Source organism: Canis lupus, chromosome 7 (assembly GCF_048164855.1).
Source record: "Canis lupus baileyi chromosome 7, mCanLup2.hap1, whole genome shotgun sequence".
In the NCBI taxonomy this organism is placed as follows: Eukaryota; Metazoa; Chordata; class Mammalia; order Carnivora; family Canidae; genus Canis; species Canis lupus.
In genome coordinates, this window is record NC_132844.1 from 67,897,922 (window position 1) to 68,037,142 (window position 139,221).

The 139,221-nt window shown below is 50.5% G+C and overlaps 5 protein-coding genes, 1 long non-coding RNA gene, 2 other non-coding genes and 1 pseudogene across 23 annotated transcripts in view; 3 read left to right on the plus strand and 6 right to left on the minus strand.

Annotated features, from left to right (window-relative positions):
• Positions 1 to 11,014: 11,014 nt before the first annotated feature.
• Positions 11,015 to 12,339, minus strand: LOC140636356 (elongation factor 1-gamma-like; annotated as a pseudogene).
• A 12,263-nt stretch (positions 12,340 to 24,602) lies between these two features.
• LOC140637153 (uncharacterized) lies at positions 24,603 to 51,495 on the minus strand. Its single transcript, XR_012034404.1, has 3 exons — positions 51,332 to 51,495; positions 37,534 to 37,631; positions 24,603 to 24,908 (listed from the first exon to the last, which is right to left on the minus strand). It is a non-coding gene; the product is annotated as an uncharacterized lncRNA (long non-coding RNA).
• TULP1 (TUB like protein 1) lies at positions 37,812 to 50,712 on the plus strand. The gene is made up of 15 exons (XM_072833923.1): positions 37,812 to 37,858; positions 37,990 to 38,041; positions 38,424 to 38,532; positions 38,659 to 38,853; positions 39,454 to 39,609; positions 40,578 to 40,679; positions 40,754 to 40,873; positions 41,187 to 41,305; positions 44,034 to 44,039; positions 44,126 to 44,296; positions 44,440 to 44,552; positions 45,826 to 45,940; positions 46,016 to 46,114; positions 48,839 to 49,010; positions 50,572 to 50,712. The coding sequence occupies exons 1-15, from the start codon at positions 37,812 to 37,814 to the stop codon at positions 50,703 to 50,705; spliced, it is 1,710 nt and encodes a 569-aa protein (XP_072690024.1). The 3' UTR covers positions 50,706 to 50,712.
• TEAD3 (TEA domain transcription factor 3) lies at positions 50,909 to 73,019 on the plus strand. 3 transcript variants are annotated; one of them, XM_072833308.1, is made up of 13 exons: positions 50,909 to 51,099; positions 60,866 to 61,117; positions 62,821 to 62,885; positions 67,191 to 67,253; positions 68,288 to 68,299; positions 68,895 to 69,032; positions 69,143 to 69,192; positions 69,762 to 69,823; positions 70,422 to 70,555; positions 70,708 to 70,881; positions 71,003 to 71,143; positions 71,222 to 71,374; positions 71,505 to 73,019. In XM_072833308.1, exons 1-13 carry the CDS (start codon positions 50,916 to 50,918, stop codon positions 71,616 to 71,618), a joined length of 1,542 nt encoding a protein of 513 aa, XP_072689409.1. In that variant the 5' UTR covers positions 50,909 to 50,915; the 3' UTR covers positions 71,619 to 73,019. The 3 variants fall into 3 exon arrangements, with proteins under 3 accessions (XP_072689409.1, XP_072689410.1, XP_072689411.1); XM_072833309.1 differs by having other exon boundaries at positions 70,452 to 70,555; XM_072833310.1 differs by lacking the exon at positions 67,191 to 67,253 and adding an exon at positions 67,439 to 67,501.
• Positions 56,229 to 56,301, plus strand: TRNAK-CUU (transfer RNA lysine (anticodon CUU)). The gene has a single exon. It is a non-coding gene; the product is annotated as a tRNA-Lys (tRNA).
• A 3,712-nt stretch (positions 73,020 to 76,731) lies between the features above and the next one.
• LOC140637481 (U6 spliceosomal RNA) lies at positions 76,732 to 76,838 on the minus strand. Its single transcript, XR_012034582.1, has one exon. It is a non-coding gene; the product is annotated as a U6 spliceosomal RNA (small nuclear RNA).
• Positions 76,839 to 79,333: 2,495 nt separating this feature from the next.
• On the minus strand, positions 79,334 to 81,839 carry RPL10A (ribosomal protein L10a). Its single transcript, XM_072833314.1, has 6 exons — positions 81,678 to 81,839; positions 81,332 to 81,406; positions 81,175 to 81,255; positions 80,686 to 80,834; positions 79,839 to 80,011; positions 79,334 to 79,535 (listed from the first exon to the last, which is right to left on the minus strand). Exons 1-6 carry the CDS (start codon positions 81,680 to 81,682, stop codon positions 79,365 to 79,367), a joined length of 654 nt encoding a protein of 217 aa, XP_072689415.1. The 5' UTR covers positions 81,683 to 81,839; the 3' UTR covers positions 79,334 to 79,364.
• Positions 81,840 to 82,655: 816 nt separating this feature from the next.
• FANCE (FA complementation group E) lies at positions 82,656 to 95,962 on the minus strand. 7 transcript variants are annotated; one of them, XR_012034405.1, is made up of 11 exons: positions 95,530 to 95,957; positions 90,731 to 91,355; positions 90,117 to 90,161; positions 89,783 to 89,842; positions 89,337 to 89,480; positions 88,430 to 88,553; positions 88,143 to 88,221; positions 86,377 to 86,443; positions 84,857 to 84,982; positions 83,076 to 83,305; positions 82,656 to 82,949 (listed from the first exon to the last, which is right to left on the minus strand). XR_012034405.1 is itself a non-coding variant. In XM_072833311.1 (10 exons), exons 1-10 carry the CDS (start codon positions 95,775 to 95,777, stop codon positions 83,204 to 83,206), a joined length of 1,620 nt encoding a protein of 539 aa, XP_072689412.1. In that variant the 5' UTR covers positions 95,778 to 95,957; the 3' UTR covers positions 82,656 to 83,203. The 7 variants fall into 7 exon arrangements, 3 of the variants coding, with proteins under 3 accessions (XP_072689412.1, XP_072689414.1, XP_072689413.1); XM_072833311.1 differs by having other exon boundaries at positions 82,656 to 83,305; XM_072833313.1 differs by lacking the exon at positions 95,530 to 95,957 and adding an exon at positions 93,529 to 93,976 and having other exon boundaries at positions 82,656 to 83,305.
• A 6,091-nt stretch (positions 95,963 to 102,053) lies between these two features.
• Positions 102,054 to 139,221, minus strand: part of PPARD (peroxisome proliferator activated receptor delta) — an 87,539-nt gene continuing 50,371 nt past the window's right edge. For 3 of the 8 annotated variants that reach the window (XM_072833315.1, XM_072833322.1, XM_072833323.1), the window contains 6 exons: positions 116,249 to 116,479; positions 107,992 to 108,146; positions 107,136 to 107,274; positions 105,575 to 105,777; positions 104,950 to 105,400; positions 102,054 to 104,194 (listed from right to left, as the gene is read on the minus strand). In XM_072833315.1, coding sequence (XP_072689416.1) covers positions 103,947 to 104,194; positions 104,950 to 105,400; positions 105,575 to 105,777; positions 107,136 to 107,274; positions 107,992 to 108,146; positions 116,249 to 116,378 — 1,326 coding nt within the window. In that variant the 5' untranslated portion in view covers positions 116,379 to 116,479 and the 3' untranslated portion in view covers positions 102,054 to 103,946. Of the gene's footprint in view, positions 104,195 to 104,949; positions 105,401 to 105,574; positions 105,778 to 107,135; positions 107,275 to 107,991; positions 108,147 to 116,248; positions 116,480 to 135,722; positions 135,877 to 136,117; positions 136,197 to 136,379; positions 136,489 to 136,914; positions 137,091 to 137,470 lie in introns of those variants that run through there. The other 5 variants (XM_072833319.1, XM_072833318.1, XM_072833320.1 and 2 more) reach the window with 5 other exon arrangements.

Genomic DNA, 139,221 nt, shown 5'->3' on the forward strand with positions numbered 1-139,221 from the left:
CAACCAACAACGGGGCTCCCTGGGTGGCTCAGTGGTTTAGCGCCTGCCTTTGGCCCAGGGTGTGATCCTGGAGTCCCGGGATCTGGTCCTGCGTCAGGCTCCCTGCATGGAGCCTGCTTCTCCCTCCTCCTGTGTCTCTGCCTCTCTCTCTCTCTCTCCCCCTCTCTCTCTATGTCTATCATAAATAAATAAATCTTTAAAAAAAAACAACCAACAAATAAACAAAAAGCAAAAACATTCACTATATGACTGAGCCTCAATAGCTCAGTCGGTTAAGCGCTTGACTCTTTGGTTACAACTCAGGTCATCATCTCACAGGTTGTGGGATTGAGCCCTGCACTGGGCTCCACACTCAGCAAGGAGTCTGCTTGAAGATTCTATCCCTCTGCCCTCCCCCTACTAGTATGCTCTCTCTCTCTCTCTCTCTCTCTCTCTCTCTAAAATAAATAAATAAATCCTTTAAAAAAAAACAAAACAGGGACACCTGTCTGGCTCAGTTGGAAGAGCATGCAACTTTTGATCTTGGGGTCATGAGTTTGAGCCCACATGGGGTGTAGAGATTACTTAAATAAATAAAACTTTAAAAAGAAAGCAGAAATGACCCATAAATACAGAGAACAAGTTGATGGTTGTCAGCAGGAAGGGTGGAGGATGGGCCAAATGAGTGAAGGAGTGACACAGGTTTCTAGTTATGGGGTGAGTGAATCATGACAATGAAAGGCACAGAATAGAGAATATAGTCAATGACATTGTAACAGCATTTTATGGTGACAGATGGTAGCCTCACTCGTGGTGAGCATAGCATATAGACACACCTAAAACCAACATAACATTGTGTGTCAACTATACTTCAATTAAAAAAAAAAAAGATGAAGAGGGAATATTCCAAACTCACTTTTTATGGAGACAGGTATTTAGATACCCTAGTCAGACTAGGTCATAACAAGAAAACTAGAGGCCGATATCCCTGATGAACATAGATGCAAAACCTCAAAGCATTACCAAACCAAATTCCACAGTACATTAAAAGGATCAGACACTACGATCAAGCGGATTTATCCCAGGAAGCAAAGAAGGTTCAACATCCACAAATCAATCAATATGATACACTACATTAACAAATGAATAATAAAAATATTATGAGCATCTCAATATATTGCAGAATAAGCATTTGACAAAATTCAACATCTATTTATGATGAAAACTCTCAGCAAAGTGGGTATCAGGAGCATATACCTCAACATAATGATTGTATATGACAAGCCCATAGCTAACATCATACTCAATGGTGAAAAACTGAAAGCTCTTCCTCTAAGATGAGGAACAGGACAAAGATGCTCATTCTCACCACTTTTATTCAACATAGTACTGGAAGTCCTAGCCAGAGCAATTAGGTAAGAAAAGAAATAAAAGGCAACCAAACCAGAAAGAGAGATGTAAAATTGTCACTATTTGCAGATGACATAATATAGAAAACCCTAAAGATGCCACCAACAAAACAAAACAAAACAAAAACCCAGAATAAACAAATTTAGTAAACTTGCAGGATACAAAATCAATATACAAAAATTTGTTGCATTTATATATACTAATAATGAGCTACCAGAAAGAGAAATTAAGAGAACAAAGCCACTTATAACTGTGTCAAAAAAATAATAAAATACTGAGGAATAAATTTTTTTTCTTTTTTTTTCTGAGGAATAAATGTAACCAAAAGTAAAATACCTGTACCTTGAAAACTATAAGACACTGATGAACTCACAAATAAATGGAAAGATATTTAATTCTCATGGAATGGAAAAATGTTAAAATGTCCATACTACCCAAAGCAATCTACAGATTCAACATAATCCCTACCAAAATTCCAATGCCATTTTTAGCAGACATATAACAAACAAGCCTAAAATTTGTATAGAACCACACAAGATCCCAATTAGACAAGAAATATTGAGAAAGAACAAAGCTATAGGTATCACTCCCCGATTTCAAAATACATTACAAAGCTATAGTATCAACATAGTATAGTATTTGCACTAAAACAGACACAGATTAATTAAACAAAACAGAGAACCCAGATGTTAACCCACACAAATGTGGTCAATTAATTCACAGCAAAGATGCTGGAATATACAATGAGGAAAGGAGAAGTCTCTTCAATAAATGGTGCTGGGAAAACTGGACAACCACATTTAAAAGAATGAAACTGCACCACTGTCTTATACCAGATATAAAAATCAACTCAAAATGGATTAAAGACTTGAGTGTAAGACCTGAAACCATAAAAATCCTAGAAGAAAAAAATGGAGGAAAGTGTTTTTGACATTGATCTTGAAACTATTTTTTGAATTTGACACCAAAATCAAAGGCAATAAAAGAAAAAACAAGTGGAACTATAACAACCTAAAATGAATCTGCAGAGCAAAGAAAATATCAATGAAAGGAAAAAAGCATGGGGCACCTGGGTGGCTCAGTCAGTTAAGCATCTGCCTTTGTTTCAGGTCATGATCCCAGGGTCCTGAGACCAAGCCCTGTGTCAGGTTTCCTGCTCAGTGGCGTATCTGCTTCTCCCTTGCCCTCTGCTGCTCCTCCTGCTTGTGCTCAAACTCTCCCTCTCTCTCTGTCAAATAAATAAATAACAACTTAAAAAAAAAAAGAAAGAAGAAAGAAAGAAAGAAAGAAAGAAAGAAAGAAAGAACCCACCAAATGAGAGAAAATGTTTGCAAATCATATATGTGATAAGGGGCTAATACCCAAATATGTAAAGAACTCATACAGTTCAGTAGCAAAAAATCCAAACAATCCAATTGAAAAATGGGCAAGAAAAAAAATAAAATAAAATAAATGGGCAAGGCTCTGAATACATTTTTTCCAAAGAAGACAGATAAATGTACAACAGATACATGACAAGATGCTTGATGTCACTCATCATCATGGAAATGCAAATCAAAATGATAATGAGGTACCACCTCACACCCATCATAACGACTATTATCAAAAAGATGAAAGAATATGTGTTGATGAGGATGTGGAGAAAAGGGAACCCTCGTGCACTGCTCTTGGGAATGTAAATTAATGCAGCCACTGTGAAAAACAGCATGGGGGTTCCCCTCAAAATTAAATAGAACTACCATGATCCAGCAATTCCACTCCTGGGTATCTTCACAAGGGAGAGAAAATCACTGTATCATATTCATTGCAGCATTATTTGCAATAGCCAAGACATGAAAGCACACTAAATTGAAGAGAAAAATAATATGAGCATCTCATATAAATGAATAAATAAAATGTGGTGTGTGTCAGGGGGTGCCTGGCTGGCTCAATCTGTGGAGCACGTGACTCTTGATCTCAAGGTTGTGAGTTCAAGCCCCATGATGGATGTAGAGATTACTTAAAAATAAAATCTTTTTTTTAATTGGCATATGTGTATGAGTTAAGCATATATACAAATAAATAAGTTCATGCACACACAATGGAATATGAGAGAAGCCATATGAAAGAAGGAAATCAAAAAAAAAAAAGAAAGAAGGAAATCTTGCCATTTGTAACAAGATTAATCAACCTTGAGAATGCTATGCTAAGTGAAATAGGTCAGATAGGGAAAGACAAATGCTAGATGATCTTACTTATATATAGAATCTAAAAAACAAACAAACAAACCCATAATGACAGAGTAGATTGGTGGTTGCTCAGGCTGGGGTGGGGGTGATGAGTGAAATGGATAAAGGAGGTCAATGGGTACAAACTTCCAGCTATAAGATAAATAAGTCTTGGGGATTCATGTACAGCATGGTGACTATAGTTAGTAATACTGAATTGTATATCTGAAAGTCACGAGGAGTAAATCTTAAACATTCTCATCACCAGAAAAAAATCTGTAACTATGTGTGGTGATACTAAACTTATTATGGTAATAATTTTGCAATACATGCATATATCAAATAATTATGTTTCTACACCTAGAACTAATGCAATGTTGTAATAAGTCAATTATATCTTTAAGAAAATCTCCCAACAGGGCAGCCCTAGTGGCAGCAGTGGTTTAGCGCCGCCTGCAGCCCCGGGGTGTGATCCTGGAGACCTGGGATGGAGTCCCACGTAGGGCTCCCTGCATGGAGCCTGCTTCTCCCTCTGCCTGTGTCGCTGCCTCTCTCTCTCTCTCTCTCTCTCTCTCTCTCTCTCTCTGTCTCTATGAACAAATAAATGAATAAAATCTTTAAAAAAAAAATCCCCCAACAAAGAAAACTCCTGGATCTGATGCTTCCCTGGTAAATTCTAGCAAACATTTAAACAAGAACTAATACCAATCCTTCTCATACTTCTCCAAAAAAATTGAAGAGGGAGCACTTCCTAACTCATTCTGAGACCAGCATAACCCTGATACCAGCTAAAACAATAGAACTGAATTATAGAAGAAATGTATAGGTAAATTGTTATGACCTGGATTAGGCAATACACATACACACTTAGATGCACAAATTCTCAACATCTCTAGTAGACAACAGGAGTCCACCAGTAATAGTGGCTGCACCTGAGGAGGAAAAGTAGGCAACTGTGGATGGGAATAGAGGAAATTACTTCCAAAGTATATTTATTTTTACCTTTTGAATGTTCTATCATGTGCTTATTATATCTATTCAAAAATACAATTTAACTTAAAAGGGGGGCACCCAGCTGGCTCAGTTGGAAGAGCATGTGACTCTTGATCTTGGGGTCATGAGTTTGAGCCCTACATTGAACATATAGATTACTAAAAAAAAAAAATAAATAAACAAATTGGTAAACTTTCAAAGAAAAGAGACAAAAAAACAGATGGCAGACTGGATTTGGCTCAGGGGCTTACTAAGCCCTGCTCTCAGCCAAAATGACTCAATGTAAAGAAAAAACTCACTTCCTTCTGTATTTCTTCTGCTACTCACACTCTATCTCTATTACAACACCACTTTTGACAGCAGATGTGTGGGTGTTTTCTACACATCAAGCAATTCTGTGACATCAGCTGGGTGTCCTATAGTTTAATTCAATTCTGACACTATCTGCCTAGAGATAGCAGCAGATCCCACAGGTTAAGGGCTGAGGCCACAAGACTACTCCCCACATTAACTTCATACACCAACATGGAAGTCCAGGGTGTCATTTGTGTTCTGACCAATCCAGTATATTTCAGAAGTTTCCATGACGCCCTCCTCAGCTTCAATTAGTTTTCTAAAGTTGCCCATGGAACTCAGGAAAACATATACTTACTAGATTACCAGTTTATGATAGAAAGATATGACTGAGGAACAGCCAGATGGGAGAGATGCACAAGGCAGAGCACATGTGAAGCCTCCATGGTCTCTTAGAGCATCACTCTTTCCAGAACCTCCAATGCATCTACCAACCCAGAAACTCTCTGAACCTCCATCCTTTGGGTTTTTTTTTTTTAAGATTTTATTTATTTATTCATGAGAGGCACAGACAGAGAGAGAGAGGCAGAGACACAGGCAGAGGGAGAAGCAGGCTCCATGCAGGGAGCCCAACGTGGGACTCGATCCTGGGTCTCCAGGATCACACCCTGGGCTGAAGGCAGTGCTAAACCACTGAGCCACCCGGGCTGCCCCTCCTTTGGGGTTTTTATGGAGGCTATATTACATAAGCATGGTTGATCAAATCACTGGGCATTGCTGATTGACCTCAATCTCTAGCCCTTCTCCTTCAAGGTCAAGGGGTTGGGAGTGAAAGTTCCAATCCTCTAATCGGTGGTTAGTTGCCCTGGAAACCAGCCCCCCATCCTTAGGGACTTTCCAAAAGTCATCTCCTTAACATAAATAAAGTCAGGTATGATTGAAGAGGTTTGTTATGAATAATAAGACACTCCTTTTACCTTTATGGCTCTGGAGCTGTTTCAGGAAATCAAGGACAAAAGACTAAATATTGCAACAAACAATGCTCCTATTGCTCTTGCCTCTTAGGAAATTTCAAGGGTATTAAGAGCTCTGAAACAGGAGGAAGGAGGAAGAAGAAACAGGAGGAAGATCAAATATATATCTCTTATGTCCCAGTATTACAGGCTCCATCAGCAGTGCATCCTATCCCCAATAACTGATGAATCTATTGCCCTAGAATGTTGTACTGAAAGACAAGCCAGTTGCTTCCACAAACAGACCTCGAAGTATGGAAGGCTTATACACAATAGATATTTCTTTGTGTGTTATATAACAATACTGAGCAGGTGAACAGCCAGCCTTCTTCCATATAGTCATTCAGGTCCCCAGGCTATTGGAGGAAACTGCGTCCCAGGAGCCAGACAAGCAGCAGAGTGAAGACTAGAACACAGGCAGGCTGATGTTTGGTGTATAACCCTATTTCTTAGCCATGCTGAGCCCAAACATCAAGCTGCTTCAGTTCATTCTCATTTCATAATTTCTGACTATCTTGGTCCTGCATCATAAGGAGCATCTTTATCAAATCAAGCACAGTGCTGGGAAGATTCATTTGGTGGGTAGAATGTTTTAAATGAGTACAAGAATGAAGAATGACATGGGCTTTGGTCTTTAAAAAAAAAAAGATTTCATTTATCTATTCATGAGAGACACAGAGAGAGAGAGAGAGAGAGAGAGAGAGGCAGAGACACAGGCAGAGGGAGAAGCAGGCTCCCCATGGGGAGCCCGTTGCAGGACTTCATCCGACCTGAGCCGAAGGCAGACGCTCAATCACTGAGCCACCCAGGTGCCCCAGCTTTGGTCTTTTTGACTAAACTTCTATAAGCTGCTCAGTAAAAAGCTGAACTCTTAAAAAAATTAAAGAATGAATAAATTAATGATGACTCCTATAATGTGACTTCAGTTCCTCTCATTTCACATTTACTTAGGGCTGTCTTTTTTTAATTTTAAAGATTTTTATTTATTTATTTGAGAGAGAGAGCACACGTGCAAGAGAGCATAAGCCAGAGGAGGGGCAGAGGGAGAAGCAGGCTCCCTGGCTGAGCAAGGAGCCCAATGCAGGGCTTGATCCCAGGACCCTGAGATCATGACCTAAGCCAAAGGCAGATGCTTAACCGACTGAACCACCCAGGCCCTCTAGAGTTGTTTTTTACTATAAACCACTTCAAATCCTTTTAGGTAGTAGGTGGGTTAGAATATAAAATAAGTCAGAAAGTTGAAAATGAGGGGTCCAAATGGAATGAAAATAGACAGGACATTGACCTGTCCGATTAAGCCACTGGGATGTGACATCAGAAGAACTATTTTCCTCAGGAAAGTCCTCTCCCACATCAATCTGTGGCTCTATTTTTCTCCCTCTCCTTTCCTTCTTGCATTGAATGCCTTGGCAGTGGCTTTTTGCATCCCATGCCCCAAAGAATAATCTGATCCAATCCAATATTCATGTATTTGTTTCCTGGGGCTGCTGTAAACAAATTACCACAACCTGATGGTGTCAAACAACAGTTCCAGAGGCTCAAGATGAGAATCTGTTCCTTGCTCCTGCCAGCTGCCAATGGCTGTCAGCAGTCCTTGGCTTATCACTCCAATCTTCCAGGCCAGCCTCTTAAAATCTTTGCTCCATCTGCACATCACCTTTTCCTCTCTCTACCAAATCTGCCTTTGCATCCCTCTTATAAGAATGCATTTGTTTGGGGATCCCTGGGTGGCTCGGGATCGAATCCCACATCAGGCTCCTTGCATGGAGCCTGCTTCTCTCTCTGGTTCTCTCTCTGCTTCTCTATCTCTCTGTGTGTCTCTCATGAATAAATAAATAAAATCTTTTTTAAAAATGCATCTGTTTGCACTTAGAGCAACCTTGACAATCTAGGATAATCTCCCCAGTTCAAGATTTTTAATCATCACATCTGCAAAGACCCCTTCTCCCCTCTGTATAAGGAAAGATTCATAGGATCCACAGTTTAGGACATGAATTTCTTTTAAGATTTTTTCATTTATTATTTGAGAGGGAGAGAGACAGCATGTACCAGTGTGGCGGGGAGGGGCAGAGAGAGAAGGAGAGAATCCCAAGCAGACTCCTGGCTGAGCCAGGAGCCCAAAGTGGGTCTTGATCTTAAGACCCTGAGGTCACTACCTGAGCTTGGGATCCCTGGGTGGCGCAGCGGTTTGGCGCCTGCCTTTGGCCCAGGGCACGATCCTGGGGCCCCGGGATCGAATCCCACGTCGGGCTCCCGGTGCATGGAGCCTGCTTCTCTCTCTGCCTGTGTCTCTGCCTCTCTGTCTCCCTCTGTGTGACTATCATAAATAAATAAAAAAAAAAAATCTTAAAAAAAAAAAAAAAAAAAAGACGCTGAGGTCACTACCTGAGCTGAAATCAAGAATCGCATGTCTAACCAACTAAGCCATCTTGGCGCCCCAGGACGTGGGTATCTTTTATGGGCACATTGACTCATTCATTATTCATTACTCCGCCATTTGCTGAATATTTGTAAGAGTCCTCATTCGGTCCTGTGGGTATGCAAAAATGTAGAAGTCAGGGTCCTTGACATCTGATTTTAATATAGTAAAGTTGATATCTCCTCCCCCACCTTGTCTAGAAATTATCCCTATCAGAGTCCAGTCAAGAAAATAGATACCTCACTAGCTATTTTAAGAGAGAATGTAAAAGAGGGCATTGGGAAGCAGAGGCTAGAAAACATGGGACACTCATGTCCCACGGTGAAATGTGTTACCCCAGAAAGCAATGCCGAGTGGAAGGGCTGGGGGAGCAAAACGAAGATCCTAAAAGCTTGGAGCGGGGGTGAGGAGTGGAGGCTCTTGGAGGTGAGGGTCCCATCTCTGAAGAGAGGTGGTGTCCTGCTGTGCTCAGGACAGCTCAGAGGAGGAGACCCCAGGACCGGGGCGGGAGAGGAGGAGAGGAGAGGAGATCCTGGGAGAGTGGAGAGGCCGGAACTGAGACTCCCAAAACAAACTGGAGGCTGAAGCCAACTACTGCTGGCTGGGATGATGTGCCGGCTGCTGCTGCAGAGCAGATGGGCTCCAGCCCTGGCCCACGGTCTTCCTCTAGTGCCCCCTGCTGGTAGAAGCGCAGTTGGAAGCCAACTGACAGGAAACGCAGAAGCTCCTGCTCCAAAAAGTCAGAGCGGAATATAGAGGGTGGGTGAGCAGCCGGAAACTAGTAACGATCCACATGATCCACCCCTTCACCTACCCAGCAACCATACCCATCTCTCTACCTGTATTTGAACTTCTGTGTAACAAAACAGCCTTATGCTTCTGCCTAACAGGATAGATGCGACTATGCTCCAAACAATGAAGACACTCTCATCCTTTCCCCCAAAAAGGGATACACAGAGTCCCTACAGTCATCCCTAAAGGATGTTAATCAGTCCAGGAGTCATTCACAGTTCCAAGCTGACTATTCTGTGATCTACAGACTAAACTGTTAAATTAACCACCCATTAGGGCAGCCCCTGTGGCTCAGCAGTTTAGCTCCGGCTTCAGCCCGGGGTGTGATCCTGGAGACCTGGGATCGAGTCCCACGTCGGGCTCCCTGCATGGAGCCTGCTTCTCCCTCTGCCTGTGTCTCTGCCCCTCTCTCTGTCTCCGTGTCTCTCATGAATAAATAAATAAAATATTTTTTAAAAAATTAACCACCCATTAGAATCTTTATATAAACTAAAAGGTTGAAGAAAGAGGGAAAAATACATAAATTTCTTTGTATGTATGCCTATGTGATTATATATCCTATGGGTACAGTTGTCTCCCAAAGAGATAAATTGAAGTCCTAACCCCCCATGGGCACCTAGGTGGCTCAGTTGGTTAAGTGTCTATATTTGTCTCAGGTCGTTATCCTGTGGTCCTGGGATCCTGGGATTCAGCCCCACATTGGGCTCCCTGCTCGGCAGGAGTCTGATTCTCCCTCTGCCTCTGCCTGTGCTCTCTCATTCTCTGGCTCTCTTTCGCTCGCTCGCTCTCAAATAAATAAATAAAATCTTAAAAAACAATAAAAATAATTTTAAAAATGAAGTCCTGACCCCCAGTATCTTAGGGGGTAAGTGTGATCTCATTTAGAAATATAGTCTTTACAAATGTAATCAAACTACAGTGAGATTATTAGGATGGGACCCAATTTAATCTGACAGGTTCTTACAAGAAGAAAATGTCATACAGACCCAGGGAGAATATTGTGTTCTGGTGGGGGGCAGAGATTGAAGTGATGTGTGTACAACCCAAAGAACACCAAGAGCTGCCAGGAGCTGCCAAAAGCTGAGAGAGGCAAGAAAGGTTCCTTCCCTAGAGCCTTTGAGAGACATGATCCTGCACACACCTTTATTTCAGACTTCCACCTCTCAAACCATGAAAGAATAGATATTTTTTAAAGATTTTGTTTATTTATTCATGAGAGACACACACACACACACAGAGGCAGAGGCAGAGGGCAGAGGGAGAAGCAGGCTCCATGCAGGGAGCCCGACGTGGGACTCTATCCCAGGACCTCAGGATCATGCCCCAGGGTGAGGGTGGCGCTAAACCTCTGAGCCACCCGGGCTGCCGGAGAGAATAGATTTCTATTGTTTTTGTTTTTGTTTTTTTAAGCCACCCAGACTGTGGCTTTGTCATGGCAGCCCTCAAAAACTGATGGTGTGCATGTGAATATTTACACACTTAACAAACAAACCAGAAAATGTGCCCACCTACTACATACTGGTTTGTGTAGTTCACTACAAGACAATAGTTGACATTAATCACTTCTTCTATTCTTTATTCCGTGTTCGCTTTGCCTTGGGCAGGCACCTCAGTTGGTTGAATTCTTCATTTGATGGGGTATCACTTTATTTAATTCCCAAGGATATGAATTCTCAGTGGTCCTGTCTTTTGTTGTTATGCTATTGTTTTCCCTTAACTTTTACTTGAGAATATAAAAGTACTAAGAGACACCCCGGAGAACACTCCAGATTCTAAACATAGCTCTGACCTCATCATGTAATAGTGACCCTATTTTTCTTTTTCTTTTTTTTTAAGGGTTCAATGTTCAGTTTCCTTTAATGACCCCCATCTCGCTGAAGGGCAGGTACAGGCAACTAGGCGATGACAAGAGATGTTTACTTGAAGATCTTGCCCTGATTGAAGATTTTGCCCACAGGCTGGAAGGCCCCCTCCCAGGAAAAGTACTCTTGAACCAGCGTCTGGGTCTCCTCGCTGCCAGGATCCAGTTTCCACCACATATAGGACTCCTAGTCCACCTGCCAATCTGGACTCAGCGGAAAGGTAAGCTCCTGGCCTCGGAAGACCCAGACTCCAGAAATGGAACTGCTGTTGTTGGTTCCAAAGAAGATGACACTGGCAAAGGCATTCTTCCTCAGCTTCAGCTTGTCCAACCACTGGAACATCCCAGTGATGAGGTTACAACTCATAAAGGTCTGAGTGAGCTCCTCAGGGAAGCGGTACTCAGCGTACCACAGGGACCAGCCATCCTTATCAAAGTGCTCCCAGAAATACGGCAGTGCCACAGTGAGAGTGTCCTCATTGGAGTACTTGCACTTAAATTCGTCCAACGCAAAGGTACTCTTGGGCAGGTGAGCAAAGGGGCCTTTGGCCTTTGGCTCAGCAGCCAGTGCCTGCTCACATTCAACCATTTCCTCCTCAGGAGCAGGGGCAGCAGCCTTCTTCTCTTTCCGCTCAGCCTGGGGCTTCTGCTTCTCTTCCCGAGAACCCTTCTCTTTCCGTGGGGTGTCTTTTTTAGGTTGGCTCTCTGCAAACTTTTTAGCATCAAACTGGGCCATCTTCTCACAGAGTTTCACCTCCCCCAAGACAGCCCAGAACTGGGGCTGGTTATGCAGGTAAGGAATCAGCGGTTGGTATTGGGGAAGGCCTGGCGGAAAGAAGGCTCCAGGACCTGTCTATAGAGCCACAACAGGGTGCAGACAACTGTGATGTCAGCCAGTGTCACACGTTCGCCCACCAGAAAAGTCCTCGTCTTCAAATGAGTATCCAGGAGCCCCAGAATTCGCCTCACTTCCTCCTTTGCATTCTCTGTGGCCTGCTTGTTGTGGTGCATGATGCCCAAGGTAGGAAACACCCAGGTACTGGCTGGGGGCACTATGTCGCTATCAGCAAAGCTCACCCACTGCACCACCTGGGCTGCTGCCTCTGGAGTACTTCCCCGCAGCTCCTCATTGCTCACATAGTAGGCAATGGCATTGCTCTCAAACACACAGAATCCATCATCACCCTCAAATGCTGGAACCTTGCTGGCAGGAAATTTACTGAGAAATTCAGGGGTGCAGTTGGTTTGGCCAAAGTGGAAGTGGGGTGGTACAGAGAGCACGCGGACCTGAGCCCCGCTGTACTGAGCAAAAATGAGAGCCTTGAAGGCCCTCCAGTTTTCAGGATATGTGTACAGGGTCCCGGATGCCATGGTGATTCCGCAGAGACTCTTTTTCTTTTTTTTTTAGATTTTATTTATTTATTCATGAGAGACACAGAGAGAGAGAGAGGCAGAGAAACAGGCAGAGGGAGAAGCAGGCTCCATGCAGGGAGCCCGATGTGGGACTCGATCCCGGGTCTCCAGGAATACACCCTGGGCTGCAGGCGGCGCTAAACCGCTGTGCCACGGGGGCTGCCCGTGACCCTATTTTTCTTTGGTTATCAGATTCAACCGTTTCAGCAAGTAGAGTAACTGCTTCCTTTGTCTGTTGGTTCAGTGACATGAGGAGCCCCAAATGACCAGGCAGTGTCAGCTTCCAGGTCAATTAAATCAACCCTGTGCCCCATGGTGGAAGCATTCCTCTACTGGGAATCATGACCTTTAAGCCAGCAGAGCTCAGAGATGCATGGGTGGCTCAGTTGGTTAAGTGTCCACCTTCAGCTCAGGTCAAGATCCCAGGGTCCTGCGATTGAGCCCCACATCAGGTTCCTTGCTCAATGGGCAGTCTGCTTCTCCCTCTCTCTCTACCTGTTGCTCCCTCTGCTAGTGCTCTTCCTGTCAAATAAGTGAAATCTTTAAAAAAAATAAACTAGCAGAGCTCAGAGTTGCAGGAATAGGAAGCAAAAAATTTATGGATATATTATTAGATGTAATTATGACAAGAACTACTTACTACTAAGAACTACTTACTTACTACTTCCACTCTTTGATTTCTAGATTTGTATATTTTGGGTGCTTCTTCAAAGCAGTTCATCCTGTAAAATGAAGCCCAACATTTCAAGATGTTGTCTGCCTTGTGACTTGGTGGGCCAGATAATACTCAGTATCTAATGGGCACCTCAGATCACATGGCCACTTGATGTCCCATGGTCAAACACTGAGTCTCTACCAACACCTAGTAGCAAGCTTGGAGCCAAATCCAAAGGAAAGGAGTTCTCTGACGAAGAGGGCATAGAATTGCTCCAAAAGTTTGTGTGTGCGTGCTGTGACTCTCCATTAGGGCTTCCCGGTGGCTCCTATCTGCCATAGATACTTCAACTGTCGTTTGACCTGTTGGGTCAGAAGACCCAAATGGTGGAACCATGTGCACTGCAACCTGAGTCTCCCACTCCATGACCTGTAAGCCATTGGGGAGTCTGCTTGAGATTCTCTCTCCCCTCTGCCCCTCCTCCCTTAAAAAAAAAAGAAATACAGAAAAGAAAACATAAGTAGCATCATCCCTGCAGCTTTCCCAAGTGTGCAACACAGCTTTTAGTTTCCTATCTTTAGAGGGAGGCAAAGTTCTGGGATCCTAACTTGTGGTCCTTCATAGCCTTAATTCCATGATTCTGAGACCAATGTGAGGTTCTGTCATTGGCCAAGCATTCATTCAAAAAACTAGAAAAATAACCACAGGAAGAGTCAGTGGTCTTCCTTTATTCACTGTGATTTAGACATTAGTCAAAATTCCATTTAACATCTAACCACCATAGGCCCCTTCTGGCTTTTTTGGTTCCCAGGAATTAATGATGATTCAAAGCCAGTATCTAGTAATCTCCAAAGAGTCTGAGAATGTCCATTTCTCCAAGAATACAGTTACCTTAGTAAATGGCTGCAGAGCCCTTTGAGGAAAGCTTCAGAGATTTATACTGCATGCTTATGGGGTTTTGCAAGATCCTGTCTCAAGGGGACACTGGGCTCAATTCAATCCAGGGGCTCTGAGTCAATGATCTGCATTAGCTCCAAACTGTGACCATCATTATGGAAATTAAGTCAGGTTTCTGGCTACCTGACCTGTCATGTTTCTGCTCTGAAGATCAAGAAATATTTTCTTTTTTTTTAATTTTTATTTATTTATGATAGTCACAGAGAGAGAGAGAGAGAGGCAGAGACACAGGCAGAGGGAGAAGCAGGCTCCATGCACCGGGAGCCCAACGTGGGATTCGATCCCGGGTCTCCAGGATCGCACCCTGTGCCAAAGGCAGACACCAAACCGCTGCGCCACCCAGGGTTCCCAAGAAATATTTTAATAGGCTGCCCATCTGTTTTATTTCTAGGGTCACCATAGCCACAAAAAAACCCATGCAGGTCAAAACATTCTGATTGCCTTCCTCGAGAGCCCACTATGGCTCTGGTGACCAAATGTTGCCACTTGGCCTCTTCTCGTCCAGGACTCCAGCTTTCTTACTGAAATGTTGGAGCTCATCTCAGGGGTGGGCCTTACCCCCACTACTCCTGGCCTACAGGAAAGTGCACAGGGCTCATCGAGGATTCTGATCCTCCTCCATGCTACAGTATTGCTGGCTTCTTCATAGCAGGTGTATCCCCTGAGACTTCTCAGGAGATGCAGTGAGGAGGGGATGTGCAGGACACATGTGACAAATCCACTCCCATTTTCCCCCTTCCTATGCTTTCACATTCCTTCTACATGATTCCAGGGAAGTACTCACACTTCAACCTCACTGAATGGAGGCCATCATGGAGGGCAAGGTTTAGTCAATCAACTCAGAAAACTGCTAACTCCTCTCCCAGCTGTACAAGCTAACACAGTGTGGTAGATAGCAAAATAAAATGGCCACATGTCCCTCCCCTCTCTGTATGTACACCCCTTGGCAATGTGACTTTATTGCAACTCCCATCAAGAGGTAGGAATCTAGGGATGCCTGGATGGCTCAGCGGTTGCTTTTGGCTCAGGGTGTGATCTCACGGCCCCAGGATCAGATCCCTTATCGGGCACCCAGTGGGGAGTCTGCTTCTTCCTCTGCCTCTGTCTCTGCCTCGGTCTCTGTGTCTCTCATGAATAAATAAATAAATAAAATCTTAAAAAAAAAAAAAAAGAGGTGGGATCTATTGCTCTACTCTCTCAAATCTGGATTGGCTTTGTAATGTGCTGTGACCTACACACTATAGCAGACACGATTTTGTGGGTGTTCTAAGGCCAGGTCCCCCAAAGCAGGTGGAGGTGTCCCTGAGGAGGGGACCGTCAAAGGAAGGAGCCAGAGTGGGCCTCTTGGGGGACAAGAGGCCATGTGCAGAGACAGTCCCAACTGATGGCCTGTACCAACAGGCCAGATGTCTTGGGGCATTCATCCAGCCCTGGCCAAGCCACCAGATGACTGCCACCGCATGAATGATCCCAGATGTGACCAGCAAAGGAATCGCCCAACTGAGTAGAGCCAAATTGCTGACCCACAGAATCATCAGCAAATAAAACGATTGTGGTTTTATGCCACTAAGTTATATAGCAATAGATAACTAGGACACACATCCTACCAGGAGTCTCTGGTAAGTGATCTCATACTGAGAGGACTCAATCCAGAAAGGCCATCTCTGACAAAACTGCAAAATACAAACTAGGTGAAGAGAGAGCCCAAAGCAATGGAGGTGAAAATCAGTGGGGGAGGTGAGGCAGGTGGAGAGAACACGCCTGCAGCATGGATCTCAGGCAGAGGCAGCAAAAAGCCAGGGTGAGAGGCTTATGGGTAGTGACAGCACAGCCTCAGGTGTGACCATGGGGTAGAGGGCTGAGGCCAGGTGGAGACTGAGAAGCCAGCGGATTGGAAGGACCATCTATGTGAACACTAAACATGTCCAGAATGATGGCTGGAGTGGTGTCAGAGACAAGGGCAGCAAGTCAGGACCTAACTCTTTAAAGGGATGAGGAGTGACCAGGGTGTAGGGTGTCTGCAACAACAGTATCGTCAAACAGCATGAGAGCTAAAGCTAAGTGGAGTGGAGAGGGGTCATATTCTGGAAGTGGAGCAAGGAGGTCACCCACTCTACTTCCTGGCCCTGGGGGAAGGAGGAGTGAGGGAGAAAGAACAGCCACCATTAGAGCTAGTGGTAGGGGATCCAGGGTCCTCGGGGAGAGCCAGTTGTCCAGAAGAGCTAGGAGGTGAAGGAAACCGTTCACAGAAGACAAACTCTAGGGCCCTTCCCATGCCTGAGGTCAAGGGAGCTTGTGGAGGCTTCCAGTAGTAAGGGAGTGGGAGACGGGATGAAAGAAGGGGAAACAGGGCCAGATGGGGATTAGGCCCAAGGAGGAGGCTGAGGAGGCTGACGGGGACAGAAACAGGGATAAGAGGTATAATGAGATTAGTACTGGCTGCTTCTGCAGCAGAGGGGTGGTGAGAGGCTTGTCAAGGCTGGCAGGGGGAAGGGCAGGGGGCAGAGAGGGGCACACAAACACTCAATGCAGAAACAGTCGTGCATAAGCTTTTCCAGAACTCTGACTCCTGCCAACACCTGTCCAAGAATGGTCAAGGAGGTGATGAAAAATTCAGTGAAATAGAAGAGAGCACAAGAACAGATCCCAATACCGATTGGATTTTATGTATAACAATGATGGGCTTTTGATTCGGTGAGAAAAGAAGGGTAGTTTATTTACTAAGCGATGCTGACCCAGCTGGTCTCCCACCAGGAAGACGATGAGCTGGGACCCCTGCCTCTCACTGTACCCAAATAAATTTCAGACAGTTTAACACCATAAATGTAAATAACATGCAAAATATATTCCAAAAGACCTTTTAAACCAGACCAGACAGCCAAACCCCATGAGAGTAAATGTATACACATATAATCACATAAAAGTTATAAATTGTTTATGGCAAAAGACACCTTCCCTGAAGTCAAAAGGGTGTTAATAGGATAGGAAACCACTTGAGGGGATCCCTGGGTGGCTCAGGGGTTTAGTGCCTGCCTTCGGCCCAGGGCGTGATCCTGGAGACCCAGGATCAGGTCCCACTTCAGGCTCCCTGCACGGAGCCTGCTTCTCCCTCTGCCTGTGTCTCTGCCTCTCTCTGTGTGTGTCTCTTGTGAATAAATAAAATCTTAAAAAAAAAAAAAAACCTTAAAAATAAAAGCCTGAGCACATAAGGATGAATATATGTAAGAATATTTATTGTATCATTAGTCATAGTAGTGAAAACAAGACAAACCTGGTAAATAAATGGAATGCTTTTAATTTTGGTTTTAAGATTTTATTTATTTATTGATGAGAGATACAGAAAGAGATAGAGATATAGGCAGAGAGAGAAGCAGGCTCCCTCTGGGGCACCTGACTCAGGACTCCATCCCAAGACCCTGGGGTCATGACCTGAGCCAAAGGGAGATGCTCAACCCCTGAGCCACCCAGGTGTCCCTAATTTTATTTTTTATTAAGCTTTTAATTTTAATTCCATTATAGTTAACATACAGTGTGATATTAGTTTTAGGTGTATAATATAGTGATTCGACCATTCTGTAAATGAGTCAGTGCTCATCATGTGTACTCTTAATCCCCTCCACCTGTTTCTCCCATCTCCCCACCCACCTCGTCAAACCATCAATTTGTTCTCTGTAATTAAGAGCCTGTGTCTTGGTTTGTCTTTCTATTTTTTTCCTTTGTTTAATTTATTTTGTTCTTCAATTCCACATATGAGTGAAATTACATATTTGTCTCTCTCTGGCTGACTTATTTCACTTAAGCGTTATACTCTATAGCTCCTCCATGTTGCTGCAAATGACAAGACTTCATTCTTTTTTATGGTTGAGTAATAATCCATTGTGTATATTCGCTACATCTTCTTTATCCATTCATCTATCAATGGTCACTTGGGCTGTTTCCATAATTTGGCTATTATAAACAATGCTGCTATAAACACAGGGGCGCACATATCCTTTTGAATCAGTGTCTTTGTATTCTTTGCATAAATACCCAGTAGTGGAATTACTGGATGGTATATTTCTCTTTCTATTTTTTCTAGTATTTCTATTCCTATTTTCTAATTTTTTAAAAGATTTTATTTATTTATCCATGAGAGACACAGAAAGAGAGAGACAGAGACACAGGCAGAAGCAGGCTCCATGCAGGGAGCCCAATATGGGACTCGATCCTGGGACTCCAGGATCATGCCCCAGGCCACAGGCAGGTGCTAAACCACTGAGCCACCCAGGCGTCCCATCTATTTTCTAATTTTTGAGGAACCTCCATACTGTTTTCCACAGCAGCTTCACCAGTTTGCAATCCCACCAACAGTGTAAGAGGGTTCCCTTTTTCTGCCTCCTTACCAACATTTGTTGTTTGTGTTTTGATTTTAGCCATTCTGACAGGTGTAAGGTGATATTTCATTGTGGTTTTAATTTGCATGATGATTAGTCATGATGAACATCTTTTCATGTTGGTCATCTGGATGTTTTCTTTAAAAAAAAAAAAAGATTTTATTTAAGCAAGAGAGCACACAAGCAGGGATAACTAACTGCAGAGGGAGAGAGAAAAGCAGGCTTCCCGCTGAGCAGAGAGCCCATTGTGGGGACAGATCCCAGGACCCCCAGATCATGAACAGAGCTAAAGGTAGATGCCCAACCACCTGAGCCACCCAGGGACCCCTTGGATGTCTTCTTTGGAGAAATGTCTGTTCATGTCTTCTGCCCATTTTTTAATTGGATTATTTGCAATTTTTTTGGTGCTGAGTCATATAAGTTATTTCTATATTTTGGATAGTAACCCTTTATCAGATATGTTGTTTGCAGTTATCTTCTCCCATTCAGTAGTTTATCTTTTAATTTTGTTGATTGTTTCCCTTTGTTGTGCAGAACTCTTTATTTTGATGAAGTTCTACTTGTTTATTTTTATTTTTGCTTTTAATAAAATGAACAGATAAGGAAAAAAAATTTTAAAGACATCTAGGATAATAACCATTGTTGCCAGCTTTTTGTAAACTAACACTTGTAGGTGCACATATAAATGCATAGAGAGACAGAGAGATGGGCACCAGCAGTATGATGGTGAATGTTCTCAGGGTAGGGAGATTTCGGGTAATTATAATTGCCTTTCTCTTTTTCTTTTCAGTATGCTTAAATTTTTACAGTGACCAATGCTGTTTTCTTCATTGTGGGGGAAAAAAAAGTTGTATGGGTGGGTATGATTGGCAGGTCTTGGTACAGGAGAGGCTCTGTGGGAAACCCTTCTGGCACCCTCCTTCCCAGGTACCCTCGATCCTCTCTCCCTGTTTGTTCCCTTCAATCATTCAACACAGACAGTGAGTAGCTCATTAGGGAGGTGGGGTAGGGGAATAGGAAAATGTTGTGTCATGGGTACCCAGGGAGAGAGCATGTCAAATGCTGTAGGGAAAGCAGGGAAGACAAAGACTGAAATTGTCCCCTCAACTGAGTGACATGAGAGTCCGAAGACCTAGATTAGAGCAGCTTTAGTGGCATGCAGGCAGCAGAAGCCACCTTGCAGGAGTGAATGACAGGGTGAAAAGAAGAGCCAGCCTGGTAGACTAGAAGGGCACAGGGGTGAGTAAGGATGGTTTGAATGAGATGTCAGTTAAAAACCATGGGGCGGGGTGTATGTGCCTGGGTGCAGCAGCTGGTTAAGCGACTGACTCTGGTTTTGGTTCAGGGTGTGATCTCAGGCTTATGGGATCAAGCCCCACGTGGGGGCTCTGTGCTCAGTGTAGTGTCTGCTTAAATTTCTCTCTGCCCCTCTCAAATAAATAAATAAATCTTAAAAACAAAAACAAAAATGCGTGAGGGACTACATGGGTTTTCAAATTTATTTAAAGGAGTATGCAAGCCTAAAAAGTTGAAATCACAGGTGTAGACAACCCCTTCTGAAAGTGCATGGGACTTTGAGTAAAGGGAGATGGTGGGACCTGCAGGGCTTGGGGGCTTACTCCAGAGAGACTTGCATGCAGCCAAAGGCCAATGGGATTAGGCCAGCTGGAGGGGGAGGGAGCTGAACAGGACTGGAAAGAGACAATGAGTGGAGCCACAGAGATGCCCATGTTCCCAAGCCTGAACACGCATCAGAATCACCTGGGCAGCTTTTTCAAAATTCATATCTAGATGCCCCCAGAACTACTCACTCAGACTCTCTAAAAGTTGAGCCAAAGAATCTGAACTGTAAGCTCCTTGAATGGCATTTTAAAATATACCAATTATTTAGAGATAAATCTATCAAAAGATGGGCAAAAATGCATTATACAGAAAAAATTTTAAATTATCTAAATAGGGAATCCCTGCGTGGCTCAGCGGTTTAGCACCTGCCTTTGGCCCAGGGCGCGATCCTGGAGTCCCGAGATCAAGTCCCGCGTTGGGCTCCCGGCATGGAGCCTGCTTCTCCCTCCGCCTGTGTCTCTGCCTCTCTCTCTCTGTGTCTATCATATATAAATAAATAAATAAATAAATAAATAAATAAATAAATAAATAAATAAATAAATAAATAAATAAATAAATAAATAAATAAATAAATAAATTTCTCTAAATAAATGGACATGTGTGAGTACACACAAACACACACATATAAATATGTCCATGTTCAAGTATTGCAAGATAAACTTCCAGAGTGCAGACTTCCAGTTACAAGATTAACAAATTCTAAGGATCTAATATACAGCATGGTGATTATAGCTAATAATACTGCATTATATATATATATAAATTATATACTAATATATTTGATATATATCTAATTTAAATATATAATTTAATGTATAATTTAATATATATATATATATATATATATATATATATATATATATATATATACAAAGTTGCTTAAGAGCAGGGGCACCTGGCTGGCTCAGCCAGTAGAGCATACGACTCTTGATCTTGGAGTTGTAAGTTGAAGCCTTATGTTGGGTGTAGAGATTACTTAAAAATAAAATCTTTTAAAAAATAAATTACTGGGGATCCCTCGGTGGCGCAGCGGTTTAGCGCCTGCCTTTGGCCCAGGGCGCGATCCTGGAGACCCGGGATCGAATCCCACGTCAGGCTCCCGGTGCATGGAGCCTGCTTCTCCCTCTGCCTATGTCTCTGCCTCTCTCTCTCTCTCTCTGTGTGACTATCATAAATAAATAAAAAAAAATTAAAAAAAAATAAATTACTTAAAGAGTAGATCTTACATGTTCTCACCAAAAAAAGAAATGATAATTATGTGACAGGATGCAGGTGCGAGCTAATTTATGGTGGTAATCATTCTGTAATATATAAATGCATCCGACCAACACCTGTACACCTTAAATTTACAATCTGTGTTATATGTCAATTATATCTCAATAAATCTGGACACTCCCCCCTAAAAAGAAATTATTATAGGTCCCCTTCTTCCTATATCTTCTCTTCCTAACATGTGCATCTTAAATAGGAAACAAAGATTAGAAGACTTGATGTTGAACAATGTATTGATCTACAGGTTCAGTGCAATCAAATAAATATCCTAACAGAGTTTTCTTTGGGGAGGGGGTTGAGGGGTTTTTTTGGTGGAACACAACAGGTTGATTCTAAAATACATATGGAAATGAAGGGGCTAAAGATAGTTTCCTTCCTAAAGAACAACATGGAAATATTACTCTACTGAAAAGCAAGACTTTTTGTAAAAGTACGTACAGTCATGAGGAGAGGGTGATATTTGTACAAGGACAAACAGACTGGGAAAACACCAGAAGCTGATGTCAATATGGACAGTGTGGGGTTGTGATTCATGTGGCATTGAAGAGCACAGGGAAGGATGAGCGTTTTCAGTAAATGGATTGAGTGTTCATGCGAGGTAAAACTGGAACTTGACTCTGACCTCACACCGTAAACAAATAAATCCCAAGTGGGTTGTTGTCCTAAATATGGAGGGCAGAACAATAAAGATTATAAAAGAAAGGGGATCACTGGGTGGCTCAGTGGTTTAGCGCCTGCCTTCAGCCCAGGGCATGATCCTGGGGTCCCGGGATCGAGTACCCTGTCGGGCTCCCTGCATGGAGCCTGCTTCTCCCTCTGCCCGTGTCTCTGCCTCTCTCTCTCTCTCTCTGTGTGTCTCTCATAAATGAATAAATAAAATCTTAAAAACAAAAAACAAAAAACAAACCTCAGGGTGGTGACAGATTTCTTTTCATGATACAAAAGCACCAACCTTAAAGGAGAAAAGTCTGACAAATTTGGTTTCATTAAGATTAATAAATAGTTCCATTTGCATAACACTCTAAAACAGGCAAAAGTACACCACAGTGTTTAGGGAAGTGTCAGTTTGAAAACTGGCGCCTGTATACGGAGGGCAAAGAGAGCCCCAAGAAAGAGACAGGCCACTCCTGGCCGCAAGGCTTGTCTGTAGTGGCCATAAGGAGTAGAACTCCGCACTCGCCTGCCAGATGTGAGTTTGGTCACGTGTATACCCAGACACTCTCAGTGCCACCTTATTCTTTCAAGACTATGTCCTTGAAAATGGCTCCCACTATGGGAATGGTGGGTAGAAGATACATTCCAAGGATGGAGGGAGAGGGGATGAGGAGCCTCAGATTACTTGAGTCCAGCTCCAGGGCCAACTGACAGTCATGTCCTCTTGATTACCTCTTCCAACAGGAAGCATACTCAGGCTGAAAATGATCTCAGGAAGCTAGGACGTGATTGCCATTGAAGTCAGGATAGTGGTTCCCTGTGAACGAGAGGAAGGGGCTGGGGCTTGTAGAGTCTAACAATGTTCTATTTCTTGATATAGATGAGATTACATGGGAGTTGGCTTTATAATAATGCATTGACATGTACATTTATGTTTTATGCATTCTTCTGTATCTGTGTTATCCTTCATGCAAAGGTTTTAAGGGAAAAAATCTCCACTCATGATTCTGATGAGCAACCACATTTAGGAACCCCTGATCTAGAGTCTAGCTAGAGTGACACTGTAAAATCAGGTCTTTTTTTTTTTAAGATTTTATTTATTTATTCATGAGAAACACACAGAGAGAGGCAGAGGAAGAGACACAGGCAGAGGGAGAATCAGACTCTACACGGGGAGCCCAAGGCGGGACTCAATCCCAGGACCCCGGGATCACAACCTGAGCCCAAGCCAGATGCTCAACCACTGAGCCACCCAGGTGCCCTGTCACTTTGTTTCAAGTGAGAGAATCCAACCCTGACTTACAAATATTAGATATTGATTCATTATCTGAAAAATCCAAGATAGTTTCAGGAACGGCTAGTTCCAGATACTCTAACAAGATTATGAGAAATCTCTCTTTGCTCAGCTTTTCCTATTATCCTGCAGGCTCTCATCCCCAGGAAGACCCCCAGCCAGTCCAGGCTATGTCCTCCTGCCCACTGAGCCACTTGAGCAGAAAGAAAATGTCCCCTTATCTGGAATCTCAGCAACAGTCCTGGGGGTGGCTTTCCCTGGACTGACTAGCATCACATGACCAATTCTGCTGTTGGCCAGGGGTCTGAAATTTTTCCTCCAAGGAAAAAGTAGATGCCATTACCAAAAGGAAAGAGAAAAAATGATTGGGCACAATTGGGATCGATGGGCTGGAAGTCCTGATGGGGTCAAAGGAGAGGTGTAGCGGAAGAAAGTGAGCAAAGGGTAGCAGGTGTGGTGTGGGAAGACTGCCAATCAGAGAGGGGATGTCTGAATTGTAGTTTCGGAGGTGGAGCAGTTTGGGGTGACGACAGGGTCCAGGGTGTGCCCTGGCAGTGAGTAGCAGGAAGGTCAGGGTGTTGGAGCCTCAAGAACTCATGCCCTGGTCTTTGTTAATAAGGGTGGAACCCTAATAAAACACAGCCCCATGTGGTTCAGTCTGAGAACAGTGTCTGACCCAAGGTATACAACCCAATAGCCTAAAGGAATTAACAAGCAATCTCACTCCTTAGTCACGCTTCTCAAAGGACTTCAAAGGGATTCAGATGCACAGTTCACAGCCACGCTAATTAAAATCCTCTTTCTTCTCTTCCCTCATTCCTCATGTCCTGAAGCTATTCTGTGCTGCTCCTTTCAATATCCATCTCCCACCAAATAATAATAATAATTAATAATAATAATAAATTAAGGTTCTTCCTCCATACCCAGATTTTTTAGCCACATGGAAGAATCAGTCTTCTTTAGGAAGGGAAGAGAGGGATCCCTGGGTGGCTCAGCAGTTCAGTGTCTGCCTTTGGCCCAGGGTGTGATCCTTGAGTCCCAGGATCAAGTCCTGCATTGGGCTCCTTGTGTGGAGCCTGCTTCTCCCTCTGCCTATGTCTGTGCCCCCCACCCCATGTCTCTTATGAATAAATAAAATATTTTTTAGACAAGGAAGAGAAGAGAGATGGAGGAGAAATTGGACTGGCAATTGCAGGACTCTTTGGTAGGCCGAGGATGAGGGAACATTCCTGCTCAGCCTCTCCCCCACCATTGTCCTACCACAAGGAGAGGGATCTAGATGTTAAATAATAACAGCCCCTGGAGCTGGTGGTACAGTAAAATGAACAGGAGTTTTTATATACATGGTCCCCAACTCCATCCCTCTTCCTTGATAGCCTCCATTTGAGAACCTAGAATTCCTGAATAAGCAGGAAAAATCAAAGCAGGGGCCACTGTCCCCTCTCAATAACAGATGTAGTAGTTTTATTGATTCACTTTAACAATAAACATAGATTTGTTTTATTTAGTATAATAAATTTGCAATTAACATTTTTGGGGAGGGATCCCTGGGTGGCGCAGCGGTTTAGCGCCTGCCTTTGGCCCAGGGCGCAATCCTGGAAGACCCGGGATCGAATCCCACGTCGGGCTCCCCGTGCATGGAGCCTGCTTCGGGCTCCCGGTGCATGGAGCCTGCTTCTCACTCTGCCTCTCTCTCTCTCTGTGTGACCATCATAAAAAAAAAAAAAAAAAAAAAAAAAAAATTTAATAAAACAAATAAACTTAAAAAATTAAAAAGAAAAAAAGAAAAAAGTAAAATGATAAAACCGAAAGTTGATGAAGTTTTGGGGAAAAAAAATACATTCAGACATTTTTAGTACAATCCTTTTTTTTTTTGAGAGAGAGGCAGGGGATGGGCTGAGGGAGAGGGAAGGAGAGAATCTTAAGCAGACTCCATGCCCAGCACAGAGTCCCACCCAGGGCTCAATCTCATGACCCTGAGATCTTGACCTGAGCCAAAATCAAGTCAGACACTTAACCCACTGAGCCATCCAAGCGCTCCAGTATAATCCTTTTGAGGAGAGAGGTGATTTTATGGTATTCCTCAATGGCCATGTAATATTTATTCACAAAGTCATTTAAAAGATAAGGAAAATTGGGGTGCCTGGCTGGCTCAGTTGGAAGAGCATGTGACCTTTGATCTCAAGGTTGTGAGTTTGAGTTAGTGGTAGAGATTAATTAAATAAACTTAAAAAAAAGATAAAGGAGATCATACTTATCTTCTTGTTTCTCATTACTACCGCCCTCCAGGGTTGGGCACAGATTATGGTCATCTCTTTTTTTCCCCCACTATCTCTTACTGTAGTAAAATATACATAAAAATCAATCATTCTAACCAATTTTTAATGTGCAGTTCAGTGATATTAAGTAAATACTATTGTGCAACCATCACCACCATCCATCTCCAGAATTCTTTTCATCTTCCCAAACTGTATACTGTTAAGCATGAACTCCCCATACCCCTCTTTCCCCAGCTCCCGGAAACCACAATTCTACTATCTGCCTCTGTGAATGTGACTCCTCTATGCACTTCATATAAATGGAACTATATGCTATTCATCTTTTTGTGATGGGCTTATTGCACTTAGCATAACGTCCTCAAAGTTCATCCATGTTGTAACATGTGACAGCATTCCCTTCCTTTTTAAGACTGAATAATATTTAATTACATATGTAAACCACATTTGCTTATTCATTCATCTGTTGATGGACACTTGGGTGGCATCCACCTTCTAGGTATTGCAAGTAATGCTGCTGTGAGCATGGGTGTTCAAATATTTCTTTAAGACCTTGCTTTGAATTCTTTGGGGGATATACCCAGAAGTAGAATTGCTGGATCACATGGTATATTATCTCATCTTTTTTTTAGGCGGTGACCTGGCTTCTGGATTTCAAGGTACTAGGAGCTTGAGGGAGACTGGTCATGTGACCTTGAACAGGTCACTTTCCCTCTCTGAGAACAGATCCATGTTTCCAAACTGGGACTCTTGTTAACCACACACATTCCCAGGCCCCTTTTCCCGGGACATTCTAATTCAGTGCCTGGCCTGGGCCCCAGGAATCTGAAATTTTTCTAAAAGAGCCTCAGGTGATTTTTTTTATCAAACAGGTTTAGGAATCACAAGACCTGAGAATTTCCAAAGGCCCTCGCAGCTCTGACCTTCTATGACCTCAGTGGTTAAGAGACTAGCATCTGGAGCCAGAATGACTGGGTTTAATCCCAGTTGCCAGTTAGCAGGACCGCCTCAATTTCTTCACCCACTTAAGGAGGGTAATGGTGCCTACCACAGGACTGCTGCAAGAAGTAAACAGAAATGAAAGAAAATACGACCTTAGCATATACCTAGTACTAAAAAAAAGAAAAAAAGGGGGGGGGGCACAAGAAAACCAAACCAAACCAAAAAAAAGTCCTCTCTCTAATAATCTGTTATTCCGTCTTCCTCTCCTTAAGGCTGGGCCTTCAGTGGGTGGGTTCCTGTCGCCACCTGGTGGTAGGGCTCAGTCAGTGCACTCCCACAGCCATTTCCTCCCCGCACCCCGCTTCCCCAATCTGCTTCCACTCCCGCGCGTCGGCCCCATCCTGTCTCAATTTCACCCCATTCGGAATCATCAAAGCCCTCGATGAGGGAGGGCAGAGGTTCGAGGTGGGAGAACCTGGGGTCGGAGGGTCCCTAAGGCCCCTAAAATCTATTCCACAGCCCCATCCTAGTGGTGGTGAGTCATTGGCGTCTCTCTGCCTTTCTGGGTGGTCCTGCGTAGGTTTGATCCTGCAGGAGACCAGGGCCTGCTCTGTTTTGCCCGCTCCTTAATATTAAGGATGGAGCTCAGCGACAGCTCTGTGCTAGGAGCCTTAAACATCAAATTCAGCCCTGACAATCCCTGCGCTGTCTTGACAACAGATCTTCTTCCACACATGAGGAAATTGAAGCTCAGAGAAGTTAAGGGGCTGGCACAAAGTCACACAGGTGCAGTGATAGGGCCAGGTCTCAAACCCAGGTAAATCTTACCCCACAGCTGCTTCCACTGAGCCAGAAGACCTCTAAACGAATGGTTCTCCACCTTGGCTGGATATTTAATTCACTGGAGAAGCCTTAAAGAATACTGAAGCCTGAGCCCCACCCCAGAGATACTGGTTAATTGGTCTGGGGTGTAGCTTGACCACTGGGATTTTGTGAAGGTCTGGTAAGTATTCTAGTGGAGAAGCACCGCTACAAAGCCACCCATTCTGTCTTCTGCTCCCCAAGGCTTTGCTCCAGGCTCTGGAGGTAATGGGGAACTTCCGATAAGCAATCTAAGCAATCTGCGGGGGTGTTCTACTCTCCCGGGGCTCACGGGTGCGCTGGAGGACGAGTGCTCCTGGGGACGGCGCCCCGCCCGGAGCAGGAGACCTGCTGCTACTGCACGGAGGATGGAGGAGGGTGTGTCCCGGGGTGTTTCTCCGGAGGGAGGCCTGCGGCTGTGGGACCCCCGGGTCTGCTGCGTTGGGCCGTGTGACCTCGGGCAAGTGACTGCCCCTCTCCGTGCAGTTGCCTCGTACGGAAAACGTGCATGAAAGTAGCATCTATAACATAAAATGGTTGGTATTAAACGAGCTAATATAGGAAACACTTCGAACAGTGCCCGGAACCCAGCAAACTCGCGGTGAACGTTGCCAGGGCTGCTACTGTGGCAGCAGCTAAGCACCGCTGGGATTCTGATCCTGACTCTGACGATGGCCCCCCATGCGGACTACTCGCCCACCGATCAGCAGTAGCAGCCCCCCCCGCCCCCGCTTTATCCTTTTAGCATTACCGTCTCCCCTAGGAATTCCTTGGGTTGTCAATTACAGAGAGCCCCGCCCCCAGGCGGCCCAAGGCTGCGCTGGCCAATCCGAGCACCCCCATCCTCTTGACCCAAACCACCTAATCCAAGGAGAAGCAGGCGACCCAGGTGGAGCCAGTCAGGTCCCGCCCCGGCGAATCGATGTGACCAGGGACACAACCTTTGTTGTCACCTTTCCTAGCACCACGGGGGGATGCAGGGAGATGAGACTTGAGGACACGCCTCTTGAACCCCTGGGTTCGGCTGCCCGATGCGAGAATGCTCCCGGCTGGTCCAGTGAATGTGCCAATCAAGCCAAGTCCGGCCTGGCTTCGGGTCGGTTCGCGGTGCCTGCGCCCCCCAGGGCCACTGGGTACCCAGCTGAGATGATGCTCAGGGAGGGGCTTGTTACACCGAGGTTGGGTCCGAGACGAGTCTCCAGTCGCTTGAATCGAACGTGCAGCCGGCGTGCAGCTCTGTTCCCCGACAAGCCCTGACGCCGCGAGGACTAGGGAGACCGACACCGCCGCGGAGCCGGCCGGCCCCGACCCTGAACGCCATCATTCCGGCAACTGGCAAACTCACACGGGGTCTTCAAGCCAAGGGTACGCTAGAGTTCGTTACCCTGGTCTTGCGACGCATGTGTAAGTTTCAAATTGTTCCAAAATAAAAAGTAAAATTTAAAAGGGCGGTGGGGGGGCAGCTCCGGTGGCGCAGCGGTTAGCGCCGCCTTCAGCCCGGGTGTGACCCTGGAGTCCCCGGATCGAGTCCCACATCGGGCTCCCTGCATGGAGCCTGCTTCTCCCTCTGCCTGCGTCTCTGCCTCTCTGTGTCTCTCATGAATGAATAAACAAATAAAATCTAAAAAAAAAAAAAAGTTGGGACGCCTGGGTGGCTCAGCGGTTAAAGCTCCTGCCTTCAGCCCAGGGCGTGACCCTGGAGTCCTGGAATTGAATCCCACATCGGGCTCCCTGCATGGAGCCTGTTTCTGCCTCTGCGCCTCTCTCCCTCTCTCCCTCTCTCTCTCTCTCTCTCTCTTTCTCTCTCTCTCTCATGAATAAAGAAATCTTAAAAAAAAAAATAAAAAAAGGAAAAATGTCCTAAATTGTCGAGGAAGGCCCCCAGGCCGCAATCGTGCCCCGAGGACACGCAAAGGGACTTGGGGCGAGTGCACGGTGGGTGTTCCAGAACCCACACCTCCGCCCCCAGCGCCAGCAGGACCCGCAGGCATGTAGAGAGGTCCTTGGTGCCAGAAATCTATCGGGAAACCCGGGAAACCTTAGCCTCATGTTTTTGGGAACCAAGAGAACAAGGGAAAGGCAGGGTCTCCCCTCCCTGTTCACGGATAGCTCTGTCTCTGTCTCCTCGGTCAGTTCCTCAACACGGAGAGAAGAGACAGCGGTGACCGGGACGTTCAAAGTCCCTTGCCTCATGGACCGCGCCATCCGCAGCTCATGAGATGTGCTCCGTTATTCAGAGAAGTGTGGACACCTGCCGGAGGGCGAAGCAGTGTCAGTCTCAACCGCGCTGTTTTGCGGTGGTTCTCACATTTGAGTGGACACTAGAATCCCCCAGGGGGTGCTAGAGTGCCGACTGCTCCCCTCGCCTCTGCGCCCCAGCTCCCCAGCTGCTGGTGCTCAGTGGTAAGGTCCCAGAGAATTTGCGCTGCCGCTGACTTCCCAAGTGACCGCTGGTGCAGCTGCTGGTCCAGGGACCCCACCTTGAGAACCATGACTTGACCAAGGGCATAAATTTAAAGAGTGAGAATTTCTGGCCCCACAGAAGGCGTCCCCATTGTGACAACTTAAAACACCTCCCCCCATTTCCAAATGCCCTGCCTGAGAGCCACTGCATCAAACACTAACCCTAGCACCAGCCATATCCCAGAACCCATAAATGCCCATTTCTAAGTGTGCCAGACACCTTCAGTGACACCTAATCCCACCCTTGCGCTCTTCCTATTTCTGACCTGAAACCCAACCCTGGTATAAACTTCAGCCCTAAACCTCACCCCAACCCAACTCTAACCATGATCCAGTTCCTGAACTTCTGGTTAAACTATGCCATGGGATACCTGGGTGGCTCAGTGGTTGAGCATCTGCCTTCCACTCAGGTCCTGGGATCCAATCCTGCATCAGGCTCCCCTGCCCTACTTCTGGCAGGGAGCCTACTTCTCCCTCTGCCTATGTCTCTGTGTCTCTCGTGACTAAATAAAATCTTAAAAAGAAAAGAAAAATTGAGGTTGAGGGCAAGATACATTAAGCCAGAGGGGAAAGCTTGCCCAACGTCTCCCAGCTGGAATGTGGTGAAGCAGGACTCTTGAGTCTATTTCTGGGCAACATCTCCAACTCTCAACCACTGCTTCAGACTTTCCCAATATGCCCTCTTGTCACCATTGCACCACATATGCTGACCCAGGGAGCCCTGGGTTTGAGCCCCTCAGAGACCTGGGCCTCACATTTGTTCACCTGTAAAATGAAGGTAAAAGACATGCAGCCGACATCAATAGGGCACTTGCTCTGTGCTCAGCACTGTGCTAAGCACCTACATCGTTCCATTCCCGAAACTTCCCTAACATCATGTACAATTATTGTCACCACTATGACTAGAAAACGGGCCCATAGAGAGGTGAAACAATGTGCCCACTCACCTTTCAAAGTTTCCGCAGGGACCAGTGATGACACAAGTAACACCAGGGTGTTTGGTCAACACTATGGCTCCAAGTTACTTGGACAAGTCACTTAATTTGTCTGAGCTGCAGATATGCAAGCATGCTGTGAGGATAAATTGTGCCTGGCTCATGGTAGAAGTCCTTACTTATCAGCATCCCAGTTGGCGTGGGTGGCGGGGAATCTCTGTCTTCCGAAAATAGATTTATTTTTAGGGGCATCTGGGTAGCTCAGTCAGGTAACCATCCGACTCATGATCTCAGCTCAGGTCTTGATCTCAGGAAGTTGAGTTCAAATACTGCATTGAGTTGCACACTGGGTGTGGAGCTTAGTTAAAAAGAAAGGGGGGCACCTGGGTGGCTCAATTGGTTAAGCATCTGCGTTTGGCTGAGGTCATGATCCCAGAGTCCTAGGATCAAGCCCAAGGTGGGGCTCCCAGCTCAGCAGGGAGTCTGCTTCTCCCTCTGCCTATCCCCCGGGCTCCTTCTCTCTTTCTCTCTCTCTCTCTCTCTCAAACAAATAAATAAAATCTTATTTTAAAATGGAGATTTGATTTTAGAAAACAGCTAAAGTTCATGTGGAATTGAATCTGGTAACTAATGCCAGTGATCAAGCTAAGAAATGTCATTTTTAGACCAAAACAAGGTGTAAGTATAGAAATTTGAGCATGTTTCTCTTTGAAAAAGGCCTGTTGCAATGGTATTAAATCAGAAGGTATTAGAAGTCATCTGTGTTCCTGATCTGATTCTTATTCCTAAACTGACATTCATTTTAACCAAAATCTTGATGCTCACTTCTAAATCCCGGTCAGACCCAAATCTGGACATTTAGTTATACTGTCTCTAAATTCCCCACATATTCTCATTGAATCTAGTGTCACCGAGACCCAGAAATTTCTTTTCATTGTTTTCTGAGTTCCACTTTGCTACCTTCTGTTCCTATCATGATCTGAACCTGCATTAATTCTTCAAGGATTTTTAAAAATATAATTGCATTCCAAGTATACAAAATATGAATACATTCTCCTCAAAAGTAACTATAATAAATGTTAAAAGCAACAATAACAACAACAAAAATCTTTTTAGGGGCACCTGAGTGGCTCAGTTGATTAAGCATCTGACTTTTGATTTCGGCTCAGGTCAAGATCTGAGGGTGATGAGATCAAGCCCAATGTTTGGCTTCCGGCTCAGTGTGGAGTCGGCTTGAGATTCTGTGTCTCCTTCTCCCTTTGCTCTTTCCCTCACTCGTGCTCTCTCTCTCTTAAATAAATGAATAAAAACCTTTTGGGGCACCTGGGTGGCTCAGTCAGTTAGGCATCTGCCTTCGACTCAGGTCATGATCTCAGGGTCCTGGGATCAAGCCCCGTATGGGGGGGGGGGTCCCTGCTCAGCAGGGAGTCTGCTTCTCCTTCTCCCTCTGCCCCTACCCCCTGTTCATGCTCTCACTTTTTCCATCCTCCTCAAATGAATAAAAATTCTTTAGAAAAAAAAAGGAGGGGGCACCTGAGTGACTCAGTCTGTAAAATGTCCTCCTTGGCCTCTGGTATTGATCAGTGCTCTACCCGCCCCGCATCCTCATCAGGCTCCCTGCAGCAGGGAAGTCTGCTTTTCCCTCTCCCTCTGCCCCTCACACTCCATGTTCTCCCTCACTCTGTCTCTCTTTCAAATAAATATTTTAAGAAAAATTTTAAAGGGGCTCCTGGGTGGCTTAGTTGGCTCAGTGGCTGCCCTTGGCTCAGGGTCAAGATCTCAGGGTCCTAGGATCCAGCCTGGGGGTGGGCACTCTGCTGGAGTGGGGAGGGGTCTGCTTCTCTCTCTCCCTCTGTGCTGTCTTGTGTGTGCTCTCTCTCAAGTAAATAAATAAAAAATCTTTAAAAAAATTTTTTTAAGATTTTTTATTTATTGATTGATGAGAGACACAGAGAGAGAGAAAGAGGCAGAGACACAGGCAGAGGGAGAAGCAGGCTCCATGCAGGGAACCCGATGTGGGACTCAATCCCTGGTCTCCAGGATCACGCCCCTGGCTGAATGTGGCGCTAAACCTCTGAGCCACCGGGGCTGCCCTAAAAATTTTTTTTTAAATAAAATTAACTTGGGACACCTGGGTGGCTCAGTGGTTGAGCACCTGTCTTTGGCTCAGATCATGACCCCAGGGTTCTGGAATCGAGTTCCATGTCGGGCTCCCCACAGGGAGCCTGCTTCTCCCTCTGCCTATGTCTCTGCCTCTCTCTCTGTATCTCTCATGAATAAATAAATAATTTTTAAAATAAAAAAAAATTTAAAAAGAAACTATTTTTATTTTGTTTTTTTTTAATTTTTGTTTATTTATGATAGTCACACAGAGACAGAGAGAGAGAGGCAGAGACACAGGCAGAGGGAGAAGCAGGCTACATGCACCAGGAGCCCGATGTGGGATTCGATCCCAGGTCTCTAGGATTGCGCCCTGGGCCAAAGGCAGGCGCTAAACCGCTGGGCCACCCAGGGATCCCAGAAACTATTTTTAATAAAATTATTTTTCACCTGTTTTCAAAAGTGACTTTTCTAATATATTCAAAATTATGTATTAAAATTTATTTTATTTTTTTTAAGATTCTATTTATTTATTCATGAGAGACAGAAAGGAGAGAGAGAGAGAGGCAGAGACACAGGCCAAGGGAGAAGCAGGCTTCATGCAGGGAGTCCGATGTGGGACTTGACCCCGGGACCTCAGGATCATGCCCTAGGCCGAAGGCAGGCGCTAGATCACTGAGCCACCCCGGGATCCCCTATGTATTAAAATTTAATGGCAAATATGGTTTATAATTAATAAGTAGCAAAATGTAATCAGATTTAAATAGTTTTAGAAATTTTAATTCCATCTTATTAAATATTTTTAGGAAAACAGAACTGTTCCCCAAATAGCATCTGATGTGTCAATGTGAGAAACAGCTGTCATGCCCCACAAGTTATGTCCCGAACTACATATATACAAATTTAAGTCGTATGAATTGTTTTTAATATTTTAAAATGTTCTTCAGCTGCCATGTGCAACTTTAAGAATACCAGTGCTAATTCATGAGAACCTTCAGAACATGAAAAGAAGCAGGAGAAATGGACACTTTTATTATGCAAACATCTATCACATCCATGCAGCCCAAGAGGAGAGGTCTGAGAAATGAATTAAACTTTTTCTTCACTTAAGAGCTTCTGCTGTTCACATGGGCCTACATTCCAAAGCAGTGTCCTCTGACCTGGGCCACCACCCGGTCCATCTCTAGTCCAGTGCAGGCCTCTCTGGTTTAAGATATGAAAGTTTCCCTGTGGCCCTGGTACTATTAGAATGTGAATATTTGGTGCAGCCCGGTTAGTGCAGCGGTTTAGCGCCGCCTGCAGCCCAGGATGTGATCCTGGAGACTCAGGATCAGTCCCAAGTCGGTTGGGCTCCCAGCATGGAGCCTGCTTCTCCCTCAGCCTGTGTCTCTGCCTCCCTCTGTGTGTGTGTGTGTGTCTATGAATAAATTAAAAAAAAAAAAAAAGAATGTGGATATTTAGCTTTCCAGTTTGCCTTGTCAGATCAGCACTGAGCCCCAGGTGTCCTCTGGTTCTTAGTCATGTATTTGGGGTTTGAGATCTTCAGAAACCCTCTAAAGAGCGGGTCTTGAAGCCCTATCCAGTGGTGCCCCTGTTCTGTTGTGCCAAGTGCTTTGCTGCCTCGAGATTTTTGCATAAGCTGTGCCTTATGCCTGGAAGGATCTCATTCCTAGTCTCTGAAAGCCTTCAGGTCTCAACATATTTTAGTATTTATTAAGTAAACTCTACCTCCAACGTGGGGCTCAAGCTCACTCCCCCAAGATCAAGAGTCACACGCTTTACTGATCTACTGACTGAGCCAGCCAGGCAGCCCATCAGGGCTCAGTTTAAAAACTCCCTTCCCCAAAAAAAAAAAAAAAAAAACCCTCCCTTCCCAGATAGCCTTGTCTGTCCTCTAAATCCAGCCCAGATTCCCACCTGCTGTTTTCGCAGAACCCAGTTCTTTTTCTTCTTGGCATTTATTACAATTAATAACAGCGAGATCACACATCAACTAATTGGTGTATTTGTGTCTTTACTCCCTGTCTTCCACAGAAGTTTAGCTCCATGAGGGCAGGGACCATAACTTTTTGTCCATCACTGGATGACCAGGGCTTAGCATACTGTTTGGCACAAAGTGCTCTCTGGAAATACGTGTTGACTGACTCTCAGCCATTAATTTCCTCATCTTTGCTATTAGGCTGTTAATGTCTGCCTCATAAACATTATTGTGAGGGTGGAGAGAGAAGGGGAACAAGGAAACTGACACATAGTAGGTGGGCAATAAATGTTGTTGTTGTTATTATTATTAATATTATTACTATGCATGCAGAGGCCCGTGAGGGCCAAGGAATCCTGGAGGTGGGGACTTGAGGGCTATTTAGAGTTGGACAGGTTTCTTGGAACAGGCTAGGCATTCCGGGTGGGAAGAGCTTAAGCAAAAGCATGGAGGAGAGAGAATATAAAGGACATATGCAAACCTATGCGCCTGGATGAATAGCACAGTTTGGGATAGCCCTCCAATTAGAAAGGCAGGTTGGAGTCAGACGAGGGAGAGCCTTGAATGCCAGCCTGGCACATTTAAACCCGGTCCTGCGCCCTTACAAAAAGGGGGGAAAAAAAAAGAAAAAGAAAAAAAAATTAAACCTGGTCCTTAGGCAGTAGGGAGCCGATGAATGTTCTTGAGCAAAGGTGTCAACTGAAGAAGTGGTATTTTAGGAAGATGGATTAGGGCAAATCTGGATCAGGTGGACCAAGCAAATGGGATACAAAAGCCTGACTATTTCCTTCATGCCCCATCTCTAATCCTTGTGACTGCATAAAACATGCAAGGGTTAGGGGTAAAGGCTCTTACAGGAGTCAGGTCTGGATTCACACCCCAACCAAGCCACCTTATGATCTGGCTGACGCCAGCACTCCCCGAGCACTCACGTCACCTCCACGGGCCTCAGTGTGTCCATCCATATAATGGAGATAATCATCTCCACCCCGCCTATCTCACTGGACTCTTTGGAGAATTGAATGGAATTAAAAATGCACTCATTACGTCATTGAAAAAATGAACCCCACTCATGTATCAAGAGGTGTACTCCTTGCATGCAGCCTGCTTCTCCCTCTGCCTGTGTCTCTGCCTCTCTTTCTCTCTCTTTCTGTGTCTGTCATGAATGAATAAATAAAAATCTTAAAAAAAAAAAAAAAGAGGGCAGCCCAGGTGGCTCGGTGGTTTAGTGCCGCCTTCAGCCCAGGGTATGATCCTGGAGACCCAGGATGGAGTCCCACGTCGGGCTCCCTGCATGGAGCCTGCTTCTCCCTCTGCCTGTGTCTCTGCCTCTGTCTCTCATAAATAAATAAAATTAAAAAAAAAAAGGGGTGTAAATGCTGAGGAGACCGGGATGAAGTGGAAGTTCAGTGGAAAGGGGCACACAGTTACCAGTTGCTGAGCACCCACTGCATGCTCCTTTCTCACCGAACCTGCCACGGCGCACAGCTGAACTCAGGACACCGAGATCATGTCCCGAGCTGAAACCAAGAGTTGGACACTTAGCCGCCTAAGCCACACAGGTGCCTCTCATCTCCCTGAATCTGAACAATATCCTTACCAGGTCAAGCCCATTTTATAAATGAGGAAATGGAGGCTCAGAGAGGCTAAGTAAGTCACCCAAGGACATTTAGCCCTTAAGTGGCAGAGCTCAGGGCTGACCCATGTATGAGATGACTGCCTGTCTCCTGGTGCTGAACATTTGAACACATCTGGCTATTTCCAACCTCTAGGCCTTCATCTTGCTCCCTTTCTAGGTAATCCATCCCACTTTTTAAATTTTATTTTTATTTATTTATTTATTGCCTGTGGAATTCCTATTCATCATTTTTAAAATTTTAGATCGGGCTTCAGGAAGCCTGCAGGACAGCTGATTGGGACCCCTCCTCTGGGCTTCCTTAGCATTGAACCAAACTTTGCCCATGATATTAATCATATCAACACTATATCCTTGGTTTGGGGAAGGCCCTGGCTGGCTCAGTTGGTGGACCACGTGATTCCTATGTGATCCGTAGGTCATGAGTGGGTCATGAGTGGGGTCATGAGTTTGAGCCCCACCTTGAGGCTAGGAGATTACTTTTTAAAAAAATAAAAAACTATATCCCTGGTCTCTAAACTTTTTTTTTTAATTTTTATTTATTTATAATAGTCACACACAGAGAGAGAGAGGCAGAGACATAGGCAGAGGGAGAAGCAGGCTCCATGCACTGGGAGCCCGATGTGGGATTTGATCCCGGGTCTCCAGGATCGCGCCCTGGGCCAAAGGCAGGCGCTAAACCGCTGCGCCACCCAGGGATCCCTAAACTTTTTTTTAAAAGACTTTATTTATTTATCTGAGAGAGAGCCCAAGCAGTGGGGAGGGACAGTGGGAGAGGGAGAAACAGACTCCCTGCTGAGCAGGAAGCCAGATGTGGGACTTGATCCCTGGACCCCAAGATCATGACCTGAGCCAAAGGTAGATGCTTAACCGACTGAGCCCCCCAGGTACCCCCTGATCTCTAAACTTTTACAAAAGCATATTCCTTGTCAGCAAAAAAAAAAAAAAAAATGTAAGTGTACATCCATAATTTTTCTCAATCAAGTACTGTATATACACATGCTCCTGTCAATCCTTATATACTAAATATCAGTAAATCCTAATTCTCAGTTTTTATGAAAAATAAATACAAGATCCGATCTAATATTTTCTTCCCACACCCCACTAACCCCTAACAAATTACAAATTGGCACCTCTAACCCAAAGCTGGGTGGGAAACGGCGGGGCTGGCACTGATGGCCTCCTTCAGGGTGCTGGTGGTCTGAGCACTTGGCAGTTCAGCCTCTTCCTCCTGTGGAATGGGCCAGGGGGGCGAGGGTCATGGGCCAGGAGAAGCGCCTCCCCCAGTGCTGCCGCCCTCCTGGGCCAGCGGGAGGTGGGGTGAGGTTGAGCCTGGATTAGCCGGGAGCGCTGGGAGGCTCCTCCAGCCGCAGGGTGGCCAGAGAAGGGGGTGCGGATAGGCGAATGCACCATGCCGCTGCAGGACGACACCCTCCGAGAGGTGTGGGCCTCCGACAGGTGCGGAAGCAGCCCCACCACCCTCACCACCTCTACCTGCCTGACCCCTGGGGTTGGGGGACCAGGGCTCGGAGGGGTTGGGGAGGACAGGAAAGGGGAGGAAGACAGACTGATGCCTCTGCCACCCTCAGCGGACATGAGGAGGAAGGCCAGAGCCCGGAGGTCCAGCAGCGCCCCAAGCAGGTATGTCCCCCTGCTTGGAAAGGAGGCGAGGGGAACCTCATCTCCACTTTGCAGTAGCCCTACGCAGGGTAGGCGATCTGGAGTGGGGCGTGTCCCCTCTACAGCGTCTGGGGGGTTGCTTCCCTGCAGTTTTGCTTTTTTTTTTTTTTTTTGAGGAAATGTGTTTGGGGGCATGGGATGTCCAGGGGAGAAGCTGAGGCTCTGGGGCCTTGGACGTGGCCGTGATGCATGGGAGGGGTCATTGTTCCCCACCCCAAGGAGGCTGCAGTTCCCCTCCCGATAATCCGCGGTTATTTCTGGAAGCTCAAGGGATTAGAGGGTCATGGGCAGCCGTCCGAGCCCCCCTCTCCTTCCTCTCCCTCCTCCCGACCCCGCTCCGCAGCGACCCGCCAAGGGGCAGAAGTTGAGGAAGAAGAAGACAGAGGCCCCCGAGTCCCCCTGCCCTAAAGGATCCAGGCCCCGGAGACCCGGAGGCGGGCGGGGGGCCGAGGGTGAGGGGGCGGGAGGGGTGCGGCTGAGTCCTGGAGCCCGGGGGCGGGGGTGGAGTGGGTGGGGGCTGGGGTGTCGGGGTGGAGAGAGCGCCCAGGACAGACCCGCGCGGGGGCCGAGCGGGACAGCGTCTGGGGCTCCCGGCCTGACCCGGCCTCTCGGCTCAGCCGGCCGCTGCGGGAAGGCGCGGGAGGAGCCGGCCCCGCCGCCCCCGGAGGCGCGGCCGCCGCAGACCGTCTACGCCAAGTTCCTCCGGGACCCCGAGGCCAAGCGCGACCCGCGGGAAACCTTCCTGGTAGCGCGAGCCCCGGACGCCGCGGACGGTGAGACGGCGCCGGCGGGGAGAGGAGGCGAGGGGAGGCGCGAAGCCCCAGAAGCAGCCGCCCCTCCTCCGGCCGCTCTGGGAGCCAGATTAAAAGTGTATTCTCTTATTCGTCACTCTGTTTTCTGGATGGGGAAACTGAGGCACGGGGCGGTTCAGAGTCTGGCCTTAAGCTAGGGGCCGGAGCTAGCCCAGATGGGTCTGGCTGAGGTCGGTAACTGCTCCGGGCCACGGAGAAGCCGAGCGGGGCAGCGCGGGGGCAGCGAAGGGGCCGAGAAGGGGAGACTAGCAGACAGGCAGGAGTGTGTGAGGAGTGGGGTCCCGGAGGGGGCGAAGGCCCTACAGAGAAGGGTATGTCCCTGGACAGGACTGCCAAGCCCCTAGCATTCCCCCAGCCCCCACTCCCTGCACCCGAACACCTTGGGAATTGGCCCCCGTGCTTTGAGGAAGGTGCTGGACTGTTCCTCCTCCTGCTCCTGTTCCAGAAGGGGAAACTCCCACCCCTGGCTCTCATTTACCACTTCCCAGCAATCTGGGGGGACTGGGCTCCCAGATAACCGGGCCCATGCCGGCCCCCATTATGAGGAGTTTCTACCTACAGAGGATGAGGAGGAGGAAGAGGAGGACCAGGAAGAGGAAGAGGTAGAAGAAGAGGAGGAAAAGAAAGAGAAAATCCCTCTGCCACCCAAGAAGCCTCCTAAAGAGAAGACTTCTGCCGGGATCAAGGAGAGGAGGGCCAAGGCCCAGGGTCAGAAGGGTGAGAGAAGGAGCACACACACACACACACACACACACACACACACACACACACACTGTAAAACTTGCCCTGTCCTTCAGGGGCTCAGGGGCCTCAGCGATATGAGAGTTGAGACATCAGAACACTACCCAGTGCCTGGACACAAGAGTTTCTTTCTCTGGTGTCTTTCTCCTGATGGCCCCCAAGTACAGAGATCAATATGAGCTCCCACCACTGCCTGCCCAGAGGGCTCTGTGAGCCAGGGAAAGTGGAGGATTTTAGTTTTCTTTGTGATTTTTTTTAGTATTTTTTTTTAACTCAATATGAATTATAGTTATAATTTTTATAAAAGTATCAAAGTGATTACTGTAAAAATCAGTCAGTGAAATAAGTGCTATGATGGTTGTCTGGCCTGGGCACCTCGCCCTACAGGTACCGCAGTCTGGTCTCAATGTGAACAGGTAGCTAGGATCTTGGGCCTCTGTGGGAGGGACAGAGTGCCGTCTGTAGCACCTGCTAGAGGAAGTTTTCTGGGGAAGATGGGGTGGGAGCTGGGAATCAGATGTTCAGTTAGAACATCAGTTAGATGTTCATTCATTCTGTAATGCTTTTGAAGCTCCTGGTATTTTCCAGCCCTTTACAGACTCAGGATTAAAATGCAACACGCAGAGATGCTGGGGTGGCCCAGTCCATTAAGTATCTGCCTTTGGCTCAGGTCATGATCCCAGGGTTTTGGGATTGAGCCCCACGTCAGGCTCCCAGGGAGTCTGCCTCTCCTCCCTCTGCTGCTCCCCCTACTCCTATTCTCTCTCCCTGTCAAATAAATAAATAAAATCTTAAAAAAAATTAAAAAGTGGCGAGCCGAAGACAGACTGAGCCATCGTCAGGCCTTCAGCCTCCCTGGAAACTGAAGGAATGACAAGTGGGTGGGAAGGTGGCCTTCAGCCCCAACAGGCTCTTCTTTGCCTAACCCCTATCTCCCTTTCCAGGGGACCTGGCAAGCCCCGTCCCCGCACCCAAACCTCTGCGCATTAAGAAAAAGGAGGCACCAGCTGGGGAGGGGACCAAGATGAGAAAGACGAAGAAGAAAGGTGAGGCCGGTCTCTGGAAGAACATGGGACTCTGGCTGTAGGGGAGTGTGACCCCTTCACATCCGCATACACAGGGTCTGGGGAGGCTGACCAGGACCCTTCAGGGAGCCCGGCCAGAGTGACAAAGAAGACCCCAGCAGCCATGTTTCTGGTTGGGGAAGAAGGCCCAGCTGAAAAAGCTCAGAAGAAGAAAGGTGGGTGACAGAGGCCTCTGGTGCCATGACATCTAGAGGCAGTCCTGGGGGGTGGGGAGCCGGAGTTCAGCGTAGGGTAAGGAGGGGGCTCAGAGTCACAAGTCTTGAGGGGCATCTTGATCCCCACTTTAATAGCTGTGTGGCCTCAGGCAGGTATCTTAGCCTTTCTGAGTCTCTGATACTAGTATTATGGGATTACTCTTGTGTTTGTGGGGAGGGTATGAGTAAGACATGGATGTTAGAAGTGCTTTGCAAAACATGAGGTGCTCCACAGGGTAAGGGGTTCACAGACTTGTCCCGCCACTATGTCCAGGCATTTCCAAAGGCTCAGAAGAGCAGAAGAAGGAGGAAGAAGAAGAGGGGGGAGAAGTGGCAGGCGTGGTGACCAAGAACAGCAATCAGAAGGGCAAAGCAAAAGGAAAAGGCAAAAAGGTCAGGATCCAGAGGGGAAGGGGGCTGAGGCCCCTTCAAGGAGCAGTGGCAGGGACCTGGGCTTGGGAGGGACAAGAGTGTGGAACCTGGCGGGGGGCCTGGGGAATGGCTTGGGGTTAGAATCTTGGCTCCCTCTCTGATGACACAATAGGACAAAGGGCACCAGCCTTGTGAGAACAGCAAAAGCAGTGGAGGGGTCACTAGGCTGGGATTGGCCCCCTGGGGGCCTGATGTTATCTGGACTCTAAGTCCTCCCCTCTGCAGCCTAACCCAGCAGACCCAGCCAGAGATGCTCACACGGCCGCTGTGAAGAGACACCCATTTTCTGTACCAGAGAGGTACGACACACAGGCAGACGGGCACATGTGCACCCCCTTGGGCAATGATTGTATGAGTTGTTAAAATATTTTCATGCTACCGTTCTAGTACCCAAGTGTGTTCTGCTGCTACCTGCCCCCCAACCCAGGAGGGCCCAACCTTCCGGCAGCTGAAAGGTTAACTCTGGCAGACAGGGGCCTCCAGCACCCTCCTCCATACGGGTTTATTAGTTAGTTCAGGAGTGGTCACGTCTTGAGGGACTGACTCACATTAGCCAACATCACCAGATACCGATATATAAACTGAAAGGTGAGTTTCTTATCTCCAGCGGGGAATATAACCGCCGTGCAGCCTTCAATACAGTAGGCCCTAGAAATTCACAGCTGTGGAAATGTTTGAATAAGCTCTGGCTTTCTGCACACTGCATTCCAAACATAGTCTTGCGTTTCCCAAGTTTCTTCTTGGAGCAGCCCAGAGTGGAGAAGAGGTGCTCACTTGCCTGCAGGCTAAGGGTCTGCTTGCCGACACCAGCCTCACCTCACATACAGTCCAAACCTGCCCTCAGCAAAAAAGGCCAACCGCAGCATAATCAGGGATTCTTAGTGGCTTTCATATAGCACACACCCAGGCTGGCAGTCCCTTCTCTTCCCTACTGGGAAAGTTGGAGTTGGAATCATGGTTTTCCCTTAGAACATGAGCATGGAGGGCACCAAGCATGTGAGAACCAAAGGGGCTGCTGTGGGGTCACCAGGCTGGGCCAGGCCACTCTATAGGGGAATGCAACCAAACTGTTGTTTGGAGTTATTCCATGAGCAAGATAAGCTTATTTATTCATTCATTGTCTTACCTCTGTATTGTGGTGTGACAAGTCACCCCCAAAACTTGGTGCCTTAAAACCACAAACATTTCTTAATTTCTGTAAGTCAGGAATCTGGAAGGGGCTTAGCAGGGTACTTCTGGCTCAGGGTCATGAGATTGCTGTCAAGATGCTAGTTGGGTCTGCAGTCACTCTGAAAGCTTGGCTGGAAAGAGAGGATCCACTTCTAAAATGGTTCACTGTTGGGCAGCCCCGGGTGGCTCAGTGGTTTGGCACCACCTGCAGCCCAGGGTGTGATCCTGGAGACCCGGGATCGAGTCCCATGTCGGGCTTCCTGCATGGAGCCTGCTTCTCCCTCTGCCTGTGTCTCTGCCTCTCTCTCTCTCTGAATGAATAAATAAATAAATCTTTAAAAAAAAATAAAATGGTTCACTGTCATGGATGTTGGCTGGAGCCCTCTCCACAGGGCAGCTTGAGTGTTCTAATGACATGGCAGCCAGCTTCCCCCAGAGCTCGAGTGGCCCAAGGGAGACAGCAAGGAGAAGGCACAATATCTATTATGGCCCAGCCTTAGAAGTGACGCCCCCATACCCCCATCACTTCTGCTATGTTCCATTTGTCAGAAAGAGCAACTCTAATATGATGTGGAAGGAGACTACATGAGGTGTAAATACCGGGAGGCAGGCGGGCATCTGTGTGGCTCAGTGGTTGGGCATCTGCCTTCAGCTCAGGGTGTGATCCAGGAGTCCTGGGATCAAGACTCATGTCGGGCTCCCCACAAGGAGCCTGCTTCTCCCTCTGCCTGTGTCTCTGCCTCTCTCTGTGTTCTCTCATGAATAAATAAAATATTTTAAAAATATCAGGAGGCAGGGATCACCAGGACTCATCTTGGATGCTGGCTACTACAGGCATTGAGTAGTTACTATTCACTGTAGTAACAGCAGTAGCTAATACTTCTATAACACTATGTGCCTAGAACACAGCAGTTCATACCTTTGGCCCCACTTCAGTTCACCCTTTGACATAGTGTCCGCATGAAAGAAGGTCTTTTGAAAAAAAAGAGAAAGAAAGAAAGTCTTTTGAAGGCTCTGGCTCTTACAGGAGGCTGGGCAGCATTTAAATCCCAGTTCCGCTTCTCACTAGCTGTGTGATCTTGGGCAAGTTGCTTAACCTCTCGGAGCTTCGACTTCTTTAGTAAAATTGGACACCTATGTCAGTGGTGACCTAAGAGAATCAAATTAGTTAATACTGGAAGATACTTAGGACTATGCCCGGCGCCTTGGTAGACTTAAATGAGTGTTTGGTGAATGTATAGGTTAAGTAAGATCTGTCCTGGGTATCCAGCCCCAACCTCTGCATTTCTCAGGCGAAAAAAACTGAGTTACAGTGTGGTTAAACATGACAGAGTTAGTGGTGGAACGAGGATTTGAACCCACGTGTCTGGCTCCAGATTCCAGGCTCTTAGCCACAAGTGAAGCAAAATAGTAACAAAGCGCCCAGCTCCCCAGAGCCTCCTACCGGCGGCGGAGCTGCGGGGGCAGCACGAGGGGCCCGCGCCACTGCAGCCGGCCTGTCTCTTGTCTTCCCACACAGAAAGCGGTGAGTTGTCCCGCCTGCCCTGCTAGGGACTGCGAGGGCAGAGGAGCTAGTGCTCCGCGGCTGATGTGCGTTCTGCCCCGACCCAGAAGGAGGAGAGAGCCCCATCCCCACCGGTGGAAGTGGATGAGCCCCAGGAGTTCGTGCTTCGGCCAGCGCCGCAGGGCCGGACTGTCCGCTGCAGGCTGACCCGAGACAAGAAGGGCATGGACCGGGGCCTGTATCCCTCCTACTTCCTGCACCTGGACACAGAGAAGAAGGTGGGGAGGGGAGAGGTGGCAGGGGGAGAGAGGGCAGGAACCCAGGCTGACGGTCGGGCTGGCGGGGGTGGGGGTGGGGGGGTGGGCAGGGTGTTCAGGGCACGCAGGCCTCCTTCCTCCACCTGTCTCCCCCCTCTCCCCAGGTGTTCCTCTTGGCTGGCAGGAAGCGGAAACGGAGCAAGACAGCCAATTACCTCATCTCCAGCGACCCTACCAATCTGTCCCGAGGAGGGGAGAATTTCATTGGGAAGCTGAGGTGGGGCCAAGAGGCCCAGGGCGGCTAGTGCGCCATGGCAAGTCACTTCCATCTCCCTGCGCCTGGCAGTGGCCACCACACTGGGCACTCTAGAAATGTCCCCTGGCCTGGGGCATCCCACACTTTTTTAAAAAGATTTTATTTATTTGAGAGAGAGAAGGAGAGGGAGATCTCAGAGGGAGAGGGAGAGGGAGAAGCAGACTCCTCGCTGAGCAGGGAGCCTGATGCCGGGCTCGATCCCAGGACCCTGGGATCATGACCTGAGCCGAAAGCAGACACTCAACTGACAGAGCCACCCAGGTGCTCTGGCTTCGCACACTTAAATGTGCACAGATCCCTTGGAAGTGTAGTTAAAATGGCTCAGTGAATCTGGGTTTGGGGCAAGATTCTCCATTTCCAGCAAGCACCCAGATGATGCTAGTGCTGCTGGACCAGGAACCTCACTTGAAATAGGTCATAAGGTCCATGAGGGCAGGGACTATGCCTGTTTCGTTTGTGGTTGAATTCCTAGCACCTGGTACATAGTAGCGACTCACTAAAACATTTAGTAAGTGAATGAATAACAAACATCCAGCACCTACCCTGTGCTGTCTCCCTATATGTCTCATCTAATCTTCACTGCACATCTGAGAGGTAAGGGGAAGGTGAACCCCTGGGTCAGGTCTTATTTCTTATCCTTATGTACTTAACAACACCTATGTGAGGCCTATCTGTGTGTCAGGCATAGTTCTAACTTCCAAATATTAACCCACTTAATCCCCTTATTAAGACCAAGTGAGGGACGCCTGGGTGGCTATGATTGAGTGCCTGCCTTTGGCTCAGGTCCTGATCCCAAGGTCCTGGGATGGAGTCCCACGTTGGGCTCCCTGCATAGAGCCCACTTCTCCCTCTGCCTGTGTCTCTGCCTCTCTCTGTGTCTCTCATGAATAAATAAAATCTTAAAAAAAAGACCAAGCGAGGTAAATACTATTAGTATGCCCATTTTACAGAGGGGGGTGTTGAGGCTCTGAGAGTTTAGCCTGCCTAGGGTCACACAGCAAAGAAATGGAGCTGAGAGTTGAAGGCTGCCCAGGGTCCTTCCAGATCCAGCTTTTAAAAAGACCTCCTGAGGGGGGCCTGGGGCAGGGGACATGGGTTGCTCTGTCCTAAGACACTGACACCCATGACATAGGAAGCTCTCAAAACTGCCTGGCTGTGAGGATGGGTCTTGGAGTAGGGGTATGAGATTCCCCAAGCCCTGTCCCCAGCACCCCCCCACACACCCCACTTGCAGGTCCAATCTGCTGGGCAACCGCTTTACCGTCTTTGACAATGGGCAGAACCCGCACCGCGGAGGAGGCAGTACTGATGTGGGGAGCCTTCGGCAGGAGCTGGCCGCCGTGATCTATGTGAGAACCCCCCCTGGGTCCCCTGGCAGGAGCCTCCCCTTGGCATGGGCCAGCCTAACAGGATCTCCTTCCCAGGAAACCAATGTGCTGGGCTTCCGAGGTCCCCGGCGCATGACTGTCATCATTCCTGGCATGAACACGGACAACGAGAGGGTCCCCATCCGGCCGCGAAATGTGAGCCCAGCACCTCCCTGGATGCCTCTTCCTGAGGGTCCTGCTCCCATGTGTCCCCCTTATGATCCACTCCTGGGGAGCTGGGGGGGTGGGGGGTTGCCCATACCCAACTTCCTGAGCACACTCTTCACCCTGCATCACAACTTCATTCTGGAAACTTGTGGAATGAATTAGGGGGTTCTATAATTGAATTCATTGAAACAAATGCAATGAGGGATTTTTTTTCCAGTTTACACCAAATAATCCATTCATATATTCATTCAATGAATGAAGTGTATATTGTGTGTATTGTATTATACACATTCAGTGTGTAAGGAGTGCTGAGTATTCTAGGTGATGGGAGGCATCAGTGAATAAAAAAGAATCTGCCCTTATGAAGCTGGCAATCTAGTGGAGGAAATGGACATTAGACAATAACTGTGATAAATAAATAAATTGTATAGTATGTTAGAAAGCGAGAAGTGGAGGCACCTGGGTGGCTCACTTGGCAAAGCATCAGCCTTCGGCTCAGGTCATGATCCTGGGGTCCCAGGATCGGGCCATATAGTGGGCTCCTTGCTCAGCGGGGAGCCTGTTTCTCCCTCTCCTTCTGCCTGTGGCTCTCCCTGCTTGTGCTCTCTCTCTGTCAAATAATAAATAAAATATTTTTTAAAAAGTGATGTGATAGGGAAAAAATAAAAAGTTAAACAGGAGAAGGAAGATGAGAAATATGTACATGTTCAGTATTAAATACAGGGTCAGAGCAGGCCTCATTGAGGTGATGTTTAAGCAAGGAGCTGAAGGAGGTGAGAGAGCAAGCCTACAGATATCTGGGGAAAGCATCCAGACAGAGGGAAGAGCCAGTACAAAGGCCCTGAGGCAGGATGGTGCCTGGTAGGTTTGAGGTGAGAGGTGAGAATAAGGGGCAGATAGGACCTGTATGACTGGTTTGTACTCAAACAGGAAGCCACAGCAGGGTTTCAGGAGTGACTTGATTTGACTTTTTTTTTTTTTTTTTTTAAGATTTTATTTAATTATTTGAGAGAAAGAGAGAGAGCACAAGCAGGGGCATGGTGAGGGGAATAACAGGGAGAGGGAGAAGCAGAGTCCCTGCAGGGAGCCCGATAAGATGCAGGGCTTGATCCTGGGCCCCAGGATCATAACCTCAGCCAAAGGCAGAGGCTTAATTGACTGAGCAACCCAGGGGTCCCTTGACTTTTATTCAGAAAAGCAAAGTTGCTTGTTTTTGTGTGTGTATGTGTGTGTGAAGTATAGGATAAGACGCAGAGATGTGGGGATCCCTGGGTGGCTCAGAGGTTCAGCGCCTGCCTTTGGCCCGGGGCGTGATCCAGCATCGGGCTCCCGGCATGGAGCCTGCTTCTCCCTCTGCCTGTGTCTCTGCCTCTCTCTCTCTCTCTCTCTAATAAATAAATAAATAAATCTTAAAAAAAAAAAAGATGCAGAGATATCCTGGGGAGTGGTGGCCTCCTGCAATGTTAGTCTTTTGCTCTGCTCCTCAGCACTGCATCAGTGAGCCCGGGATTTCAGAGACAGGATGGTTGGTATGCTTCACACTCTCAGTGATGTCACTTTACTGGTTCACAATGAAAAATAACCCCTGTGAGCCTATCACATATCCTTTTGTGCTAGAAAGTCACACTGGAATCAGAGGCTTGGCCAACTCATGGGGCACAAAGCACGGAAAGCTGTAGTCTTGAGGAGCCACAGGTCACATGGTTGCTCCTTCCATGCCTGGAATAAACACACGAATGCCCCAGAGGCAGTGCCTCCCGAGTGTGTTTGGGCTTGGTAAGCACTGCCCAGAGCCGCTCTGGGTAACTCCTCATAATTTCACAGTTCATTCATTCTACGGTCATTCATTAAAGCCAGGCAGTGAAGATCCAAAATCAACACAAGTACTATCAGAACAATCCGACATTTATTGAGCATTTACTCTGTGCTACGAACTGATCTGAATAACATTCCGCACACTATTAATTTATTTAATCCTCACAACACCCTGTTGTGAGGGAAACTGAGGCACACAGCTGTCAGTAAAATACCAGACCTGCCCTTTAAGTATCTAATTCCATCTATTACAGTGCAGTGGGAGAAATAGTAAGAGCAAGATGTTATGGAAGGAGACTTGGAGCTAAGGCATCTAAATCAGACATGGGGTCAGAAAGGCTTCTTGGAGGACGTGATCTTGAAGCAGATTCACTCTAAGCCATCAATGTGACTAGTGCCAAGGAAACTGAGGAAGGAAATATCTCAGAGCGCTATCACACAGACACCATTCCTTCGTTTGAGAAACTCTATTCCGGGACATCTTATTTTAACCACTGTTTACCTGTCCATCTCCCCGAGCACAACTGTGAGTTCCCTGTAGATCCCAGCATGTCTAGTGCCTCCTTGTGATCAGGTGCCAGCATGTGGCTGTACCTAAGACCCCCTTCGGTACCAAGGGCACAGAGCACCTACTGTATGCCAGGTGCTACTCTCCAACCCTCCACTTTGGCATCCCAGGGCAAAATCCCATTCTCACAGAGGGATGCCCTCTCACACAAGGACACCACAAAGACCAAGTAGGCTCTCAAGGATCCCCTGAGGACATACTGGTTTCTAGGCTGCACACTAGCACACATGTTCAAAGGCACACACAGGTTCCCCAGGCCGCTTCCCCTCAGTCCCAAGATGTCTTGGCCAGCCATGACTCTTCCCCTAACACTCCTCCTTGGCACCCAGGCCAGTGACGGGTTGCTGGTACGCTGGCAGAACAAGACCCTGGAGAGCCTCATCGAGCTGCACAACAAGCCACCTGTCTGGAATGAAGACAGCGGCTCCTATACCCTCAACTTCCAAGGTCGAGTCACACAAGCCTCAGTCAAGAACTTCCAGATTGTCCACGCCGATGACCGTGAGTCTCTGAAGGCTCAAGCTGGGCTGTTCCCCACCACCTCTCTCTCTCTCTCACACACACACACACACTCACACACACTTACACACACGCACACACACAGAGCTGTCCTTTATCTCTGGAGCCAGAATATCCAGGAAGGTCACCCCCTCCTGCAGGGGCATTGACACTATGCTTCCAGGAGCCTCAGATATTCCAAGCAGGTGTCTCAGGGCTTCTTTCTAACATTGACCAGAGCCTGGGATAGATATTGGAATATTCTGGGTGAGAAAGACTGTGCTGAAGGGAGAGTTAATCTGCTAGAACTTGAGAAATACTGATAGCCCAACCTTTATGTGGTCAAAGAGGCTGCTGAGACTCAGGAAGGGTGGTGCCTCCCAGCACCAGCAAAGGTCTCCCAGCAACAGCAGGAGGACCCACTGGTCATCAAAATTTATTTCACAGACACACAGTGCTTCCTATGTGCTAGGCACTGTTCTCTGGACTTTACAGATACTGAATCATTAAATCTTTCAACATCCCTATCCCCTCCAGTACCTGAGAAAGGTATTCTTATTGTCCCTATTTGGCAGATGAGACAACCGAGGCATAGAGAGGTTAAGTAACTTGCCCAAGGTGGTAGAGCTGTAAGAGGCAGAGCTGGCATGAGAACCCAGGTGGTCTGGCTCCAGGGCCCCAGCTCTCAAGCCCTTCAAGATGGCTGCCTTGTAAGGGTAGGTAATATCAAGCATTTCTGAGTGCCTGCTCCATTGTCCTCCCTCAAGTAAGGTCAAAGGCCTGCCTTCAAGGAGTTAGGGAACCAAGATACACCCAGAACGTAATGAAGTAAAAATGTCCCTGGCCTGGGGGAGAGGTTCCCACTAAGGTGAGGAAGTTTGGGATGGAAAGATACCTCCCAAGGGACCCTGGGTTCCTGGGATTGGCTGACACTGAGCAACTTCTTCCATCCCCCACTCCATCCTAGGGATGTGTCCCCAGTGTCACCTGTCCCAAGGCCTTGGAAAACCACTCTCCAGATCACATTTCTGGTAGAGCCTGGCCTGCAGAGATCAGGGGTATTTTTAGCAACTTCCTGTCCCTATGGATGCTGGGGGAGGTGTTGGGACTGGGGCTGTGAACCTGGACCAGATATGGGATGGGGCTGAGTGGAGCCACTCCATAAAGTAGGGGGTCAGGGGGCTAGTCAAGGGATAGAGCCTGGCAATCTAAGATGAGACACGGGGGCCGGGGATGGGAAGAAGGAATGAAGCCCGAGACATAAGAAAAGGATTGTAGGCTGGGGCACGTGTGACAGGTTCCTATATTTAAGTGCCTGTCATACACATAGCCCTGGGTGACAGAAGATAAGGCAGGGTCCCTGCCCTCAGGGGCTTACAGTCAGAAGGCTGCTAATGCTGCAGGTGGGGCCAGCTGCACCAGATAAGGGGTGTAGGGTGGAGAGTGGGTAACTGAGATGGTGGCTGAGGTTTCCCGCCCCAGTGCACAGGAAGGAGACTTCTCCCAAAGTTGAGGACACTGTCTGCCAGGACTGGGAGACACCCCCGCCCCTGTGTGTCCACAGCCGACTACATCGTGCTGCAGTTCGGGCGCGTGGCAGAGGACGCCTTCACCCTAGACTACCGGTACCCGCTGTGCGCTCTGCAGGCCTTCGCCATTGCCCTCTCCAGTTTCGACGGGAAGCTGGCCTGCGAGTGACTCCAGCGCCCCCAGCGCCCGCCAAGGGTGGGGGAAAGGATTCAGTGGAGGCTGGCAGGGTCCATTCGCCAAAGCCCCCACTGAAGACGCCTCTCTCGTCGCGGGCTGACCCCCCCCCCCCGCGCGCACGGTCTCCGAGTGACCTCCATCCACTCCCCGGCCTGGCACAGGCCGAGGCAGGGGAGGAACTCAGACGGCGGTCCGACAGAGATGAAGAACATCTGGAGTCGGGAGCCGCACATCTGGTCGCGGAGCCCGCCTGCGCTGCTCACCGACCGCCCCCTCCCCGCCCCGCGCCCCAGTCACTTCCTGTCCAGGAGCAGTAGTCGGTGTTGTCTTAACCCCCTCCCGGACCGTCTTAGGGCTCCGAGGAGTGGGGGGGCTCGCAAGAGGGGTAGGTGATGCGGGAGGAAGAGCCGGCACCTCCACCCCCAATAAAGCCGCGTCCCGGGCCGGCGAGCGGTGGTTGTTCAACGCGTGCGGAGAACGAGGCGGCGGGAGGGGTCCGGAGCGCGGGAGGGGTCCGGGGGGCGGGCCGGAGACCTGCCTCCCCACCCCCAGCCCCGCTCCCGCCCAGGCCCGGGGCGCTCCCGCGTCCCCTCCCCCGCGCCCAGCGCCGGTCCTACCGAAACTCGGCGGGCTCGTGGTGTCGAGACGCCCCCCGCGGGGGCCCCGGGCCGAGAGGGAGGGCCCCGGAGGTCCGGGAAGAGGGGGAAAGGGAGAAATTCGAGAAACAAGCCTCTCGGGAGAACCAGACAAACCGGGTCCGGGCAGGGCGGGCGCAGTCGCCAGGCCGGGGCGGGGTCTGGGGCCCCGGGAGTTGGGGGCGGGCTCTCGGGCGGGAGAGGGCGCTGCGCCTCGGCGGCTCGGGACTGGGTGGGAGGGTCGGTTAGGGAGCCCCGAGGCCCGGGCGCCCTGGCTCCGCGGGGCTCCTCGTGACGCGGCACCCCGACGGGAGTCCGGCCGGGTGGCAGGAGCCCCGCCCCCGGCCCCGCCCAGGCCGGAGCCCCAGACTGCAGTGGGGTCCCGGGGAGGTGGGGCCAGGCCCGGCGTGCGGGGAGCGGGTGGGAGCGTGGCACCCGCGGGCGAGCAGCGCTGCAGCCCCAGGTCGCGAAGCCGCGGGGTGGGCCGCCCTAGCGCCGACGGGGGTGGCCCCGCGCGGCCCCGCCCCTCGCGGCTGGGCCCGCCCCCTGCGCGCCCCGCCCCCTCCTTCCCCTCAGCCCCCACCCCCCGCCCCGGCTCCTCAACACAAACTTTCCGTCCCGCTCGCTCCCTCCTCCGCGCCCGGCGCCTCCCGCTCCAGCCCGGCTCATTCCACACATTCCGGCCAGCCCCCTCCCCAAGACCCCCCTTCCCCGGCCCCCCCCTCAGCTCCTCTGGGCCCGGCGGAGCGGCCCGGCCGGAGCGCCCCCCCGAGCTCGGACCAGGTAAGCCGGGCGGACGCCGGGAGGAGGCCCTGCTGGGAGAGGTGGTTTGGTTGGCTGGTTCTGGATTGGGGAGCACTCGAGGGGGCCTGGGTCCCCCCAGCTATTGTCCAGCTGGAGCCGGAGCCCCGGATCTGGGTGCCGGGAAGTTTAGAGGGAAGGGGGGGAGCTCTCCGGGAAGCCCCGCCCACCCCGCCCACCCCCCCACCCCCACCCCCCCGCGACCCGGACCAGTCGGTCGGGGGAGGTCGGGGTGCCGGGAGATTGCCCCGGTGCCATCGCCTGTCCCAGCGTCCGCGTTGGGGGTATCGAGGCAGGGGTCTGGGGGCCGCACGGTTTGGAGGGCCTGCCAGGGAGCTCGTACCCGGGACTCCCAGTCCCGGGCCCGCCGCCCTTTGGACTCCCGGCTCGCGCTCTCTCGGAGCCGGCCCGGCCCCAGCTCCACGCAGGCCTCGCGCGCGGCCTCCCGGCGCCCAGGCCGGCTCCTGCGCGCGGTGCCTGGTGGCTGCGCTGGATCGTGGAGGGTGTTTGGGGGCAGAGCTGCGCGCCCAGGGCGTGTGCCCCCTGAGGGGCAGGGGCTTAAGCTTGGGGTGGAGGTTCAGAGTTCCAGACCACGGCTCTAGGAGCCTGGTTCCAAAGGGGGCTGGCTTTGGGGCCTTATTTTCCCTACACTTCCTCAGAACCCTTGTTTAGACTTTAGAGGGTTTGAAGGAGGCTTGTCCCCACGACGACCGCCACCACCACCACCACCACCACTATTGTCTGTCATGCCCTTTATTCCTGCCTGGGGAGGGAAGGCCAAGAGTGCCTGTCTGTAACTGGTTTTCAACTAGCCAGGCCCCAGGGCACTGTCACTGAGCCCCCACTCTATCACCTTTTTGGGAGAGTGGCCCTGATCCAGGACTCAGAGATTCTTTCTGGACTAGAGGGAATGAGGCCTTGGGGGAGGGCTTCTCAGGGGGCACCTCCCTTTGTGCTTTCTCTCTCTCCAGGTAGAGGCAGAACCAGGTCAGGCCTGGACTTGTAGTCCAGGAAAGCAGGGAATGGGGGTAGGGACTGGACACAGCTCTAGGGGCTGGAGCCCATGGTGGCTCTTATGTATCCCATCTCATATGGCCTGGTTCTATGTATACATGTTCCACCCCAGTGCAGGGGGCCGAGACACTTCCTTAGCTAGAATGTCGGGGCAGCCTGGGGCAAGGAGGAAATCCACAGTCCCCCAAAGTTAGACATGTGTGTGTGTGGGGGTTATGTTCTCCTCCGTTCCAGATTCTTGTAGCTCTTTTTCTAAGACCCTCCCCCAGGAGGGTGTCACTCCAGGACGTGGCTCTGTGGTTTTCTGGATCCCTGCTCACTCTGTGGGCAGGGGATTGACCGATGTATCTTCTAGGAATAGGCTGTCTGGTGAGGGTGACTTCAGGGGCCTTGGATGCCCCCTCCTCAGGGAGAGACTAAGAGCCAATGGGATTCTCAACTTCTAGAGCCTTCTCCCCTACCTCTCCCTAGTGAGGGAATAATAATGCTAATTAGTGCATTGGGGCTAGGGAATGGCTCAGTAGGATGGTCAGTGATCTGCAGGACAGGGCTGTGTGTGTATGTGCGCAAGTGCATGTCCATCTGTCCATCTGTGTCTGTCTCTGTGCTCCCACCCTTGCCCTCAGGTTTGCAGAGCCTGTGCCTTCTGCCAGTTGAAATGTTAGAACCAGAAGGCGACATCTCAAAGAGGGAGTCGAGAAATTAGAGATCTGGTCCCAGCTGGGCCTTTAAGTACCTGTTGTCATCCTGTGCCTCAGTTTCCCTGCTGGGAATGACTTCTCAGGTCCCTTATCTCCGAGCTCCTTTCTGAGTCTCAGCCTTCTAATCAGTGGGCCTTCCTTCTCCCATTATGGAACGTGAACCTGGTGAGGTCTGGAGAGGTGAGTGGGTGATCAGTGATCTGAGGAAGAACATGAGGACAAACCAGGGGGTGACTGAGGAAAGTGTGGCTGAAAAGGTTGTGGGTAGCAGGCAGCCAGGGACAAGGAAGCCAGGTGGAGCTGGGGGACCTTGCCCTCTGAAGTGGCCCCAGGGTCTGGCAAGGCTGGCCCAGGTGAGTTGCGTTGAGAGGTCACTTGGATGGCCTGCCCCCTCTGCCTGAGAGAGCCCCACAGGGCTCAGTATGGAAGCTGGAAGGGAACCGAAGCTGTCAGTCCTGCCCACTACCTCCCTTAGGAAGGGATGAGGAGCGGAGGGGTCCACCCACAGTGAGGACGGTGGGGAAAGGCTCTGGAGTACCAGACCCCAGGTTGCCAGGGAGCCATGAGGGCTCTAAATGCTGCAGATTACCATGGCGGTAGCTAGGAGGTGGCCGTCTCTTCTTCCCACGTGGAGGCTGCAGAAGCGTGAGGTCCAGGTCTCTGTGGACCTCTCATGGGCCCTGGGCCCATGGTGGGAGCCTCTCTGGTCAGAGGTCAGCAGATCACACTCAGTCCCGTCCTCAAGGCCTTGCCCTGCCCTCCCCTCTGTCCTGGTGTCGTGCCAGCCTAGGTTTGTCTGCAGGAGAGGTGCTGCCCCTTGGGGGGAGGATCTGAGAGGGGCAAGAAAGGAACTTCACCTGTCCTCGAAGGTCCCCCAGGAGGCCAGAGAATCCCTATCCCTTCACAGGTCCCCAAAGCCTCAGCCCTTGAGGTTTCCTAGAGTGCTGATTGTTTCCTGTGCTCCCTGCCAGGCCCGAAAGGACAGGAAGTGATAGAGGGAAATGAGAGTGCAACCGTGTGTGACGCTGGATGTGTGTGAGAGAGAAACTGAGTGGGACATTCTGCGTGGGTGACACTGCTTAGGGGGGTGTGCGTGTGTGAGAGAACCGGCTAAAACCAGTTTGTGTGACTGCATTTGAGGCTGGACTTGTACAGGAGAGAAGCTGTGTGTGGCACTGCCTGTGATTTTATAACACTGGTGTGTGTGGCTAATACTGTCTGTACGTGGGAACCACCATAAATGACGTGTGTGTGTGTGTATGTGTGTGTGAAAGAAGCTGTACTTGTGGTTTCTGCATGTGAGTGGCCATCTCGGGGGACATGGCTTCTGAAAGACCAGCAAGTGAGCCTATGTCTGACCCTAGAGGGGATCCTGTTGCTCTGCTTGTGAGGGATGCAGTGATTGTTGGATACTGTGTGTGTCAGAAGCAGAATGGGTACCATTCTGTGTGATGTTCAATGCTGTGGTGTGACTACTGTGTGTGTGTGTGTATGAACAGCCTACGAGGTGGCCTCTGGTTTGTAGGAACTCTGACGGGCTGCGCGTGCGACTGTATATGACTCCGTCAAACTAGGACAATCTGTGGTGTGTGTGAGGAGAAAGCACCGTGACATGGTGCTGAGCATCTGTGTGAAATGCAGAGTGGGAAAGAAGGTGTGTAGGTGACCCTGAGCTCCAGACCCTGCCCTGCAGCCCCGCACATCAGAGGATCTGCGAGGTGTGCCCGAGACTGGCCTCTGTGTGTGAGCACTATCTGTGATTGCCTGAGACCGGAGGACAGTGTGGGTGACAGCCATCAAGGCTGGGCCAGGCATGCTCTGTCACAAATTTGGGGGCTTCTGACCCTGATGCCTGGGGCATCCATGTGGAGGACCATGAAAAAGATAACTGTTAAAAGCAGAGAAGTCCTTAACGCCACTCAATGGTGCCCTTAAAAATGGTTAAAATGGTAAATTCGATGTTAAGTGTATGTTACCACAATAAAAAGTTTAAAAAGGAACAGGATAGAGATGCAGGTAACTGAGAATGTGTGGGACAGTGGCTGGGCGGGTGAGTGTGTGCTTGAGAGAGGAGGGCTGCAAGGAAGCCCGTGTGTGTGTGTGTGTGTGTGTGTGTGTGTGTGTGTGTTGTAGAGGACACTGGGACTCTCATAGTGGGGGGGGATTGGCTGAATGACTGGTGGCAGCTCAGCAGGTGACGCAGAGTCCCAGGGCTGGGGCGTAGGCAGGGTGAGGGGGGACGGATGGGCATGTCAGTGGACAACTGTGAAACCCGCTTAACCAAGTTACCCATTGGCTGCCACCCCCACCCATGAACTGGACACCTGGCCTTCACTGGGGTGGGGCAAGATGAGACAGGGAGTGCCTGGCTGGCTCAGTCGGTGGAGTGTGTGACTCTTGATCTTGGGGTCGTGGGTTCGAGTCCCATGTTGGGCATAGAGATTACTTAAAAAAAAATGAGACAGCATCTGGGCAGTGGGCCTTTCTCTCTGTGGAAGTTTGAGGGCTCTGAGATTCTATCTCCCACTTTCCTACACTGGTGGGGGGTGGCAGTGACAGTGAGGATGAGCTTTGGACAAGAAAACCTAGGGGGGTGGCCTGCCTCCTCTGGTCCCCAGGAAGCCTGTACCCTGAGTGTGGGGGTGGGTGGGTGCAGAGAGTCTTGATTCCCAAATTGGAAGCACATTAATAAGTGGGAGAGCGGGGAGGAGGCCTCCCCACCTCCCTCCTAGTGGGCTCTGCAAATTGCTTCCTCCTGTAAAAATCTCTACCCTGCTCCAGGGAGGAGGGTACTCCCTCCCCAGCCTGGCAGGGTGTGGCCACTTGGCAGGGTCCCTCAGGGGTCCTTGTGCTGGAGGCAGACACCATCCCCCTCCTGCCCCCTCTCCGGTCCCACCCGGAGCATGGCTACTTCTAGGGTGGGAGCCTCTGGCAGCTGGAGAACAGCTGGCCCTGCTTTGGGGGCGGGTGAGAAGGAAGAGGGGAAAGGCAGAGGGGGTGGGGAGATTCCCTTCACCCTCATCAACTGCCCTCCCTGTGCTCAACCCCCTGGTGGGTCAGCCCAGCCCTAGGAGATTCGGGATGCAACTGCTGATTTCACTAATCCTCTTGCGTTTTGAGTGGTGTTCTCATTCCAAATGAGAGCACTTTGGGGGGCTGTGGTCCCTGCTGGAGTTCACAGCTGCTGGCCACAAGACCCAGTAAGGTCACTGGGCTCAGTGTGTCTCCCAGGGGTCTGATTCGGAAGGGAGGGTGGCAGGGGGACATTAGGACGACACCCACCTGCCTTATCTGCATCCCTGTCCAGGGCAGAGGTCTGGGGGAGCCCAAGCTGTCAGCCTCTCCCCTCCCCTCCCTTGAAAGGGAGGTGTAGGGCCAGGGGGTCTGGAGGCTGCAGGGCTTGGGGGCTGGTGGCGGCCTAGGGCCCCTGCAGCTGCCCAGCTCTGGCCTCCCTCCCTGGAGCTGTCCAGCCAGTTATTCTAGCAGTTTGGCCCCAGGGCGGGGAGTGGGCAGCAAGGGGCCCCTTCTCTCCCCGCAGGGGGGCCCCCAAGCCTCCTTGCTCCCTTCCCTGCCACCGCCCAGAGGCACCTTCTGACCTCAGAAGGCTGAGGGCCCTGCAAGAGGCGAAGCAGGAATGGCTGGTCAGAGTGCGGGTAGAGGCGGAGTGGGCCACAGGAGGCCGGCGGCCTGTGGTAATAACGGGCCTCTGCACAGCGAGACGGGAGGTGGTCTCCACGGGGCGGAACAAATGGGACAGGAGTGGGACATCCTGGCTCTGGCCCTGCTGGGGCCTACCTGGCCCCCAGCAATGGCTTCCCCGTCACTCCTTCCTTCTAGATCTGCTCTGAACTCTGGGTTCTCTTGTCGGCTCACATGCACACACACACTCTCTCTCTCTCTCTCTCCCTCTCCCCCCTCCCTCACTGCTTGACTTTATCTGACTTTATCGATATGCCCCCTTCCCGCCCCTTTAACCCCCCTCCACTGTGTGCCTCCCTCTCTCCGGATCTGGGTCTCTGTCTGGGTCTCTTGGTCGTGATACCCGCCCCCACTCTGGATCCAGCTCTCTCTAGCACCTTCCCTGTCCTGTCCGCCTGCTGCTCTCTGGATCTCTCCTTCTCTGGGTCTCTCACTGGAAGTGAGGGTCTCACGCCAAGGTTTTGTGGGGGGAGGGGTTTACCCCTTATTCTCTGCCACTCTCTTGTCTCCCCGGTCTGTTGTCTTTTTGCCTGCCTGTCGGGGTCTGTCTCCCTGTCTTTACCCCACCCCCAGACTCTTCCCAGCCTCCAGCCCTCACCCCTCACTTGGGCCCTCCTCCCTGTCTCCCGCCGCTCCTGGTGGGCCAGCCCAGCGCACAGAGGTTCTGGACGTGGGCGGCTGCCCCCTGCTCTGTAGGGGCTGGAGCCTGAACCACCTTGGCCCAGGCCAGCCTGCAGTTGTCTGAAGGGCCGGCCCGGAGCTGGGTCCCCGGGGCGTGAGGGTCCAGGGGAGGAGGGCGGGCACACACCAGCCTCGCGCCAGGAACTGGGGAGACCAGAGCCGCAGGCCGGCCGAGCGCTGCAGCCGGCAGGGACCCCAGTGCAGGCCCCTGCCCCGTGCAGCTGCCCGCCCGCGCTCGCCCCTGGGTCTGTGCGGGCCCCGGGGTCCAGACACCCTCACTGGGGTCTCCATCCGGGCACCGCGCGGCACACCTGCTCCTGTGCCCGGCCGTGGGGGCGGGGGTCACCCGTGGGGCCCCTGCCTCGGCGCCCCCGCCCACAGGACTGTTTCTAGAAAGTGGGTGTCGCCTGTGCCTACGGGCGGCCGGGTCGGTGGTCCCGCCGCCACCCCGGGCTCCCCTCCCCCCGCCAGCTGCCCGGTCCCAGCCGGGCCGCCCCGCCCCCGGCCTGTCCCGGCTCCCGGCTCCGGCCCGGCCGTGTTCGCCATATTTGGCCACAGTGCTCCTGCGGGGGGCGGGGCGGGGCTGACATCACCCCGGGGGGGGGGGGGCGGCCGCCCGGGAGAGGGGAGGCCAGGCCGGCGGGGCTGGGGCAGGCAGGGCAGTTGGCGGGGAGGCGGGGGCTGCCCGGGCCCCAGGCGCGGGGCGCTGCTCTGAGCCAGGCCTGAGGCTCCGCTGGGCGGGGTCTTAGAGCCTGGAGCCCCCTCCTGCCCCCCCAGCCTGTGTTAGTGTCCGGCCTGCGGGGGGCGCTGCGTCTCCCCTTGGGCCCCCAGAGGCTCTGCGCGCGCACTCAGCCTTGGCCTGGGGGTTAAGGACGGGTGGGATGGGGATCCGGGAGCGCGGCCCTCCGCCTGGCCGCCCTCTGGTGTGGGAGAGCTACTGCTCCCGCTCTCGCTCTCGGAGGCCTCACAGAAGGCTCTGGAGGCGTGGGGGGCCCTGCTGGACCCCACTGGGCCGGCTCAGGGTGGCCCGGCCTCGTCCTCGTCTCAGGTGGGAGACGGAAGCCAGACCGCCTGGGCTCGCAGCCCGGTGCCAGCCCTTGCAAGCTGTGTGTCTGACATGTTGCTTAACCTCTCTGTTCTTTGGTTTCCTCATCTGTAAGGTGGGACTAATAATAGTCTCTACCCCATGTTATTGTGAGGATTAAATGACTCAGTGTGTGTAAAATCCCAGAACAGTACCTGCCATATGGCAGGTGCCGTCATTTGAGCAATAGTCTTAGCTCTGTTTCCATCTGACGATTCAGGCCCCCCGGGCCCGCTCCATCCCATGCCACTAGTGACCCTCGTCAAGCCTCCTTAAACAAAACAGGTGGCCCCCTGCAGAAGACCCCTGCCCATTTGGCAGGACCTGGAATTCTTGTCTGAGAGGATAGAATTCCCTTTCCTGGCTTCAGAGGGGTTGCCCACCTCTCGACCCTCCCCACCCCCCACCCCACCCCAGCTTTCCCTGCAGACCAGAGCAAAGTCCTTGGATCTAGCCATCTTGGGCTCAGAGGCCCCCAGGACACTGGGCATGCAGGGTCTGAGGCTGAAGGGGCTTGGAGGGTGAGCATTGGGGCTGTGTGTGTTGGGGGGACTGCTGGGTGTGGTCTGAGCTAATAACTGAGCCCGGCGTGTGCAGGGAACTCAGAGTTTACAGAGCCCTGGCCCATCTGCGATGTGGGCCAGGGCAGGGGCGGGCGTGTGGGTGGTTTATGGGCTGCTGTGGGGCCGGGAGGTGCAGGAACAGGAAGTGGGATGGAGGAGCCGGTGGGGTTGAGCAAGGCTGTGGGCCAGGCACCTTCTCAGCTGCTCCCTTGCCAGCCAGCATCGCTCCCTCCGTGTAATTCCCGGGGCAGTCCCTGCCCCGTGTTTAGTTTCCTTGGCAGGGTTCCTGTGAGTTATCTTTTAGGGAAGTCAAAACCGCACCCTTCCTGGGTCCAGGGCCCTCCCCTTCCTACAGTGGGTCTTCAGCAGGAAGATGCTGGGGGAAGAGTGAGGAGGGTGGGGGTCCCTGGTTGGGGCTGCTGATGGCAGGAGGAAGAGCTGGCAAAGTCAGAGCCAAGCAGGCCCCTCTGAGAGCTGTAGAAACACCCACCAGGCCCTTCTCTGTTTTTCCACTCTGCTCAACACGATGCCTGTGGCAGCAGCACGACTTTCTGAGCCTCAATTTCCCATCTGAATAATGAGTATCAGTCCTTGCCCTCCCTGCCTTAGTTTTGAGGATTAAATGAATATGCACGTGCTTAATCTCCACCAAAGGGCCGCGTAGATATGAGGTATTATTGTTGTTACTGATCACCAGCGGTCCTGCGTCTTGAGGGTTAGGAGCCAGGCTTTGTGGTTGGTCCTTTGTCATGATCTCATTTAATTTTAACCCTTACAACCTCAGGCAGACCTTCTCTCCATCACACAAAACCAAAGCTCAGAGAGGTGGTGTAGCTCATTCAAGGTTGCATAGCACTGAATAATCGGAACCCCTGGTGATCCCCACCCCACCCTGGAGCACCAGGCCTTGGAGTGGGCGATTGCTCTGATCTAGGACAGCCCTGACCCTAACCCCTCTGTGTCTGCCCTGCAGGCTCCGGCTGCCCAGTGGGCTCAGGCCCAGAGCCCAGAGCAACCAGCACAATAGCGTCCAACAGCTGGAATGCCAGCAGCAGCCCCGGGGAGGCCCGGGAGGATGGGCCCGAGGGCCTGGACAAAGGGCTGGACAACGATGCGGAGGGCGTGTGGAGCCCCGACATCGAGCAGAGCTTCCAGGAGGCCCTGGCAATCTACCCACCCTGCGGCCGCCGCAAGATTATCCTGTCAGACGAGGGCAAGATGTACGGTGCGTGTGGGGAGACACAGGGACACTGAGGGGCGGGAGGAGGAGGAGGAGGAGGCCAGGCCCTCCTAGGCCCCTCCCCCTGCTCTCTGCCCCCTCACCCAACCGGTTCGGTGAAGTCTTCGAGGCCGCCAGCCTGCCATGGGCGAGTCTGGGCGTGTAAGCCTGTGTGTCTGGATCCTCATAAACAAGCCAGGCTTGCCCCCTCCGCCAGATTGGGGCCCACACCTTGACACCCCCGTCTGCTCCTCCTCTCATCCCCCTCCTGGCCTGCAGGTTTCAGGGTGACTCAGTGGGCATAGGAAACTGGGTCAGTGCTGTGTGCTCTGGGCTAGCCCTGAGAGAGGGTCCCTCCCCGCGTGTGGGGAAGCCCGAGGAGTGGCAGCTGGGGTGTCCCTCCTGGCCAGTTCCCTTCAGCACATGGGTGTGGGGCAGGGGGGGCCTTGCTGTGACTAGGGCCTGCGTTAGGAAGAGGCCTGGAGAGACATGGGGAGTCCTGCATTCCTCAACCCCCTCCCAAGTCTTTCCTGCTCTCCTGGCCCACTCTCTGCTACCTTTCCCATGTGCCCCCAGAAGGGAATGTCCCCCTCTTGTCCAGCCCCGAGAGGGTTCCCCTGGAGATGCATTTTTGGGATGACTCAACCCTTTGGAGGTTGGGAGCTCCTTGCTAGCTCCTTCCAGTCCTCCCTGACAGCCTATGGCCGAGTGGGGCAGGCCCTCAGCCTGTGACATCCCAGGGGCCGATACCATGGTGGGGTGCAGGAGGGAGCCGTTGACTCAGTGGTAAGGGCTGCCGGGTCCCTGTCCCCATCCCCTATGCCACGCACACCCCTAGCCCCAGAGCCCCATTGTGGGGCAGGCAGATGTTCCAGGATGCTTCCACGGGGCAGGGGCTGCCTCCAGGATGGCCAGGGCAGCCCCACGAGGTATGTTTAGACAAGGCGGAGGGAGTGGGGTGGAGAGGGGCAGACAGGAAGGGAGGAGCAGTGGGGCTGGTTCTGTCATGGAGGAGGAATTTGGAGAATGTGGCCCTTCTGGGGAGGTTATGGGGTTGGGGGGCTGAGGGCCTGGATTTAGGGGCTAAAAGGTATTGGCTAAGCATCTGCCAGCATCTCACAGGGCAGGAGAGACACTGGCCACCAGGGACATGGGGGTGATAGGCTCAAGGACACAGGGACGTGCCCAGGACATCTTGACACAGGCTGTCAGTGTAGAAGGTGTGTTGGAGACCATTGGGTTCTTCCTGCCCGCCTCACCAGAGAAGGGAAGGGACTGTTCAGGGTCTCCCCTCCTGGCAAGGACGGCCAGGACAGGAACCCATCCAGAACTCTTTCAGACACCCGTGGGGCCGTGTGCGGGGACGTGTGCAGGCAGGTCCATCTGCAGCAGGCCTCGCTCACACGTGAATGCTTACACTTAAAGATTCGGAACTGCTGTGGGGCTAGGAGTGAGCAGCCCAGCTGTTCTGCTGCTCCCCACTCCCCCCTACCCTGGGGCCTTAGGAGGGCACCTGGGACTCCCCACTACCCTTCCCCTGCCCTGCTTGTGCCCCTTGGACTTGAGGGTGGGGACAGGGCCAAGGAGCAGTGTCAGAGGAGAGCCGTGCGTGTTTCCCAGCTGGCCGAGGCTGGTCGGGGGGTGGGGGTGGTCTGCTGCCCCCAGCTGCCGCCTTGGCCACTCTTCATTCTTCTCTCGCCCCAATCCAGGTCGAAATGAGTTGATCGCACGCTACATTAAATTGAGGACCGGGAAGACCCGGACGAGAAAACAGGTAGGGAGAGGATTAATGCTATGTGCCCTCTGCCCAGGCCCGCCCTCCCTCAGCTGCCTCCTTCAGCCCCTTCCCAGCACCCATCCTCTCCCGAGTGACCTCACCCGCCCGGGCTGCTTGTCCTGCTGCCTTAGAGAAAGGGGTCTGCCCTCTTCACCTGGACCAGGGACGAGCCCCATGGGGCAGCTGCGACATGGCATGGTTACTGCCCGGTGTAGCCCCCTGACCCTGGGCAGGCTGCGAGACAGCTGGTCACAGTGACAGATGGGTGCAGAGCAGGGCAGCATGGCCAGGATAGGAGCATGTGCTGCCGGACAGGTGTCCAACCTGGATCAGGGAGGGAAAGGGAGGAGTGGGGCTGCCCAGGCTTATGCAGGAGGTGACACTCTAGATGCATCTGTAAGAAGGAATTCAGGGGTTAGCCAGGCAGAGAGAAGGGGAGAAGGTACTTGCAGGCTGAAGAAGTTGGATACACATAGCATCACTGTGAACCCACACGGGGCCTACTTTGGTGGGAATCTCAGGAGGTAGATCTAGCAATTATCTCCCATCTTCCAGAGGAAGAAACGGAATCATGGGGAAGTTCAGTAACTTCATCAGTGTTACTTGGCTGGTAGGTGGTAAATCCAGGATTGAACGCACTGGGCGGGAAAGAGCCGTCAGTCCACAGTGTGGCGGGTGGGGAGAGAGGTGGGGAGAGCTGAGGAGAGTGAGAGAGGTTGGCTGGAGGCCTGAGGGACAGGTTTCCCCTCGGGGCAGCTGGGTGCCATGGAAGGGAGTAGAACAGGGAGTGGCAGTGGCAGCTGTCGAGGAATGTGGGCCATGGAGCAGCTGGAGCAATGGTTCAGGGAGGGCTGGGCAGAGGCAGGGATGAGGGACCACAGCGCCAGCGGCCTGCATGATGGCAGAGGTGAGGGTAGCGGTGGTGGCAGGGAGAGATGATTGGTGGCTTAGGCCCCGGTTGGGGGGTGCGCAGCACTGCACTGACAGGAACCCGGACAGGGAGCTGGTTGGGGTGGCCTATGTGTGGGGTGCCTGGGAGAGAGACAGGCTGTGCGCAGAGACTAGAGGACCAGACACTGGTTCTGATCCTCCACACTCCTCCCTCTCTAGTGGGCTTTGGACCTTGCACCCAGCTCCTCAACTCCCCATGGGTGCGGTGACAAAGCCGACCTGTCGCATCCCGCCAGTCGCATCCCCACCGTGACAAAGGAAGGTTCTGAGTCCACCCCCACAGTGTGGGAGCAAGAACCGCCCCCATTTGCTCAGGCATTTATGAGTTGCTCTCCCGGGGCCAGTTCGTGTTGCACAGCATTTGTTCATTGAGCAAATTATGGAGCTACTGTATTCTAGGCACTAGGGATACTGCAAGGGAACCTGACAAGGCCCTGTTCCCTGGAACTGTAGAAGGCTGTAGAAGGAGACTGATTAATCAAATCACCAGATTCAAATACCCTCACCTACAGGAAGGGCGCTTTTGCCCCTTAGCCTCTGTTCCTCAGCCATTAAATTAGCTAATACGTGAAGATGCTTAGAACAGACCAAGCGCTGTAGAAAAATGTGCCGCTGCTGTTGCAATTATGACATCTTTATAAACAAAAAGCCAGAAAAAATAAAAAATAAAAAAAATAAAAAAATAAACAAAAAGCCAGGCACCTGGCTGGCTCAATTGGTACAGTGGGCAACTCTTGATCTTGGGGCCGTGAGTTTGAGCCCCACAGTGGGTGTAGGGCTTACTTATTTAAAAAAAAAAAAAAAAGAAGAAGGAGAAGGAGAAGGAGAAGAAGAAGAAAAGAAGAAAAAGAAGAAGAAAGAAGAAAAGAAGAAGAAGAAGAAGACGACGACGACGACGATGACTCTAAGTAGCCATCTCAGACACGGGGGAAGGGCACTGTCTCCTGCTTCACTCAAAAGAAATGTTCATAGGAACCTGTTTGTCAGAGTGGAAAGGGGTTAAGGGACCTTTAAGCTCAGTCACTGTGACCTGAGGTTTAAGGAAGGTAGCAGAGCAACGATGTACCTGCTTCTGGGTATCTCAGGAAGGCTGGCCGTGTAGTGCGATTCCACAAAGCAGCCCAGGCAAAGCTCAGAATTTAAGAATTTTGTCATTTTGCAAAGGTGGCATTCCTCTAACTTTATTTTCTTTCTTTCTTTCTTTCTTTCTTTCTTTCTTTCTTTCTTTCTTTCTTAGATTTATTTATTTATTTATTTATTTATTTATTTATTTATTTATTTGAAAGAGAGAGAAAAAAAAGAGAGAGAGAGAGAGTCTGTTAGGAAGGGAAGGGCAGAAGGAGAGGGAGAAGCAGATTTCGCACTGAGCAGAGAGCCTGATGAGGACTCAATCCCAGAACCCTGAAATCATGACCCAAGCTGAAGGCAGATGCTTAACCAACTGAGCCACCTAGGTGCCCCAAGAAATAAAGTCGTAAAAAAAATTAGATAGGTAGGTCGGTAGATAGATAAGCATCCTATGGTTGTGAGAACAAAACATGTCTTTATGTATTGCAAAGAACAACCAGATGACAGGCAAGGGTTTTTATTTAACTTTTGGTTAAAAAATGCAGGGTTAGTGTTTTTACAGATACTTACAGCAATTAATAGGAAGTACGATGCCTCCATACTGGAAAAACAGCTAAATATTACCTTAGGATTAAGTCCCATGTGACTCCCAGCTGTCACAGACTTGACCATTTGGCAGTGGTCCTCTGTGCTAAGGGTCAAAAGAATCCTGGTAGCGTAGCTTGGTGGTGGAGTAAGTGTTCTCTGGAGTCAAGCTATCTATGTTCAAATCCCAGCTCTACGCCCCAGCTGTGTGACCTTGGGCAAGATGCTTAACCTGTCTGTGCTTTGGTTTCATCATGTGTAACTCCGAGATAGCGCTAGTACTGACCTCTTAGTGTTACTGTAGAGGTCAGATGACGCACATGTAAAACGCTGAGAACAATAATAGCTACATTCAGTAAATGTCCCTTATTGTCATGATATGAAGTGATCAGTAGTCTTGCAGGACACACATCTGATTCCTGTGTGCCCGGTGAGGCAGTATGAGGCACACACCCCTGGGCCCTAACCCCCTGGGCTGCAGGACATCACATACACAGTAAGTTTCAGTCTATGATTAAAAAGAAACTGTTTCTTTGAGGGGATTAAAACGACTTGCAAAGAAAGCCCACAGCCATTGCCAATAATGAATGCGTGAAGCAGCCTAGAGGATCCATGTATCCACTTCTGTTTCATGGGGAATATAGTAGGGACATGGTTTCTCTGAAGCCTAGTGACAATGCGCTGGAGAAGAAACGATATTAAGAGCACCAACCGTGTGTGTGTGTGTGTGTGTGTAAATGTACATGTATATGTGTGCACATACTGTCCTATATTAGTCCAAGGAGAAGGAAGGCATGTTGGGAGAAGAGGCTGGATGAGCAAAGCAGGAGAAGGGCCAGGCCTGGTTTTACAGGCTGGCAAGCTGTTAGGGTTGACACAAGGACTTAGGCAGTGGATATGGCCCTTACTATAATCTGATGGCCAGCAGGAACATTGTGGCCATTGGTGATGCCAATCAGAGAAAAGTGTCTCAGGGCACCAGGCTGTCTCAGTCAGAAGAGTATGTGACTCTTTTTTTTTTTTTTTTTTAAGATTTTATTTATTTATTCATGAGAGACACAGAGAGAGAGGCAGAGACATAGGCTGAGGGAGAAGCAGGCTCCATGCAGGAAGCCCGATGTGGGACTTGATCCCAGGACCTGAGCCAAGGGCAGACGCTCAACCACTGAGCCACCCAGGCATCCCGAGTATGTGACTCTTAATCTCGAGGTTGTGTTTGAGTCCCATGTTGGGGGTAGAGATTATTTGAATAAATAAATAAATCTTTAAAAAATAGAAAAAAAAAAGTGTTTCTTCTGAGGATATCAGTGAGAAAAAGTCACCCATTTTGGAAAGATAAAAAGATACCCTTCCTCTGGGTCAGATGCAGCCCAGCACCAGGGCACATAAGTTGAGCAGCAGAGCTTGGACTAGATTTTAGTCCTTCCTGCGTTAGGTCCTCTTGTGCGGTGAACAACGATACAAGTGTACATGGTGGTCCTGGAGGCTGCTGTAGGCTCTTGATCAAAATAGGGCCAAGAAGAGAGCAGAGAATTGGCAGGGCTCAGGGGTGTCTGCTCACAAGGGCCCCATAGCTCCCCCTGCTTCCGTTTGGTCCCAGAGACGAGGGCTGGGATGCTCCTTGCCCATGGCCACCCCATGCCGTGCCTCCTCACTGTCTGTGTTTTCCTCTTTGGCGGGGCGCGGGGCGGCCCCTAGGTGTCCAGCCACATACAGGTTCTAGCTCGGAAGAAGGTGCGGGAGTACCAGGTTGGCATCAAGGTACGTTGGGCGCCTGACTAGGGCCTCCAGTCCCTCCTCAGCGCCTCCACTGCTATCGCTGCACAGCTCAGGCCTCCGCCGCGGCCAGCTCTCTGGCCCCACTGTGCCTCTTTTCTGGCTGAAGCTCTGTTCTTGCCTTTTCTGCCCTTTCTGCTCTTTTTCTCTCTTTCTCTCTCTTTCTACAGGTCTCTAGCCACTTGCAGGTTCTAGCCAGGCGGAAATCTCGAGAGATTCAGTCCAAGTTGAAGGTAGGGGTCCCCTGCCGCTTGGCCCGGCCGGGTCTTCTGAGCCCAGCGTAGGGCAGAGAGGTGGCGGGAGAGCCGTGGCGGGGTGGAGGGTGCCTCAAACGTATACGACGGCATGGAGCCCAAAGTCCACTTTGGGCTACAGGAGGCTGCGGCCCCTGGGGACTAAGCAGGAGCCCGGGGGGACAGCCAGCCATGCAGTGGAGGGAGAGGAGGACTGTCTGGAGGCCACTGAGGCCCACCTCTTTTCTTCTTCTTTTTCCTTTCCCTCCTTCCTCCTAATTGCTGCTTGTTAACTGCACCGGGTCTCCGGGTGGGCAGGGAGGAGACCCGGGCACATTGGCTGGCACAGTCCTTGTGGTGGGCTTTTCCTTGCACTGGATGCTCAATCCTGGCTGCTTTGCAGCTGAGGATCTCAGAACGTGGGCTCGGGGCCCCCGTAGGCTGTGTCTTCTCCCTGTTCCACAGCTGCGCAGCAGACTGGGCCCCCCGCTCCAGGCCCTGTGCTTATATCACAGCTCCAGGGGGCATGCACAGACCCAGGGTACCAGCTTGTCCACCATCTGGGTCTCCATCCTGCCCTTTTCAGGGCACCCCCAGCCAGCAAGCCCTCCCTCTGGGGAGCAGTGGGGTGGGGGAAGGGTACACAGCTACCTCTGAGCCCCCCTACCTTCCTCAGACTCGAGAGCCAGATGGCCATTGAGTGGAGGGGGGGTGAGATGACACGCCCCCACCCTACACCTGCCTTGACCTGTGCCTTTTCTAATGTACCTTCCCTCTCCTTCACAGGCCATGAACCTGGTAAGTATCCTGCCCCTCCACTGGGGGACGAGGTGGGGGTGAGGGAGAGCACCTAACAAGGGATTTTCAAAATATGAATTATGAAATCAATTTAGTTAGGTTGGCAACTGACATTTTTTAAAAATGAAATATAGTGGTTCTCAAACTTCATCGTGCATCAGAACTGCCATCAGGGCCAGCGAAGACAGATTTCTGGGCTTCACCCCCAGAGTTTCTGAATCAGTGGGTCTGGGCCGGGGCTGGAGAATTTGCATTTCTAACCAGCTTCCAAATGATGCTGGTGCCGTTGCTCCACGGACGATACTCAGAGCCACTGGTGAGATGGAATAGGAAATATGAGGGTTCATGACACAACATAAGGGGAAGTGTTTGGATAGGTATCGGGTTATGGAATAAAATAAAAATCTTTCTCATGGTGGACCATGCTCAGAGGGGTGATGTACACTTAGGAAACAGGCCCAGGCAGGGGCCCAGACTCTCCCGAGCCCACACAGCAGAGTCTGAGGGCCTGGGAGGGGCCCTGGGGCAGCCCCAGCCTTGTCTCCAGCCTGGCCCTGCCGCCTCCTTGGCCTCACACGGCCTCTCCCCTCCCCAGGACCAGGTCTCCAAGGACAAAGCCCTCCAGAGCATGGCATCCATGTCATCCGCCCAGATCGTCTCTGCCAGTGTCCTACAGAACAAGTTCAGCCCGCCCTCCCCTCTGCCCCAGGCCGTCTTCTCCACTTCCTCACGGGTACAGGGGGCCTGGGAGGTGGGGCTGAGGTGAGGGGGTGACTTCAGGGCTGGGCTGTGGTGGGGGTCGTGGATGCTGAGGGGCCACTGGGATTTGTCTCATCTCTGCAGTTCTGGAGCAGCCCCCCTCTCCTGGGACAGCAGCCTGGACCCTCTCAGGAGTGAGTATCGTGGGACATCCTTCTCACAGTCTGGTCCCTGGCGGCCCCACTGGACTTCCCCTGGGAGCTGGCTTCCAGCAAAGTCTCAATTCAAAAATAGAGGAAGGAGGAGCACCAGCAGTGCATCTGTCCGTTCATTCCTATCTGTTCACTCATCAGCCTTCTCACCTGCTTGTCATTCATCCTTCAGCTACTCCTCACCCAGTTGCTCTCCTGGTCGGTCTCTGAGACTGCACATGGGGGAGTGGAGGGTGCTGGGTTCCCTCAGTTCTGAGAGGACTTTCATCCTCAGACACACACCCTCAGTGTAATGAGCCGCTCTCGGGGTGGGGTTGAAAGAGCACATTAAGCGTGCACCTCAGTTGTGAGATGCAGCAGGATTTCATAAAAGCTCAAACATGGAGAAAACCAGAAGCTGGTGAGTTAGCTTTGTCAGCGTGCATTTCTGGGCCTTTGCAGAGAGGCTGGCTGGCTCCCTGTTGAAACCAGATGTTACTCCAGGTGATGGGGCCGGGTGGCAGGTGGGGTTAGGGGATGACCCTCTAACCAGGCTGTGCTCCTATCTGCAGCATCAAGCCCTTTGCACAGCCAGCCTACCCCATCCAGCCGCCCCTGCCGCCAACGCTCAGCAGTAAGTTCCACACAAGACTGCCACCGCCGCCCCTGCTCCTCCACACAGCTGCTCAGAAGAGTAGGGTGCCCAAGGCTGCGCACACTTTTGTGCTGGGAGGGAGAAGTGGGTGGTGTCTACAGGGGATTGGGACAGGCCGGGAACCGGCCTCTTACCTTTCATGATGTTGCTTCCAGAACTTTGCTACACAAGTGCATACCAATGAAGATCCTATAGATTTATATAGATTTATATATATTTATAAAATTCTTGTTATGGAAATACACCAAAATCTTAGCAGAGTTTCACTCTGGCTAGGTGTTGGGGTTCTGGATAACTTTTATTTGTCCCTTTTTACTTGTCTGTATTTTCTGTTTGAACACATATTAACAGTGACATATGGAACCCCTCCATGTATACCACTGGGGCCACCATGCACAGTCGTGCAGGTTGTACATTGTACCAGGAGACATGACAGAGGGTCGGAACCCAGCCCGTGTTTGTACCCAAAAGGGCGCCGTTTTTCTAGTTCACATGATGGCTCCGTGCCGCTGGGGCAGCCCCATATGTGAGCAGGCGCTTGGGCCCATGCAGATGAGGGTCCGTCTCGCCCTCCCAGGTTACGAGCCCCTGACCCCGCTCCCCCCAGCTGCTGCCTCTGCGCCCGTGTGGCAGGACCGCACCATCGCCTCCTCCCGGCTGCGGCTCCTCGAGTACTCTGCCTTCATGGAGGTGCAGCGAGACCCCGACACGGTAACGTGCCTGTGGCTGGGGGTGAGGGTCTGCGCAACGTGGGGAGACCTGGGCGGCAGTGCGGGCCCTCAGCCCAGGGGCAGCATCCCTGTGCGGCCCTCCGGCCGTGCCCGTGGGCTCTCTCCTGACCCCGCACTGGGCCCTCCCCACAGTACAGCAAACACCTATTTGTGCACATCGGCCAGACCAACCCCGCCTTCTCAGACCCGCCTCTAGAGGCCGTGGACGTGCGTCAGATCTATGACAAGTTCCCTGAGAAGAAGGGTGGACTGAAGGAACTCTATGAGAAGGGGCCCCCTAATGCCTTCTTCCTCGTCAAGTTCTGGGTGAGCGGCCCTCTCTGCTCCCGACAGTCCCATCCCCCAGATGTGCAGTGGAAGCCCCCTCCCACCCCCAACCGCCTGCCTCTGCCCACACCTGACACCACCCTTGCTCGCCGCCCCCCAGGCCGACCTCAACAGCACCATCCAGGAGGGCCCGGGAGCCTTCTATGGGGTCAGCTCCCAGTACAGCTCCACCGACAGCATGACCATCAGCGTCTCCACCAAGGTGTGCTCGTTTGGCAAGCAGGTGGTGGAGAAGGTAGAGGTGAGTGGGGGCCCAGGGTGGCACGGCAGGGCTGGGAGCAGCCACTCTGGGTGACGCCTTCCCCGTGGCCCTGCGTAGACGGAGTACGCCAGGCTGGAGAACGGGCGCTTTGTGTACCGCATCCACCGCTCCCCCATGTGCGAGTACATGATCAATTTCATCCACAAGCTGAAGCACCTGCCCGAGAAGTACATGATGAACAGCGTGCTGGAGAACTTCACCATCCTGCAGGTGGGGGCGCCGCCGGGGGCGGGGGGCAGGTGAGGAGACGGCTGTCCAGAAAGGAGAGGGCCTTGTCGGCCCCTACACCGCGGGGCCCTGTGCCTCCTGACCCCCTGAATCCTCCCTACCTGGCCCCCAGGTGGTCACGAGCCGGGACTCCCAAGAGACCCTCCTCGTCATCGCTTTCGTCTTTGAAGTCTCCACCAGCGAGCACGGGGCTCAGCACCACGTCTACAAGCTCGTCAAAGACTAGGCTCCCCTCTGCCCCCAGCACCAGGATCCAGGACAAGCAGCTTTCCACACACCTGCCTGGCCCCCTGCCGGAGGTCTGGGATTGAGGACTCCCCCGCCGGCCAGGCCTCCTCGGGCCCAGGACCCAGGAGGCCTCCACCCCACCCCCAGCACACACACTCCCTGCCACTGTTCTGCGCTTTAACTGTGGGAGAAGAGAGGAGGGCTCAGTGGGGGGGCAGCCTGCCCTGGCCACTGAACACCCCCTGGCTCTGCCCGGCCTCCAGTGAGTGAGAGGACCCCTTCGGGCTCCGGCATGTGTGGCCTGCAGGGGAGGACGGGATGGAGACCAAGGGGGTCCCAGGGCAGAGGCCCTGGGAAGGAGAGGGTTGAGTTGGGGTTAGGTTGAGAAGAAGAGAGAGGAGCCCCCACTTTCTTGCACCTGCTGTGTGCTGGGCCTGGTGCTAGGCCCCCTGTGCACCTGGTGCCATTGTCAGACCAAGGGGAGTGTGAGTCTTGGTGTCTCCTGTGATGGGCTGAGATCCCGAGAAGTTGAGGGGCCCATGCAAGGGGTGGGCCAGAGCTGGGATTCTCACCCAGGGCCATCTGGCCCCAGAGCCCAGGTCTACACTACCTCCCTGGCGTGTAGGGGGGGTGCCAGCCGCTGGGGGTGGGAGAGATGGTCTGTTCTGGGGCCCAGGGCCAGCACAGGTTGGGGGCCTCCTCCCAGGGGAGCAGCTGCTTCTGACTTGGCAGGAAAAGAGGCGCAGCAGATACCTGGCACCTGTTCGGTGTCCCCTGTCCACCTGTGCCAACGCCTCCAAGCTGCCCTGGCTCAGAGCCGGTGCCTGAGCCCCTCAGCACCGTCCTGACAGGAGGAGGCCCCTGGGCTGACCAGTGTCCCAGGGACAAGGGGTAGCAGCAGGATTTGATATTTTCAAATGCCCAAGACCTGGGTTTGGTGAAGCCTCGGTGGGCACCACTCCCTTATGTCTGTCTCCGCCTCCAACTCCCAGACCTGGAGCAGCAGCTCCCCAAACCCAGTTCTGGGACTGAAGGTCAATCCTTTCCCTGCTACCCCTTCCCGACCACCAAGCCCCTTGGCCAGCGTGGCTTGTCCGTCCACTGGCCGCCTCTGGGCATTCATGAGTGTCGTATGAAGTACTGTGCCCCTTCCCTTCCTTGCACTGCCCACCCCCGAGCTTCCTGCAGGTCTTCACAGTTTGCATATCGCTCAGGCCACTTCCAAACTCAACCTAGGTTTTATAATGTATATTATATTTTTTTGTGTATTTTTTAAATCCAGCTGTGATGGGTTATATCGTAAATGTGGCGCAGGGCTGGGGTAGGGGCCCTCCAGGCCCGGCTCCTGCTCAAAAAAAAAAAAAAAGAAAAAAATTAAAGTTATTTGTTTGTGGGTTAATAGTGTGTCCAGCGTGTGCCAGACCTCTCTGGGTTGGATTAGTTTCGTGTGGGTGTTTTGTTTTGTTTTTTAAAGATTATTTATTTATTCATTCATGAGAGAGAGAGAGAGGCAGAGACCCAGGCAGAGGGAGAAGCAGGCTCCATGCGGGGAGCCCGACGTGGGACTCAATCCCAGGTCTCCAGGATCAGGCCTTGGGCTGAAGGCAGCACTAAACCACTGAGCCACCCGGGTTCCCCGCGTGTGGGTGTTTCTGCCAGGTTAGGGCCTGGTCGGTCACCCCACCCTGCCCCGTCTGTGCTGGGGGACCCCATGCCAAACCCCCATTCAGAATAGGTAGGATTCGAAGAGCCCATGAAAGCTTCGCATACTTCCTTTCCCCCACCCCCTCCCGCCAAGTTGAGTGCTGAAATGTGCCCAGTGCTGGCCTAGGTTCTGTTGTTGCATTGTCTCTGAGTGAAGGGACTTGCCCAAGGTCTTCGTGGTGGCTACTTCCGGTTCTCACTGTCCTGTCTTCACTTTAGAGCAGAAAAGAGAGCTCAAGGAGGATGAGCCCTGGCTTGCAGGCAGAGCCAGATTCCAACCTGTTCTTGTCCGCCTGGGGAAGCCCTGCTCTCCCCTCTGAGCCGTCCTCTGCTCCTATAGCAGAGACCACAGAGTGGGGATGCTGACAGGACATGCCTTGTTTACCTGAAATTCAAATTTCAAATGTTTTAAAATTTTTTTAAAGATCATTTATTTGAGATAGAGCACAAACAAGGGGAGGGACAGAGGGAGAAGCAGACTCCCCGCTGAGCAGGGACCCCCCCCCCACACACACACACACACTCCTCTACCCCCCTCCCAACTACCCCCCTCCACCCCCGCCATGTGGGGCTTGATCCCAGGACTCCCCGGGACTCCAGGATCCCCAGGACTCCGGGATCATGACCTGAACCGAAGGCTTAACCGTCTGAGCCACTCAGGTGTCCCTGAAATTCAAATTTAAATGAGCATCCTGTATTTTCATTTGCTAAATCTGGCAGCCCTACTCCAGAATCTAGAGTCTTATAGATCATTCTGGTCCAACCTCCAAGACTGCAGATGGAGAAACAGACTGAAATTAAACGCTCTCTTCACCCAGTCAGTCACTGGCTACACCCAAGATTTGAATCTGGTTAGCTTGGCTCCCAAGTCCATGCACCTGGTAGACTATTTAAATAATCAGGTGGTCTTTTGTCTTAGTCCACAGCATTGGAAGGACCCCAGACTGTCACTTGCAGGATGGGGACAGTGCTGGAGCCCCAGGCAGGTGGGTGGGGTCCTGGAGTCAAAGTGGTTTATGAACGACCCGCCATGCACCAGGCCTGGGACTGGATGCAAAATCTCATCTCTAGACTAATGGTTAATTATATCTACTGGGTGCTGTTGAGGCATCGTCACGTGTGTCACTGCCTTCACACTCCCAGAGTCAGCAGTGTTCGCATAATTTCCTTTAGAATCATGTAGGTCTCATGCAGAAATCGCAGGTGAAATAGGGCTGGCCTCCTTGTCTCCCCCCAACCCCATCCTGCTACCTCCTCACCTACCCTCCCCATACAGTGTAACAAACCAAAGGTCAGGGATAACTAGTTTTGAGGTCCCAAAGTAAGGAAGGAACCAGAATATAAGTAGGTGAGCCTTGGGACACCCGGGTGGCTCAGCGGTTGAGCGCTTCCCTTTGACTCAGGTGATCCTGGAGACCCGGGATTGAGTCCCACATCAGCCTCCCTGCCTGGAGCCTGCTTCTCTCTCTGCCTCTGCCTGTCTCGCTCTCACTCTTGTGTCTCTCATGAATAAATAAATAAAATCTTAAAAAAAAAAAAAAAAAAAGCTGAGTCCTGTGAGCCCAAAGCCCAGGATCCTCTCCTGGTTGTGGCTCTCCCCTGCCGTAAGGAGGGGCCAAGATGGATGGACCCCAAAGATCGGGACTGTAGTTCTTTCTGCCCCATTTCTGTTCTGATGTTCCCAGGGAAGAGGGAGGAGTGCACCGTTGTGAGGTTTCACGGGCTCTTGATTTCCCCGCATCACAGATGCCCGAGGACGGGCTCCCAGAGAGCTGAAGCCTGAATCCTAACTCGGGTGCCACTGAGCTTTAGGCTCATTGCCCCAGAAACTGGGGCTTGGTTGAACTAGCTTGGCCTTCATTAGAGGCGGGCTCAGTCGGCCTGCACACGTCTTCCGTTTGCTTGCCCTTCTGCGTCCCCTTCCTTCCTGCCGGCGCTGGGCTTCTGGAGAGCCGCACCAGGGCTCCAGATGCCCCACAGCCCCGCGGGAAGGAGTGAGTCAGCTTTGTCTAATATAGTTGGTTCTTAAGGACCCCCACCCAGTACGTAAGGCTTGATAGAATGAGTGGGTTTTATTTTTAATTTTTTTTTAAATTTATTTATGATAGTCACACACAGAGAGAGAGAGGCAGAGACACAGGCAGAGGGAGAAGCAGGCTCCATGCACCGGGAGCCCGACGTGGGATTCGATCCCGGGTCTCCAGGATCGCGCCCCGGGCCAAAGGCAGGCGCCAAACCGCTGCGCCACCCAGGGTTCCCAATGAGTGGGTTTTAAAGCCAGGTGATTCAAGTCAATATCCAGGAAGGCTCAAGTTCCCAAATTGGGCTTTTTTTTTTTTTTTTTTTTTTTTTTTTAAGATTTTATTTGAGCGAGAGCGCGCACCTGTGCGCAGTAGTGGGGAGGGCAGGGGCAGACCACGTGGAGCCGCGAGCCCCGGGCAGGCTCAACCTCGGACCAGGACAGGAGCCAAGGCAGATGCTTAACTGACTGAGCCACCCAGGCGCCCCTCAAGTTCCCGAATATTTCTAAGGCATCCACTACCTTCCCCTAAGTTTCCAAATCTATTTAAAAATGTTTAATCCTTGGCTCATTTCAAACGGGAGGGCGTGACTAGTTCTGAAGCCACCTTTTCTCCCCGTTCATCGTTCATCCGCACCCAAACAGCTCGCTGTGCGCCGGCCGCCCCGGACGTGCGCAGCCCGCGGGATTGCCCGCTTACGGCTGCCGTCTGAGTACGAAGTGCCCGGCACCGTGCAAAGCGTGTCATCCTTTGATTTTGGTACTACGGTCTTTTAAGCATCATCATCTGCGCTTTCAGGTGAGAAAACAGCGTTTAGAGAATAGACGGGCTCCACAGGCTCCAGGGCCTCCTGAATGGGAGAACTGGGATTCAAACTCAGGCGCGGGAGGGGCCCCGCCCGCAGGCAACCACGTGGCTGGTCTCCTCGCAGCCAGTCGGCTGTAGGTACCCGTGAGGTCAGGAGACACCGCCCCGGAAACCCTTGGCTCCAGCTATTGGCAGGACAGCACGGTTTCTGGCAGGAACAGAAACGTCTCCCTGGTCTTGGCTCAGGCCCCCTGTCCCCCCCGCCCCCCCCCACACCCTGAGGATTGGCAGCTAAGGTGCAGCTAGGACCCATCTTAGCCAACTTGAGGGGGTACTTCAGTTTTAGGCTTCCGCCCCATGGCTCTCAGACCTGCTCTCTTGCTGTACTCAGTGCCTAAGAGCAGGAGGCTGGCAGGTGTATTCACGTTTGTAACCTGCTTACATGCCTCCAGTCATCAAAATACCTGATTTTCTTTAGTAATGTCTTCTGTTTTGTGATTAGGTGCCTTCGCTGTTAAATGTCTTCAGCTCAGGTCATGATCCTGAGGTCCTGGAATCGAGCCCTGTGTCAGGTTATCTGCTTCGCAGGAACGCTTCACGAATTTGCGTGTCATCCTTGCGCAGGGGCCATGCTAATCTTCTCTGTATCGTTCCAATTTTAGTATATGTGCTGCCGAAGCGAGCACAGGTTATCTGCTTCGCAGGAGAGTCAGCCTCTCCCTCTACCCTTTCCCCAGCTTGTGCTCTCAAGCACTCTCAGAATCTTACAGAACTTCAGAAAATCCCAGATAATTTTTTTTCCTCCCAGAATTAAGCATGGCCAACATTCTGATAAACTTCCACTCTTACTGTGCCTAAACTTTTTCCTTTCAATAGCACTGGGTCCTAATTAGTTTTGTTTTTCTTCTTTTTAAGATTTTGAGGGGCACCTCGGTGGTTCAGTGGTTGAGCATTTATCTGCCTTGGGCTCTGGTCGTGATCCCGGGATCCAGGAGTCCCACGTCAGGCTCCCTGCATGGAGCCTGCTTCTCCCTCTGCCTGTGTCTCTGCCTCTCTCTCTGTCTCTCATGAATAAATAAAATCTTAAAAAAAAAAAAAAAAAAAAAAAGATTTTGAGAGAGAACAAAAGCAGGGAGGAGGGGCAGAGGGAGGAGAAGCAGACTCCCACTGAGCACGGAGCCTGAGCCCAAAGCTGGGATTGAGGCCAGAGCCTAAGGCAGACACACTCAACAGAGTAAAGCCACCCAGGCGCAATAGATCCTAGCTAGTTCTTTTTGTTTTTAAGATTTTTTATTTATTCCTGAGAGACACAGAGAGAGAGGCAGAGACACAGGCAGAGGGAGAAGCAGGCTCCATGCAGGGAGCCCGATGCAGGACTCGATCTTGAGTCTCCAAGATCTGGCCCTGGGCTGAAGGCAGCGCTAAACCGCTGAGCCACCTGGGCTGCCCTCTATCTAGTTGTTTTTTTTTTTTTTTTAGGATTTTATTTACTTATTCATAGAAATGCAGAGGCAGAGACACAGGCGGAGGGAGAAGCAGGCTCCACGCAGGGAGCCCCACATGGGACTCGATTCAGGGTCTCCAGGATCACGCCCTGGGCTGCAGGCGGCGCTAAACCGCTGTGCCACCGGGGGCTGCCCCCGCTAGCTAGTTCTTATACGCCAACTTTTCCCTTTCCTTACCCATCTGGAACATTGACAAGCCTAGATATTTTATCACTCCTAATACTGTAGTAACAGACCAGAAGGAGCAACTATGCCCAGTAACCTTGAGAAACCAAATTCAGGGCTCATCCCAAGATTAGGTTATAACTATTTTACCTGTAAGCAAAATTACTAAATTATTAAAAGCTAAAATAGAAAAAAGAAAACCACCCCAAGATCTTTGGCAAAAGCCTTGTGTTCTTTGTTCGAGCTTGTTTTGAGGTACATTTTATTTATGCTTTGGATTAGCCTTTTTAAAATTTATTCATCGGGATCCCCGAGTGGCTCGGCGGTTTAGTGCCGCCTTCTGCCCAGGGCGTGATCCCGGGGTCCTGGGATGGAGTCCCACATTGGGCTCTCCACAGGGAGCCTGCTTCTCCCGATGTTTCTCATGAATAAATAGAACCTTAAAAACAAAATTAAAAATTTTATTCATGAGAGAGGAGGGAGGCAGAGACAGGAGGAGAAGCAGGCTCCATGTAGGGAGCCCGATTTAGGACTGGATCCCAGGACTCCAGGATCACGCCCTGGGCTGCCCTGGGCTAAAGGCAACGCTAAACCGCTGAGCCACCCAGGCTGCCCTGGATTAGCCTTTTTTAAAGGAGACTCCACCTCAGCCTGGAGCCTGACAAGGGACTCAATCTTACAACCTAAGGTCATGACCTGAGCCAAAACCAAGTGTGAGGTCTGTAGCCTTTCAACTATATTAAAAGATGGAGGGATGAACTTGTCTCGGCTGGTCTCTCGGGAATAAAATGAAGTCTTAAAAACCAAACAAACCTACCAACAGGGAAGTGCCTCAGGTCAGGAGGATGGAGGGCCTGGAAGTTTCCATAGCCTAATTCTGCCCCATTTGCTAATAAGCTCCTAGAAAACAGCAGTAGTGAATTCAGCAGCATCGTACAGGTCTCCTACTTGTGTTTCCCCAAACATGAGTAAATCACTACCCTCGATATGGTGTATTTGAGGCCAGACAAGCAAATCAAGTTGTGGATCAATCCTATCTGAACAATCTAGGAACCCAATCTCCATTTGGAACTTTGTGATTCCTACAGACGAGCCCAAATGCACAACTTAGCACAAAACAAGAAGCCATGGAGTAAGGAGAAGCAGGCCATATATTAAGCATGCTGTGAAGGACTGAGTCTATGTCCTCCACGTGTGGGTCCAACCCCTCCTTCCAGGAGTCGGCAGCAGGAGCACAAGACTTGGGAGCACTAGCTCAGATCTGCCTCTCAGGATTCAGACCAGCTTCAACCCCGGTTAGCAGGTTATCATCAAGTATCCAAGAGACCCAACTAGAGTCTTACTAGACTACACAATTCTGAAGGTAGATGGAATGCACTTCCTGGTTTGCAGTATGCAGAACAGGCCCACCCACACTGGGTGCCAGAACCTTCCTTCATCAGTGTACCGCTACGGAAGGTCAGTCAGTTCACAGAGCACCCCCCCCGCCCCCCCCAGTCACAGGCAGATAGTAACGGTAGCACTAGGATTTATTAAATGGTCTCAGTAAAGGCGCTGGGGTTTGCCCATGGTGCTCTTGATGTACAAAGCCCGGACGTTCTGCCAATTCTTCTTGAGCAAGGACACCAGGAAATTGACAGCTAAGTGGATGTTGTACACAAGCTCATCGTCCGTCATCTTCACGTGGCCAACAGCCACTGCCAGACATAGCACCTGTGAGAGAGTCCAGTCAAATCAGGCCGGCGGCCAAACCGAAGAGTCAGAGTAGGCACATCTAGAAGCCAAATGACCCATCCCTCCCCACTCCGATGACCTAGTGAACAGTACCCGGACCCCAGGGCAGGAAAACCACAGGCACGTGGAAAGCCTCAACCCTGCTCAGTGACTGTCACATGTCCTATGTATCTGTAGAAATGTGACCTGGGACTCCCATTCAGAGAACATGGATGAACTTTGGGACTGGTAGTGCCACCATCACCAAAGCTTAATCTCTGCAACCCAGTCAGACCTTCTTACCTTCTTCATCTGGAATTTGATGGTGGACTTCACTTCATCCACTTTGGCCACCATGTTCTCATTGTGGGTCAGCAAGGAAGGGAACTTGCCAGCTTTATTCAGGCCTGGACCCAGGATTCGTGGAATCTGCTTGATCAGAGATTCTGAAGCCAAAAAGGCATCATACTTCTTGGCTGGTAAAAAGAAGCCATCGGATGCTCAGGATCCGGCCCCCAAAAGCAACCTCTGAACGGAGTTTTGTCAACCAACCACCAAAGTAGCCTCTAACCAATTACTGTACTCTCTCCACGTACAACGTCTTTTTAATCCTCTCCTTATTCCAGCTTGTCCCTATCCCCTGGCCTTTTACTGGCCCGACATTCATAGAAAACCTAGCTTTGGAAACCCAGGCTGACCGGCTCTCTTCACGTTCCAATAGTAGATGCACACGCTGGTTAAGACTCCTGGGGTTCAATGCCTGCAACTTTTCTATTACATGAAAAGTGGGGCACCTACTTCCTTTTTGTAAAATGCTTAGACTACTTATGATAAAGATGCGTGGGGAGAAAAAAAAAAAAAGAACTTTAACTAGAAATCCCAATTCAGAACATAGCAGCACCTCACTAGTCGACTTAGGGGAACTTGCCTGTTCAGAAAGACTCCTCAAAGCAAATAATAAAAAGGAACCTTAAAAGATTATATATAAAAGCATCACTCACTCAAGGGACCCCCCCCCCCATAACAGATCCTTTCCATGATTCTGCCCCCGCCCCCCAATCATTTTAAAATCCAAATGGCAATGTCACTTTTCTACCACTCCGGTGACAACTGTCTGCCGGAAAACAAAGCCACCCCAAGCCACACTCACCCAGCTTTTTGACTAGTTTTTTATTCTTGTTGAGTTTCTTCAGCGCTTCAATGTCCATGTGGGGAATGTCCACTGCCTTGGCCTCATCACAGTGTTGCTGGTCCCCCAAAACACACACAGAAAACTTGGGGCGGGGGGTGGACTTAAGCCTGCGTTTGCGGGGAGGGGAACAGCACCGGTCAGGCCCAGCCCGGAGCTCCAGAGGCAGGCGAAGGGGTCCGGGGCCGCTGCAGTTACAGAGCCTTACCCAGCACGTCCACTTTCACCAACAGCTAGTCTGGCTTCTCAAACTAGCCGGCGGGCTTGGCCAAGGCCTCCCCACGCCTCCCCTCTTATTTTAAGACCCAGGGTGGGGGTCCGTCCAGCCACGGCTGCCCGGGGCAGGGGGTCTGAACTGCCCGGGCGCGTCCGTGCCCGCCCGCCTCAAGCTCAACAGGAGGCCCAGGCGGGAGGGCCCGGAGGGCCGGGTGGGGGCAGAACGGTGCCAACCTGACGGTGCCCGAGAAGCGTTTGTCCTTCTGAGGGTCATAGTTCTTCAGGCTGATCTGCAGCTCCACCGTCTCCAGAAACCTTAGGGAACGCAACAGAATCAGGCCGCCGCCCCTCCACCCGAGCCCCACCCCCACCCCGCCGAGGCCCGGCTTACTTCCGGCGCTTGCGCTGGTTCCCGTGCAGGACCTCCCGCACCGCCTCGTACAGGGTGTCGCGGGAGACTTTGCTGCTGCGAGACAGAAGCCAGGCGAGCGCTCAGCACCTGGGCGGCCCGCATCAACACCCTCGGCGTGGCCGGAACGCCCCCCACGGGGAATCCGGGCACCACGTCCGGCGACCTAGGTGCGACCGATGCAGGCTCCGAGCAAGAGACACCTTACCAGAAATGCCTCTCGGCGAAGCAGGGGCACGGACCCCCAGATTCGGCCCGCAAGCCTCCCTCCCTACCAAGGTGCCAGTAACCGCGGATGACGGTGGATGGCTCCCCAAGCGCCACTCACCTCATGGTAGCTCGCGCCGCAGTAACCGGAAAAGAGAGTGCTTCAACTCGCGCGTGCGCTCAAATAAGGCTCTTGTTCTCGCGAGATGCCTTTGCCCGTGGTTTCCCTCCGGAGCGCGGCCAGGCCGCTCAATCTCGGGTCGCGCCGCCGTCCATGGCCGCTGGAGGGCGCTGCCGCGCGTAGCACAGCTAGGCTGGCTCCGAGGCGAGGCGGGGCGGGGCGGGGCGGGGCGGGGGTCCTGTGCGCCCCGTGGCACCGGGAGACTGTACCCAGTGGCGCCCGCTGCTGCCAGGAACGTAAGAGGCTGGTCCTGGGTACCTCACCGGGATGGCCACTGAGAGCATGTAGCTCCCGCCTATTTGTCCCTTCACGCCTTCGCGCGCCTGCTTCGTCTCAAAAGCAGGCTTTCCCCCTAACCTCTCCCTCATCTTGCTCTGGGGCTCATGCTTTCAGAGCAAATCGTTAAGAAGGGAAATGTCATGAAAGTTCTGTCCCGGGCACACTTCCCCTACTCAAAAAACAGCCCTGATAGGGCAGAAGTGAGTGGTGTCACACAATGCCGCACAGAACATGAATAAATGAACTGGACAACTCTGGCACCTTCCCCTTGCAGAATGGTTCACCAGGAAAGATGCCCCCTGTCACCAAGTAGGGTGAGTGGTGGTGGTGTCTGTTGGTTTTCCACAAATACCCAGAGTTAATAGGAAGGCATACCTGTTTTGTTTTGTTTTTTAAGATTTTATTTGAGAGAAAGTAAGTGCACACAAGCAGAAGGATGGGGAGGGGGAGAAGCGGACTCCCCACTGAGCAGGAAGCCCAGACTGGGGGCTCTATCCCAGGACCCTGGGATAATGACCTGAGTCTAAGGCAGACACTTAGCCAACTGAGCCACCCAGGTGCCCCAAACCCCTGCTTTTTAATAAATTATCATCCAAGTCAGAACACAGAGGGTTGTAACATATACTTGAGTGCAAAATATATTTTTTTAATGATTATTTATTTGAGAGAGAGCGAGTGCACAAGCACAGAGGGAAAGGGAGAAGCAGATTCCTTGCTGAGCAAAGAGCCAGATGCAGGGCTCGATCCCAGGACCCTGAGATCATGACTTGAGCCAAAGGCAAACACTTAACCAACTGAGCCATCCAGGCGCCCCTGTGCAAGATATTCATGCTGAGCACACAGGTCATCTCAGGGCTCCAGAAGCATCATTCATCTACTCTTGGTCTGCTCTGACCCTACTGAGGCCTTTCAGAAAGTTTCTGTCCCCATCACCTGATGAAAAAGTGACAAAGAGTGAGCCCAAAGGTCAGCAGCCCTGGGAAATAAAGCTCATCCAGCCCCCTCAGCCCAGGAAGCACCCCCCAAGTGGCCTCTCTGCATCCTGGAGCAGGAAGGCACCTGACACTTGGGATGGCCAGCCTCAGCCTTTATCCCCAGACAAGGGGTCAGGGGATGGTGCTGAGGGCAAAAGTATTCTTCAGGCAGCTGGTGGGGGAGCTCCAGGAGTGTGGTCTCTTGGTGGATGGTCAGGGGCCCAGATGTCTCAGGGCGGCCTGCAGGGACTTCCTCAGGAAAGTGGTATTGAGCTCTAGGGCTGTGGCCAGGCCCAGCCTCTGGATCTCAGTGATCTGGGGAGAAGGAAGAATCATATCAGGACTCCAGCAGCTGATCCTTCCCCTTTCCCCTCTGCCCATGTCCCTGTTTAGGAAGGAGAGAGGAATCCAGGACACAAGGACAATGGAGGAGATATCTAAATGCATTACTTCATGATTATGCAAGGTCTTTGTATTCAAGTGGACCTGGGACCAAATATGAACTATACAACTATACTAACTTACTAAGTCAGCTGCATTAATAACATTAATAACACTTGACAATGATTGGGTGCTTACTATGTAGCAACACTTTATAAACATAACTTCATGTAATCTGCACAACCCTCCCATTTTAGAGATGAGAAAACTGAGGGACAGAGATACTCTACTGTGGCTGCCACATTTCTTCGGGGCCACACTATATCTTCCCTGACCTTTTGCTACAGCCTCCTGACAGGTCTCTGCCCTATATCTTCTCTCCGATTCCCACTCCTTACAGATGCCAGAGGCTTCTTTCTAAAATGCAAATCTGACCAAGTCACCCCAGCTTCAGCTGGGCCCTGGGGTAACTATAAATGTCTCATATTGGATGCCCTTCCTCCAGGATCTACAGGGTCTCCAGAGGATCCAGGATTCTCCTGAAATTGTGCATAACATGTGTTCAGATTTTTCATTTTTCTTGGAGGATCTATAGCTTTCATTAAATCATCAAATGGGCCTGTGACTCCCCCAAAAAGGTAGGGACACTTGACCTTCAAGATAAAGTCCACGATCCTCCTCATAACCTAGAGGGTCTTCCATATGATGATGGCACGGCCTGGCCACGTCATCCTAGGCAGGTCACTTTAACCTCTCTGGATCTCAATTTCCTCATCTATAAAATGGAGCTGTTAATAGTATCTTCTCATTGGGCTAACACCTGAAATAAACTAGCAAGGCCACATAAGCAAAGGGCTTTAAACAGTGCCTAAGACATAGCAGAGGCTCTGCAATATTACCTCGCGGTGTTTTAACTCTGACCTAGAACCTCACCCCTACCATCATCCACTCTCATGTTTTCAGGCCGAAGCTACCATCTGTAGATCCCCCTGGATGCTCACAGTTTATACTATTTCCTTTGCCTGAAATGTCCTTTCCTCAGTCTTGGCCCTTGACCACTACTCACCCTTTCAGAATTGAGAAGCCTGTCCCAACCACAAACAAGGTTTAGTTGCTTCCTCCACCACCACCACCACCACCAAAAGCACCCTCCGCCCCCACCTCTCATCTTTCCAGATGTGATGCCGATCTGGTTATCATCTCTCCTACCTCACTAGCCTGGCACTGGTGGAGAATGTCAAGTCAAGGACAGGAACTGTGCTATGGTCACTGTCGATTCCCCAGTGCCTCACTCACCATCTGGCCCACGGCAGTGTTGCCTGCATTAACGACCTCCTAGCAGTCTCATTCCCCACTCTGAAGCTTGAACTTGTAGTTTCCCTGGCTAACATTCAGGGTGTCTTCCCTGGCCAACATCTAGATGTACACCCTCGTGGGCACACTCAGAGCAGCAGGACCAGCCCTCATGGCCCTTCCAGTACTCACACTGGCCTGATACTTGGTCATCACTGTCAGCATGAGCTTGGCATAGGCCATGGAAGTGGTGGCTGCTGGCCCCTCTCTACAGAGCTTCTCCATCAACACACTGAACTTCTCGGGAGTTATCTCCACCTGCACACATTGGAAGACGGGACAACAGAGTAAGAAAGGGCTCCAGATTCAATTTCAAACTCTACCACTTCCAGCCTAGGTAACCCCAGGCAGGTCACATAACCAAACTGAAGCCTCAGTTTCTGCATCTGTAAAATGGGGCTCATGACATCTAACGCTAAAGATGATGAAAAATATTAAATGAGATAATGCACATAAAGCCTGGCATATACATCTCAGCCCTGTTTGGAGTCCCAGGGGGTACTGCCAGCATAACAATAGTTGTCCTTAATAATTTAATAAATACTTATCATGCACAGGGCACTGTTCTGAGCACTTACACTAATTATCCATTTCAACATCACCCTGGCCTTGTGTGGCAGGTATGATCATCATTCTCCTTTTGCAGATGGGGAGACTGAGGCATAAAAAGGTTAGGTCAACCACCTAAGTTATAAACAAATGAGGCAAAACTTTAGGTAGTGATATGGAAACATTGCCAAAATATACTGCTAGGTTAAAAAAGCAAAGTACAGAGCACTGAGCTTGGTATGTTGCCATCCATGAAAAAAGTAGAGAAAAAGTAGGGGCATGTGGCTGGCACAGTTGGTTGAGCATCCGACTCTTGGTTTCGGCTCAGTTATGATCTTAGGGTCAGGAGATTGAGCCCCAAGTCAGGCTCCCACACTCAGCAGAGTTTGCTTGGAGTTTCTCTTTACCTCTGACTCCCCACCCCCTGCTACTGCCCCATGCTGTCTCTAAAATAAATAAATGTTGGGGCACCTGGGTGGCTCAGTCAGTTAAGTGTCTGCCTTTGGGTCGGGTAATGATCTCAGGGTCCTGGGATCAAGCTCCACATCAGGCTCCCCGCTCAGTGAGGAGTCTGTTTCTCCTTCTGCCATTTCCCCTTCTTCTGCTCTCTCTCTCTCTCAAATAAATTAATTAAATATTTTTAAAAATAAAGAAAAGAAATAAATCTTAAAAAAAAAAGCAGGGAAAAAGTAAACTTAAACATGTGTCCTTGTACATAAAAGCACCTCTGGGAGGGTTCCCCTGAAACTAGTAACAGTGATGAGCCCTGGAGAGGGGAACCTAGATGGATGGTTCACTGTATCCTTTGAGCTTGAAAACTTGTGAACATAGGAATCTATGATGTACTCAACAATAAAAGAAAATTCACACACACACATCAAAAGGTCCCTCCCCAAGGCCACGCAGCTAGTAGGTAGCAGAGCCAGGATGTACAGTGTGGTCAGCTTTCTGCTCTCAGCTTTTTAAGCCCCAGGACTCACCCACCGTGTAACATACCTTGCTGTGGGGCAGCTGCTCTGCTCGCCACCCCTGGAGGGATCAGCAACCCGGGAGGCCCATGCCTGTCCATAGCATTGGACTACCCTTCAAGGCAGTCTGCTCACCTGCCGTTCCAGGAGTGACTGCAACACCAAGAAAGTCTCCTCCTTCCAGGGCAGCTCTAAGATCTGTCTGCAAAAAGCACAGGCCCCGCTGAGAACAGTGCACGCCTGGGTACCTACTGTTCCTACCTTAAGGCAGGGCAAGGCCCTGGGGACAGCCTAGATCCCCAGCCAACAGAGGAAATAGTCAGAGCCCCCTGATGCTGGCAGCAGCCAGCCACTACTCGGTGCTAGGAAGGCTACAATACAAGACTCCTGGAGAGGATAACAGAGGATCTGATGTGAAGTGTATAAGGTTCCCTAAAAAATGAGCAGGAGTGAAGAGTGCCTCTTGAGTACAAAAGGTGAGGGTGACCCAGGGAAGAGGATGATGGTGCAGTGAGATATCTACAAGGCTTTCCAGAAAGGGCAGCCTTCCCTGCAGAGCCCAATCCACGGGGAGGCCCACTCCAGCAGTGCTTCCCAAGCTACAGCGCCATCTTCCACTTGTGTGGAGAGGCAGTGTGTCACACAGAAGAAGTGTGGCTTCTTGGGTGCTGGGCCTTGAATCTGATCCCAGGCTTTAATACTTGCTGGCTGTGTGACCTTTGTCCCATGTCCCTTAGCAGCTCTGAGCTTTAGGTTTTCTGTCTCTAATAGCACCCACCTGACAGCACTGCATGAGCACTTCCTGAGAAAATGAATCTAAAGCACAGAGAAGGGAGCAGCCTGGGTGGCTCAGAGGTTTAGCCTGCCTTTGGCCCAGGGTGTGATCCTGGGGATCCAGGATCAAGTCCCACATCAGGCTCCCTGCATGGAGCCTGCTTCTCCCTCTGCCTCTCTCTCTCTCTCTCTCTCTGTGTCTCTCATGAATAAATACATTCTTTAAAAAATAAATAAAGCACAGAGAAAGGACTCGGTAAGTGGTGGCTGACATTTAAACAACTGTTCCCTTCTCGTGTGAGAGTTAGTGTTTATTTTATTTTTTAAAAAAATATTTTATTTATTTGACAGAGAGGGGGAGCAGTAGGCAGAGGGAGAGGGAGAAGCAGGCTCCCCACTGATCAGGGAGCCTGACATGGGACCTGATCCCAGGACCCTAGGATCATGACCTGAGTAGAAGGCAGATGCTTAACCTATTGAGCCACCCAGGTGCCCCAGAGAGTTAGCATTTATATTTCATGTTAGTGTCAATTGGGTCTTAGCTACTCATTTGTTTCTACATGGCTGGATCTTGACTCCCCAGTTTTAATACCCAAATTTAACACAAATTTAATAACAATTTTTGAGCACTTACTGTGCTGATGTCTATATGCATTATCACATTTAACATCTAGAAAAATCCTAGAGTGAATATTATGCCCATTTTTCATATGAGGAAACAGAAGACTCAGAGAGATGGAGAAACCTGTCTGAATTCACACAAGGCTGGGATTTAAAATCCTGTCTTCCCGGATCCACAGCCAGTGCCTTAACCACTGTGCCATGTTCCAGCTACGCTGTGAACAGCTCAAGTGTGGACCACCAGCCCCTTCTCTGTGTCCCCCCAGGCATCTGGCCTGGAATGCTGGAAGAACCTGGGGCTTGGGCAGGGTCACAGAGTGGCAACTGTGGCGGGGAGGCACAAAGCCCGGCTCAGGCAACAGCGAGAGGGGCCTCCGCTGTGCCGCCACCTGTCTTTCAGGTACAGGGCCTGGTATCCAGGCAGCTCCAACTCCAGAATGCCAAGAGCAGGCTTGGCCAGTGGGAGGGGGTAGGGGCGGGGACAGCATGGAGGCGTGTACACTCACCCCAGCATCAGAACCTGTGCGTCTGGCTCCAGGGCCTCTTCCTTCATAAGGCAACACAGTAACTCTGTTTGAGCTGGACCTGGGAAGGGGACAACAGGGCGGGAAGTCTGGGGAAAAATGGCAGGAGAGGATAGAACACAATGCCTGGCTCATTACAGGGGAGCATAGTCAGGGAAGCAAGGCAGCCTTATTGACTGAATACACAACTGCCAGGGCCCCCCAGGAGTGAAGGGTGGTGGGAAGAGAAAGGGCAGAGCTACTGGGCCCAGGGCTGGTTCCAGAATTACCTGTTCCCGGGGCCTGGAGCACAGGGCCAAGGAGGGCTCTGCAGACAGGATAGGCATACTTGGCACAGAAGGCGGTCAGCGCAGTCATGAGCAGGCGGGAGGCTGAGGAAGTCAGGGAGAGAATCTACAGCCAATGGGGAAGGAAATATTAATTAATTCATTTCTTCCTTCCTTGAATGAATGTTTGTCAGACACATATTTCAGACGGTGATACATGTTACAAAGAAAACACAAAAGTTCGGGACACCTGGGTGGCTCAGCAGTTGAGCATCTGCCTTCGGCTCGGGATCTGATCCCAGAGTCCCAGGATCAAGTCCAACGTTGGGTTTCCTGCGTGGAGCCTGCTTCTCCCTCTGCCTGTGTCTCTGCCTCTCTCTGTGTGTCTCTCATGAATAAATAAATAAAATCTTAAAAAAAAAAAAGAACTTTTGTGTTTTGTTTTTAAAGATTTTATTTATTTATTTATTCATGAGACACACAGAGAGAGGCAGAGACACAGGTGGAAGGAGAAGCAGTCTCCATGCAGGGAGCCGGGCATGGGAATCGATCCTCGGACTCCGGGATCATGCCCTAAGCCAAAGGCAGATGCTCAACTGCTGAGCCACCCAGGTGTCCCATACAAAAGTTCTTTTATCTAGAACTCACATGGATTCACCCATTGGAAATGACACAGAGCTCCCAAATCCCTTCAGCTCCTGGAAGGATCTGGAGCTCAAGAGAGAGGAATTAGATGGCATGTGGATAGATGGCCTGGAGGTCCATGCCCTCCGCCTGCCCCAGGCTGCCTCTGAGAGTCCAGATGCCTTACAAGGTGGGGAACCCCCTCTCCCAAGCACCACCCTTCTGAGGGCTCAGATGCTCTTCCCCATAGTCCCTACCATGCCAGGTGTATCACAATGCCACCTACCCGTCTAAGAAAGAGGCTCTTGGTCAGAACAGTAGCATTGCTGAGGCTGAGATCTGGGGAAAGGGACAGAAGCCAGGTGCAGAGCTGCAGGAGAGCTGGATCGGAGAGCTGTGGGAGCTGCAGCTGGGCACACAGCAGGTCCACCTACCAAGCAGGAGAGGCCACAGACACACTCAGTCTGCCTCTGCTAGGCTGTCTCAAGCCAACTGGGAAGCAGAATGAGTAAGGCAAGGACACTCCCAAGGTAACGTAAGGCAGGGAGAGCTGCCCTATGAGGAGGATCCAAGGTCTAAAGCACAAAGGATGACCTTTACCCAAGAGACCACAGAACCCAACAAAATCCGCTCCCCAAATTCCCACACAAGGCAAGGAAACACAGACCTAAATGGAACAAGGCTGGGGAGAGGGGATGTACCCTCAGGGCCAGGCAGTCTTCCTGGACTCACCTGGCTGGGACTGCATTCATGGAGAAGCTGTAGCTCAACCGGCAGGGCACCCTCCAACCCCTGGAAAAGGCAAATCTCATGTCCCGGCTCTGACAAGTCAGAGACCACCCCTTGGTCTGGCAGAGTGGGGGGTGAGGAGCCTGGACACTACCAGAGGAGAAGGACTTGTCTGGGGTTAGATGACATATCTGTCCTTGGGCCAAGAGAAGCCCTTGCAGTGATTGTCTTCAGACCTTCACTCTGACCCCCATTGTCCAAACAGCCTGTGCTTCCCTGGGCCTGGCTAAGGTCTAGACAGAAAGTGGAAGGGCGATGGTGAGCAGGGGCCAGTTACCTCCCCCAACGTCTTGAGCAGCTGCTGCAGTCTGGGAACCTGGTCCTGCAGAGAAAAGCCCAGTCACTGCCAAGTCCCTGTCAACACAGTGTGGTCCCGGGGCCCAGTCCTAGCCCCCTCCCCCGAGAAGGCTCCAGATCAGTGGGAGCTAATGGGCAAGGATGATTCAAGAGAGTCAAGAAAGCGAAGCCTAAACCTTGAGAGGAGCTTAAGAACTCAAAGTATAGTAGACAAGGCCCGTGGTAACCCAGCTGTCTAGACTTGTCCCCTCTGCACTCATCCTAATGGGGGTAGACCCAGGGCTTAGGTTGGGAAGACAGGCTGGATGCTGGCATGATTCCACACCCTCTGTGCAGAGGAGCTTCTCTTCTTGCCTGGCATCCTTTAACCTCATGTTGTAGATTAGGGCCAAAGGTTTCCCCCTCCACTAACTCTTCCCACCTCCTGCTTGGGAGTCCATGGAGCAGAAACTATATTCCCTGAACCCCACACCCCTACCCCTGCTCCATAGACTTGTTACCCCAGTTGGGAAATAGTCTCCCACCGAGCCCTCACCTGGATAAACCCCCCACTCCTGGAGGATCACTCTAAACCCAGCCTCCCCATTCTAGTACCTGGACAGGTTTGGGCAACTCCAAACACTCAGGTAGGTCCTTAGCAGCCTCCAGACTCTGACCAGCCTCACTGGGCTTGGCCCTGACACTCTGGTTCTTAATGGGTAGGGCATCTCCTCCATCTGCCAGGGGTTCCAAAGATTCAGGTTCACATCTCTCCTCCTCCTGACCTTCTTCCTCTTCCCCTTCCAAACATCGGAACTTTTTGGGGGCACACTCGCCCTCAGGACTGGTAGGTCCTTCCTCTCGCCCCTTTCTGCGTTTCCCAGGTTGCTGAGCGTCCCTGTCCTCCTTGTCCTCCTCTTCTTCCTCTTCAGGCTCTGGAACCTGGAGCAACTTCAGCCTCCTGCCTCCCTGGCCCAGCCGCCTACACAGGCCTTGGAGCCGTCCCTGGCAGCTCTTAGACAGCACAGACACGCCCTCAGTCGATACCCCACCGTTCAAATCCCTCCGCAGCAATTCCCCCAGGACCCAGAGCCAGGCATCAGGGTCAGGGCTTTGGTTTTGTTGTGCAATCTGCAGCACAGGGAGTAGTCCATTTTCAGGCAACAATGGCCGAACAGCCATCAGCAGGGACATCAGATTCCTCTGGCATAACGGGGGCAAGCGCAGCAGCAGTGGCTTCCTGGGCAGAAGGACAAGCAGTTAAGAATATCTTGCTGGAAGGAGCACAGGGAAGACTGGGTAAAGCTGGGTGGCAATGGACAGACAGGGTGGCTAGGAGGCAGTACCCTTAGGTCAGGGTGGATGGAAGGGGTCAGCAGGAGAGCCATTCATTTTTATTTTTTTTAAGATTTTATTTATTTATTCATGAGAGACAGAGAGAGAGAGAGAGAGAGAGAGAGAGAGGGGCAGAGACACAGGCAGAGGGAGAAGCAGGCTCCATGCAGGGAGCCCGACGTGGGACTCAATCCCAGGTCTCCAGGATCAGGCCCTGGGTTGAAGGTGGCACTAAACCGCCGAGCCACCAGGGCTGCCCAGGAGAGTCATTCAAAAGGCATTCATCGAGCATGTATTTTTTGTTGTGGTGGTTAAGCCAGTTTGAGTTCATTTTACTATTCCTAAACAGCCAAAAGTTCTCTGAACAATTCAAATTTTTTTTAACAATTCTTTTTTTAATTGAGCATGTATTCATATATTTTGGGCTAGGTTCTGTTTTTTGACGTGTCCTATTTTGGCTCAAAAAAATCCACATTGAGGGGTACCTGGGTGGCTCAGTGGTTGAGCAGCTGCCTTCAACTCAGGTAGTGATCCTGGGGTCCTGGATAAAGTCCCATATCAGGCTCCTCCCAGGGAACCTGCATCTCCCTCTGCCTAGGTCTCTGCCTCTCTCTCTGTCTCTCATGAATAAATAAAATCTTAAAAAAAAAATCCACATTGAAACCTACTCTATAAAAGATCCATGCTTGTTTTACATAAAAAAAACTCCCTTCCCAAACTTTGCATAAAAATAATCCTTCAGGGATCCCTGGGTGGCTCAGCGGTTTAGCGCCTGACTTTGGCCCAGGGCGTGATTCTGGAGACCCGGGATTGAATCCGGGCATGGAGCCTGCTTCTCCCTCCTCCTGTGTCTCTGCCTCTCTTTCTATGTCTATCATAAATAATAAATAAATCTTTAAAAAAAAAATCCTTCAGGGGCGCCTGGTTGGTTCAGTATGTGACTCTGTTTTGTGTGTGTGTGTATGTGTGTGTGTTTAAGAGTTTAATTATTTATTTAAAGTAAACTCTACACCCAATACAGGGCTCAAACTCAGGACCCTGAGATTATAAATCACACACTCCACCGACTGAGCCAGCCAGGCAAACCTGGAGTATGTGACTCGTGATTTCAAGGTCATGAGTTCAAGCTCCACATGGGGGGGGGGGGGTGGAAGCTTACTTAAAAAGATTAAAAAAGGGGCAGTCGGGATCCCTGGGTGGCGCAGCGGTTTAGCGCCTGCCTTTGGCCCAGGGCGCGATCCTGGAGACTCGGGATCGAATCCCACATCGGGCTCCCGGTACATGGAGCCTGCTTCTCCCTCTGCCTTTGTCTCTGGCGCTCTCTCTCTCTCTGTCTCTCAGTCTTTCATGAATAAATAAATAAATAAAATCTTAAAAAAAAAAAAAAAAAAAGAATCCCACATCAGGCTCCCGGTGCATGGAGCCTGCTTCTCCCTCTGCCTGTGTCTCTGCCTCTCTCTCTCTCTCTCTCTGTGACTATCATAAATAAATAAAAATTAAAAAAAAAAAAAAAGGGGCAGTCTGGGTGGCTCAGAGGTTTAGCGTTGCCTTCAGTCCAGGGCCTGATCCTGGAGACTCGGGATCGAGTCCCACGTCGGGCTCCCTGCATGGGGGCTGCTTCTCCCTCTGCCTGTGTCTCTGCCTCTCTCTCTCTGTGTGTCTCTCATGAATAAATAACTAAAATCTTAAAAAAAAAAAAAAAGATAGATTAAGGCCCAAAATAAAAATAGTAATATTCCAGGATGTGGTGCAGCGCTTACTCTGCAGCCCTGTACTCCCCTTAGCAATCCCCTGGAACTTACAAGGTCACATCTAGCTCTGACATTCCTGTCACCTGAGTTCCTGAGAGGCAGAGGCAGTCTCCTTCCTCCATGTCCCAGTACCCAGCACAGCGTCAGTCCATAGCAGGCAACGGGTACACATTTACTGAATGAATTAACTCTCTGAGGATAAGTCCAGAGATAAGCAAGGGCTACTTTGGACAGAGCAATGTAGCTGTCTGTCATGCACAAATCCAGATGCTGTGTGACCTGAGGCTTACTGGTGTGGCAAGCAAGTCATGGGTACACCAAGCCCACCTGGCATCACACCTCTGCTCCTCTCTATGTGATTCCTCAGGGCTGCTTGTCATTACATACAAGGGGCATCTGGGATGTATGAAAGAGAAAAAAATATTTGACTTTGATTTCTTCGTGAAAAACACTAAGTGAGAGAGAAAACTAAGGTAAAAGTTCAAAAGATGGTCAATTTCTGGTAGAGGATATTTAGAAGCACAGAGCTGGGGGAAAACCCTACTTCAAAGGCTCTTAACTTTTTGTGTGCATGAATCCCCTTATCAGAGTGTTAAATGCAGAAAATAAAATACACGGGATTATGAAAGAAACCAATTATACTGAAATAAAGTTCTAACCAGGGACCCCAAATTAAGTTCCCCTCCTCTTATTCTGTCCAGAAAAAGCCAGACAGCTGAATATGTTTATGGCCTCCAATTTGGGGATGCAGAAAGCTCCCCTGACCCATTTCTTTCTTTCTTTCTTTCTTTTTTTTTTTTTTTTAAAGATTTATTTATTTATTTATTCATGAGAGACACAGAGAGAGAGAGAGAGAGAGGCAGAGGGAGAAACAGGTTCCATGCAGGGAGCCCAACGTGGGACTGGATCCCGGGTCCCCAGGATCATGCCCTGGGCTGAAGGCAGGCGCTAAACCGCTGAGCCACCCAGGGATCCCCCTTTTTTTTTTTTTTTTTTAAGTAGGCTCCATGCCCAGCCTGGAGTTCACTGTGGGACTTAAACTCAGGACGCTGAGATGGAGACCCTGAGATCAAGACCTGAGCAGAGATCAAGAGCCCTAAGCTCAACTGACTAGCCACCCAGGGGCCCCTCTCCTGACCCATTTCTCAAAACAAATTCAAAGTAGGGTGTGTGAAGACAATATTAGAATTTCCACTTCTACTTATCTAAAACATGAGAAATTAAGTATTACAAATATTTAATGTATGGAATGGCCCTTCATAGTCCAGTCTCCAGCCTAATTCTGAGAGGAGCATCTGAGTGCAAAGACGGCTCTTCAGCCCCCTAGAGGCTGAAGGGGACACTTCTGTCACTTTTTCTACTTCCAGTATTTTGGTTACTTAGGATAATTAAATGAATTTATGGATACTGAATTATGTTCTCTAACAAAACCAACCTCACTAAATGGACACACAGCTTATAAAGATGACCGAAAAGGAACTGAATACCAGTAAGGGAAGCCCATCAAATAAGAAAATGGCAGAGCTGACCCTTCTGCTCCTAGCAGAAATTCAGTCACATAGAGGCAAAAAAGAAACAGGAAAGAAACAGGAAAGAAGAAAGAAAGAAAAGAAAAAAAAGAAAGAAAAAGAAAGAAAGAAAGAAAAGAAAAGTTAAGTTCAAAGTCACCTCAAAAACTGTAAATTATCAAGAACACCATCCTTAAGAAAAGTGATTTTGCCCTAAAATGTATACTGCGCTTTGAAAATTTGACATCATAAAGCCACTCCTTCAGACTCCTTCAGCCACTCCTTCTGTCACCACAGCTTAAATTTCTTCTTTTTGGGACACCTGGGTGGCTCAGTGGTTTAGCGCCTGCCTTCGGCTCAGGGCGTGATCCTGGAGACCCGGGATCGAGTCCCGCATCGTGCTCCCTGTATGGAGCCTGCTTCTCCCTCTGCCTGCGTCTCTGCCTGTCTGTGACTCTTATGAATAAATAAATAAAATATTTTTAAAAATCAATTTCTACTTTTGTATACTTTACAACGTACGTATTTTTACTCCCGTGTACACTAGAGGTATGAGTGCGATTGCCTTGGAGCGGGAAGCATGCGGTCAGATCCTTAGAGTCCACCGGCTTCCAGCTCCTCATCCACGCGCAGGCTGCAGGCTGGCGGCTCCCGCCGCACCCAGGCGGTCCTCCACCAAGGCCCGTGGGATGCGCTCCTCCTCCCGGGGTGCGCGGCAGGGATGCCGGGCTGCGGGCCTCGATCTCCTCATCTAGAAAGTGGGTGGCGCCACCCCCCGCCTCACGGCCGGAACGCGGCGCTCCGCGAGCAGGCGACTTACAGCTCCAGGCGACAGTCCGGGCCCTCCACGACGGGCTCCTCCCGGCACAGCGCCTCGAGGATGCGGCCCCAACCGAAGGGCTCCCCGCCGCGACTGGCCAGCGCCCGCAGCAGCCCCAGGCCGCGCCGCGCTCCGTCCGGCCCCGCCTGCAGCGCCCGCAGCAGGAGCTGGGCGGGGGCCTCCAGCTGTGCCCAGGGCGCCGAGTCTGCGCCCTCCGCCGGAGCGGGTGCCGCCCCCGAGACCGCCATGCCCGGAGCCGCCGCCGCTCTGGTTCCTGACCTCGGTCTCGAGGACCCGGGAAAGGGCGCAGGACGCCAGCGCCTGCCCTGACGCGGCGACGAGCCTCTTCCGGCACCTGCCACCTGCGGGCCTGAGGGCTCCGCGGCCGAGAGCCAGCCGGATTCCCGCGCGGCCTCAGAAAGGCACGAAGGAGGCGTGGCTAGGGGCGGGGCCGGACGTGAAGCGAGGGGCGAGAGCAGGCCGGAAGGGGCGGGGCCACAAACGGTCCTGACCATAGAGGCGGAGGAACGGAGTGAAGGGGCGGGACGAAGGCCGAGGGAGATCCGCGGGTGGGGCGGGGCCACTGTGGGGGCGGGGCCACAACGAGGGGGTTTGCTTGTGGGCGGGGCCACGCTGGAGATGGTGGGGCGGGGCGGGGCGGGGCGGGGCGGGGCGGGGCTCGGTGGAGGGACGTATTAACCCTCACCTTTGTTCCTCTCCTGCTCTCTGAAGTGAGGCCGGGGAAGGAGTGCAGAAAGGATGTCAGGGATCCTGTTGTTCGGGAGCCAAGCATCATTTAATCTTAGCTGATGTCCATGTTATGCGCATCATGGATTTTTTTTTTCCGCATCATGGATTTTAAGATAAGATTTTTTTTTAATTTATTTTTTATTGGTGTTCAATTTACTAACATACAGAATAACCCCCAGTGCCCATCACCCATTCACCCCCACCCCCCGCCCTCCTCCCCTTCCACCACCCCTAGTTCGTTTCCCAGAGTTAGCAGTCTTTACGTTCTGTCTCCCTTTCTGATATTTCCCACACATTTCTTCTCCCTTCCCTTATATTCCCTTTCACTATTATTTATATTCCCCACATGAATGAGAACATATAATGTTTGTCCTTCGACTGACTTACTTCACTCAGCATAATACCCTCCAGAAGATAAGATTTTTTTAATGTATTTATTCTTGAGAGACCCAGAGAGAGGCAGAGACATAGGCAGAGGGAGACGTTTATTCTGACGTGGGACTCGATCCCAGAACTCCAGGATCACGACCTGAGCCAAAGACAGATGCTCAACCACTGAGCCATCCACATGCCCCCTTGCAATAAGATTTAGTCACAGTTTACCACCCCACATTGACATCACCTCTTCCACAGGCCATCAACTGTCATCACCAGGTTTCAGTCCTCTCCAGAAATATTTGATACACTATGCCTGAGAATAGGTTGGTAAAACACTCTATGGCCAAAGGCTTTGCTGAGAACTTCCTCCCCAAGTCCAAGAAGCCAACTTGTCTTGTGTTGTTTATAAGGGCCCAGGAGGACTCTACCTCCCAAGGTTTCAGTGTAAAGAAATCTGCTGGAGAAGGCAAGCTTCTAGTGAAGTGGGGGGAGAAGAGGAATCACTGCAGAAGATAAGAATATATAGAGAGGGGAGAAGAGCCCCCCCCCCCAGGATCCATCAACCCTACTTTGGGTTCCAGTCTGCATTTACCATTCTCCCAACTTCTGCAGCTACACACATTCATTCATTCAATAAATTTTTACTGATCACCTAGGGTTGGGGACTCAGGGAGCAAAACAAAGTGACCCTCCTCATTGTTGCTGACGCTCTAGAGAGGAGAGACAACTAATAAGTTAACGATAGAATGTTTGATTGTTATTAGTGCTTTCAAGAAGAATACAGCAAGGAAGCGAGACACAGTGAGGTAATCTTTAAGTAGGTAGTCAGGCGAGATGAACTGAAGAAGATAAGGAGGCAAAACAGATAGACATCTGTGGGGAGGTCATTTCAGGCAGAGGAAAGAGCACATGCAAAGGCCCTGAGACATAAGTGTGGCTGGAGCAGAATGTACTTCCTGGGGAGTAATCAGAGAAGAGGTCAGAGAGGTAACTGGGCCAGCTCTTGTGAAACCTTGATGCAATACTTTGGTTTTCACTCTAAATAGTATGTAAGCCAAAGGAATATCTTGTTCGTTTTTAAGTAATCTCTACATCCAATGTGGGGCTTGAACTCATGACCCTGAGATCAAGAGTTGCATGCTCTACCAACTGAGCCAGCCAGGCGCCCCTGAACAGTATGATAAGTCATAGGAATGTTTTGAGCTGGATCTGATTTCCATTGCAGCCAAATTTTTTTTTCCCCAAAATAATTTTAAGGTAGCTAGGGTCTGATCCTGGAGACCTGGGGTCGAGTCCCACGTCGGGCTCCCTGCGTGGAGCCTGCTTCTCCCTCTGCCTATGTCTCTGTCTCTCTCTCTCTGTGTCTCTCATGAATAAATAAATAGAATCTTAAAAAAAAAAAAAAAAAAGAATAACTGGGACCTAGTAAGAGTTCTGAACTCCAGAAGGCCATGGCCAGGGCACAGTCCATGAAGAACACTTCGTCTTCCTGCTGTTCTGTGCCTCCTAGGAACACTGTTGGGCCCTGGGAGTAGAGAAAGAAATCAATGAAAATCCATCAGCTTCATCCCCATTACCCCAGGAACAAGAGAGTCAAGGCTGACACGTAAGGTCGGGCAGGTTGTACATAGCACAAAGATGCCGCATCTTAGCAGACACCATTATCATTATGGACATCATGTATGGGTTTTACATTTATCACAGACATTTATGATAAACATGACCAGCAGCCTCCCTGTCCCATATGCCTGCTGTTACCACCTCACTCCCAGAGGTCAGCTGCGTACTCTCAGTCCAGCGAGGATCAGAGGTGAGGGCTTTATCTGGTAGCTGGTGCAGATAAATACAATCAGACTTGAAGGGGCAGCAGCCATTCCCTTGCTTGAAGAATCAGCATCGGATCTGGCTATGAGAGGGCAGAAGGAGAGAAGACCATTGCCTTCAAGCCCCGTTGCTCCAGGAACAAGGAAAACTCAAGGCTGGCATGTAAGGTTGGATAGGTTGTACATAACACAAAAGGCACTACTCCTACTCAGCCACCACTGGGATCACTGCATAGATTTTACTACATTTATTACAACTATTTTCCAGAAGATGGCAGTGAAGTGTCTTAAGGGATGCCTTTCTCTAAGTCCCACAAGGTCTATTTGGGCCAGCAGAGTGACCCTGGGAATCTGTTTCCTTCTTTGAACTGAGTTTTTTTTTTTTTTGCTTTAGTTTTAGTTTTAAAGATTTTATTCATGAGAGACAGAGAGAGGCAGAGACATAGGTAAAGGGAGAAGCAGGCTCCCTGAGGGGAGCCTGATGCGGGACCCCATCCCAGGAATCCTAGGACCTGAACCAAAGGCAGACGCTCAACCACTGAGCCACCCAGGTGCCTGTGAACTAAGTTTTAATAATACCAGCAAAGGAGATAATCCCAAAATGTGTCTCTATAACCAAGTTAGAACAATGTCCAGTTCTGAAGAGAGGGTTTAGGATTTGCTAATTTCTAGCTAATGAAATTAGGAAGTTCTCCACAACCGAAATTTCAGCTTTTCACTCTGTGAAAGGTCAGGTACAGGAGAGGTTTGTGGGCAACCTGTGATCAGCTTACATAGGACCAGCTTCCTTCTTGCAGAGAAAGATGGATGAGAGGGAGAAAGAAAAGGATACAGTGTTAATAGCCTTTTCTCTGCATTATCACTGCCTGCTCAACATCTTTGAGTCTCGCCCTCTTCCTGGAATCCCAGTGTGAATGCAGGATCCCACTGATCCACCAAGCTGGAAGTCTGGGAATCCCTCTAAATGACCAGCCCTTTCTCTTCCTCCTCCTCCTATTTACCCGAACCTCGCGTCAGTGAGGACCTGCTCCTTAGACAGCCTACAAACCCCACACTCAACCTGTTCACATTCCCCATCAGCCTCTCTGCTCATGTGACAATGCCAGTTCTGTGGCCACCTATGCTGAAAATATTAGTCATCTTATTTTTTTTAAGATTTCATTTATTTGGGATCCCTGGGTGGCGCAGCGGTTTGGCGCCTGCCTTTGGCCCAGGGCGCGATCCTGGAGACCCGGGATCGAATCCCACGTCGGGCTCCCGTGCATGGAGCCTGCTTCTCCCTCTGCCTATGTCTCTGCCTCTCTCTCTCTCTCTCTGTGACTATCCTAAATAAATAAATAAAATATTTAAAAAAAAAAAAGATTTCATTTATTTGAGAGAGAGCGAGCAGGAGAGAGAGCACAGACAGAGGGAGGGGGCGAGGGAGAGGGCGAGGAAGAGGGAGAAGCAGGCTCCCCCACCGAGCAGGGAGCTGGATGCAGTGCTGGATCCCAGGGCTCCGGGATCATGACTTGAGCCGAAGGCAGACGCTAAACCACTGAGCCACCCCAGGATCCCATGCCCCATCTTTTTAAAATAAAGTTATTGCAGAAGTTTTAATTTTATTTTTTAAAAGAGTTTAAAAATTAATTTGACAGAGAGAGAGGAAGAGAGAGTGCCCAAACAAGCAGGGAGAGAGCCAGGTAGAGGGAGAGGTACAAGGAGGCTCACCGCTGATGGAGGAGCCCGATGCAGGGCTCAATCCCTGACCTGAGCTGAAGGCAGTCACTTAACCAACTGAGCCACCCAGGTGCCCTTATTGCATTGGTTTTAAAGAGCTATTACAAAGATAGTAACTTCTCATTCTCTTAAGGTTGCTTTCTTCTCTTTTAAATATTTGATTCATTTGTCCTGAGCAACATTGAAAAGAGATCGACTTGCTCCCCAAGTTTTCCTCATGGGTAAAACAGCAGAGGTCCTAGGGCCCTGAATGAATATGCCTTTTCCAAGCTGAGTGACCAGGCACACTCGCTAATGTCTCTCATTGTGCATCCTCACTGGTGAAATGGCAGGTGATAATATTTACCTTTAGGGTAGTGGTTGAGAATTAAGAGATGATGCATGCAGGATACCTGACAACAGAATAGGTGCTTAATAAAGAATATCACTTAGTGATACTAATAATAAGGTACTGGAGCAAAGTGATGCTGTTTGCAGCACCAGAAGCCAGGTAACAACAAAAACAGACTTACTTTCTCCTCCCTGAACTAAGCGCCAGCTAGTTATTTGGCATCCCATATTCTTAACTCTTTAGTGCTGGGAAGAGGACTAGCCATTAACAGCTGAGCCAGTCTTCGACTTGATGTGAGTGAAGGATACTTGGTGAGCCAAATACACCAAGCAAACCACAAGTTTCCATCATAAGCAAGGCTATTAGTTTCAGAGATGCCCCTGTTCCAAGCATTCCTCTTCCTCCTCCTCCATCCTCTTATTCACCTGGGACTGTCACTCTCCTGGCTGAGATGAACCCTATGGGACTTGATGGAGTTCACATCGCTCTGGCCAGCAAGAGACAAGAGGGAGGCTAGAGCCAGACTTGACCATGGCCTTAAGCTTGCGTCTCCTGGGGCCGCCCCCTCCAGCTGGCGGCTAGTTAATCACTGGCTCTGGGCTCTCATCTGGGCTCCATTCCCACTCCCCCTCGCGCTCCTCTGTACCTTGGGGGCTGGAAGTCTGCAAACTACATTCCCTAGCCTCCCTTGAGGTGCTTTTTTTCAACGGGAGGTCCAGGCAGCCGACTGGAAGACAGGAGGGAGGAGGTCCCCAGGGCAGAGCGGCGGTGGTGGTCCAGGCCACCCAGCAGCCCTAGGTGTCGTGTGCAAGGACTCCGGTTCTACGGTCACGCCGGACAGTGGCTTTGGGCTCCTGGTTTCTGCAGTGTCCGTGGGTATCCTATGGCTGCTAGATGATCCCATTGCCCACACGGCCCTGGGAGTGACGGTGTCTGCCCAGTTACTAATGTCTGGATGACCTCAGTTTCCCCCTTTTTGATCTTTCAGGCCTTTCAATCCTTTTGTCACTATTTCCCATACTAAATCCCCCATTTTGAAATGTGTTGGGGTGTCTGTTTTCCTGGCTGGACGAGCACTGAAACCCATCTTGAGGTTGCCTCACCAGCTGCCGAGGGCTGGGCTCTCGGGGAGCCTCTACGAGCATGGCCCCCCTGGAAGCAGAGGAGAAAACCGGGGTGTTGGCCAAGGAAAGGCTGGGTCTCACGTGCAGGGACTGCTTCCTCCAGGGCCCTCCTCACCCCGGCCTGGTTTGTGCCACGGCACCAAGGGCACGCGTACCTGTTCTCCCCCTCGTGCCACAGATGCTCCGCGCGGGGTAGGGCAGTGTCTTCTCGGTCCTCCACCCTCGCTGACTGAGAAGTGCTGAGCAGCCAGGTGGCGGGGGAGCCCGATCAACCCTCCTGGCCTGTGCCCCAAAGTCTCCTTCGCGCGGCCCCGTTTCCCCCTTCGTGCACTATAGGGGCAGGGGGACAAGTCCCATCAGCCCCCAGGAAGAACATGCAGGAAACCGAGGCAGCCTCAATCGAGTCTTAAATATTTAATTCCCATTTATTTAAAGTTCTGTCAGTCTGTGTACACTATTTATATTAAAAACACAGGAAGCTGGGACTCCTAGCAAAAATATACATTTCAGTTTTGGAGATTGTGTTCAGACACTGAAAAGAGCTAGATCCTCAGCACCAGGCCTGGGTGCGGGAGGGGGTGTGGGGGGGTCAGGCACAGCATCTTTCCCTTCACAGCGCTGGCTCAGAGGGAGCACCCCAACCCCAATCCTTGGTCAGCTGAGGGTGGGGGCAGGTGAGGGAAGAGTCTCGTCCATAGAGAATGATCCCAGGGCACGGAAGGTGGGGGGAGATGGACAGGACCCAGGAAGCCTGGGCTCTAACCTCAGGTCTTCCCCACCTTTCTCAGAGACCCTCCCCAGTCCCTCATCCCTCCAGGCCAGTTTCCTTCCTGGAGAAGCAGGCTGTGGGGGGGCTCTCTGCCTTCCTGCTCAGACACAGCATCCAAGTTGGGCTTTGGTCCCTCCTCTGAGGCCGGGTACTTCACCTGGGAGGAGGGGAAGGGTAGAGGCAAGGGCCAGAGGAGCCGTCCTGGGCCTGGCAAGATCCTCTGGGCCTGGCAAGATCCTCGGTCACCAGAAGCTGTGTGGGGTGAGTTCCAGGTGGTTGGCGGGGCTGAATACAGGGGAGGGGAGCACAGAACTGCGGGGACAAAGGGATGTCACACCGGGTGGGATCAGTTTATTCCTGGCATGCCCTCCATGAGCAGGTTCTGGGCTGGTTCAACAGGGCACCCCTGCCCGCTCGCTCACCTGTAGGCCCGGCTGGCCCATCTACCTCAGGGAAAGGAGGGTGAGGGTGAGGGGAGAGGAACAGGTAAAGTGATTCAGTGCTTGCTTGTGCTGGAGTGGCAGCTCCAGGGAGTGTTGGGTGGGGTGTGTGTGGGGGTGTGTGTGTGTGCATGAGCTTTTGGCTGTGCTCCTGTTTGGAGCCGAGGCCAAGCCCTGGCACTGGGTGAAGAAATAGGAGCTGTGGTTGGTGGCTGCTGCAGGGTGGTGGGAGAGGGGCTGCCGACGACCCCAACACCTGGGGTCAGAATTAAGTATGCTGCTTGCTGTCTTTCCTGCCAGCCTCTGCCTCTCTTGAGGCTTGCTCCTCTTCGGTGGGGGGCCCCAGGAGGGAAGCCCACCTCCTTCCAGGCTGGAGTTGTCCCCCAGCGGCCAGCGCAGGGGACCATTAATGACACTGGCCTGGAAGACTGGTAAAAGAACAGAGAGGGTGTTGGTATTGGTGGGGCTGGGGCGTGCTGCTGGAGAGGGGTTGCAGAGGGGAGGGTGGCAACAGTGTGGGGGAGGTGTTCCGGCCCTCAAGGCAGGGCCCCGGTGACTTGGGGGGCTGTGACTGCAGTCAGCCCCAGGAAGCCGGGCCCAGAGAGCTTAGTGTTTCTTTGGCTGGCCCAAGTCCTTTGCTGTGAAGACAGAAGCAAGGCCCCTACCCTTGCAGGTAAAATGTTCATACAGAGGGAAGGCCCATTCCCCCCCTGCTCCTGGGGGACAGGGGATGAGGCGGACGAAAGCAGAGGACCCGTTTCATGCTGCTGGTGAAGTAACACAAACTGTCTCACAGAGAGAAAGGGGGGCACACAAAGGGATGGGGAGACACAGAGGGAAGGTGAGAGAAGGCGAGGGAGGAAGGAAGGTGGAAACCCATAGAAAGGGAGAGAGAGAGTGCGCAAAGAAATGAGAAAAGAAAGAGGGTCTGAGAAAGAGGCGGATGGAAAAGGTGGGGGTAGGGGAAGGCAGGGAACAAGTGGCCGTGTGTCTGCGCACAGGACTGATCCCATGGCTCGGGGGTTATTCCACAGAAAGTCCTGGCTCTGTCCGTTCACCCCTGGAGGCCCCGGGCGCACACCCTTAGTACATGTCCTTGTAGATCTCCTGGAGCAGGGGGTGCAGCGAGGTCTCCGTCTCGGTCTTCTTGATGCGCTGCATCATCTGCGCGTGCTCGGTGACCAACTGCCGCAGGTCGGCCATCTTCTGCAGCAGCTTGGGGAAGAGGTACTGGGCGTAGGGGTGGTTGGCCTGCAGGTGGAACTCGAGGGCACGCAGGATGGTGTCCTGGATGGCCTCCACCTGGGGCACGTTTATGAGGCCTGGTCGGTCTGTGGGGACACAGGGTAGAGGTTGTGGGAGGGAGCAGGGGAGCTCCCCTATCTCTACCTCTACCCCGTGTGGGTGACCTGGCCCAGGGAGCAGCAGCCCTACTGATGTGACAGACCAAGCCCTGTCCCGTCAGTGACTGTTCCACAGAGTATTCTAGTCCCTCCACCCCTGGTCCTGGCCTGTCTCCTTCGTTTTGTTTTTCCTGCTGAGAAAGGCAGTATGACCTCATGGTTAAGAGACTCACTGCCTAGATCCAATTCCCATCCCTACGACAGACCAGTGACAAGGCTGTGGGTAGGCCACTCAGCCTCTCTGACCTCAGTTTGTGCATCTGTAAAATGGGGTGATGCATCCACTGTGTTGAGTGGGATCAAATGAGTTATAATCTAGGAAAAGGAACCAGAACAGTGCCTGGTGTGAAGTAAGCTCTATGGCACTGTCAGCATGATGATTATTCTATTTATTGTACCAGAATCTGAAAAACGCGGGTAAAATATGGAGAACTTCTCCACCATCAGAAATCATCCCCATTAACATGCTGGCATATTTCTTTTCAGTCTTTTTTCTGTCTCCTCTCCATCTATAAGAGGGATCTGGTCCTCCATGTGGTTGGTGCCTCGGAGGTTGCACTGCCATCCTCACATGGGCACCTCCCCATGCTGTTCGGGCTCCAGCCTGGTGCCCCACAGTGAGGGCCCAAGCCCCGGAAGGGCTGGGTGTGGGGGGCAGGCCCGCCTGCCCCCCCCTCACTTACCTCCACAGAGAATGATGGCTGCAATGAAGAGAGCCAAGTCACTGTCATCAAGTTCCAGGGCATTGAACTTGACAGCAAACTCAAACTTGGGCTCGATGATGTCACTGAAGGGTTTTCGGAGGCTTCGCAAGAACTCACGGGTGACAAAACCGGTGCCATTGGCCACCAGTAAGCCGTCCTTGTTGACGATGGAGGCCAGCATGGCGAATATGGCCTCGTGTACACCATACTTGAGAAGGGTCACCTGGTCGTTGAGGAAGAGGTTGCTGAAGCTGGGGATGCTCTTGGCAAACTCCGTAAGCTCACGCACAGTCTCGACTGTGGTGCACTGGCAGCGGTAGAAGACGTGCACGCTGATCTCCTTGTAGGGTGGCAGGCCGTTCACCAGCTGCTTCCACACCAGGCCCTTCTCTGCTTGCCACAACGTCTCGATGTCGTGGATGACAAAGGGCTGCAAACCAGGCCCTGTTAGAGGCCGGGCCTTGGGGAGACCCACCCATACACTCCCCGAACCCCTGCCTGGGCCACGGCGCAAGGGGAGGGAGAAGGCCCGGTTCCCCCAGAAGTTAGGCAGGCAGCACAGAGCCTGGAGCCTGGGACTGCTGGGGCAAGCAGTGACACTCACCGCCGTGTGGCTGGCCTTGCCCGTAAGGATGCCACGGGCCTTCTTTTTGGTCATGTTGAAGTTTTTCAGGTAGGCGTTGTAGATATGCTTGGAGAAGGCCTTCAGGTCAGCCACCTGTGGGTTGTGCTGAGTCCCCTCGTTTGCTGTCAGCCCTGCCACCAGCTTCCTCTTCTCGGCCTCTGGCATCCGGCCAAAGCGGATGGCTGTATTGAGGGGGATGGGTCATCGAGGAGCCCGGGCAGGAGCTGGCACCCCTGACCTCCTTGTCTCACTACAGGTACGTGGGCCAGAAATGGAGACACACTTTTTGAGCCCAGGACCCTCAGAAGCTCTACAGCCAGCACACTGGAATGTTGGGGAACCCCGCTAGAATGTAAGCTCCAGGGGGATAGGGCTTCTGTCTTGTTCACAGTGCCTGGCATACAAGGAACCCTAACTCAGGGAGCTGACTGAGCCACTGTGGCTGGAAGGCAGTGGGGCAGTGTGACAGGCGGGAAGACAGCCTGTGGTGTCAAAGGCTGGTGCTCGAGCTCTAGCTTGGCAGCTTACTGGCCGTGTGACTTAAGGCAGGCTATTTCACCTTTATTGGTAAGAAAAATGGGCTAATACTTAAATCTCACTGGACTGTCTGAACAATTAAATAAGAATATTCACAGAGTAAGCACTAAAAAATTAGTCATTAGAAATGGAGCAGGATCCAAGTCTGGTTTCTCTTAAGAGAAAAAGTGAGAAATGAGCTGGCCCTGAGATCTCCTAGGAAATCCCCTCAGCCTACCCAAGGAATGGAGCCTGGGCAGATACACACTGAAGGGAGGGACCAAACCCCAGACCCGCCAGCCCCCATCACCTAGGAAAATCTTCCAATGGAGGGCTTGGGTCCTGCCACCATCTAAAATGCAAGACAGGGTGGAGACATTTAAATAAGAGGCTCTCCCCAGCCCTCGGTGGGGACAGTGGGGGGGCAGTGTCTGACCCAGACAGGCAAAGAGGGGGCAGGTGAGGTTTCTCAAAATCCTACTGTATGGGGTCTGAAGACTCTGTAGGAGGCCCGAGTTCAGGGCAGGCTGTGTCTCCTGGGAGTGGCTGGCCTCCAGGAAATTCCTGTCTGGCTCCCGGCAGCTGACACGTGCAGTCACTTACTGGCTCCTGCCTGCCTTCAATAACTAAGAAGGGCCAAGGTGATCCCAGGCTTTAGCAGTGGCTCCTGACACCGTGTCAGGTCAGCTGAGACAGGCTTGAGGTTCTGGGAGTGGTGTTTCCAATGCTACTGGAGCTGGGGTCAATTCCCAGTTCCCGTCTGGGCCAGCGAGGGTAAGCCTCAGGTACTGGGAGGAGGTGACTGCCCCAGGCCCCAGACCCACAGCGGATGCTGAGCAGTCTGGGGAAGGCAGATCTGGGGAAGGACGGCTGATGCTGGCTCCAAGGCTCCAGAGTTGACCTTTACTCTGCGCCTGTGTGCCAGGCACTGCTCTGAGGGCTCTCCCTTCCTGGGCTCCCCTGATTCTGGTCTCAGGCTGTGTGGAGCCAGCATCTCCTGTGTCTGGCTCGGGGTGGCTCTCACCATTATGCGACATGCCCAGTGCCACGCATTTCTGGAAGCGGCAGTACTGGCACTTGTTGCGGTTCTTCTTCTGGATCTTGCAGATCCGCTCGCACTTCTCATATTCCAGCTTCATGCGGATCGTCCGACGGAAGAAGCCCTGAGGGACAGTGAAGAGGTGAGAAGAAGCCACAAAATGTGGAGAATCCTGTTCTGCCCAATGGGTTATGTTAAGTCAGGGGCCCCAGTTCTATGTGAAGATGTAGAAATTCCTGAAATTTGGAAGTAATGCAGGGAAATTTCCTTTGGAGAGGAGGAGGAGAGTAAACAATTCTAAAACCTTTGAGAGTTACATACATCCTTTAAATGCTTGTTAGTTTGGTAACATAAAATTGTATCATGGCTAACCTGATTTCTTCATAAATGTATCTGGTTCTTGGCATTTTCTAGACAGTGGTTTAGTAAAATAATATATAAAATTTTGATGGGTGTGCAGTTGGGAGGATGAGCCCCAAAGCAGCCCTGGAAATAGGAATGTTAAGTTTCCTTTTTTCCCTCAGAGAGACTCTTTCAGGTGCAGGAAACACTGAGGTCAGGGTGATGGTTCAGCCCAAGACCCTCACTGGGTGCTGCCGGTGTTCGAGAGCTACATCCCCAGGGGGTGCTGGCAGCCAGACAGCCCAGGAGAGTGACTGGGGTGATGCCCTGCAGGGAGGGACCAGAGGGACCAGGGCTGAGGCCTGGAATGGTCCCCAGGACCTGGCTGCCTCCCAGGTGGGAAGTATAGTAGGTTCTGTCAGGGCCTGGCCTCTCTGGCAGGTCATCTCACCATGTAAATACAGCCCCGACTGCCAGCCACCACTCGCCACGGCCTCACCTTGCACCCCTCACACGCATGGACACCGTAGTGGAAGCCCGATGCCTTGTCCCCGCACACACGGCACTCCATGTTGAGGCTGCCACACGATGCCCCATCACCGCCCATCTGTAACTGGTCCAGCAGTGATGGTGGCGAGGAGCTCCGGGAGAGGTCTGCGAACACACAACATGGGGGTGGCTTCACCTTCTGCCATGATGGGGGCCCAAGGAAGTGACTGGGGCCCACGGGGGCAGAGCAGATGGTAGGAAGAGCCCATGTTTCTGAATCACACAGCTCTCACTCAGCTCATTAAGAGCTATGTGCCTCAAGTAGTCAACCTTTCTGAGGATCAGTTCCTTCATCTAGAACCCAGGGCTTTTCCCTAGACCTGACATACAGCAGGTGTTTGGGAAATGGCAGCTTATCAGTATTGGGGGAAGTCAGAGCCTGCCTGGGCTGTACTCACCATTGGGGAGGAGAGGGGTATGGGTGTGTGTGTGTCCTGCCTCAGCGATGCTGGCCTGCCCATCTGCCCTTCTCTGCTCTGTCCTGATGCTCGAGCAACCTCCTCAGGGGCAGGGGTTAAGTCCCCAGACCAGAGAATCAGTGGCTCAGAGTAGGACGGTACCTTAGGCAGACCCATGCCATGGAGCCGCGCCCGGACTTAACATTTCCCAGGCTGCCGTTCCTCCCTTTCTATAATCCAGATAAAGGTCACTCCACAAATTATCTTGAGTTCCCTCCTAAGGCGTAACCCACCCTCCCCAGAGTGTACCCCACCCTTCTCACACCTTCCTCAGCTCCCCCCCTGTGGTACTCGGAGTGACAGGAAGAAAGCCTTCAGCCAAGCCCTATCTCAGCCACAGAGAGGGGAGCACGAACACCAGACCAGACCACAGCGGAGAGGATCAGGCAGCCTGCCCCCCGCCCTGGGCTGGCAAGGGCAGGGGAGCCACAAGTCCCTGATTCCTAAAATTGGCCTGTCCTGTTCCAGGGCCTTAGCTCCCAACCTTCAGCCATTCCACAGATGAGGGAGAGTGGGCTGCCTGGGAGGGCACAGTGCTCCTGTGGGAGGGCAGAGCCACTATGGTTTCCTCCAAAGCCTCAGCCACAACATGACAGTCTGTATGTGCTGACCCAGTGTTGGATGTCCTCCACCAGGGTGTGAGGGCCCTTGGGCAGGAACTCTGCCCCCAGGGTGCCGCTTCTGCATAGGGAGCAGGCTCTGAGCAGTGACTGTGACATAAGGGGTTCTCAGGCTCCCTGGGCGTCCTGCACTTGGCACCACCTGGCTGTAGGGGCCGGGCAGATCCTGGGGGCACAGTGATGGGGGCCACAGAGCTCATGTTATGAGCTGCTGGAAGAAAATGAGATCACACATAAAACCCCTTTGTAGACACCTGTGCAGATGCTGAGCAGGAGGGTTTCCGGCACTTCCTTCTCCAATCTGTGTGGTCTGTGTGCAGGTTCACTTTGTGTCACTTCTTTCAAGCAGTTTTGTTTTTGTGGCTTACATGTCTGCCTCCTCTGCTAGACATGGGACATCTCTAATCACATTGCCTTTGGATCTCAAAGCCCACCTCCACCACCGAATCTCAGCTGCAGTAAACCAACCTCTCGCAGTGCCCGCCTTCTTCTCCCTCCTGGCCCTGGATGCTGGGCAGGTGTCTGGTCATTTGCACCACAGGAGGCAATACCATCCTCTCTTTTCATTCAACAGGCATCTGATGAGCACCTGCTGCATGCAAGGCAGGATCCAGGCCCTGCCCTCGACTAGCTGAAGTAAGAACGAGGTAAGAAAACTGAGACAACACGGCGAGTGGCAACACCGGCCGAGGGGCAGGCAGATGGTGCAGGACTTCGAAGGAGCCACCACTCAAGAATGAGGCTGTCAGGGAAGGCGACTGCTGCTCTCTCTGGGCTCCAAGGTGAGAGCTTTGGAAGACTTCCAGGTTGGCTTCCAGATGCTCAGAAAGAGCAGGCATGAAGGTTAAGAATGTGACTGAGTTCAAACTGGTGTTTTGGGCTCAACACCCAGTTTTGCCCTCTGGGCCCCAGTTTCCTTCTCTAAAATGAAAGTCATGGTGAAAAGTAACACAGTTACTATAGAGAGAAGTCCTAGAACTTGGAAGTGCATGTGAATATCAGTGTGAATTAGGGCTGTGCCTATCAGAAAGCCATAATTCTGCATACTCCAAGCTGTGTACCCCACGCAGGCAGGGACTGTGACTTGTCCTCTTTCTGGCTGGTTGTATCCCTTCCCCTACAGCTTCACATAAATCTAAGGGGGGTGGCGGTGTCTCTGCTTATGAGGCCCAGAGAACCCCTAGAACCAGACCAAGCCTCCTTTCACTTCCCCTGACCTGCCACTGGCCCCTGGCTCAGGGGCCTCAGGATCACTGGGAACCCTGGGAGAAGCTGAGATGTTCAAGCCTCACCAGCCCCCAAAGCAGTCTGAGCTCAGAATCCTGGGGACAGACCCAGGACGAGTGTCTCAGAGGGAAGTGCTGCAAATGGGACTGTGGAGAAACAGACTCAGGGCAGTGTCAGGGTGTTGGATCACACCGTCCTGCCCCTGGGTGGTAAACAGACACAAGCTGCAGAACCCAAAAGCAGTTGTCAATGCTTGGTAGTGGCAGGCTAATAGGACAAGGGCACCCCTCCCCCTGCCCATTTGGAATAAGAGAACAAAAGTAACTGAGACACACGGCAGAGAGGCAGAGGGGATGAGGTGCTAGGGTGGGCAGAAGTGTATGCATCCTCCAGGGGTAGGCTTCGTGCATGTGCATGTGCAGCGGGGATACTGAGGTGGTGGTGGTTTGGGAGTCAGTTTTCTAAAGATAAAGGTTCTGTTTCTTCCTGGCTGACCAAATGGCTCAAGGATTTACCTTTGAACCACCATCCTACCCAAAAGCAATGATAGCAGAATGCTCCCCCATTCTGGGGACCAGGTTCTGAAGGTCCTACCACCTTGTCCATGACCTCCTGGTGGGAGACTAGGGTTTCGAGAGGCCCTCCCCCTTATCAAGAGTCTCTGCCTTGGTGCCCCTCAGATATGCTGGCTGGAGACACAGGCCATGCCAGTTTGAGGGCCAGCTGCCTGCACAGCTGCTCTTCTGAGCCAGCCCAGTGCCGTCCTCCCCCCAGTTCCTCCTCTGCTCTCAGGAAATATACTTGCTCACCTGATGGCCATCATCTGGCACTGAGCTCTGCCTCTGAACTTCTACTCCAGCCACGCCCTGCCTGACTCCCCAGGCATCTCCTAAGGGCCCACCTCTAGCTCTCCCTCAGGAAGGGGGAAAGAACCAGCATTTATCAGCCACCCCACCCCCCCAAGAGCTTGTCAGTATCATTCTATATCACCTTGGAGGATAGTAACTTGCACCATTTAAGATGAGGAACTTGAACCAGGGCATGTTCCTGGAGACCCGGGATCGAGTCCCAGGTCGGGTTCCCAGCATGGAGCCTGCTTCTCCCTCTGCCTGTGTCTCTGCCTCTCTCTCTCTCTCTCTCTCTCTCTCTCTGTGTGTGTGTGTGTGTGTGCGCCTCTCATGAATGAATAAAATCTTTAAAAAAAAAAAAAAAAAAAAAAAAAAAGGATGAGGAACCTGAAGCTTGGTGAGGTTAAGGAACCTGCCCAAAGTCATCTGTCTCATACTTGGTGGGACTGGGACTTGAACCTAAACCTGATTTCCCTGTAAAGACTGTGTGTCTATACAAATAATATCTTTTTTGTGCATGCCTACTGTGTGCCAGGGGCTCTGCTGGATACTGTATACCATTAATCTCATGTGAACCTTAAAATAACCCTTTGAGCAGGTCTTCTGACCCTTTTATAGGTGAGGTTAAGTAACATGCTGACAGTGGCATTAACCAGATTGTTAATTTTATGTGTCATCTTGGCCAGGCCATCGTATCCATACTGACCAGTTTTTGGTCAAATATCAGTCTAGATGTTGCCGTGAAGATAATTTTTTAGATGTGATTAACACTGAAATCGTTACTCTCCATAACATGAGTAGGCCTCAGCTAATCAGTTGAAGGAAGGAGGAATTCCGCCTCCAGACTGCCTTCAGACTCGAGCTACAGCATCAGCTTCCCTGGGTCTCCAGTCTGGTGGCCTGTCCTGAGAAATTTCAACTTGCCAGCCCTCACAGTTGTGTGAGCCAGTCCTTAAAGACAGACACACTCTATGTATGCACACAACCTATTGGTTCTGTTTCTCTAGAGAACCCTGACTAATACAGTGCAGAGTAAGAATTCTAACCTAGAACCACCCAACCCCTGGGGCTGAGCTCTTACTGTACTCTATAACTTTCCATATGTATGTATATATTCATTACCACTAATCAATAATTCATGAATATGATGAATGATGAGACATGTCATTGCTGAGGATGACACCATGCCATTACTCAAATGTTTAGACTCAGAGTAAACACTAACCCCAACACCCAGAGAGCAAACCATCTGTTGCACCATCTTGGATTACAAGTTCAGCAAACAGACACTATTGACCTCATTTACATCATTTATGTATAGATGAGAGTTCTCTTGTATATCTAGGCTCCATTGCTGGCAGTATACTGTTGTCCTGGCTGGGAGGGTGGCCAGGAGGGGTCAACATTATTTACTTTGCTGGCAGAGCCAGCAAATAGCTTCTGAAGTCAGGGTCAATTCTGTGGGACTCTGGATCTGGGTTACTGAGCACCCTCCTTACTTCTGTTGTCCTATTCACTTGCACAGTGGGCTTCTCAGGGCTGGCATGCAGTCTTGTCCTCAACTGAACAGCCAGCCCCTGCCTGGACACCCACTGAGTGCTTGCTAGGAGAGGAGGTACCAAGGCCAGGAGGAATGGCACTTTATCCTCCTCAGCCCCAGCCCCACAGATCCCTGACCTCTTCCTTGGGTGTGGATGGGATGCCCATCACCAAAGCAGGAGGGGACAGCTGCCCCGATCCCTCCCCAGCTGGGGGACCCCGGGCATGTGAGTTGCCTCGCTGCTGTGTGCTAATAGTGAGGCCTGTCCTGCCTGCCTCTTTTGTCAGGTCTTGAGCTCGGTACAGAGATGCAGAACCTTAGAAGGTCAGAGGGAAACAAACTGTGTGATCTTCCTGCCGTTTCAGGGTTTGAGACTGGGTCTCATCCTCCTGAATTCCTGAGGGGACTCCAGAGGCTCATGCGGTAGGGGAGAGAACCTCACCCAGCCAGCCTTTGAGGTGGGCAGACTAAAGGTAGAGACTGAGATTAGAGAAATGAAGGCACCAGCAAAAGCCACAGCTCAGAGTCACAGACTTGAGATTTCTGCCCTGGTTGATGTGATCCCCAATACAGGATGAGCTCTGTCTCCAGGGCTCCTCACCTACTGGCCTTTTTTTTGGGAAACAAAATTGCATTAACTTTCTAAAGCGACGCGTTTGCTTCTTAAATGATGAGAGTACCATAGATTGAGGATAATACATAATGGCATGCACCATCTTATAAGGCATCCTCTCTGCCACGATCCTACTCCTCTGAGTTAATGGCACAGTCCTTTGTGTGTATACTCTTCAGCGCCTTCCATGATACTGAAAGATTTTTAAGCAATGGGACCCCCAACTTGGCAGGAGCTCTTTTTCCCGTCAGTGTGTTCAGACCTACCCTATCCTTACTAATGACTACACAGCATTCCACAGTGTGGCTCTACCACAGTTTACATAACCAATTCCTCACAGATGGGTGCTTGCCAATTCTTTGCTTCTCTGAGCAGTGCTGCAGTAAATAAGTGTGGAAATCTCTGTGCGCTCTGAGCGAGTATTTACATGGGACACATTCCTAGGAGGGGAGCTGCAGGGTCAAAGGAATGAAAGAAGTGACAGCCTGCATAGCCCAGCTGCCCTTCCACTTTTGTGGCTGGAGGGCCATGTCTTCCCCCTCTGGCCAAAACAGTTCTCTTTGCTAATCTGACAGGCTAAATGACATCTCATCTTGAAGATGGCTTCTTTGATTAGTGAGTAGACTGGAAAACATTTTGTTTTCCAGCCATTTGTATTTGTCCTACCACAAACTCACTGTTTCTATTTTTCTGTTGCTTATCTTGCAGAGTTTGTGGGAACTTTTTATATACTTTGGCTTTAACACATAATGGTTATTCTCGATTCTTTTTTTAAAAGATTTTTATTAAAATCTAAAAAAAAAAAAAGATTTTTATTAAAATCTTAAATATTTTTATTAAAATCTTAAAAAAAAGAGACATGAAGAGAGAGGCAGAGGTATAGGCAGAGGAAGAAGCAGGCTCCACGCAGGGAGGCCGATGTGGGACCCAGTCCCAGGACTACAGGATCATACCCTGGGTGGAAGGCAGGTGCTAAACCACTGAGCCACGCAGGCGTTCCCTAGTCTCAATTGTTCAACAATTGAAGTCTTTCTACCTCTACTTCATCAATTTATTGGTAAATGGAATCCATTAAATATCATATCACACATACCACTGCAAGGGTAGTTGGGCAAATTTCTTCCCAGACATCTCCCTGTGTGCCCTAAATCTCGCTGATAAAGCTCCCCAAGATGCCATCACCATGTCCACCTCACCCCACCTGTACACCCAGCACTGCACCCTGGTCTGCATGTGAACAGGAGTATCATGTAGGGGTGTGTCCCCACAAGGGTGTGTAGAAAACTCCAGAACAGGTCATTACTCTCCAGGTAATTTCTGTGTGGCTGACCCAGATGTGGGGATAGGGTGGGCCAGGCCAGGTGGTGAGGCCACAAATTCCATCACCTTCTCTTCCCTTTTCACTCTTCCTCAGTGACAGACCTTGCTCATTCTTAATCCCTGGTGTTTTCCTTCTGCTGCCTAACCGCCCCCGCCCCCGCCCATCTCAATTTTATTTTATTTTATTATTTTTTTTTCCATCTCAATTTTAGAACAGTATGTGTTATTAGCTCTGAGTGACCAATCACCTTTGGTCAGCCATTCCTCTTCTGAGAAAGGCTGGGTCTCTGAATTCATCCCAGTCACCAACACATAGGGAATGGTTACGCTGGGGGTTGGGAGATACTTTCTCTTGAGTCCTGAAATCACACCAAGCCCATTTTGGTCATTCCTGGGTATATGAGTGGGATCAGAGGGATGGGATGATGACCTTCCCCTTATCCTATCCACCACATGCCCCGAAGAAAAAACTCTGCAAAATCCAGAAACTTGTTTTGCAGGTTCAAATTAGTGTGGCTTGAGGATTTGGGCCTTTCTTAAATATAGGCCAGGCAGGAATCTGTTCTACTCAGCAGCCCCTGCCCTACCTTAACTCTGATACCATTTACCTCCTCCCCATGCAGACACAGGGCTTCAGAGATCATCCCGTGGGGTGGGTCTGCTCCCCTGCCCTTAATCACCTGTGGCCAGGATTTCCTCCAGCTGAAACCAGCAGCAAGATCAGGGTGTCCCCTGCCAGAAATACATCCTCTTGTGATCCTAAGTCCCTTCTGTGGGTAAGGGAGCAAGAATCAGCTGAACATTGGCACTTGAGGGGGAAAGAGAGAAGCTGGTGAGGAAAGGGTTGGGAACAGGGAAGGGGCAGCAGCAGCAGGGAAAACCAGGGGCTAAGGAGTGGATTCTGGGTGCCCCTAAGATGGACATAACATGATGCTAAAGAAGATGGAGAGAGAATAGTACAGGGTCCCAGAGAAGAATGTCTACACTGCTACTAACAGTGGATAAACAAATGGGGAACTGACAGTGATATAAGAGAAGCTAGAAACTGCCTGAATGCACAAAATTAGTCTTAATTACAGTCATTCAGACTAACCGCTTAGCATTTATACCTAATTACAGCACAGCTCGATGATGTGTATAATTAGCACCAGATCAATGGAGCTGGGTGTTGTGACTGATCATTACAATCACAGGTACAGTTGATCTTTCCCGTGTGCTGTTCATGCAGATTGGCTCCAGATTCCTTGGGCGGCAGCAGTGGGAATAATACTGATGACGACATGTATTACAAATGCTAACTCATTTAATTTTCACAAAAGCCCCAGTCCACATCCCCTTCAAGCCCTGTCTGTTTCACAGAAAGAAGAAGTGCAACTTGCCCAAGGTCCCGCAGCACTGATGAGCAACAGAAGAGGGGTGTGACTATCGGCTCCAGTTCTTTTTTTTTTTTTTTTTTCCGGCTCCAGTTCTTAACCATTCTGCCCCTCTGCACCCCATGCTGCTGGCTGCAGAGGGCAGGTTTTCGGTTAGGCCTGCTCTGCTTCCTCTACCCTGTGTCCCCCGCCGCCGCCCCCTCCTCACCTGTATAGCTGCTGGAAGGAAGCGAGCGCTCTGGTCCTCCATTGAGCTCTGGGGCTCCTTCTGCCTCTGCCACTTCCTTTTTCTCCTCCTCTTCCCGGACCTCAGCGGCTTCCCCCGGTGGCTGCTCCATGGCTGATTTCCCCTCGGCGCCACGCCTGCAGGCCCGGTCATAGCTCTGGCATCATCTGGGTCTGAATGCAGCTGGACCTCTACAGGGCAGTTCCCATCAGCCTGAACCAAGGGGCAGACAGGAAGAGGATGAGAGGGTGAGAGAGCAGGACATGCCAGGGGGCTATCACCTCGGGGACAGGATGGAGGGAACTCCCCTGTTCCTGCTTCTTCATGGCAGGAATGCCTCCTCCCTGGAGTGCTATCCCACGGTCTCTGCTCCTTGTACCACAAGTCACTTTTCCTCCTGCCCTTTGTCTACTTGGTTCCTAAGGCCAGTCTGTGGGGTTCAGAGCAGTATCCACGATCCAGATAGGGTGACACACCACTGTATCACCTTTCTCTGGCTCCTCGGCCCCTTCCTCCTCTTTGAGCCAGATCAAAATGACTTCAGGGTCTTTTTCCAACTCTGTGTTCCTCCTGGAGATTCTGATAGGCATCGTACCTCCGAACCCCCACCCCATCCCCTCCAGCACTCAGGCTCTCCTAGGCTGCAATTCTTGAAGGGAGTAGGTCCTATCCTTTCTGTGTCTGGGTGTGGGGAAACAAAAAGATACAAGCCTCTGCTGTGCTAGGCTGACAGTTGACAGCAGATCTGCAACTAGACCCTCAACCGCATAGCCATCAGGCAAGCGGAGATGCATTCTGTCTAGGAATTTTTCCAAAGGGGGTTCCTGGGTGCTGACTCCCATGTGGAAGAGGCAGTTCCAACCCTTGGCAAGTCATATATTGCCCACAAACACCACAGTCAGTGGTGGTAACATCATGAAGTGTTGTGGGGGCGTCATCCTGTCAGGGAACAGTAGGGAGACACCTTGAGAGTGGGGTGGATTTTGATTAGAGATGGCATGGGACTTGTCTTGGGGACACAGCATGAGAAAAGACTCAGAGGCAGCACAGTGGGGAGCAGTGAGGAGTCCTGGTGGCCAATGGAGTGAGTGCTGTAGGATAGAGGATTTGGAAGGATGGCTGGGAAGGTGGGTTGCATCCAGGCATATAGGCACGACTGACTCTATCCTTAGGCAGTACAGGCTGTGGGAGGATCGAGAGCAGAGAAAACCTGCTTTAGGGAAATTCAAGCGTTTGTGGGACTTCTGGATGTGCCACAGGCAGCTCAAACTCAACCTATCCAAACAGAACCCACTGTCTGCCCCCAAACCCGTTCTTCCTCTGGTAATTCCTACTTAGTGACTTGCATGCTCATCTACCCACTTATCAAAGCCACAAGGCAGGAGTCAACTGAGATTTTTCCCTCCCCCATGCTGTTCTACACTTAAAAAGTTGGCTGTATGCTAGAACGGCTGGGGAGTTTTTAAAAATATGGATGTCTGAGCCTGTCCCCAGAGATTCTCATCTGATAGTCTGGGGAGCTGCTTGGGCACTGGGATCTTTATTTTTAATTCTCCTGGTGATTATTATAATGTGCAGCCACGCTTGAGAATCACTGTTCCAGAGCAAAGCCACTTCCAATGGACAGTAAATCTTCCCTCTCATCATTCTTTTCCAGCAGGCTTTCATTTTCCCTTGTTTGGACTGACAACAACTTCTCCAAGTGTCAACGAAAGGCAGTTTGGAAACTCAACTCTAGTGTCTAAGAGCTGGGGAGTTAGGGATATGGAGATGTGGGGGCAATCTGTAGATGTGGGGAACATCCGAACATCCTTGTTGATTTGACAGCCACAGGAAGGGATTCAATTCACCAAAGGAGAAAGCAACACATCAAGGAAGGTCAAAAGAATAGGCATCAGAGGGCAGCCCCGGTGGTGCAGCGGTTTAGCGCCACCTGCAGCCCGGGGTGTGATCCTGGAGACCCAGGATTGAGTCCCATGTCAGGCTCCCTGCATGGAGCCTGCTTCTCCCTCTGCCTGTGTCTCTGCCTCCCTCTCTCTCTTTCTCTCTCTGCCTCCCTCCCTCTCTCTCTCTGTCTCTCTGCCTCCCTCCCTCTCTCTCTCTCTCTGCCTCTCTCTCTCCATCTTAATAAATGAATGGAATCTTAAAAAAAAAAAAAAAAAGAATAGGCATCAGAGCAGACAACAGGGCACTGGCCAGAGGCAAGAGAGACATGGGACAGACACCTCAGAGTCATGGGAAGGGCCGTTTCACAGGAGATGGCTCAACCGTCTCAAATGCTGCAGGGTGAAGGGTGATAAACTGGTACATGACCCCTGGAGTCAGTGATCGCCAGGTCATCAGTGACTTGGGAGACAAGTTTCAGTCAAGTGGTTAGGATGGAAACGTGCTCTGAAGAAGAAATTTGGTAGTAAGGAAGGCAGGACAGTGAATAGAGACTAGTTTTTCGGTAAATGCCAATGTACTACCTAGAGAAAGTAGCAAAGCCAGAAAGGGTTTTCGACTAGAGAGACTCAAGTAAGCCATGGACAGAGGACAGGTCTACAGAGAAAGACGGTCTGAAGACTCAAGGAGAAGCTGGGGCAGAATGAGAGACAGGAGGCGAATAATTCAAGGGCACAGGATGAGGAAAATATGAACTATCGTGGCAGCTGGGGAGGGGGTGGTTAAAGCTCACACAGGCTGGCCTCACTCTTTTCATTAATAAAGCAGGGAGAAAAGTCAACTGAGAGTAAAAGCAAAGAGGCTGGATGGAGGCACTTTGGCAACCACGACAGGGAATCAGCTGGAAAGGAATAAAAAGAATTAGAGCAAAGCCACAACAAAAATTAAAAGTGTAATGACACATGAATAGACAATCAATGAAAGAGAATACAAAGAGTCTATATAAATAGATGCAAACACATATGGAACTATATTACGTTATAAAGACAGTACTTCAAAGAGAAAAAAAATAGATTCTTCAATAAATGGTAAGTAATGGGGACAACTGAGTAGCCATCTGGAAAAATCTGGATGGACCCCTACCTCAAACCTTATATCATTTTTTTTTTTAAAGATTTACTTATTTATTCATGAGAGACACAGAGAGAGAGAGAGGCAGAGACAAAAGAAGAGGGAGAAGCAGGCTCCTTACAGGAACCCAATGCAGGATTCAATCCTGGATCCTGGGATCACAACCTGAGCCAAAGGCAGCCGCCCAACCGCTGAACCACTCAGGCGTCCCTCAAACCTTATATCAAGATGAGATCCAGATAAATAAAAAACATTTTTTTAAAGTTAAAAATATATACATTATCAGGCACCTGCTGGCTCAGTCTGTGGAGCATGCAACTCTTGATCTCAGGGTCATGGGTTTGAGCCCCGTGTTGGGCATAAGGACTACTGAAAAAAATTTATACACACACACACGCACACACATACCTCCTTCATGGTAGAAAAAATCATAACAAAAAATATAATAAACTGGGAAAAATATTTGCAACTCTTATCCAAGGGCTAATTTCTCTAAAACATTCCCCTAAATAAGGAAAAGGCCGGCAATCTAAAAGAGAAACAGGCTTGGGATATGAAACATGTATACAGAAAAGGCACCCATTTGAAAAGCTGCTAAACACTCAGAAAAAAAATACAAAGTAAAACAATACTGAAATACAGTTTTTACGATATTAACATATTGCTAAACATAATCTCACACATCCCTGGTGGAGAGGTAAACTGGCACAACCTCTGAAGAGAGTAATTTGCCTACATTTACCTAAATTACAGGTACACATTCCCTTTGACCTAGAAATGCCACTTTTTTTTTTTTAAGATTTTATTTATTTATTCATGAGAAACACAGAATGAGAGGCAGAGACATAGGCAGAGGGAGAAGTAGGCTCCTCACAGGGAGCCTGATGCGGAACTTGATACCAAGACTGGGATCACACCCTGACCGCAAAGGCAGACGCTCAACCGAAGAGCCACCAAGGTGGCCCTAGAAATGCCACTTTTGAGTTGTATCCACCAGCTATGTTTCAACTTCAGTAAAATGACAAGAAGTATTAGTACAAGGTTATTCATTACAGTATTATTTGACTAGTAAGAGGCAGGGGATAAGCAGAATGTCTATTAACAGGGGCTTTAGTAAATAAATTATGACATGGGAACAGGAATTCTATGTGGCCACAAACAAGAATCATGTTTATAGATAGGACTCTCTAAAATATATTAACAATGGAAGAGAAGAACTTGCAGAATGAAGTGAAAGGCTACACTTCGTGCAAAAAAAGATAAACTGAAGCTGTGTGTGTGTGTGTGTGTGTGTGTGTGTTTAAGACAGGAAGGCTACAGAAGAACTGGGAATGTTGGTTGCCTCCAGGTCACTAAAGAGGAGAGGTTTTTTTCATGGTACCTTTTGTGTTTTTTATTTTTTTTTATTTTATTATTATTTTTTTTTTATTTATGATAGTCACAGAGAGAGAGAGAGGCAGAGACACAGGCAGAGGGAGAAGCAGGCTCCATGCACCGGGAGCCTGATGTGGGATTCGATCCCGGGTCTCCAGGATCACGCCCTGGGCCAAAGGCAGGCGCCAAACCGCTGCGCCACCCAGGGATCCCCGTTTTTTATTTTTTTAAAAAGATTTTATTTATTTATTTGACAGAGAGCCAGTGAGCAAGAGAGAGAACACAAGTAGGGGGAGTGGCAGAGACAGAGGGAGAAGCAGGCTCCCTGCTGAGCAGGAAGCCAGATGTGGGGCTTCATCCCCAAAAGGCAGATACTTAACTAACTGAGCCACCCAGGTGCCTCCTTTCGTGCCTTTTAAACTCTGAACTACAGACATTTGTCTGTTCTAAAAATAATTTAAACTGGAATAAAATAAAGAGGCAAAACCTACAAACGATAATGTAGAAGATGAGAGGGAGACAGCTGGAGGTGCTCAGGCAAATACACATGGAAAAATGTCTGGGATAACCACTAAGGTACCATGGATAGCACGTATGATTTCCAAATTATTTCAGTAGAACAGAAGAACTTAGAAGTCATGTAAAAGTCTAACTTTCTGAGAAAGTCTCACAGATGGGGAGACGATGGAGACATAAAAACTATGATGTGACGTAGGATGGACTGGATCCTGGAACAGAAAGAGGACAGCGGTGGAAGAACTGGTAGAACTGGTAGGATCTGAATAAAATCTGCTTAGTTTGTAGTACTGAACCAGTGTTCATTTCTTAGTATGGCTAAGTGTCTAGCGTTTATGTAAGATATACCCAGTAGGGCAAACTGGATAAAGGGCATTTGGGGACTCCGTACTATCTTGTGAGATTTCTGTAACCTCTCAGTTTTTTTCAAAATAGAGTTCTTGTTTTTGTTTTTTAAAAGATTTTATTTATTCATGAGAGACACAGAGACACAGGCAGAGGGAGAAGCAGGTTCCATGCAGGGAGCCCAATGCGGGATTCGATCCCGGGAGTTCAGGATCATGCTCTGAGCCAAAGGCAGATTTTTAACTGCTGAGCCACCCAGGCGTCCCTGTTTTTTTTTTTTTTTTTTTTTTTAAGATTTATTTATTTATTTTTTCATGAGAGAGAGAGAGAGAGAGAGAGGCAGAGACATAGGCAGAAGGAGAAGCAGGCTCCATGCCGGGAGCCCGATGCAGGACTCGATCCTGGGACTCCAGGATTGCACCCTGGGCTAAAGGCAGGCGCCAAACCGCTGAGCCACCCAGGGATCCCCATGTTTTTTGTTCTTTAAAGCTAAAAAAAAAAAAAAAAATTCTGGATTTCTGGCTTCTTTTGAAAATTTGGGCAGACCTGGCCACTGGGTGCCTGCGTGCCCCTGACACCACCCTTTACCCGGACAGGTGTTCACCACTGGCACCCATCATCTTGGCTACTCCCTGCTGTCATTCCCTAGGCTGCTTCACTCATGTGGCACGTCATGAGGTGTCCCCTCCTGTGGGAATCTGAGTTGGGTTAGCAGACCTCAGTTCCTCAAGGAACAATCCCTGATCTTCCAACCTGACAAAGACTAGACCCAGAGCAAGGCAGTTCCCGTCATGTGGCTCTGATTACAAGTGGCAGCCTGGGGCAGTCACTTCTCATTGTTTACCTAACTCTACTCTACCCCTTACTGACGGAGGCCCAGTTTCTTTGGATCAGCCACGTGCTTAGCTAAACACTCCATTTCCCAAGCTCTCCTGCAGCTACTGTGTTCATGTGATACAATGCTGACTAATACGTAAATAGACATCTATTGGAAAAGCCTTCTGAAAATAGTTTCCTTGATCAAAAGAGATGTTTGCCCTCTCCTCTTCCTCCCTGGGCTAGGAATACTGGGCCCGGAGGTGGAACAGCTTCCTTTGGAGCAGGACAGGTTAAGAGGGTGGGGCGAAAAGCAAGAAGGGGGCCCAAGCAGTTGCTGAACTAGCCCTGGAACACCTGTCTCCAGACTACTGGCTACGGGTGACAACGAAATGCCTGTTTTATGAGGCCTTGTTTGCCACACTTCAGCTGCAGGCTGCTGAATACAATCCTAACTGAAACAACACGGGGCACCTGGGTGGCTCAGTTGGTGAAGCATCTGCCTTTGGCTCAGGTCATGGTCCCGGGGTCCTGGGATCAAGCCCTGTATTGGGCTCCCCGCTTACTGGGGAGTCTGCTTCTCCTTCTCCCTCTGTCCCCGCGTGTGTGGGTGCGCGCGCTCTCTCTCTCTCTCACACACACACACACACAAATAAATCTTAAAAAAAAGAAGAAACAACACAATATATAGGACACCTACCTAAATAGGAGAACGGGGTTGTGGAGAGGGGGTTGGCGACAACACTGGGGAAAGGACCTTGGTGATTACCAGAAACAGTCTGTGACAGTTGTAGCAAGAAGTACACTCTCTGAAAAAAGTAGTTATTCTCTGAATAACCGAGACCAGATACCCTGATGCTTTGTGCTCCACAGGACTGAAAAGTCTGGGGCAGGTGAGGAGTGAGAAACCCTTAGCCAGGCCTGTGGCTGAAGGGGCTATAGGAGGCTTCTGCAGAGTAGCATCAAGAGTATGGGGAGCATGGTGACAGAAGGCTCAGACAGCATGACTTCCAAGAGCTCCAAGCACAGCGGTGGCCACGACCACATGGTAAGCGATGTGAGGCTGATCAGAACAAACTGTTTCTGGCTCTGTGGAGCTTGGCTGTCAGTGGACACGGGGTAATGCACACCAGACTGTGGTGATGAGAGGGGCATGAAGATCTGGGGTCCCCCTTAGCAGCTGGAATCAGAGGAGAGAAAACCACAGCACTGCCTCGTAGAGATACTAACAAAATATTTTCTCGCCCATTCCCTCGTACCCTCTGATCCTCTGAGTGACTCTGGGGGGATGGGACGGGGTTCATTGTCAGTACTGAGTTCTGGAAGGAGGGGTGGGAGCTGACTGAGCTCCCCCTACACATCATATCTGTTCAATCCTCCAGAGCTCCCACAGGTGAGCCTTGTGAGCTCCCCTGGGGAGACGAGGGAAGTGACAAAAAGCTCTGGCCTCGGGAGCCTGACAGGGTGTCTCTCGGAGAAGACACAAAGGATAAAGCAGAAGACAGAGGGGTTCAGACACGATGGGGTGTGGGGCTGGCCAGGCTTCTGAGGAGCTGCATGGACTGGGCCACCTTATGCATCTCTGACACCTGGAGCCTCAGCTTCTGTTTCTATATACTAACTGGTAGAAGGTTCTTTCACATGACCAGAGGAACAGTCAGCAGTTGCAGAGGGTGCAAGTAGATGCCTTTAGAAACAGATGTGGCTCTGGGCTCTGGCTGGAGTTCTGAATTTGGGGCCAGACCAGGATCCTTGGATTCCAGGCAGATGTTCCTCCCCAGACTGGAGTTGTCTCTTCTGGCTGTGACCAGCGGAGGGGGGAGGGGAGCATCAGTTTGGCTGTCTAAAACCCACACACATCCCTTGGGCTGTTTCATATTTAGATGTAACTGCTGTGCTGCAGCCCATCCCTGCATTTTGCCAGAAACCATCCATTTTCACACAGCCCTGGCTGTTCCATTTACAGCTGAAGCCTGACCATCTTCCAGAAACCAACGCCGCCCCACCTCCACCACTCTCGGCCTGCTGGGTCAGGAGATACTCTGATCCCCAGGGCCCTGCCCTCACCCCACTGGGCCCAGGCCCGCAGGCTGGACATTTCACAGGGGGCTGCCTCCCCATTACCACTAGCCCTGCAATGGACCTTATTTCCTTTCCTTTCTTCAGCTCTAGCACTAAGAGTAGCACACCCTGGCACAAGGTATAACTTTTATGTGGCTGAGAAGCCCGGTTTTTGCTATTGCCACCCTCAATACTGTGCCAGAGCCAGAAACCTTCTGATTGTGTCCCAGTTTCCCCCCACTTAAGAGGTCGGTACTGTCATCATACAGAACACAGGTCCTGTAGCCAGAACGAGGAGGTGCCGCTCTGCTGTGCTTGGACAAAAAATGGAGTCTCGAGCAAAGGAATTTCTTATAAAACAAATGCCCTGACAGCCCTGATTCTAGCACGCACATGTGTCTATTGTATGGATACATGCTCACACAAGCCTGCTGTGCAAGCAAGCCCCGTGCTCCCACTCCAGTACCCACTCTCTTTTTTGTTAAGACTATTTATTTATTTATTTTAGAGGGAGAGAATGTGAGTGAGCAGGGGGAGGGGCAGAGGAGGGAGAGAGAATCTAAGCAGATCCCCCACAGAGTATGGAGCCTGATGAGGCACTCGATCCCACGACCCTGAGATCATGACCTGAACAGAAATCAAAAGTTGGGTGCTTGACTGAGCCACCCAGGCGCCTCTCCAGCACCCACTCTCTTGTCACAGATGAATGGCAGGCCTTCTGGGAGTGGAGGTGGGGGAGGGCCACACTCCATTTGCCATTGGACAAGTCTGTTTCATGGGAAGAGGTAGCTAGGAGCTTAATCCAAATGATCCTAAGCTCTAGACAGGTCTGGTCTGGGACCCAAGCAATCAACCAAGCCACCTGGAGCCCTCATCCATCCCACAAGGTCTAGACATCCTCAAGAGGTAGAGCACCCCTGCCACCCACCCCAGGCAGTGTGCTGGAGCCCCATGCATCTCTCAAAGGTGTGGTGCAGCCTGAGAGGCTTCTCCCTGAACCAGAGCCCAAGCTGGGTCATAGCTATAAGCCTCCAGCTCACCAGCCCCATTGCAATGGTTCTGGCTTCCATTCTCCCAGGGCTTACATACCAGGCTCCGTGTGGATGGACATATAATCCTCAAAACAACCCTAAGAAAAAAACAAAACAAAACAAAAAAAACCACAAAAAAACAACCCTAAGAGTCAGGTACTATTAATGATTTCCAACTAACTGATGAGGAACTTGCACACAGAGAGGGGAAGTAACTGACTCAAGGTTGCACAGTAATTGGAACAGCAGGATTGGCGCCCACACAGATTGATTCAAGTGTTAGTCTCTGTACTGCGTGCCTTGCATATGGGGATATGTAAGACTGCTATGTCTAGAAGGTGGTATGTCCCTGACCTGTTGGATTTAGAAGCTGCTCTTAGCCTTGGTCTGGAGCCATTACTGCTGAATTCTTGGTCTAGCTGCCAATCCCCAACTGTTTTTCCATCAAGAATACCCTGGGTCAAGGTCCTTTTGGATACTCCCTGCCAGAAAATGACTGCTATATGCCGAAGACAGCCACAGGCTCTGGTCCCTGTCTCCTTCTCCAGCCCCATCCCACTTACCCTGTGTTCCAGCATCACCCTCTGACCCTAGAGGCTCGTACTGGCCTCAGCCTGAAATGTTGCCCCTTCCACTCCTCTCCTTCAAGAGCGGGCTCTCCTGTACCTCCTCCCTTAGGAAGTTCTGGCTGACCAGCCTCATTCTGTTCCTTCCTAAGGCAAATGTGAGCCAGGCCCTCAGATCTGCGATCACTGCAGCAAACTGCAAAGTCAGGCAACGGGTCTGGCCTCACCAGGCCACTATCAGTTTCCCAGACGATGCCCTCTCGCTTGCCAAGGTAGGTCCCCAGCATCTGGCATAGTGTCTGGTACATAGTGGGCACTCTGCACACACTTGCTGAATGAAGACACAGATATTAGCCTCAGGCACAGTGTTTTCAGTCTCAGCATTGCTGCTGTATCAGTTTTCGTGTATTAACTCCTGAGATGCAATACTCCGTAGAAGTGAATTCCAGGGGCTTCTGTGTCAGGGTGGCTCTGCGCCACCCTCTCTGTGACACTAACTCTTCAGAGTTCCTCAGCCCACATCTTTATGTGAACATAACGTCTTTATGAACAGACGTCATAAAGGTTAAATAACCAAATAGCCAGTGCCAAGTAGTGCTGAGTATATAGTCCATGTCCAACAAACAGGGACTGTGGCCACTGCTACGATTGTCGCCATGGGTTCATCTTAAGATATTATACGGAGCAAGTGACATTCCAGGTCTAGAAATGTGCCAGCCTATTAGAATTCCAGAGACCCAAACAGACCCAGAATTTCCCAGTTCCCTGCCTCATCATCAACTGGGTAGAAGAGAACTGACAAGGAGCTCCCTGCTCTGGGCACATGCTTCTCCTTCAGAGAACCGGGCCCAACTCTTCCTCCACTTCTCGGGCTCCTTTGCCTCGATGCAGATGACCCAGCTGCTGCCCTCTCCTCCCTCATGCCACTGCAGGGGGATGAGGGTCAGCAGTCTCCAGAGAAAGGGCAGAGGTTGCCCCATTTCCCTGGCAAGCGCTTTCAGGGTCAGCAGTGAGAGAGGCCATGCGAGAATGAGCCTGCTTGACTCTGTCCTGAGCTTCCAAATCAATCATTTATCTGGGTACTGACCCAGTGCCCTGGTTTTCCAGACCAGCAACTCCACAGGGCTCTTTGCTCCCCATTTGCCAATCCAGGTCACCCCACTCCTCTCAGAGTACAGGAGAGGCCTTTGTGGCCTTCTTGTTGGAAGCCACCAGAAGCCAATCTCCAGAAGTAGCCTGGGGGCTGGTTTTATTCAGAGAGATCTTGAACCAGAGAAAAGGCAGGCAGGTCACTCTTGTCCTGCATATTATGTAATTTTTCTAGTTCCATCAAGGGTCAGTCCCTAAGCCCTGTGGAGCGGAGCTGAACTAAAAAAAAAAGGAAAAGCTGCCTCAGGAAGCTACCGAGAGCGTAACAGGGAAGAGACGTGAGTGGGAAAAAGAGGGCTCTTTACCCGGGATCAGTGGGGCTCAGATGCCCGCCATCACCACTCCTGCAAGGTTAACACACTGATCACTGCCCTAGCTGCCTTGGACTGGAGCCACTGAAGACTGAAGAGACAGCAAAACTCTCCAGTCTGGGGGTACCTGGGGGCTCAGTCCGTTAAATGTCTGCCTGTGGCTCTGGTCGTGACCCCAGGATCCTGGGATCGAGCCCCGAGTTGTGTTGGGCTCCCTGCTCAGCAAGGGACCTGCTTCTCCCCCACCCCCCCACCATCATGCTCTCTCTCTCTCAAATAAATAAATAATATCTTTAAAAACAATCTCCAGGGATCCCTGGGTGGCGCAGCGGTTTGGCGCCTGCCTTTGGCCCAGGGCGCGATCCTGGAGACCCGGGATCGAATCCTACGTCGGGCTCCCGGTGCATGAAGCCTGCTTCTCCCTCTGCCTGTGTCTCTGCGCCTCTCTCTCTCTCTCTGTGACTATCATAAAAATTAAAAAAAATAAAAATAAAAAATAAATAAAAAAATAAAAACAATCTCCAGTTTTCATAAACAATAGAATCTCAGCAATGTTTAACCATGTACATAAGGCACACAAACAAAACTGGAGACATGGCTCAAACTCTGAATGGTACTTTTCTCTGAGGGCTCCAGTTATGGGGAATTCTTGTTTTCCTATCTTTTTCTGTGTTCTCCAATTTCTTCACCATGAGCATAGGTTACCTTAATGATGGGAGGAGGGAGGAAGATTTTACAGAAGTGTCATGAACAAAGAAAACTGAATAATATGCTCAGATACTGCTGAGGTAAAAGAAAGGCCTGCTCAGAAGAGACCCAGATCTTTCCTTTCTACTGCAAGCCTGAGGAAGGAAGGAAGACCCATCATTGCTCAGAGAAGGCTCCTGAGGTAAGGGTGTTTGTGCCAGCGGGCAGAGGGCCACGCTGGGGACCTTTCCAGAACACTTCTCACCTGAGGACCTCAGGTGCTATGGCTGCTGAGGCTGTCAATGCCCCTCCACTCTTCTTCTAGGCCCTGCCAGCTGTTGCCAGCTGCTTGCATTCACTCATTCAACAAATATTTGTTAAGTACCTACTATCATGTGCCAGTCTACATCAGGCAACTAACCAACACAAATATGTAACTAGGAACCACAACCAGGGCTCTAAAAGACAAAGGCCAAGCACAGTGGGGGCATACTCAGAGTATGCTAGCCTAGTGGGGTGGCCAGGGGAGGCCTCTGACTGAGAGGTGGGCCTATGGGGTCCTGGGACCACCGGAAACAGGGATGTGAAAAGGCCTCACAGAGAGAGGAAGATGGCATGGCCCCTCTGAGAGCATAGCACAGGAAGCCTGGTCTAGCTGAGGCTAGAGATCACTTGGGGCTTCAAAGGGCAAGCTGAGGATGTGGGTGTTTATCCACAGAGCAGCAGAGAGGGTTATGAAGAGGATGGGCAGGGATCAGAGCCACACTTAAAGCTAAACTTCTCTGGCTGCTGTGGACAGGTTGGAGATGATTTCAGCAGGGCTCGGAGAAGCCAGGGTTCCAGCAAACCCTAGCTGGGGCACTCACGGAAGGGGAAGGCCACCTCCCAGAGCCCTGGAAGGCTGGGCATGGGAAGCACCCACATTCATTCCAGGGAAGACCCGCGCTCAAGAGTGGAGGGGAGAGGCCCTTACAGAGCTGTATGCTTCTCCAGTTGCGCCACTTGTGCTCTCGGAGTAAACATCAGAGCAAGGTTAGATGGCCTCCAAGGCCCCCTTCCTGCTCTGGCCTCCTTGGCTCCAGCCTCCTAGCACTGTCCTCGCTTAGTGATTCCCAGCTGTGACATACACACAGATCTGGGGAACAGATGTGGCACTTAGCAATGCCTGGCAGGAGGCTGACTGACACGTTCCTGGGCCTGTCAACTCCATACAAGCACCCCAAATTCCTGACACAGCTCTCGTAGCCAGGGCACCAAACTGGGGACCAGTGGCCCTGCTCTGAGAGCTATGTGGTTATGGGACACAGACTAGATGCCACTACACATACTCTTTCCTTTTTATTTTTATTTATTAAATATTTTTAATTAATTAATTAATTAATGACAGCGAGAGAGAGAAAGAGAGGCAGAGACACAGAAGGAGCAGGCTCCATGCAGGGAGCCCGACGTGGAACTCGATCCCGGAACCCCAGGACCACGCCCTGGGCCAAAGGCAGGCGCTTAAATCCCTGAGCCACCCAAGCTGCTCTACCCTTTCCTTTTTATTTTTTAAAGACTTTATTTATTTATTCATGAAAGAAACAGAGAGATAGGCAGAGACACAGGCAGAGGGAGAAGCAGGCTCCACGCAGGAAGCCCGACGCGGGACTCAATCCCAGGACTCTAGGATCACAACCTGGGCCGAAGGCAAGGGCTAAACCACTGAGCCACCCAGGGATCCTATACCCTTTCCTTTTTAAACAACTAAGACCAGGACATTGGTCTGTCCTTTAAAGTTCACAAAGAGGGTGGCCTGGGTGACTCAGCGGTTTAGTGCTGCCTTCAGCCCGGGGCCTGATCCTGGAAACCCGGTATCGAGTCCCATGTCAGGCTTCCTGCATGGAGCCTCCTTCTCCCTCTGCCTGTGTCTCTGTGTCTCTCCTGAATAAATAAATAAAATCATAAAAAGAAAAAAAAAGTTCACAAAGAGTCTTCATGTCTGCAACTCCACTGGATCAACCCAGAGGGAGGAGGGCACACAGGACTCATGTGTTAAGCGCTAGAATGGATTATTTCCTTTGAACACCACGATGACCCTCTGAGGGAAGCTCTAGCTCCTGCTGGCCATGTTAACAAATTAGGTGAGCGAACAGAGGCTGGCAGCAAGTGGGGGACAGCGCACTGAGGGGGGTGGCCAGGCCTAGTGAGAGGGAATAAAACTCACCAGGCTGGGAGAAATGGGACTCACACCTGGAAAGGGAGGCAGAATTGGGGGTCAGAGGGGCCCAGTGACTTCTGAACCTCCCCAAGCGGAGGGGAGGCATGGGAGCACCATCTGGCTAAGCCAGGGTTGGTCAGTCCTGCCCAGGACAAACTGTGACTCCCAAGTATAAGCTTTACCTTTAACAGCATTCATGTCCTTTGACCCTGGTAATTACCTCACAGGAAAATGCACTGGGCTGTTCAGTGCAGTGTTATTTACAATAATGAAATCAACTTTTTAGAATGAGAAATATTTATAATAACGGAAGAGAACAGAAATAATTCCATGCCCAGAGAAGGAATGGTTCAATAAATTAGGCAGCCCCTGGAAAATGGTGTACTATGTTTCTGTATAATATTTCATAGCTTTTTAAAGTGAAAAAATAGTAACATTCAGAACTACATAGCATAATTCCCATAAAAATGGCTACAGAAAGAATGGAAGGAAGTTTCCTTGTATGAATAGGGTGGTAGGCGATTTACTGCTTTTATGTTGCTGCACTTATTGAACTTGATGTTCCAAACAGGTATTATCTTCATCTTACTTGACCCATTAGAGTATGTGATATTATTGCTGGATCCTCCTCCTCCCTCCCACCTTTTCTTACTTGGCTTCCAGGCTTCCTGGCTGTTCCCACGCAATCTGGTCCCAGTCAACTCCCAGTCTGAAGGTCTCTTTCATTCTCCAGCTACACTCGCTCCCTGCATGATCTGAAACTGGCTGTGGCTTTCAATACCTTCAATAAATATGCTTTTGACTCCCATATTTATTTCTTCAGTTCCAGCTTCTCTGACATCTCCACGTGGATGCCTAATGGTATCCAAATGGAGTCCCTGACCTTCCCCCCGACCCAGGTCTTTTCCATCTCAGTAAATGGCATCTCCAACCTTCTAGTTGGTCAGGCCACAGCACTGGAGTCCGTGAATCCTGTGGGCTCTCCCTTTAACAAATACCCAGAATCTAATCACTTCTCACCACCTCCACTGCTATGATCCTGGCCCAAGTCAACATCCTCTCTTGCCTGGATTATTCCAACAGCCTCCCAACTGCCTTCTCTGCTTTTGGCTTTGCCCCCTACTCTCTACACAGCAGAGTGATCCTTTTAAGTCAGATTCTGTCCTTCCTGTGACCAAATCGCTCCAGGAGCTTCCTGCCCATCTCTAGAGTGGCCTGTGGGGCCTTCCGGCACAGGTGCCCTGCCTACCGCTCCCTTCCTGGCATACTGTGCACAGGCACATGGTGTCCTTGCTGGTCTTGAACACAGCAGGCATATCTTGCTGCAGAGCCTTTGCAGCTTTTTCCCTTCAGCCGAAAATGTACTTCCTCAGGGCTTTGGTCCCATATGACCGTCAACTTGATGTTGGGGAGGGTCATCAGAAATGATATGCTATAACCAGCAATTGGCCCATGAACTGGACCCAGGTAACTGAAAGCTCCTCACACTCTCCCCAGTCTATGGAATATGGGTTCTGCTTCCTTTCTCGCTCCCCAGAGGCTGTTCCAAGGACACAGCCTTGAGATAGCAAGGTGGTACTGAAAACACCTGCGTGGTATACATGACTGAGTCCAGGGAAGGCTTCTTTGTAAGCTTTTAAGATTTGTTGGGTGGGTGTGGGGATCCATTTGTCTCGCTGCCACCCAATATAAGCCATATATGTAAGCTCCCTTTATTAAAACTGCCACCTGCTAACCTGGAGTGGCCTCTTTGGTCTCTTGTCTGCTCTCTGCTCCAAGTGACACCTGACCATTCAATTTAAAACCAGCCCAGCTCACCTTCAGGTACTTCCATTTCCCTTCCTGCTTCAATTTTCTCCACAGCTCTTGCCACTATCTGGAATTGCATGTCTGCATGCGTGCATATATGGATATAAGTAAGTATTTTTTAAAATGCCTTTGTTTACTGATTGTCTCTCCCCAAGAATAAAAACCCCACATGGGCAAAAATTTTCACCTGTTAGATTCACAGTGATCTTCAACTTTTAGAGCAGCGACTGGCAGATAGTCACTGCTCAATAAATATGTACTGAATGAATAACTTTTTATAATTGGAAAAAAAAAAAAAAAGACTTCCATTCATGGCCCAGCCTGAAACAGCCCCACACAGATCATTTGTCCTTGGATTCTGTTTTCTAGGAGTGGAGAGACCACTCCAGTCAAAAGAGTAGCTCATCAGGATTACAATAAACTGGCAGAAATGCAGCATAGGGGAGACATCGAGTCCAGAAACAGCTGGCTGAAGGTACTTAGTTGACATCCAGCCCAGCTCTTTTTGCTAATCTGTCAGGTGATTTAGGAGGAGGTGGTTCTTTTTCCTTGGCTTAATTTTCCCCACAGGAAGGGAGTGTTGGGTGCATCTATCCCCACCTTCCTTTTGATTCTAAAATCCTCTCACTGAGCAGACCCCGAGGGTAGTAGTCAATGGAAAAAGGCCTAGGTGTCTCACAGGCCTCAGCTCCTCTCAGAGTAGGGGTGGGGAGGTGGTGACCCGTCCTTGGGTGCCCTGTAAGTGTTTATACTCCAATCAAAGAGGAAGATAAGCCGTCACTACAACAACCCCGTCAGGGAAACCAGGAAGCAGAAGCGGTGGGGGGAGAGGGGCTAAGTCTGGAGGAAGAGGAAATGGCTTCAGGCCAGAGGCCTTGGGGAAGGTTCAAGGCTAAGGAGAGCTGGGCTGTCCAGAAATGATCTTAAAAGTAAAATATGTTCATCAGTGAAAACATTTAAGAATTTAGAGAAGAAAATAAAATCAAGGAGTGGGGAGATTGCTTTTTAAATACAGACTGAGGGGTAGGGTGTTCTAGGTTGGGGAAATGCAGGGTCTTAGGCCCAGGAGGGGGGCAGGGACCAGAAGAGGCTGGGGAAGGAGATCACAGAGAGAACCTCTTATAACTCTCACAAGGAGCCTACCCAACTTCTCCGTGAATCACATCGTAAGAAGTGTTTCTATGTGCTGGGCATTACTGTAAGCTCCTTACATGTGGTGACTCACTGGGGCTTCACAAGTGAGAACTGTGAAGCAGGTACTATTATCATTCCCATTTACTAATGAGAAAACGGAGCCAGGGAAGGTTACATAATTTCCACGTCCCACTGAGCCAGGATGCAGAGCCGTGAACCAGGCTGCCTTCAGGGTGGGAGCTCTCAACCTCTCCACTGCTTCTTGCCTCCCCTCTAATGCTAAAAAGTCTCCTGCATCTGGCAAGTGGACCCACTCCGACGAACCTCCATTCTTGATCCTGTCCCTGCCTGATGTCTGGTCACCAGGTCCCGACCTGCACCTCTCCCCCATCAGGTCATCCTGTCCAGGTTAGACCTTTCAGGTGCCACACCAATTGTCACTGGCCCCATTCCCGACCCTCCTCCTCCTCTGTTTATCATGCCCTCCTAATGCGTGGCTCCTAAAACCCCCAATGGTCAAGATGAAGCTGGAATGTTGAGGTGGGCAATTCTTTAAAATCTATCTTTTCTCCTAAGTCAGTAAGGGGCCAAAGTGTCATGAGATGCTTTCCTTTAGGTGCTGTTTATTAACCTTTGGATAAGGTAATTTCTACAAACAACGGTGACTGCCTGGGTCCTGCTGAAATCCAGATCCCCGGCATGACTCTTCTTTGTCTGGAGGTGAGAGGAGAGCGGATACGATGGAGAGTGTTAATGCTGGGCTATATGTACTCCCAGGTCGGTCTTTAACATGTTGCTGGGTTCCTCTGGACAACCTTCTAACCACCCTGTGGTTCAGTTTTCCCATCTGTGAGATGGGATTAGTATCCATATGCCTCTCCTAACGGAGGAAGCAAGGCTCAGGTGAGATATTAAATGTGAAAAAACATTTGTATTATACAATTTACACACCAAAATATCAATGGTGGTTATCTCTTAAGGTGATATTTATTTCTTCTCTTATTGCTTATCCAATTTTTCTAAATTTTCTATAATGAACATGCGCTGTATTTAGCAAGCAAAAAGAAAAAGAAGTTTAAAAGGCCTGATACAAACATGAGACATCATTATTTTAGATGTCTAAGCAGAAGATGAAGCAGAAGAAGCCGAAGGAGTCATCTCATGATGCAACATTCTGGCACATTCCTGCCATGGAACTCTCTGCAGACTCTCCAGAGCAGCAGGTGGAACACATGTGGTGCCACGGCAGGATGGCCTGGATATGCTGCTGGGAGGGAAGGGCGAGGAGTCACACTGCACATCTGCCTCACAAACATTTTGTTTAAGACAGTGGAACAGAGCCGACACACGTTTGCCCAGTAACACAACAACTGCAGAGAGAAAATAGTCTGGAATGGGAGAGAGAAAGGTGGTGGAGAGATTACTAGTTTTTACCTGTGTGTAGTTGTAATTGTTTTTAAAACAGGCAACAATGTTTTTTGCTATGAAGCTGAGGAGAAGAGCCAGGAGCCTCCTTCAAAAACTTCTTGCTGGGGATCCCTGGGTGGCGCAGCGGTTTGGCGCCTGCCTTTGGCCCAGGGCGCGATCCTGGAGACTCGGGATCGAATCCCACATCGGGCTCCTGGTGCATGGAGCCTGCTTCTCCCTCTGCCTGTGTCTCTGCGCCTCTCTCTCTCTCTCTCTCTCTCTCTCTCTGTGACTATCATAAATAAATAAATTAATTAATTAAAAAAAAAAAACTTCTTGCTTTCTCCCTTACAAAAGCTCTGAATCTCACTTGAGTGAAACCAGTTTGGGCACTAAGGGTGAAGGTGGACACTGGAGAAAGCCAAGCTTGCCTGGTGTTGGATCTCAAAAGACATTTTCAGAACTTGCATTATGTTCTTCCTTTCCTTTCCTTTCCTTTTTTTTTTTTTTTTTCTTTTAAGATCTATTTATCTGAGGGGGGCGGGGGGGGAGGAGAGAGGAGGAGAGTAGAGGAGGGACAGAGAAAGACTCACCCGGAGCGTGGAGCCCAACACAGGGCTGGGTCTCATGACCTGGAGATCCTGACCTGAGCTGAAACCAAGGGTTGGACGCTGAACGGACTGAGCCACCCAGGGGCCCCTCTCCCTGGCTTTCCTTTTCAAGCACACACCTATGTGGCTGCTCTCTCATGTCCCAGATAAGGCCTCATTAACAAATATTCAAAAAGCATGAAGTCCCCCAAAATGGGGAAGGGAGAACCAGAGGTGAAGAAATGAAAGGACAAATCGAACAAGAGTATTTAAATCTCAGGAATACCTGATTTTTAAACATCAAAGCACCATGAGAGTCAGAAAACTGGCCCCTGCCCTCACCTTCGAATTCACATATCATTTTGACACAGATTCTAGCTTTTACGCCTGCATGACAGACAGCCTTCGAGAGCTCTGTGAGAAAGCTAGTCAAAAATCTGTCACTTACTTCTCAGAACGCAGAGCCAGGATGAGGGATGTGCAGAATGAGATGGGGAAATACCAGGCCTGGAGTGACTTAGGGATGACACCTGGGGAATTCATTCAGCGAGCAGAAGGCCTCACATGCAGGTCACGTCAGGCTCCTAGTATGGATTTCTGCCCTATCAGCAGGAGGAAGAAGGGGTTCCCTCTAAAGAATGAAGTAAAGCACTGCCATCGTTCCCCAAGTATCACAACCAGTGACAATGGGGAGTCTTGTCTATAAACACCGCTGTTCCTGAGGTTCTCTCCAGGGGCCCCCTCTGTCCCTGCCGACCTGGAAGCCAGGACCCTGGGGATGTCTCTAAGATGCAGGGCCTAGGGAAGCCATCAACCAGGGAAGAAGTGTTCCCCAGAACTAACCTCTGGGCCTACGAGGCACAGCATGCTCCTGGTCAGGCCACTTTGGCCCTGCCCTGAATTTGGCCACTTCCTGGGAGGCCTGTGAAGGTGAGCAATTCAGGGAGAACCAATGGGAACTTAGGAAGGCTGACTCTCCTGGACTCTAAGTTCCACAGCAACAGGACAATGTGGCCCTGACAAACCAAATCCTGACTGAGCCAGAGCTACAGTTTTCCTCAAAACAACACTCCGAAGAAGGGCATGAGGAACAGACATTACTCACCAAGTACTTAAAGTGCTGCTACTTGCTTTGGAGAGAGCTGCTAACTGGGAAGATGTCAGTTTGGTGGGCTGGTGAGCCGCCCAAACAGAGGGCCAGCAGAGTAGTCCTGGAATATTCCAGAGTCACTGCTGTAGCCTTTCTTTCTGGTTGCCTCCTTGAGAACCTCCACCCAAATCCTAGGGCATCCAGAGCATGCACAGTGTCTCCCCACCCACAATGACCTGCTTGGCAAGGTTCTGCACACCTTTCCCCCATTAATACTTCCTGTCTTCCTCCCTCCCCCCCAGGAACTCAGGCAGGCTGAGGCAGTACCCTCTCCATCTATCTAGACTGCCCTTGGAATTCATGGGCCAATCTGGGGATCCTGGGCACTAACCCTAGCCTGAGCCAAGCCCAGGTACGCGAAACCTGAACTTCCCTGTCTGGGGAGGTGGAGGCTGGAACGGGGCCAGTAGCTCAACTTTGTAACATCCACACAAAAGCATTTATTCCAAAGGTGGCTGAGGAGAGTCCAACAGCCCGCCTACAAGCTTACCTGAGGTGCCCAGGCCTTCCTACAATACAGCCTGCCACATGCAGGAGAGGAACCTGGGCAGGAGAGGCACCTCTCTCTTGCTTCTCACTTCAGATCCTACAAGGGCTAATGTTCTGCTTGATTCTGAGCATTAGTCCCCAGAGCTTGGTGCCACCATAAGGATGATGGGTCAGTTCAGAGGAGGCAGACTGACATAAGGGCAAGGGCCCCAAAAGAACAGCTTATGATTCCTAGCTCTGCCACTCACTAGCTGAGTGGCCCTGGGCAAATTGCTTCACCTCTCTGAGTTTCTATTTCCTTTTATGTATAACTACGCAGCCCAGAGAGATGATGTAACTTGTCTACGGTTTTGGGGAGAGACGGTTGTAGAGCCTGGTCCCCTATCCCAGTTCCTTGGCTTCCAGGGCCTTCTTGACTACACCAAGATGCTTCTCAATAGCAAGTACAACTGACAGAGAAACAAATCAGCGAAAGGTTCCTTCCAAAGTTCTCTGCCTTTAAACCAAAGTAGCCTTCCCAGACACCAGTTTAAACAGGTGATTAAAGTTATCATCACCTTTACTGCGGCCAGCTGGGACCATTATGCTTCCCGATGTGGAGCAACAGGGAGCATTTGTTACCTATGCGGATTCCCACCAAAAAAATGATAACCAGAATCTAATGACAAGGAAATGATGGAACAAAGATGGAATGTGGACAATCGATGACACACTGTCAACTGTTAGCAACTGGTGAATCTTAGTGAAGGAAATACAGATGTTCACCACACTATTCTTTCAACTTGCCTATAGCTTGGGCCTTTTATTAAACAAAAAAGAGAGGAAAAGGGCTATTCTCTTTCAGCTCACTCCGTAGCTCTCAACAAAGACTCAGCTGCATCATGTTTGCTTCTCTATCCAGTGTCCAGAATATAAAAAGCTTCTCTGTTTGTCACTCAAGCTTGGCACAAGAGGGATCTCAGTTTTCTAAGTGCATCTTTCCATAAAACTCTACAACCTGAACCACCTTCATCAGCCACAGCTGTTTACACACTGCTTCCAAACAGCCATTAGTTGGAAACTCGTTTGTTGAGGCAACAACTTTCATGGAGTACTCTTCATGGGTCATGCACCCACCTTGGGTAAGGCACCAAGCCGGGCCCCAGAGACATTGTAATGGATGAGACTCAGTGGCTGCCCTGTGGAGCTTACCTGCCAGGGAACCCTATGGTAGTTGGCACAATAGCAGTCTTGCCTTATGATCTTTCTCTCTCTCTCTCTCTCTCTCTTTTAAAGTAGGCTCTACACCCAGCGTGTAGCCTAGTGCGGGGCTTGAACTCACAACCCTGAGATCAAAAGTTGGATGCTTAACTGACTGAGCCACCTAGGTCCTCCCTGCCTTGTGATATCTCTTGACTGTACAGCAATACAAGACTTCCTTCCCAACATCTCTTGGGAAATTTATCTGTTTTATTTAATCCCCAAACCCGGGAAACACCAATCGAGAAGTTGGGAAAATGGGAAAAAGTATGATAATCCTCTGGTGAGAATTAAAGCTTAACAATCAATCTAGGGATGTTATTGGTTCGAAGGAATCCACTGACTTCAAGTCAAAGCAAGAGCAAGAAGCTAACACACAGAATTGAAGGTTAAGGCTGGCATCTCAGAACCAAGACAGGCGTGTGAAGGAGAGCAGTCAAAATCTAATCAAGTCTTGCTTATAGCCACTGCCATGCCCTAAGTGTGTGTTACATTAACCTGTTTGCCACTAAGGGTGAGTCATTCTTGCAAATATGTATTTATATATTTATATACATACTATGCACAAATCCTACAAGTACTATTCTAAGAAATAAGTTTGGATAGCTAAATAAGTCCCTAAATTGGCAATTTTGACACATGATTTTGTGTAGTGTTCTTAATTTCATCCACCTGTTAGGTTTTTCAAATACTACTCAATAATGTTCACTGGCAGAGTGCTTAGGTGGCTCGGTCGGTTGAGTGTCTGACTCTTGATTTCAATTCAGGTCATGATCTCAGGGTCCTTGGATAGAGCCCCTTGTCAAGCTCACCGCTCAATATGGAGTGCTTGTTGCTTGTCTCCCTCTCCCTCTGCTCACTCCCCTCCCCGCTCAAGTGCATGCTCATGACCTACACTTTACATAACTCTCATAAAACTTAACTAGAAATGAATCCTAAATCTAAATGTAAAATAAAAAGCTATCAACTATAGAAGAAAATACAGGAGAAAAATCTTTGTGACCTTTGGTTAGGCAAAAAGTCCTTAGGTAGGACTTCAAAAGAACAACTCATTAAACAAACTGATAAA

Coding starts and splice junctions, on each gene's coding strand:
- TULP1 (XM_072833923.1), top strand. CDS start 37,812: ATGCCGCTGCAGGACGACACCCTCCGAGAGGTGTGGGCCTCCGACAG. Junction 40,874..41,186: donor AAAAGCTCAGAAGAAGAAAG/GTGGGTGACAGA, acceptor CACTATGTCCAG/GCATTTCCAAAGGCTCAGAA. Junction 49,011..50,571: donor GATTGTCCACGCCGATGACC/GTGAGTCTCTGA, acceptor GTGTGTCCACAG/CCGACTACATCGTGCTGCAG.
- TEAD3 (XM_072833308.1), top strand. CDS start 50,916: ATGAAGAACATCTGGAGTCGGGAGCCGCACATCTGGTCGCGGAGCCCG. Junction 61,118..62,820: donor AGACGAGGGCAAGATGTACG/GTGCGTGTGGGG, acceptor GCCCCAATCCAG/GTCGAAATGAGTTGATCGCA. Junction 71,144..71,221: donor AGGTGGTGGAGAAGGTAGAG/GTGAGTGGGGGC, acceptor GGCCCTGCGTAG/ACGGAGTACGCCAGGCTGGA.
- RPL10A (XM_072833314.1), bottom strand. Junction 80,012..80,685: donor AAAACTAGTCAAAAAGCTGG/GTGAGTGTGGCT, acceptor TCTTTTTACCAG/CCAAGAAGTATGATGCCTTT. Junction 79,536..79,838: donor TCAAATTCCAGATGAAGAAG/GTAAGAAGGTCT, acceptor ACTCTCTCACAG/GTGCTATGTCTGGCAGTGGC.
- FANCE (XM_072833311.1), bottom strand. CDS start 95,777: ATGGCGGTCTCGGGGGCGGCACCCGCTCCGGCGGAGGGCGCAGACTCG. Junction 91,356..95,529: donor CCGGACTGTCGCCTGGAGCT/GTAAGTCGCCTG, acceptor CCTTCTGCCCAG/GAAGCCACTGCTGCTGCGCT. Junction 86,444..88,142: donor GCACAGGTTCTGATGCTGGG/GTGAGTGTACAC, acceptor TGCTTTTTGCAG/ACAGATCTTAGAGCTGCCCT.